This window comes from Schistocerca nitens, chromosome 7 (assembly GCF_023898315.1).
Source record: "Schistocerca nitens isolate TAMUIC-IGC-003100 chromosome 7, iqSchNite1.1, whole genome shotgun sequence".
NCBI classification, from domain to species: Eukaryota; Metazoa; Arthropoda; class Insecta; order Orthoptera; family Acrididae; genus Schistocerca; species Schistocerca nitens.
Window position 1 is genome coordinate 370,769,357 of NC_064620.1, and position 144,179 is coordinate 370,913,535.

The window sequence follows — 144,179 nt, forward strand, 5'->3', positions numbered from 1 at the left end:
GCGGGGGGCGAGGATCTGTGGACGGTGAATGACGCTCCACAGCAGAATGGGAATAGAGTAACAACTCCACTGCCTGGGCAGGGGGGCCAATCGAGTGCTAGATTAAGCGGGGCACCAGTATGCTCACCGATTGCAGACCCATTTGCAGAATTTCTGTGCAGGTTAGAAGAAAGAGATAGGGAAAGAGATCAGAAACTGGCTCAGATGCTCTATGAGCAACAAAGAGAACAGAAAGAAAGGGAAAAAGAAAGAATGTCAGAACAGAGGGAAAATCAAAGAGACGAAAAACTGGCTCAGATGCTACATGAGCAGGAGAAAAAATTAACGCAAAAGCTCATTGAGCAAGAGCAGCGAAGTGAAGCGAAACTAGACCGTATACAAAGCGAACTTGCCGAGATGCGGGACGCTTGCAAAGAAATCCCCGATCTTGTGCAAAGCTTAGCCGGCGAGATGCAAAAATTACAGATATCGCAGGCTAGGCTTGAAGATAATGTCCAGACTTTAACCAACCGCGTGGATAATGTGGAGATAGATGCACGGAAAAGTATTGACGCACATTTGGAAGTGCAAGCTCAAAAAGTAGAAAAAGAATTACTTCTAGCCAAAGTAAAGTATCGCGAGATATCTGCAAAGATTGAAAGCGACGTAAAAACAGCTGTAGAACAAGCGACTGCGGCCGCGAGTGTAAATATTGACGCTTGCGCTGCCGCACTACGTGCCGAATTAATACATATCAAATCCTGTGTGACAGCGGAGTTGCCAAATTGGCAACAGGAGGTCGCACGGAGACTGTCTGCGTTGGAAAGCAATGTAAACAGTGGCGGACAGATCATGAATCCGACTCCGCGTACTGATTACTGTAATAACGCTGACGGTGGGCAGGGTGCGAGTGCGCAACCGCAACCTAATGCGAATTATGAGCACGAACAACATGCGATACCGTGCAGCGCACATCACGAAGTGATGAATGTCCCAGAATGTAGCAATCAGATGTTCAAAAAAGAGGACAATGTAATAAAACACAGGACATTCCAACCCTTCAATAGCGAAAAACCAAATGTCCACCCTGTTGTATTTATTAAGAGCTTCAGGAATGTGTTTCCCAGGACATGGACGGAAAGACAAAGAATACAGTTCGTGGTCTCCTTTATTCAAGGTGACGCGGCACTGTGGGCCACCGATGTGTCCGAAAAATGTCTAACGATACAACAGTTTGAAGGTGCATTCTTGCAAAAATTCTGGTCCGATAGCGTCCAAGAAAGACTACGAAAGGAGTTATACAGTCCTGAAATGTACAATCCTAAGATGGGAGCGTTACGCAAATATTTCGAAAAGTATATAAATAAAACCAGGTACTGGGACGAGCCCATGTCCGATCGTGACATAATCAGATTAATAAAAATGAAGTTGCCCAGTGAAATTAAAAGATATTTCATCAATGTGGCGGAATACGATATAGAACAATTCATGGAAATAGTGGATTCTGTTGACTTATTGATCGAAGATATGAAAACCGAAAACAAGTGGAACCATACAGGCTGTAATCAACAAAAAGCGGGTTACAATAGCAGCCACAGTAACGGTAGTAACTTAGTGCCAAATGGTAACGGAAATAGGCAAGAGCACCGGCAACAGAATCGAGGCACAAACAATGGCAATGGTTATAACGGCAACGGTTATAATCGTCAAAATCGAAAGAGACATCATGATGGACGCATGAGTAATGGATATAATGGTAACGGCATTCCGCAGTGCCGGAACAACCGAAACCAGTGGCGTGGTTGTAATGAACCGACACCACAGTGGCAACAAAACACAGCGCCACAATGGAAGGCCAACCCAGGTCCGTCACAGAACATGTCAGGAAGTTACAACCGACCACCGCAAAACCAGAGCCATACACAATATCAAATTACACCATCGGGGAGGCAGGGTGGCCAACCCAACAGTAGCAACAACAACAACCAGAACCACAATGTGAGGTTAGTGGAAGTGACAGACAACTGTCAACCCACTAATGCTCATCCGTTAAACTAAAGACAGCCACAATACGCTCTCCGTTGTTGGCTGCAGGATGGTGTAGTGAGGGCACATTCACGGATGACAGCCATAAACTTTGTATGCTGAGATACAATGAAGGAACAAAAATAGAAAAGGAACTTGTAGACATACCGCAGAAATGTAACCGAACCGACAAAAGTGTTGTGCAGGCTATATTGCAAGCAGATATGTACGGAGCACCAATACAGATAATAGTCGATACCGGTGCGTCAACCAATGTCATGAGTGCAAATTTTTACAAGTACTTGAGTCAAAATAATAGAATACCCGTATTGCCAGTGAAGAATTGTCGTGTAACAGGTGCAATAGGTGCACAATCTCATATCATAAAGCACCAGGTGCAAGTCGAGTTTACGGTAGGAAATGAAGCAATGAAAAGCTCGTTCCTAGTAGTTAAAGGATTAGGTGTTGCTTGCATCCTGGGGATGGAATTTTTACGCCAGAGGGACGCAAAAATCGACCTCTTGTGCGGGGAAGTAAGCCTTATGAGTGAGGGTAGACGGGTAATTTTGCCGTTGTTGAGGACACGGGAAGTGCACGGTAAATATTGCCGGAGCTTTCAGTCGAGATTCGAAGGAATACAGGTAATGAATTTATATTCTGACTTAAGTACAAGACAAGCATGTTATAAAGAGTTTATTACTGAAGACAGAGAGGAAAAAAGGAAACAGATAGCCGTGAAAGTCAGGGAGTCAAGACATTTGACTGAAGCACAACAAAACGAATTGACTCAGCTACTTACAGATTATGAGAATGTGTTTTCAGAAAAACCCGGTGTATCGAGGGCTACACCTATAACATCGAAGTGGTACCTCGCGATACTTTCTGTCACGCAAACTACACCATCCCGTGGTCAAAGGAGGAGGCAATTACGAAGGAAACAAGAAAAATACTTACAAAGACTTAAAGAAGTTCGCTCAGTAGAGCAACGTTTACATTTGTGTATAGTAGGTTAAGTTTAGAGTGTATTTTTTTCTGTGTGAAAATGTTCAGATTTTAATGTAACATTTAAAGCCAATGAGGTACACAAGATTAGTGGGATTTAATTTTGTAGATGTTAAGGAATAACAGTAATTTTAAAGTAATTACACAAAAAATGAACGTAGGTTTAAGAATATTTTGCAAATTTCATGTTTAAAAATGCTTTAAAAATATATATAAAAAAAATTCAACAGCATTTAATGATGAAAGAATTTTTCATTAGTGTGTCATGAATATTTTTGAACTGTAGTAGTAATGAAACTTATGGAATTCAATATTATAGTGTATATGTTGTTCCATGTATTTATGTTTATACCGATCTTGAAATATAGTCAATCATAATTTACTAAACAACATGAGTGCAGGGTGTACATCACCCAAGGTACCTCATGTGTTGTGGACAAGGTACAAAGCAAATCAGTAAATGCGACTACCGCTAAGCACTGTTAAAACATAGTACCATCTGCTAAGGCAAAGATTTGCACGAATTTGTTGTGTAAACAAAAGTCACAAATCTAACATTAATCTAGGAACTTGCACGCTGGGCCTAGATTATAAAATGTCTACAATAATGCGAGAGGCAAAGTTTTGTAAAGTCGAGCCTGGCTCTGGAGGGCAAGTACGCAATGAGTGGGCAGACATGACATGGAGACTTACCTCAGATGAGACGGAAATACAATTGTATAGTCAAAAAATCTGAAGGCAAGTACGACTCTAAGTGGAAAATGAAAAGAGATAATTAGTGCGAGAGACTGGTAAAATCCAGCACGAGCCAAAATCCAGTTCAGACTGAATGAAATACATTAATGTTTGTGAAGTAATCGAAACAGTTACTTTAAGCAGTGTGAAAAACTGTGAAGGTGAAACTGTGATACGGACAGTGAAGTGCTAGTATTGAACGTTCAACAGCGGTAAGGACGCCAAACGCCAATATTACGCACGAAAAACTGTGAATTTGCTTATAAATGTGAACTGTTAACGTGAAGTGAACCCACAGTCAATATTTTTGGGACAGGCTGTAGTTTCAGTGAGCACAATAATGCGAGATTGGAATGCGATGCGTGGACTGTTGCAAAACAGCGACCGCAGAACGGCAAATGTTTGTGCTAAACTCGTACTGGGACACTCACCAGTGCCTGCGAGTGCGGCGAAAACATAAATAATTTTATCAAGACAAAAACTGACGTGTAATGGAAACAGTGGCGCATCAAAACTTCATTCGTGGGAGAAGATCCATGTCATGTATTCTGCAAGACAGTGCTAGCTTGACACTCGGAAACTGGCGAAAACTTAACAACAACTGCCGCACTAATAAATGCTTCTTTCCCACTAGCGTAACCATCTGCAGCGGGAAACAAATATTACGTTGGTTGTGTGTATGTTTCATGTACTACGTCGGAGATGCGTAGCAGAGCTGACTCCTGCCAACAAGCATGGGGGGCGAATATCATCCCACTCCGCCACGCCCGGGCGAGACAGAAGCGCATCGCCAACCGTGCAGCCGATCAGCTGATTCTGACGTTCCGCGACGGCGAGAGACACGCTGGCGTCGAGCGGGCGTTGACCTCTCCGCAGCCGCCACGAACGCCGAGCACCCCGGCGTAGATCATCAACGACACCGCAATCAATTGTTATAATGAACTCATTTCTTGGCATAGTGCAACAAAAAATATTTATAATGTATGCACATTCTGTACAATAATATCTCTGTCGAGAGATGCAAAGAAATGCAATGCAAAGAAATAATTTATGACAAAATGATCTAAAGAGACGACAAGATACGCTCTTTTGTTAATTTTTTTAGTCGACTTCACTTCCTCTCTTGTCTTGATGATGTACAGACGGACATCTTGCGAGTGCTGGCAAATGTAAGCATATTTGTATGAGTTAAGCATATAATATACTGATTTAATATTATTGTGCACTTTTAATTTGTAAGAGGTGATCCCGATTTCATGTCCGCCTTCCTTGAATTAACCTGCATTCAAGTAATTTACAGTTCAACAATCGCAGCGGCCGATGCAGCCAACGACGCCATTACGTGGCGATATTAACTTATGAAAAATTAGCGGAAGCGGAAAACTTGCCCGCTATTAACATAATATTAATTTTTCTCCACAGCCGCCCGACGTTGTAGAAAATACTTAGCTTTAAGATTCTTATTTTCAGTACCATAGCCGAGAGCCAGAGCCAGGACTCCGACTAAAATACAATGGTTAACAGAGGTAAGAAAAATAATCTCGCGCGTGTGTGAGCCGCAATTGTAATTAATAACTAAAGATTTCTTGCTTTAAAGTGAACTGACTAGCCGAGGAAATTAATATGAAAAGTTTATTACATTGATCAACTTGTATGCTCATGTTTTAAGATTCAGCGAGTCTAACATTCATTAACGTAACAAATAATTGAATAGGATTGGGGAGAAGAGAAGTTTGTGGCACAACTTGACCAGAAGAAGGGATCGGTTGGTAGGACATGTTCTGAGGCATCAAGGGATCACCAATTTAGTATTAGAGGGCAGCGTGGAGGGTAAAAATCGTAGAGGGAGACCAAGAGATGAATACACTAAGCAGATTCAGAAGGATGTAGGTTGCAATAGGTACTGGGAGATGAAGAAGCTTGCGCAGGATAGAGTAGCATGGAGAGCTGAATCAAACCAGTCTCAGGACTGAAGACCACAACAACAACAACAACAACAAATAATTTGAGATTAATATTGTTAAAAAGGAGAACATCAGGAAAGCATTTAATCGTAAAATCAAAATTAAATGAAATATCATTTTTATTAAGGCCCACCACGTAAGTCGGCAACAATCAAAAAATAATAATAACAATAATAATATATTAAATTACGACGGCCGACGGACGCGAGAAACCTCAGAGTGCAAACTATTAGGATTGTCTATCCATGTTCACCGAACACAGCGCTGCTTGTGCAACTTCTCGTAGTTGACAGCTTCCGAAACAGTAATGTTTTAAGCTAAGAAGACTCCGTATTCTTGTTACTAAGCCAAGGAATCGCTACAACGGTTGACACAAAGGCGCACTTTATCTGACGTCATATCTTAGGAACCGTGATCTTAGTTATAATGAATGAACAAACACCGCCTAGATCACTGTTTCTTTCATTAATGATTATCGGATTCGATCTGCCCTGAGATCATCTTCAGATGCGGAGTCACATGGAGCAGTCTGTCATCAGTGGTGAGAGTGACATAAAACTTAAGATATTCTGTTGGGCAGGCCGAAACAGGCAATCATTAACTAAAGAAATATTGATGCAGGAGGTGTTTTTTATTCATTATAAAAATGTACACTTTGGCGCTTTGGCGAAACACATAATTTACGTTTTTAATAAATTAAAAAATTGTCGGCGCTATAACAAAATGTTAGTGTAAATGAAACCTATATGGAAACAAACACATGCTACGCTACGAACAGCTTTTAGAATTAAACAATGAAACGCCTTTGTTAACAAACTGCTGGTGAGAAATGCCTACAATTTTACAGGGATTCGAAAGACTCCCCTTATGAGATCCAAAGCCACTGCAGGTCAAACAAAAGCCTGCAACGCTATTATTTGACCATTTGTACTTTATGCATCCGAAACGAGGGCCAGTAGTGAGGAAAAAAACTTCACATTTTTCGAAAGAAATGTGATGAACGTAGACTTGTAAGTGGTTTAAGAGAGAGGAGACGACGGAGAAGGTATTTGATGTAAAGGGTGATGGGCATCGCGAGAGGTAATCGCATCCAGGCCACAGGTTATGTGGCAAGTGTATCTGAAAAGGCTCATGACAGTGACGAAAAGATAACCACAAAAAACTTTGCCGATTTGAGAACCAATAATGGTGATGCGATGAACAGTGACCTAGCTGGGGTTATGTGAGTCTAAGGGAAGGAGACATTTTCAAGGCAATACATGAAATTGAGGAGTTGTGTCCGCAAGATGATGGTGGTAATAATGACAAGCGTTACACATAAAACCCCTCGTCATACATAAAGTCTTGGCCGAAAATAGGTTCGACTTAAATAAGCTGTGATTGAATGAACTGTCTATTTATAGCAGAATATTGGTTAAAGATAAACAAATCAAAGATCAAACTCCATGTCATACTTCCGAGAGTCCGTCTGATTATATGCAACCTTGATATACACTCCTGGAAATGGAAAAAAGAACACATTGACACCGGTGTGTCAGACCCACCATACTTGCTCCGGACACTGCGAGAGGGCTGTACAAGCAATGATCACACGCACGGCACAGCGGACACACCAGGAACCGCGGTGTTGGCTGTCGAATGGCACTAGCTGCGAAGCATTTGTGCACCGCCGCCGTCAGTGTCAGCCAGTTTGCCGTGGCATACGGAGCTCCATCGCAGTCTTTAACACTGGTAGCATGCCGCGATAGCGTGAACGTGAACCGTATGTGCAGTTGACGGACTTTGAGCGAGGGCGTATAGTGGGCATGCGGGAGGCCGGGTGGACGTACCGCCGAATTGCTCAACACGTGGGGCGTGAGGTCTCCACAGTACATCGATGTTGTCGCCAGTGGTCGGCGGAAGGTGCACGTGCCCGTCGACCTGGGACCGGACCGCAGCGACGCACGGATGCACGCCAAGACCGTAGGATCCTACGCAGTGCCGTAGGGGACCGCACCGCCACTTCCCAGCAAATTAGGGACACTGTTGCTCCTGGGGTATCGGCGAGGACCATTCGCAACCGTCTCCATGAAGCTAGGCTAGGGTCCCGCACACCGTTAGGCCGTCTTCCGCTCACGCCCCAACATCGTGCAGCCCGCCTCCAGTGGTGTCGCGACAGGCGTGAATGGAGGGACGAATGGAGACGTGTCGTCTTCAGCGATGAGAGTCGCTTCTGCCTTGGTGCCAATGATGGTCGTATGCGTGTTTGGCGCCGTGCAGGTGAGCGCCATAATCAGGACTGCATACGACCGAGGCACACAGGGCCAACACCCGGCATCATGGTGTGGGGAGCGATCTCCTACACTGGCCGTACACCACTGGTGATCGTCGAGGGGACACTGAATAGTGCACGGTACATCCAAACCGTCATCGAACCCATCGTTCTACGATTCCTAGACCGGCAAGGGAACTTGCTGTTCCAACAGGACAATGCACGTCCGCATGTATCCCGTGCCACCCAACGTGCTCTAGAAGGTGTAAGTCAACTACCCTGGCCAGCAAGATCTCCGGATCTGTCCCCCATTGAGCATGTTTGGGACTGGATGAAGCGTCGTCTCACGCGGTCTGGACGTCCAGCACGAACGCTGGTCCAACTGAGGCGCCAGGTGGAAATGGCATGGCAAGCCGTTCCACAGGACTACATCCAGCATCTCTACGATCGTCTCCATGGGAGAATAGCAGCCTGCATTGCTGCGAAAGGTGGATATACACTGTACTAGTGCCGACATTGTGCATGCTCTGTTGCCTGTGTCTATGTGCCTGTGGTTCTGTCAGTGTGATCATGTGATGTATCTGACCCCAGGAATGTGTCAATCAAGTTTCCCCTTCCTGGGACAATGAATTCACGGTGTTCTTATTTCAATTTCCAGGAGTGTACTTTTAATTTCCTAAAAGCCGTACATGTTTCCCTCGACTAACAACTTCTCTCTTTAAGATTTATTTTTCTTTCGTCTCATAAGTTTTCGCTACTTTTTACCCATTATCCTCGTTTCTAAGATGGTTTATTGTCGGGGAACTGCCAATTTTTTCGAGTTATATCCTTTACATTGACCTATATCTGCACAATTACCATGAAATTCACACTGAAATGTTTGGCAGAGGCCTGTCGCCAACACGCAGTTAAGAACAGCTCGAACAAAGTAGACTTTCTGTTGTAGACGCAATGAAAATTTACTCTTAAGAAAGGCAACTGCTTTTACAAAAACCTTGTAGGCAATTTTTATTCACCTCGTCACATTTTCAGGATATATCATTCAACTATACGAAGTCGATGACTGATACCACGTCGACATTGTTAATTTTAACTGCCGTACTGTACTTAATTTCTGATCCTACCCTCATATCTGTTCAACTAAGTTCTTATTATTTGCATTTTCTTGAATGTGTCGACTGCTTAGGTACACGGTCTTTTTGAACGTGTTTAAAGAATTCGACGTTTATTCTGTCTCACGAGTGGTGGTGGAAGAACTGGAGTTAACGTTAAGTCTGACCTCGAATCGTGATTAGGTGTACCCTTAGGTTGGATCCGTAGACTTCTTCTCACGTCTTTTGCAGTAGTGACTGCATGTCGTCTGCCGCCTGATGGGTATGTTACCCGCCTAGCTAATCGTCTATGTGGGTTGCGTGTGTGTCATTCACAGGCTGAACCCACCACGCCAGGCAGCTTCTCAGTGAATGAGAAAGTCAGTTACTGCGAGTAGATACATCTATTCTATTGGAAATAAATCTAAAGAGTGAAGTAAAGTAGAATGACTACACATATCTACTTAGGAAAGGAAGAAGCCTCTGGAAGTTCATTATACCAACGAAAGGGATAGCTTATGAATATCTTGTACGACTAGGACTCCAGTATACCTACTCATTCAGGGACTCTTAAAAAAATTTTTAGAAGAAACATAGAAAAAACAAAGATGAACTGTACGTTCCGTCCCGGGTTTGTCAATTACGTGCTTAATAGTCACAGATATACTCATCCAACACCTGTGGCACATGCTACACGAGAGATGCATAATTAGCGGATTACCTCTATTTTCTTTCTTGTATTTTTGTGTGTCATGTGCAACTATTTAGTCTTTAAGTACGGATTTTTCGTCTAACGAGCGATTTCGTATGGTTTCTAAAAATGGAAAGGAATCTGAGTGGTATACCATCTGGTCAGGAAGACTTCGTTCACTGCACCGACGGTATCTACATCGATGTGCAAAACTTAATTTCTCAAGTAACTTTCGCATGATGAGTCACTGACAAGAAACATAGCTCGATGAAACTTGAACCGTACATAGAAATAACTGAGACAGAATAGTACAGAAGGTGACTGAAAGAAGTACGCGAAGGGACGAACACAAATGGCACTTTTATTCAAAGACAATAATTGCCCCAGACTCACCGCGATTCATGATGGTCCGTGGACGTTACAAAAGTCGGTTCTTAATAGGGTGTGTAACCGCCACTGATATGAATATACAGGATGTTCCAGCTATCTTGTCCACCTAAAATATCTCTGGACCAATAACAGCTATTGGAAAACGACTTTCACCGGTATCAATGTAGGGCTGGGGCCCATGAATGCACTATTTGGAAACATTCTAAAACGAAAGCATATGTGTTTTTTAACACAAACTTACATTTTTTTAAATGGACTTCCTATATTTTTTTCTTCAGCAATCCATAGCATGACAAAGCACATACACAATGGCGTTGATTGCATCGCAATGTTCCCATTACATCCCGAGATATTGAGACGCGAAGTTGACGCTTGAAATACCCGACATGCGCTGCTAGCGCACGTCCTTAGCCTCAGGCGTGATCCCCATGCTGCCCGTAATCGCGATGTGATTGACATGTGTAATCACACCTCCATACTTATCATGAGGTCCGAAACGAATAATACGGTCTGCTGCCATCCTGCATTAACGTCGTACATTCCAGCTGGTATTTATCCCACAGTCTAGGGGTGATGCGGTTCTGTAACATATCTGTGTACCGCAACGTTAGTCACAAAGTTTACTTCCCTTATAGTTAATCCGTTACTAAAAAGGTAATGCCGTTCAACGTTAAAACTTTACTTTACTGTAGATCTAGCGCAAGTGACAGTTAATCATTCACTCGTAATACTAAAATTCATGTTGATGGTTTTAGTGAAACGAGCAAGTGGACTAAAAGTTTTACCGTTGTTTAGGTAAATGTTTTGATTTGGGAAGTTCAGGTAGGAAATAGAAGATGAATGTAAACATGTTTAACCAATTAGTTTTATTATCACATAATTATCAATGTTATGTTTATCTAATGCGTTAAATGACAAATTGTTGCAAACAAATGTTTCTTAACATCATTGGGTAAAATGGCCCTTTGCAGAAACTTCCACTGTGATACCAGCACTACATACTAAACATAGCGTTCACATCTCATGCTCAAAGTGATGCCCATTGGCTTGCATACATAGGGTCACTCTGCGGATGAAGGATGCCCTACTTCGTGCTACTGTTTCCTCTTTTATGGCTGTACAAGCATCAATAATGCGTTGCTTCATGTCCTCTGGTGTTGTTGGTTCATGTTGGTAAACAGCATCCTTCACTGCTCCCCAAAGAAAATAATCTAGCGGTGTAAGGTCCGGAGATCGGGCAGACCACCTAACTGGGCCACCTCGTCCAATCCACTTACCAGGGAACTTACGGTTCAGAAGTCGTCGTGCTCGTAAGGCGTTATGTGCAGGGCATCCGTCATGCTGATTCCACATGACCATTTTCCGGTTTAGAGGTACGGTGTCCAAGAGAACAGGAAGATTGTGTCGTATAAATCTGGAGTATTGTCTGCCATTTTGGATGCCATTTTTAAAGAAAGGTCCGATAATGGTATCTCCAATAATCCCACACCAAAGATTAACGTTCCACGGACGTTGATGCTCTACCTGACGGAGCCATTTTGGATTGTCTGCGGACCAATAATGCATATTCCTCATATTGACAATTCCTTTGTTGGAGAATGATGCCTCGTCGGTAAAGAGAACATCTGCAAAAAAATTTGGATTAGTCAGACGTTTTTGCTGAGCCCACCGACAAAATGTTACCCTAATGCGGAAGTCATTTCCATGAAGATCCTGGTGTAAATGAACATGGTAAGGATGAAATTTATGACGTTTAAGAATACGCTGTGCACTTGATTTCGACACACCAATTTCACGTTCAATTTGACGTGAGCTGATTTGAGGATTCACAGCTATGGTAGCGAGCACATCAACTTCAGCACGTTCATCTGTGCGTGTTCTAGGACGATGTCGAGGTCTTGGATTTAAGCTTCCCGTTTCACGTAGACGAGATGTGAGACGACCAAACATCCGGCGCGAAGGCGACGGCTTGTCAGGGAATCGTCTTCTGTACAGTCGTTCTGCCTGAACAGCATTTCGTCCACCTACAACAGGGTACACTACAGGTATGTAGAGTAGGGTACAAAACAGACATATTAACTTAATAATCATAATGTTCGCTAACAGTACTATCAACAAACAAGCAATCTCATAACGTATTTCCCGTCAACGTACATTCTCCATAGATCAGCAGCATTTCTACCATATCTTCATGTGTGTACATTATACTGTACAGTATAAGTTCCACAACAAAACGTTTATTCACAATGTGTACTACCTCCGTGCCGTCACTAGATTACTCTGATGCACGACTACACTGACAAGCGGTGTACTGCACGCCAAAGCAACAACAAATGGGATGCTCGGAGGGTGGTGGAGTACAGGAGTTGGCATGGGTCGCAAATCATAAACAAGGCGAAGTGGTAACTGTGGCAGTAGTGGGAACTACGTTGGACACTTGACTAGGTAGAGCCAGGCCCTGCGCGACAGGCACAATGGGCCATATAACGCATTAGATAAACCTTATTTTGGGTGTGCAGGATAAATAAGACAACCTGACGGGTGTACACCGATCGGTACTGGTTCATATTGTGTACGTAGATACATAAAACGTGCAGTAGGGAAACCATTATGTGCTTATGTGAGTTGATGACAGCAGACCGTATTATTCGTTTCGGACCTCTTGATAAGTATGGAGGTGTGATTACACATGTCAATCACATCGCGATTACGGGCAGCATGGGGTTCACGCCTGAGCCTCAGGACGTGCGCTAGCAGCGCATACCGGGTGTTTCAAGCGTCAACTTCGCGTCTCAATATCTCGGGATGTAATGGGAACATTGCGATGCAATCAACGCCATTGTGTATGTGCTTTGTCATGCTATTGATTGCTGAAGAAAAAATATAGGAAGTCCATTTAAAAAGACATAATTTTGTGTTAAAAAACACATATGCTTTCGTTTTAGAATGTTTCCAAATATGTACATTCATGGGCCCCAGCCCTACATTGATACCGGTGAAAGTCGTTTTCCAATAGCTGTTATTGTTCCAGAGATATTTTGGGTGGACAAGTTAGCTGGGACACCCTGTATACTGTGCAGCGAGTGCACAGTGCTCAGATATTTGAAGGTCATAATGTTGATCATGTTAAGCCCACATATGACGTTAATGATAATGGTTAATGACAACCAGCTCAGCTGGATTATTGAGTAAGAGTGGTTTCGTTTTTTTGTACCTGAAAATGTTGAAAGAAACGAAACCGGTCGTAACACAACAAATCTGTAATAATACAGCCGAGGTGGTTTTCATTAATTGTTAAGATTTTGAGGTCAGTACGCCCGTACATCATTATGCCTCCCCACACCGTAACACTTGGACCACCCAAGCGATCATGTTCAGTATTCCTGGATGTAGATGTTCTCATCCAACTCCTGTCGCATATTCTACAAGACGCTATATAATTAGCGGATTACTTTAATTTTCTTTCTTGTACATTTGTGTGACATACGCCCCGCTCTCCACATATGATGGTACTTCCAGAATTGTCGATATGATCGTTTTGGTGGTCCAGGTAGGGGAGGCATTACACTGACAAGGCAAAACATTATGACCACTACCCACCTCGATGTTGGATGCCTCCTGATGGCGTTGCGGGCACGTGATGCGGTAACAAAAGTCAGTAAGCGGAGCAGACACCTACGGGGATCACCCTAGAGACGATATGGGCTGCAAACGGGGTAATCCATTGAGATATGCGCCTTTGACAAAGACTGATTATTACACTACTCTCCATTAAAATTGCTACACCAAGAAGAAATACAAATGATAAACGTGTATTCATTAGACAATTATATTATACAAGAACTGACATGTGATTACATTTTCAAGCAATTTGGGTGCATAGATCCTGAGAAATCAGTACCCAGTACAACCACCCCTGGCCGTAATAACGGCCTTGATACGCCTGGGCATTGAGACAAACAGAGCTTGGATGGCGTGTGCAGGTACAGCTGCCCATGCAGCTTCAGCGCGATACCACAGTTCATCAGTAGTCACTGGCGTATTGTGACGAGCCAGTTGCTCGGCCACCATTGACCAGACGTTTTAAGTTGGTGAGAGATATGGAGAATGTGATGGCCAGGGCAGCAGTCAAACATTTTCTGTATCCAGAAAGGCCCGTACAGGACCTGCAACATGCGGTCGTGCATTATCCTGCTGAAATGTAGGGTTTAGCAGGGATCGAATGAAGGGTAGAGCCACGGGTCGTAACAAATCTGAAATGTAACGTCCACTGTTCAAAGTGCCGTCAATGCGAACAACAGGTGACCGAGACGTGTAACCAATGGCAACCCATACCATCACGCCGGGTGATACGCCAGTATGGCGATGACGAATACACGCTTCCAATGTGCGTTCACCGCGATGTCGGCAAACACGGATGCGACCATCATGATGCTGTAAACAGAACCTGGATTCATCCGAAAAAATGACGTTTTGCCATTCGTGCACCCAGGTTCGTCGTTCAGTACACCATCGCAAGCGCTCCTGTCTGTTATGCATCGTCAAGCGTAACCGCAGCCATGGTCTCCGAGCTGATAGTCCATGCTGCTGGAAACGTTGTCGAACTGTTCGTGCAGATGGTTGTTGTCTTGGAAGCGTCGACTCAGGGATCGAGACGTGGCTGCACGATCCGTTACAGTCATGCGGATAAGATGCCTGTCATCTCGACTGCTAGCGATAGGAGGCCGTTGGGATCCAGCACGACGTTTCGTATTACCCTCCTGAACCCACCGATTCCATATTCTGCTAACAGTCATTGGATCTCGACCAACGCGAGCAGCAATGTCGCGATACGAGAAACCGCGATCGCGATAGTCTGCAGTCCTACTTTTATCAAAGTCGGAAACATGATAATGCGCATTTCTCCTCCTTACACGAGGTTTCACCAGGCAACACCGGTCAACTGCTGTTTGTGTATGGGAAATCGGTTGGAAACTTTCCTCATGTCAGGAAGTTGTAGGTGTCACCACCGGCGCCAACCTTGTGTGAATGCTTTGAAAAGCTAATCATTTGCATATCACAGCATCTTCTTCCTGTCAGTTAAATTTCGAGTCTGTAACACGTCATCTTCGTGGTGTAGCAATTTTAGTGGCCAGTAGTGTATTACGCAGAGTCTATGAAAGAGTAACTCGAAATGGTGAAGCTGGTCGAATGTTCGCGTGCTGCTGTCGTGAGCATCTACGGGAAGAGGTAAATGGACAATGAAACTACCACTAGACGCTAAATGGTTGGACGTGCACGACTCTCCACATAACATAGGGTTTGGAGGCTTGTCTGCTCTGTGAAGTAAGAGATGGTGAACTGCCGAAAGAGCATAATGCTGGTGCATGCGTAAGAGTTTCGGACCACACTGTTCATCGTAAATCGTTGAACATGGGGTTCTACAGCAGACCAACCCTACTTGTTCGAATGTTGATCCAACGACACCATCAATTACGATTGCAGTGGGCACGGAAACATCGGTATTCGACCGTCAATCAGTGGAAACCCGTACGGGCGAATCACATTTTCGCTACACTAGATCGATGGTCGTCACCATAAACGCCGTCGTCGAGGCGAACAGAGGCTCGAAGCGTGCAGCGCGCCACAGACGCAGGCTGGTGGGAGCAGAGTTGTGCTATGGGGGACATCCTTCTGCGCTTGCATGGGGCCTGTGGTAACAACACAAGACACGCTGACAGCTGCAAACCACGTGCATCCCTTCACGCACGATGTCGTCCCCGACGGCGACATCATCTTCCAGCAGTATAATTGTCCGTCTCTCGGAGCACTATAGTGAATTCAAGTTGATGTTTCGGCGACCAAATTCGCCTGATGTAAATCCTATGGAAGCCGTTTGGGTCAATATCGGGCGCCATCAGCGCGTACGCAACCCGTTATTTACGCGAATTACATGACCTGTACGTAGACATCTGATGCCACATATCTCCGCAAACCTATCTGAGATCCCCTGCTATACCCGCAGGACAGGACAGATGGTTTAATTTGTGGAAAGGGGCCAAAATGAGTGGCTGTCAGTTAATATTAATTTTAGAACTTAATTCCAAGCTAAATTCACCATTCACTCTCACGCCTCGAGGGCAAAGAAACTTTAATTTAAAACCGGCCGAAGGCCAATCGCTTAAGACTCAAAATCAGGAATCTGAATTTAAAAGGCAGAGGGCATTATCCTAAAACATTTCTCTAAATTAGGCTGAAGCCCCAAACAATTAATTTGAAATCGACTAGAAGCCATACATAAACAAACAACAAGGACAAATAAGAAAAGGCAACACATCAAACGGCGCTCAGAAATTTCCAAGGATCGGCCTGGAATTCAAACACTAACGCTCGCTTAGGTGAGACAGGCAGTCGGCCCAATAATTCTCAATCCGACGGAAACCCAACCTGTAAGGTGTCAGGTAAATCCAACACCTACAATGAAAACCCTGACATGATAAGCAAATCCGGCAGTATGTCACATAGCTCCGAATGAATCCTGACATTAAATCAACCAAAGTAATACGATCAACGAGTGAGCAAATGGAATACCACAGACTAACACAAGAACGCCTAAATGCATGTCATACCTTCCCACCGTGAAACGGACGCAGTTCCGAGGGAAGAAACTAGAACAGAAGCCGAGAGCAGAACCGTGTTAAGCTAGAAGGCCCTACGATAAGGGACGGACACCCACGTCGCCAGCCAACCACCAGGACCACCCCCCAGCCCATGTTAAAAGATAGAGCCCTCCAGAAGAACAGTATAGATCTTACGATAACACTAAAAGGGCAACACCAGCTGCAAGTTTTAGCGTGAGACTTTTTCACGTCTCTGTTACGTTGCAAACGTTAAAAACATTGCCCCACCACGAAAAGTATAACGTTTCTCATTGGATAGACAGAATTTTTGTAGGCGGAGCTTAAGGTTAACATTGAGACCCTGATTGGTCAGATGAAAACACAGCCAGATAGTTTTTTTTAAACCAACTTCGGTAAATTGTAGTAAGGAGAAGTTAGGAGAGAGTTGCTACCGAGACGGCGAGGTGCGTAGAGCTGTACCGCCCGTCGCCCCCTGACGAACACCGACAAGGTAATGAACGCACGCGATGCCGCATTTTTGAGCGCATAAGGCTTCACTCAGAACTGCAGAAGTCTCATCTGTTACATCTCCTCTTTACGTAATACTAGTGTCGATCGTCAATTGAAGCTCATGGTATTCACATTTGCTACGTAAGTTAAAATCTGAAACGCGATGATTTTTCTGTTATATAATTATTGAGAAGCCACATCAGCCACTGTAATTTATGACAAGTTAGATAAGTACTTAAAGATAATTGAGGGTCACTGTAGACCATTTTGATAGTTTTCTCTTTTATGAAACTTAACTTAAATCTAGATTATAGATGTGATAAGGCATAGGTCATCCTTCGATCCATTGTAGAACTTGGAAACCCATTCAGGGAATATTCGTTCACATTTTTGTTGAACGAAGTTGGTTTTTATCATCCTGTATTAAAACATTTCCTTTTATCAATAGTGCAATTTATAAACAATATTTTTGTGAGTAGAATAAAATTTCCAATGGTAAACTTAACTGCTTTTCTGACGTTATTTTATCAGCTAACTAAAAATAGGAAAGCCTTGAAACCCTTCCACTAAATTTAGTTAGCATTAAGATTCTTTTACAGGGAGTGCAGTGGAGCTGACTCTGAAATCATTAAGTATTTTGGTTATATCATCGCTAGTCTCACTGAACTCTTCTGAACTCTACATGTCATGTGTGGTCTGGCGTCACCTTACCAGCAACAGGTCCCAGGTTCAAACTAGTCAATTCCCTAAAAAACACGCTCACAGCGTCGTTGCGCGAAAGTGGTAGGGAGACACGACTTAGAACAAACAGACACCACGCAGAATGTTAGAAACCGACATACAGTCAACGGACGAAGCGACAGGATAACTTCCGCTCCACCCGATCAGCACACAACAGGGAGTTCAATGGAACAACGCAGAAGGTATCGGTGCCCACAACGAATTACACACTCAGCTGTCAAACTACACGCCGTGCTGGACAGCCACAACACGACAAGGAAAATACACTGCCTGAATTTACGTCAACGGCCAGGGCTGGGCAGGTAACCGGAACGTTAACGGCCACAAGGCAGAAGATTCCGTTGGTGAACTTCAGTTCAAAAATAATCAAGTTAAACTCCACAGAAGGGCGGCTAGAATTTCGCCAACTTGAAAACACACGTTGATGTTCGCGTTAATGTCCGAACAGCCCACAACGAAATTCAAACGACACAATGTGAACAGCTGGGGCCGGCTGGTAGATTAAGTAAAGACTCAACCTTCGTGCCTGGGATCGGTGAGCCACGGACCTCGTAGCAATGGGAACAGTCCCTCACACTCCGACCGCGCATGGACGCCGCCTGCGGCCCGGCTAGACACACGCCACGGAGACTTCCTCGCTGTTCCACGCCAACCGACCAACTGTCCATGCCCGGAAACAGTGAAGGACGAAATATACGTCGGCCCATGAGACGACCAACTGAACGACCGACCAACGGTCGTCCCGCTCCCTCAGTCGTACAGTGCATGTGTGTCGCCAGCGGTCGGCGAGCACTGGCTGTCCGCGCTTCACCGGCGCTCCGTCCCCGACTTCACTGCTGCTGCGTCCCGACTGCACTGTTGTTCCGTCTTCAACTCACTGCCAGACAGACGACGACCCGGAAATATTATCGGTCGCTCCAGAGACGGTACGACAGTACACTTATCGATACGCGCTGCTGCTGCCGCTCACGAGCAAGTGAGGCAGGAAGTTAGTGACGCCAGTAAATGGAATAAGAAAACGAGGCGGCAGTACCCTAATAGAAGACGAACCATAAATGGGATAAACGCGAGCCGTGCGCGGCTCACTACCAACAAACTGTTGGATCCCTGATATGCAGAATCAGTGGTGTATTTCGTCCCAAAGACGGACAAACAAGCTATTAGGCAGGTGGTCATAACGCTTCGGTTCGCCAGTGCATATTGCATAGGCGTACTGACCTATAGTTCTTATAACATGCTACACTCACCTGGAAGCGTGTAATTCTTTCTTATGTGCGTTTTTTGTGGGGTCCATTCGGCAATGACTTCATTTTTATAGATTTGGAAGATCGATTCGAACTATGCATGTGAAGCAACTCTTGGAACGAACGGGTATTCGGTGAGTGGACTGACCTGCCCGTTCTCCCAATTAAATCCCATCGAGCACTTGTGGGCTGCGTTGTGGAGACGTATTGCAGACATCCACGTGTACCAACGACCATGCAGGAGTTGTCAACCGCTCTGGTGGGAAAATTGAACGAACTACAAGGAGACAACGTTCCCATACTTGTGACCAGCATCGGAGTACGTTGCAAAGCTTCGTAATGCCTATGGGACCATAATGAATCGCTGTGACTTCAATGTAATACTCTCTGAATAGAAGTGGCATTCTGTTGACCTAACTATGTACTTCTTTCAGTTACCTTTTATGCTATACTGTAGCAGTTCGTTCTGTGTATGGTCCTAATTTCATCGAGCTATGTTACTTGGCAGTGACACATTGCCAGGAAGTTTTTTTCGTCCTAAAGTTTTCCGATGCTACCCCAGTGTGCAATGTCCACTGTACCATATGGTGTGTGTATGTGTGTGTGATGACTGTTAGTGACGTGTGCGTAATGGAGTGGTCACGCCAATTACATTATCCCTGCCACTGACAACATGCAACCGGGAATAACATGTGAACTACTTCCCCAAGTTGTGACAATACTCTGCTCTAACTTAATCGGGACCGGTATTTGGAATCTAATTCTATAAAAAGTAGTACAACTAGGTACTGACAATATATTTATTGTAAAAACAACACTCAAAGGTAAATATGTAAATTGAACAAGTATTGATCGAGAACGTTAACTCCTATCCATTGATCTAAATTTGATGTCGGTAAAACATCTATGACTTGGAATCGCGCCTCCTTTTATTCGATAGTAGCGCTAAATGGTAAATACTGATTAGCATCGAATTTAAGAAAGACTCCTCCCTCACTGGCACTGACAGGAAAGAGTTCTGTCATCAAACCGATTGAACTTAACACATTTACTGTTAAAGATTCTCTATTTACCGAGCCGTGGTGTGTATATCACCGAATTCAATGCTTTGAATGGCAGTTCTACAGCGCCGAATTGCGTAGTTTTGCCGTCCGTTGTCCAGAGGAAGTGCGTTGCATAGCTGTAAACTCTCACTTCACAAAGAACGTCAAATGGCGTCCGCAAACTCCTACGGTCGAAACAAATTTAGTACTATGCCAGACACGAATCAAGAGTTCTCCTTGGTCCTAAGCCAGGAGCAGAGACTTGACTCAAGTGTGCAGTCGTAAAGAAGCACTTCCTAATGCCATAGTCTTCAGAAACAAGCGCTGATTCGTTTCTCCACTGACAGAGAAATGTTTGACGCCGTCCTACTGGTGAAATCAGCACTTTATCAAATGTAGTGGTGACTCATAATGCTGTCCAGCGATGTGTGTCCTCTCAATACCCGCCAGAGAGTTTCCAGCCGTGCACTGTCCAGTTCAGAGTGAACCTTGCCTCATTAGCATACACTGTCCATGCAGCCATTACAAACGGAATACCTCCCACTCTAAAGTCATGAAGCTGTCATCCAACTGAGTTCATACTCAGTTCGGAAGAAATGTCTAGAAAAATTGTAACTCCTTCTCCAACTACAAATTCATTTAATCAGATCCATTTAACTGCTTTGTGGTGGGGAATACGCCTTTGGCGTCTGGCGTAATATTTTCTGCGACCGTTAGCTCATATCCACGGCAGGCAGTCCTCGCAAGTACCTCTGCGCTAAAAAGGCTAGTGACGGGTCTTTTAAGCTGCTATTTCTACAATCTTAACCTTTCAGTATCTTCTCCCCCCCGACTCTTTCTCACCAACAGCACGGCCACGGTGAGGAGTCAGTTCTACCGGCTTCTCGACGGAATGGCGGATCTAGGCTGTGAACTCCCCCATCGTCCTATTCTTCTCTGAGCCATAAAAACTGCCCTGCTTCCACCCCTTGGCCGGCGTCACTTTCGAAGACAGCGGAGGCCCTCATTCTTCCTGCTATCAGAGCCAGTGTGAAATTATTAAAAAAAAAAAAAGGTTCAAATGGCTCTGAGCACTATGGGGGTCATCAGACCCATAGAACTTAGAGCTACTTAAACCTAACTAACCTACGGACATCACACACATCCATGCCCGAGGCAGGATTCAAACCTGCGACCATAGCGGTCGCGCGGTTACAGACTGAAGTGCCTAGGACCGCTCGGCCATATCGGCCGGCGCGAAATTATCCTCAAAGCATGCAACTCTACAGAAACGCTGGCACAGTGAAGAGCCAAGCAAATTGGTACACCTGCCTAATATCGTGTAGGGCCCCAGCGAGCACGCAAAAGTGCCGCAACACGACGTGGCGTGGACTCAACTAATGTCTGAAGTAGTGCTGGAGGAAACTGACACCATGAATCCTACAGGGCTATCCATAAATCAGTAAGAGTAAAATGGGGTGGAGATCTCTCGTGAACAGCGCGCTGTACGACATCCCAGATATGCTCAATAACGTTCATATTTGGGGAGTTTAGTGGCCAGCGGAAGGGTTTAAACTCAGAAGCATGTTCTGTAACAATTCAGGACGTGTGGGATGCTGCATTGTCCTTCTGGAATTTCCCAAGTCCGTCGGAATGCACAATGGACATGAAAGGTGATCAGGCAGGATGCTTACGTATGTGTCACCTGTCAGAGTCGTATCTACGTGTATCAAGGGCGCCATATGACTACAGCTGCACACGCCCCTCACCATTACAGAGTCTCCACCAGCTTGAACAGTCCCCTGCTGACATGCAGGGTCCATGGATTTATGAGGTTGTCTCCATACCCGTACACATCCATCCGCTCGATACAATTTGAAACGAAACTCGTCTGACCAGGCAACATGTTTCCAGTCATCAAGAGTCCAATGTCGGCGTTGTCGGGCCCAGGCGAGGCTTAAAACTTTGTGGCGTGCAGTCATCAAGGGTATACGAATCGGCCTTCGGCACCGGAAGCCCATATCGAAGATGTTTCGTTGTATGGTTCGCATGCTGACACTTGTTGATGGTCCAGCATTGAAATCTGTAGCAATCGACGGAAGGGTTGCACTGCTGTCACGTTAAACGATTCTCTTCAGTCGTCTTTGGTCCGGTTCTTGCAGGATCTTTTCCCGGCCACAGCGATGTCGGAGATTTGATGATTTACCGGATGCCTGATATTCACGGAACACTCGTGGAATGGTCGTACGGGAAAATCCTCAGTTCATTACTACCTCAGATATGCTGCGTCCCATCGCTCCTGCGCCGACTATAACACCACGTTGAAACTCACATCTTGATAACCTGGCATTGTAGCAGCAGTAACCGACCTAACAACTGCGCCAGACTCTTGTTGCCGACCGCAGTGCCATATTCTGCCTGTTTACATGCCTCTGTATTTAAATACGTATGTCTATAGCAGTTTCCTTGGCGTTCAGTGTATGAACCTAAACCAATAAATGATTACTGATTCGATAACCCGAACTAAAAAGTTCGATGCAAAACAAAGTAAACATGAAATATGAATCATTAAAATTATTCACGGAGGGTGGCGAAATCCTGTCACCTTACAATTTTCCACACCAGAGTAGTACAACTTGCGACCTGTTCCAGGTTTACACAGTACCTACACCAGCACGACTTGCCTGGCGTATCGGTAATAAATACACAAGACTTCCTCGCGAATCATTCTATTAACGAATACCGTAGGAAAATCCCTACAGTGGCTCATGTGATTCGCCTTCACATACAGACTTTCATTTAGTAATGTGTATTACTGTTAGGACAGAATAGGGACATATGGAAGACTGAAGGAAGCTAGATCATTGATGGCCAAAAGAAAAAGCAAGTGCAAAGTCAAAAACTGAACCAGGAATATGCTGGATGCAGTACTGCGAGCGTCCAGTCTCTCAGATATATAGGGTGGTCCATTGATCGTGACCGGGCCAAATATCTCCCGAAATAAGCGCCAAACGAAAAAACTATAAAGAACTAAACTTGTCTTTCTTGAAGGGCGAAACCAGATGGCGCTATGGTTGGCCGTCTATATGGCGCTGCCATAGGTCAAACGAATATCAACTGCTTTTTTTTTAAATAGGAACCCCCATTTTTTATTACATATTCGTGTAGTACGTAAAGAAATATTAATGTTTTAGTTGGACCACTTTTTTCGCTTTGTGATAGATGGTGCTGTAATAGTCACAAACATATGGCTCACAATTTTAGACAAACAGTTAGTAACACGTATGTTTGTTAAATTAAAATTCAGAACGTAGGTACGTTTGAACATTTTATTTCGGTTGTTCCAATGTGATACATATACCTTTGTGAACTTATCATTTCTGAGAACGTATGCTATAAGAACGTGATTACCTGTAAATGCCACATTAATGCAATAAATGCTCAAAATGATGTCCGTCAACCTCAATGCATTTGGCAATACGTGTGACGACATTCCTCGCAACAGCGAGTAGTTCGCCTTCTGTAATGTTCTCACATACATTGACAATGCGCTGACGCATGTTGTCAGGCGTTGTCGGTGGATCACTATAGCAAATATCCGGGGACGTGAGATCCGGTGAACGTGCGGGCCATGGTATGGTGCTTCGACGACCAATCCACCTGTCATGAAATATGCTATTCAATACCGCTACAACCGCACGCGAACTATGTGCCGGACATCCATCATGTCGGAAGTACATCGCCATTCTGTCTTGCAGTGACACATCTTGTAGTAACATCGGTAGAACATTACGTAGGAAATCAACATACATTGCACCATTTAGATTGCCATCGAGAATATGGGGGCCAATTATTCTTCCTCCCATAATGCCGCACCATACATTAACCCACCAGCCGGCCGAAGTGGCCGTGCGGTTAAAGGCGCTGCGGTCTGGAACCGCAAGACCGCTACGGTCGCAGGTTCGACTCCTGCCTCGGGCATGGATGTTTGTGATGTCCTTAGGTTAGTTAGGTTTAACTAGTTCTAAGTTCTAGGGGACTAATGACCTCAGCAGTTGAGTCCCATAGTGCTCAGAGCCATTTGAACCATTTGAACCATTAACCCGCCAAGGTCGCTGATGTTCCACTTGTCGCAGCCAGCGCGGATTTTCCGTTGCCCAATAGTACATATTATGCCGGTTTACGTTACCGCTGTTGGTGAATGACGCTTCGTCGCTAAATAGAACGCGTGCAAAAAATCTGTCATCGTCCCGTAATTTCTCTCGTGCCCAATGGAAGAACTCTACATGACGTTGAAAGTCGTCGCCATGCAATTCCTGGTGCACAGAAATATGGTACGGGTGCAATCGATGTTGATGTAGCATTCTCAACACCGACATTTTTGAGATTCCCGATTCTCGCGCAATTTGTCTGCTACTGATGTGCGGATTAGCCGCGACAGCAGCTAAAACACCTACTTGGCCATCATCATTTGTTGCAGGTCGTGGTTGACGTTTCACACGTGGCTGAACGCTTCCTGTTTCCTTAAATAACGTAACTATCCGGCGAACGGTCCGGACACTTGGATGATGTCGTCCAGGATACCGAGCAGCATACATGGCACACGCCCGTTGGGCATTTCGATCACAATAGCCTTATATCAACACGATATCGACCTTTTCCGCAATTGGTAAACGGTCCGTTCTAACACGGGTAATGTATCACGAAGCAAATACTGTCCGCACTGTCGGAATGTTACGTGATACCACGGGGTACTAATACGTTTGTGACTATTACAGCGCCATCTATCACAAAGCGAAAAAAGTGGTCCAACTAAAACATTCATATTTCTTTACGTACTATACGAATATGTAATAAAAATGGGGGTTCATATTTAAAAAGACGCAGTTGATATCCGTTTGACCTATGGCAGCGCCATCTAGCGGGCCAACCATAGCGCCATCTGGTTTCCTCTTTCAAGCTAGACGAGTTTCGTTCTTTGTAGTTTTTTCGTTTGATGCTTATTTCGTTAGATATTTGGCGCGGTCACTATCAATGGACCACCCTCCTGCATATCGGGTATTGTACCGGTACGGTACCTCAGGAAATACTGCGTTCCAACGGGCTGAGCTTTGCCCTCGCGGCGGATAACCCCTACCTCCGCCCCCACACATGAATCACGCGTTGCGGCTTCGGCTGGACGCCGGCGCGTTCCACGTGAGCAATTTTCCGTCCCGCTGTGCATCCCAGTTAGCGCGCAAAACTGTCGACAGCGTGTCGCCGGGCTATCTCGCCAGCAGCGGCGGTGCTTAATCTCTCGTGTCACGGCAGCACCGAGTGGATCTGGCAGCGGGGACAGCGCTGAAACACGTCCGCACAGTGCGCCGCTGCTGATCGCGAATTATGGCACCAGAGTGCGCTGCACTCGCGTTGTGGAATTAAGCGAATGTTGCTGCGATGTATGGCTGTGCGAACTGAACAAAGTGCCTTGTCCGCCTTCACGTTTTATAGGGTTCAGTAACCCCGACCCCCGAGGATTTAAAGAATCGACTCCCATGTATAAATAAGTTTCAGACGTCAGATTAACTTACAGATAAGTTAACATGTTAAATATTTGACGTTAATCATGTAAAACCTTTATGGATGAACCTGAAAAACCCTAATTATGTTGGTTTTATTAGTTTTGTATTATTCACCCGCAGCCTAATGTAAAATGTTTAAAAGGACGTCATATTCGCAGTTGACATTACTTCACAACTGAAATTTCAGCCTAAAGGTCATTATGAAGTGGTACTGCAAACTCTAAGAAGTACAAAAAAAAAAAAAAATTTGAGCACAGAGTCTATAAACGGAATTGCACGCACATGCATTGCAGTATACTCCAAGAAAGGCAAAAATGACACATCACTTTATCTTATCACTGTCAGAACTCAGCCTTTTCGCTGTAAATATACAGGGTGTTACAAAAAGGTACTGCCAAACTTTCAGGAAACATTCCTCACACACAAAGAAAGAAAATATGTTATGTGGACATGTGCCCGGAAACGCTTACTTTCCATGTTAGAGCTCATTTTATTACTTCTCTTCAAATCACATTAATCATGGAATGTAAACACTCAGCAACAGAACGTACCAGCGTCACTTCAAACACTTTGTTACAGGAAATGTTCATAATGTCCTCCGTTAGCGAGGATACATGCATCCACCCTCCGTCGCATGGAATCCGTGATGCGCTGATGCAGCCCTGGAGAATGGCGTATTGTATCACAGCCGTCCACAATACGAGCACGAAGAGTCTCTACATTTGGTACCGGGATTGCGTAGACAAGAGCTTTCAAATGCCCCCATAAATGAAAGTCAAGAGGGTTGAGGTCAGGAGAGCGTGGAGGCCATGGAATTGGTCCGCCTCTACCAATCCATCGGTCACCGAATCTGTTGTTGAGAAGCGTACGAAAACTTCGACTGAAATGTGCAGGGGCTCCATCGTGCATGAACCACATGTTGTGTCGTACTTGTGAAGGCACATGTTCTAGCAGCACAGGTACAGAATCCCGTATGAAATCATGATAACGTGCTCCATTGAGCGTAGGTGGACGAAACTAAAATGAGCTCTAACATGGAAATTAAGCGTTTCCGGACACATGTTCACATAACATCTTTTCTTTATTTGTGTGTGAGGAACGTTTCCTGAAAGTTTGGCCGTACCTTTTTGTAACACCCTGTATAGCAGCATTGAACGAGCGAGAAGTTAATCACTAATGAAAAAGTCAGAACCAAAACTGATAAACCAATATAAGGTCGAGTCATACGAGAAATGCCTCTCAACATAATTTTTCTTTAAATTCTACGAACAGCTATACGAACGACACTGAGAACTATTTACATTTTTCTGGTTCAAAATGGCTCTGAGCACTATGGGACTTAACATCGATGGTCATCAGTCCCCTAGAACTACTTAAACCTAAGGACATCACACAACACCCAGCCATCACGAGGCAGAGAAAATCCCTGCCCCGCCGGGAATCGAACCCGGGAACCCGGGCGTGGGAAGCGAGAACGCTACCGCACGACCACGAGATGCGGGCCATTTTTTCTGGAAAGCTTGTTTTTGTGAGGTAAGTGATTCATGTAAGGTACAGGTTATTGTTAGTCAGGGCCATTCTTTTGAAGGGATTTTTCAAAGTCAGATTGCGTTGCGCTAAAAATATTGCCTGTCGGTTTAGTGTTGATCAGAATAGGTAAAGAGCGAAATGTCTAAGTTCAGTTCTGCTCAGCTTTTTGAATTTTAAATAATGTCTAAGAGGTAAATCAGCACAGTAATTCATTAATTTTTCTAAGGGGACGTTTCATATGTCGACCCTTATCTGAGGATACCTCACTGGAATCTTCTGTTTCGTTCTTGTAGTTTGTGTAATCAGTGTAGCTATTGTTTATTGCTAGTGCGTAATTATAGAGAGAATTTCCTTTGTAGTTGAAGTTTTTCATTGTTGTACAGTAAAACAGTTCTGGCATGCCTGTAGATTTGCACCAAGTATTTCGCAGCTGCGCTTGCAATTAACTAGATACACTGCTGGCCACCGTAAATGCAACACCAAGAAAGACAAGAGGTAGCACAACAAGATTTATTTTGTAGATAACATGTTGACCAAGTATCAAATGACTACGTTTACAGACGTCTGTGACATGTGGTTCCTGCGAGAATCAGTAGCCAGAGTAGCCGCCATTGTTGGAGATCACCGCTGCCACACGTCTCGGCGTTGAGTCAAAGAGACGTTGGATGTGTTCCTGGGGTACAGCAGCCAAAGCAGCTTCCACACGTTGCCAAAGATCATCTGGTGTGGCAGCTGGGGATGTAATCTAAAAAAAAATGGCTCTGAGCACTATGGGACTCAACATCTTAGGTCATAAGTCCCCTAGAACTTAGAACTACTTAAACCTAACTAACCTAAGGACATCACACACACCCATGCCCGAGGCGGGATTCGAACCCGCGACCGTAGCAGTCCCGCGGCTCCGGACTGCAGCGCCAGAACCGCTAGGGATGTAATCTGGGTCACTCGTTGAGCAACCATGGACCACATGTTTTCTATAGGCGAAAGATCCGGAGAGCGAGCCGGCCAGGGAAGCAATTCAATCTGGTTATTGACGAAGAACCTTTGGACAATGCGTGCCACGTGTGGTCGCGCATTATCCTGTTGAAATATGGCTGTGGCCGAGCCCTGAAGGTAAGGAAGGACAACTGGCTCCAGCACCTCGGATATGTAGCGCCGGCTATTTAAAGTACCGGCAATGCGTACTAGAGGCGTGCGAGAGTAATATCCAATACCGCCCCATACCATAATACCCGGTGCAAGACCAGTGTGGCGGTGCATAATGCAGCTGTCCAGCATCCTCTTTCCACGGTGTATCCACACTCGAATCCGACAATCGTGGTGCTGCAGGCAGAAGCGTGCCTCGTCAGTAAAGACGTCATTCCATTCTGCCGTCCACATCCGTCTGTCATCACACCATTGGCGACGGAGACGTCTGTGGTTCTGCGTCAATGGTAGACGAAGCAATGGACGTCTTGCGGACAGACCACTCTGCTGTAAACGGCGTCGAATGGTACGCGCAGACACTGGATGATGCGTTACAGACGCAATGTGCTGTGCTATGGTTCGGGATGTCACTGAGCGATCCATCACTGCCATGCGCACAATTTGCCTATCAGCACGTGCAGTGGTGCACCGAGGTGAATGCGATCGACCACGTCGGTCCGTCGTACCCTCCTGCATCCAACGATCACATATCCGCATTACAGTTGTTTGGTTTCGTCCAACACGACTAGCGATTTCTCTGTATGATAATCCATAATCTTGGTAAGCCACTATCCTTCCTCTGTCGAACTCGGATACTTGATCAAAAGATGTTCGCTGTTGTCTACGAGGCATAACTGATCGTCTTGTGAAACAACCACAAGGTAAACACACGTGCCGAACGTACACTCGTCGAAATCGCCAAGCCTTAAATGGCGCTATGAGGTGGCGCCACAGGCGCGCGTGATGTGCGTCTGCGCTGAAATTCTAATCAGTTGCATATCTCATCGCTGCAAACCCATGGTGTAAATTTCACTTGATTCGGATGCTTCCTTCAGGGTGTTGCATTTACGGTGGCCAGCAGTGTATTATTTTCAGTGCTATGTTAATGTGTTTTCTTATTTTTGCTCTTAAAATTGTGCTTTTCAGTGTTATTGTGTGACATATTGTGACAATTATCTCGTGTGAAAAACGCAATACTAGGCTCCAAAGTAAACTGAGGAATGGCAGTGAAGACGACATCAGTGTATCAGCACCACCGTGTAATGAATTAACTAATGTTGAACATAGTAATTTGCTAATTTTGAATAGGGAAATGGAGCGGGTGGCGAATAATGGTGTAGACAGTGAAACAATTAGTAAACAGGGAAGCATTATCGATTGATCGGTCGGCAACAGTTTGCCTCAGGAATCCGAAATGACAGGACACAATCTTGCAAATACTGTAGATTCAGGTTTTGCGTCCTCACCATTTTCTCAAATAAGTCAAGACACATTTTCTGCTCGTCAAAATGTGAATGTTTCCGGTGCAAATGCACTGCCGAAAAGCATAGAAGAACAGATTCCAGACACTAATGTATTATTATTGCAATTAATGCAACAAATGAAGCAAAATCAGAGACAAACACAGCAAAAGTTAGACACAATGGAACAACACTAGAGAAGAGCACAGCAACAAAAGGAGCAAAATCAGAAACAAATTAAAGAAACACTTCAACAAACAAGTGAAGATTTAACTACTGAGTTACATAACATCGAATTGAAATCTCAAAAAGTCTGTAATGATGTAAAAACACAAATTTGTGAGCACTTTCAACCTATTTTTTCCCGGCATGAAAATGCGTTACAGAATCACTAAGCGGCCATCAAAGAACTGCAAACTATTGTTCATGAAAATCACGAGACCTTGCGCACGGGAAAGCGGTCTGCGTGGCGCCACCTGGGGAAGGTGTGTTGCCTTCCAAAACTGGGTTAAAACCGCCAGGAGACCCTCTGATTCCCGGAAATCTTCAGACTATCTGAAGTGCTCTGTGGCTCAGAGGAACCTGAGTGGGGCGGGGACCGTAATGTCCTATCCCGTGGCCTTGACGTGGCCCCGGCGCTCAGTAACCCCCTCAGATGGGGTGAAGCTAACACGGGAAGGGCCGTCCATGCATGACGTTAAACGGCTAGCCCTTAACTGGGTGCAATCCTCACTGAACCGCACTGGCCCACCGTGAATTATCAAAAGCGGTGGGTGAGACATGGTCGGCCATGATCCCCCAGTACGTGTGGAGGCCCTCCGGGGAACGTAACTCGGGTTTGAGTGCCGCACCGTCTCGATGATGTCAAACTCCACAACATAAGACCCGGGCCATACCATCATTTAATCACATCATCACTCTCATAACACCTCCGGGCTGTGGAACGGTGAGGGTTGTCGTTGTGTCAAGGAAGGACGTTAAACTCCCGTCACGGTAGGACGTTAAACGCCCCCAACCCAAGGCGAAAGCGAAGGGTGCGTGGCACAGGGGGAGCTGTGTCTGAGGGACTAACCATCTGTCCCTCCCTCAGTTCGCAGGGCACAAGACCAGCTGGTGCTCTGCATGCCGGCGACTTCGTTTGTCGGCGTGGGACCTCGGCGCGAGTCGGCAAGTGCGCTTCGCCGCGCCCGTGGGTAACCGGGGCGTGTTCTGCCAAACCCAGGGGGTGGTGACATCGCCTGGGCCAGGTTAGCTGGGTCCAGACCGTCGAACGACTGGGTGACCGGCCCGCCACCTGAGTAGGAGCGGGTCCTTGGCCTGCAGGTTGGAGCTCGGGCTAGTAGGCGGCGAAGGACGAGAAGTGCATCCACTTCTCCGGAGTGCGGGGTGCACTTGCCGATGAACACTGTGAGAAATCGTCGGTGACGAGGCCACTGAAGGAGACCAGGACACTGGCAACGGTGTGCTGAACTCGGCGGCTCAGGGATGCCCTTGACCTAGGGGCGAGGTTGGTGGGCGAGCTGCATCTTAGTCCCCCCCCCCCATGCCAGAGGAGCCGGTCCGGGGTAAGAGACGGGCTTCCAACCCTTTTTTCGCTTGTCTAACAATGACGGCTAATGAAGAGACAAGCGATCTAAGTGCGCCCATAAGGGCTTCGATGCAATCTGATCCCTCGCCACAGGACGGCCTGGGTCAGACGATGGAAGAAAGCAACTTAGAGAGACATATGCGGATAACCCAGTTTTTAGATCAAAACGTTAAAAACGGGAAAATTAGTCAGGCCGCAGTACAGGCAATAAAAAATGAATTAGCGGCATGGGCGATAGCCAATGCAAAGCTTGAAGGGAGAATTGAGGAGCTCGAAAGGGAGAATGAACGGCTTAGAAAACAACCAGGCAAGGCATGGGCCGGCGTCGCGGCACAGGCCGCACCAAAGGCCCAAACGACCAAGGAGACTATTGCAAAGGTCTCCAAACGACCAGATACTGCAGTCTTTTTAAGACCACTACCCGGCCAGGACATAAAAAAGGTGCAGGAAGTTTTTGCCACCACTGTAAATCCCGTTAGGGAAAAGATTAGGATTAACAAGGTTAAAGTGACAAAAAATGTAGTTATTGTAGACGTAGCCTCAGAGGATGACAAGAACAAGCTGCTAGGAAACCAAAAGCTATGTAAGTCAGTTACGTGTGAACCCCCCCGAAAGCGCAATCCACTTGTTATCTTATATGATGTCCCCAAATCAATGACAGATGAGGATCTATGTGAGACCCTATACCGGCAAAACCTTGAGGACTCTGACTTAAGTATGGAAAATTTTCTAAAAGACTTCAAACTCAGATTTAGGACGGGACCTAGGGATAGAGATGTTGTTCACCATGTTGCAGAAGTCACAGGGGGTTTATGGGGAAAACTAACAGCTATGGGCAGGGTATACATAGGTTTTCACGCCATAAACGTGAAAGACTACTTAATCGTACCCCGTTGCCACAATTGTGGGGACATTGATCATGTACATAAATATTGTAGTAGGAAGCCGGCATGCTCCAGGTGCGGAGAGGAGAACCATGTAAGAAAGGAATGCAGAAAATCCGCTGTATGCATACCATGCACACGAAGGGGAAAAAAGACCTGCGGTACAACCGGGAGGAACTGCCCTACATATAAGTTGCTTGAACAACGCCTAATATCTAGAACAGATTATGGCTAATGGCAACAACCAAACTAGATCAACCAAAAGAAAGTCTCCGAGTAAGAAGAAAAGGGATGCGAAAAGAGCAGAGAAATTCAAAGAATTCTTAAAATCTATTCAGGAGACAGTAAAAAAGGAAAAAATCATGGTTGATTCAAGCATTCAAACAGACCCAGAAATAAAGACTGAAGAAGTAGTAGAAGTGGCTGATCCAGACAACTTGACAGAGCCCAAGACTCTGGTCCATCCGAGTGTCAATTCAACACTCAACCCAGAAGCAGCCAGCTTCGTCACCAATCAAGAACAAATATCCCCACAACAAACAGTTATGGTTGACCTGTGCATACAGACGGAGCCAGAAGAAGAAACAGAAGATAGTTTAGAACCGGCAGAGAGCAATAGCATTATTCCAGCTCAAAAAGGATCTCTCCAAAGTGTTCTCCAAGACAATACAATCACAAGTACGAAACAGTTGGAAGTAGCTCTGAGAGCCCCAGATCCGGATCCTAGAAGGATCTACCCGAACTTGGAGCTTGCCATGCAGCTTTCACGCTTGGAGCAGCCGGCTGTCCTCACCACGGCGCTCAGGCACGTCGTACGTATAGGTCACAAAAATGGCACAAGGGTCACCTTCTCGACAATGGAGGCTGTGGATAGGATTCAGTTAAAATTAATGAATCTTCCCACGGATTTCGGAGCTCTGCGTGACCTTCTCAGAAGGGTATTTGAGAGAAGAGGAGAAGAGTTCAACATGCAAGAGATCTACGTGCAATCTGTCCTTGCAAATGGCCGAATTGCTTCAGATTATAACAAACCATGGCCTGACTGCAATTTTCACACTTACTTTCCATAACATCCGAAATTATAGTAGGACAGATAAATACCCATAATAGTCGGCTGGTCATGCAGGAGCTTCGAAAGGTAGTGGAGGAGAGGAGACTGGATGTAGTCTGTCTGCAGGAGCCATACTCCCGAGCGGGACAGATCTCCTTCATGTCTACCACCTGGCAGGTAATCTCCACCGGAGAAGAGCCAAAGGCAGTCACAATAGTTACAAATAAGGCCCTAAGAGCCACAAGACTGACACAGTTATCAAACAGCCACTGTAATGTGATTGAACTACAAACCCCAGTTGGATTAATTCACCTCGTTAACATGTATTTCCAATACGGAGGGAATTTCGAAGATTTCTCGGACCACCTTGCGAGAACAATCGCGGCGCTGCGCGGGCGCAGGGTCATTGTCACGGCTGACATCAATGCCAAGTCCCCTATGTGGTACAGCGGCACAAGGGACACCAATGGCGAGAAGGCTGAGGAACTAATTATGGCTTCCCAACTTGTAGTGGCAAACAAAGCTGGTAATCCCCCCACCTACAGAGGAGGCGGAGGGCAGGGGACAAATATTGACGTCACCCTGGCAACTGCCAATGCCATCAGTATCATCGAGGATTGGAAAGTTATCGAATATGCCACTACAAGCGATCATAACCTAATTACCTTCTGCCTCAGAGAAGACGGGTGCTGCTGGGACCTCGGATGGGAAATCCAACTCAACTATAATAGAACCGATTGGGACTGCCTGGCTGGGGAGTGTGGCATTCCGCCGTTGCCGGGAGGTGACCTGGACGTAGATAGGTATGCCGAAGAACTGGTAGGGTCGATAGTCAGCGCGGTCAAGGCCGCTGTGCCAACTAGGAGGAGAGCCGTGGCGGCTTCCCCATCGCCGTGGTCTGCCGATCTTGAGCGAATGCGTCAGTCTGTGAGACGGGCGAGAAGGTACTACCAGCGAAGTGCCGTCTGGCAGGAAAAACAGTTCTGGCTGCAGCAGTATAGGGAGGAAAAAGGAAAATTTCAAAAAGAATTAAAGGAGGTAAGGATAAAAAGTTGGGAAAGGTATGTTTTGAGCCAGCTAGCCACTGACCCTTGGGGAATACCATATAAATTGGTCAGAGAGAAAATCAGGTCCCCTGCGGTCCTCTCGACGATCAGAGACGGAGGCAGAATGACAGATTCGTGGCAGGAAACTGCTGAAGTTCTCCTGCGCACTCTGCTGCCGGATGACGAAGAAAATGAGGAGGATGAACTCCAACAACAAATTCGCAGAGAGGATCTAAATGAATACACAAACAACACCATAGTGTACCCCTTCTCAGAGGAAGAAGTGGCTGCACAAATCAAATCACTGAAAAAGGGCAAAGCACCAGGGCCAGACAGCATAGTCGCGGAGGTGGTGCAGTTTCTCGCCCCTCAGCTAGTGACACCCCTCACAGGACTGTTCAATGAATGTCTGAGAATCGGGAGATTCCCAAAAATTTGGAAAAGGGCTAATGTAATAATCATTCAAAAAGGGAAGGATAAGGACCCTACAGAACCCAAGTCCTATAGACCAATCTGCCTCTTAGATAACCTAGGAAAACTATTGGAGAAGTTACTAGCTGACAGACTGACAGCACACAGGATACTGTGCGGGATGAGCGACAGGCAGTTCGGGTTCAGGGCGGGGCGGTCGGCGTCTGACGCAATTTCCCTGGCAGCTGAGGTCTGCGGCTCAACCCCGCACAAGTATGTGGTAGGCATCATGGTGGACATCAGTGGCGCCTTCGACAACCTGTGGTGGCCCTCGCTCTTCTCCCGCTTGCGTGAGAAGGAGTGCCCAGGGCCCCTCTATGGCTGTCTGAGGAGCTATTGCATGGACAGGGAGGTATGGCTATCATCGCCTAGCAGAAGAACGAGTAAAACCATTACGAAAGGGTGTCCCCAGGGATCAGTTCTGGGGCCACTCTTTTGGGATATAAACATAGAACCCCTCCTAGAGAAACTACAACTAAGTGAGGACGTGCTAGACGTGATAGCTTACGCTGACGACCTCCTCCTGCTGGTAGGCGGCCGTAGCCGAGAGGAACTTGAGCCTAAGGTAGAACAAACAATGATAGTACTTCAGAGATGGTGCCAAGAAGCAAAGATGAAAGTTGCACCGCATAAATCAACATATTTACTAATGAAAGGAAGTCTCGTCAGGAATCCAACTGTGAGAATTGAGGGAACACCAGTTCTTCGGCGTCGAGAGGCCAGATACCTGGGAGTCATAATAGATAAAAAATGGAGTTACAATACCCACATAGAAAACATAACACAACGTGCATTAGAAGTCCTAAACAATCTCATAAGTATAGGCCATAGAAGATTTCACCTACCTCCCAACTTAATCAAACTATATCATAACAGCATCTTAACGTCCCTAGTAGGATATGCGAGTGGGGTTTGGGCACACAGGCTCACGAGGGTGGTGCCCGCAGTGACCGTGAGAAGGGTGCAGCGAAACATGCTGTTGCGCTCTGTTGGGGCATATCGAACAACACCTGGGGGGGCTTTGCTAATTATAATAGGATTATGTCCTTTAGACATAAAAATCAGAGAGCAGGGGGCGTGGTACTGGGTCTCCAAAGGAAAAATAGATAAAACTTGGGAAATCGGGGGGTACAAGTGGGGGATAAGTATGCAATAAAGAGAAGGGGCGAAGAGTTATGGCAACAGCAATGGGAAACTGAGGAAACGGGAAGGAGGGTTTTCCAGCTACTACCAAATGTCAAAGAAAGGCTACAAATGAGCTACTTTGAGCCGAGTAGAGGTCTGCTGCACTTTCTAACAGGTCACGGGCCATATCCGACATATTTATGTCGATTTGGAAAGCGGGCGACACCAGCGTGCGACTGTGGTGCTCCGGATGGAACACCCGAACACGTCGTCTATGACTGTACGTTGTATGACGATGTGGCGCTTGAACTAAGAAATCAACTACCAAACAGAGACACACACACATTACTGCAACGTGCTGAGACCTTCAATGTCCTCAACAATTTGGCAAATGAAATCTCCAAAAAGATCCTGAGGGACTTCATTAGAAACCAATACGACTAAAAAACACGACCCGATAAAGACTTAGGTGCACCTGCAATTGCCGCTGAGCGCGGTACTGGCCGGTTGTCATACAACTGGAATCCGCCGCGTTATCGGATCAGGGAGGCAGGAGCACCATTCCCGGACTTGACTTACGCACTAGATTTTATAGGAAGTAGTTACACTAGAATAATGCAGAATTAGAACACCATTAACATAGGTAGGGACTGCAGCGAAATCAAAATATTGGCCAGCCTATTGCCAGGGGCACGCTCACTGGGATTAGCTCAGTGAGCAGGCCTTACAGTAGGTTTATATATATCATATGGCACATTTGTAACGCTGCAGAGTAGCTAGTCGTAGAATAACCAGAGTAGTCACGTAATTAGATTAACCCTGTCCGTAGCTAGTGCCATCAATCAGTAACAGTAATAAATAAGCTGCATGTTTCAATATATATAATAATTGGACCCACTAATTATATAAGGTGGTGGGTTAGTATGTATCACACAATATTTTCGTTTATGAGTCATTTGTATCAGAAAAATACTCGCTTTAATTGAGTTACAATGTTGTTGTTGTTGTTGTTGTTGTATCAAAGAGCATTTTTTTCTTTTTTTTAAAAAAAAAAAATAAAATAAAAAAAATTTGAGTCAGTTGCATCTACCGATTCGGCTACGCTACTTGCAAAAACTCAGGAAAACTTAAAGGACACAGTAGATACTCTGAAAACTGGTTCGGTCGTCGTGTAAACTAGGCTTTAGCCAAATGAGAAAACTGCCATGATGCTTATTATCCTATTAAAGTCCTTACTTATTATCAATCACCAATACGTGCCTAAAAAATATGGGATAACACATTAAACTGGGTTCAACATTCTAAACAAGGATTTCATGAAAAGATCCAAAAAAATAATTTCGGAAGCCCGCCCGCCCGCCGCCTGCCCGCCCGCCGCCTGCCCGCCCGGAAGGCCGCCCGCCGCCTGCCCGCCCGCCGCCTGCCCACCTGCCCGAACGCCGCCTGCCCGCCTGGAAGACCGCCCGCCGCCAGCCCGCCCGGCGCCTGCCCGCCCGCTCGACCGCCGCCTGCCCGCTCCGAAGGCCGCCCCCCGCCTGCCCGCCCGACGCCAGCCATCCCGCCGCAAGCCCACCCACCCGACCACCCTCTGCCCGCCCGGAAGGCGGCCCCCCGCCTACCCACCATTTGCCTGCCCACCTGGCGCCTGCTCCCCCGCCTACTGCCCACCCGCCCGACCACCACCTGCCCGCCCGGAAGGCCCCCGCCGCCTGCCCGGCCGCCGCCTACCCACCCGCCGCCTGCCCGCCCACCAGACCGAATCCTGCCCGCACGGAAGGCCGCCCGCCGCCTGGCCGACCGCCACCTGCCCGCCCGCCGCTTGCCCGCCAAGAACGCCGCCCCACGCCTGCCCGCCAGCCACCTGCAGGACGGCCACCTGCCCTCCCAGAAGGACGCCCGCCGCATGCCCGCCCGCCCGAGCGCCGCCGGCGCGCGCGGAAGACCGCCCGCCGCCTGCCCGCCCGCCTGCTGCCCACCCGGACGGCCGCACCCCGCCTACCCACCCGCCGCCTGCCCGACCGTCCGACCGCCGCCTGCCCGCCCGGAAGGCCGCCCCCTGCCTGCCCGCCAGCCACCTGCCCGCCCGCCCGACCACCGCCTGAACGCCCGCCCGGAAGGCCAAATGCTGCATGCCGGCCCGCCGCCTGCCTGCCCGCCCGACCGCCGCCTGCCCGCCCAGAAGGCCGCCTGCCGACTGCCCGCACGCCGCCTGCCCGCCCGGAAGGCTGCCCACCGCCTGCCCACCTGCCGCCGGCCCGCCTGCCGCCTGCCCGCACGCCGTCTGCCCGCCCGCCCTACCGCCGCCTGCCCGCCCAGAAAGCCGCCCGCCGCCTGTCAGACCGCCGCCTGCCCGCCCGCACGACCGACGCCTGCCCGCCCGGAAGGCCGCCCGCCGTCAGCCCCCCGCCGCCTGCCCGACCGCCACCTACCCGCCCAGACGGCCGCCCGCCACCACTCCGCCCGCCGCCTGCCCGCCCGCACGAGCGCCGCCTGCCCGCTCGGAAGAACTCCCGCCGCCTGCCCGCCCGACTGCTGCCCACCCGGAAGGCCGCCCACCACCTGCCCGCCTGCCGCCTGCCCGCCCGCCCGACCGCCGCCTTCCCGCCCGGAAAGCCGCCCACCGCCTGCGCTCCGCCTGCCCGCCCGCCGCCTGCCCGCCCGCCCGACCGCCGCCTGCCCGCCCGGAAGGCCGACCCCCGCCTGCCTGCCCATCGCCTGCCCGCACGCCGCCTGCCCACCCGCCTCCTGCCCGCCCGCCCGCCCGCCCGAACGCCGCCTGCCCGCCCGGAAGGCTGTCCACCGCCTGCCCACCCACCGCCGGCCCGCCCGCCGCCTGCCCGCCCGCCGTCTGCGCACCCGCCCGCCCGCCCAACCGCCGCCTGCCCGCCCGGAAAGGCGCCCGCCGCCTGCAAGCCCGCAGCCTGCACGTACGAACGACCGCCGCCTGCCCGCCCGGAAGGCCGCCTGCCAACTGCCCGCCCGCCATCTACCCGACCGCCGCCTGCCCACCAGGAAGTCCGCGTAACACCTGCCCGCCCGCCGCCTGCCCCATCGCCGCCTGCCCGCCCGGAAGGCCGCCCGCCTGCTGCCCGCTCGCCGCCTGCCCGCCCGCCCGCCCGCCGCCTGCCCGCCCGCCCGCCCGCCGCCTGCCCGCCTGGAAGGCCGCCTGCCACCTGCCCGCCCACCGCCTGCCCGATCGCCGCCTTCCCGCCTGGAAGGCCGCCCACACCGGCCCGCCCGGAAGGCCACACGCCGACGGCCCCCCTGCCGCCTGCCCGCCCGCCGCCTGCCCGACACTGCCTGCCCGCCCTCACGACAGCCGCCTGCCCGCCCAGAATGCGGCCCCCCGCCTGCAAGCCCGCCGCCTGCTCGACCGCCACCTCCCCGCCTAGACTATCGCCCGCCTCCTGCCCGCCCGCCACCTGCTCGCCCATTGAGCGCCGCCTGCCCGCCCGTAAGACCACTCGCCGCCTACACGCCTGCCTGCTGCCTACCCGGAAGGCCGCACGCCAACTGCCCGCCCGCCGCCTGCCGCCTGCCGCCTGCCCGGACGCTGCCTGCCCGCCCTGTAGGCTGCCCACCGTCTGCCCACCCGCCGCCGGCCCGCCCGCTGCCGACCCGCCCGCCGCCTGCCCGCCCGCCTGCCCGACCGTCGACTGACCGCCTGGAAGGCCGCCTGCCCGCTGCCCGCCCGCCGCCTGCCCGCAGCCGCCTGCCCGCCCGCCCGCCTGCCCGCAGCCGCCTGCCCGCCCGCCCGCCCGCCCTACCGCCGCCTGCCCGTCCAGAAGGAGGCCCCCCGCCTGCCGGCCCGCCGCCTGGCAGCCCGCCGCCTGCCCAGAATCCGCCTGCCCGCCCGGAAGGCAGCCCGCCGCCTGCCCGGCCGCCGACTACCCACCCGCCGGCTGCCGCCCGCCCGACCGACACCTGCCCGCACGGAAGGCCACCCGCCGCCTGCCCGACCGCCGCCTGCCCACCCGCCGCTTGCCCGCCCAGAAGGCCACTTGCCGACTGCCCGCACGCCGCCTGCCCGCCCGGAAGGCTGCCCACCGCCTGCCCATCTGCACCGGCCCGCCTGCCGCCTGCCCGCACGCCGTCTGCCCGCCCGCCCTACCGCCGCCGCCCGCCCGGAAAGCCGCCCGCCGCTTGTCAGACCGCCGCCTGCCCGCCCGCACGACCGACGCCTGCCGGCCCGGAAGGCCGCCCACCGCCTGCCCACCGCCTGCCCGGACGCCGCCTGCCCACACAGAAGGCCGCCCGCCGTCAGCCCCCCGCCGCCTGCCCGACCGCCGCCTGCCCGCCCAGACGGCCGCCCGCCGCCTCCCCGCCCGCCGCCTGCCCGCCCGCGCGAGCGCCGCCTGGCCGCTCGTAAGACCCGCCCGCCGCCTGCCCGCCCGCCTGATGCCCGCCCGGAAGGCCGCCCACCACCTGCCCGCCCGCCGCCTGCCCGCCAACCCGACCGCCGCCTGCCCGCCCGGACGGCAGCCCACCGCCTGCCCTCCGCCCGCCCGCCTGCCGCCTGCCCGCCCGGAAGGCCGCCCGCCGCCTGGCCGCCCGCCGACCGCAGCCTGCCCGCACGCCCGACCGCCGCCAGCCCGCCACGAAGGCCGACCCTGGCTGCACGCTCGCCGCCTGCCCGCCCACCTCCTGCCCGCCCGCCGACCGCCGCCTGCCCGCCATGATGGCCGACCGCCGCCCGTCCGCCCGCCGTCTGCCTGCCCGCTCTACCGCCGCCTGCCCACCCGGAAGGCCGCCCCACCCTTGCCCGCTGCCGCCTGCCCGACTGCCACCTGCCCGCCTACCGCATGCCCGCCCTCCTGACCGCCGCCTGCCCGCCCAGAAGGCCGACCCCCGCCTGCCTGCCCGTCACCTGCCTGCCCGCCGCCTGCCAACCCGCCTCCTGCCCGCCCGCCCGACAGGCGCCTGCCCGCCCAGAAGGCTGTCCACCGCCTGTCCACCCGCCGCCGGCCCGCCCGCCGCCGGCCCGCCCGCCGCCTACCCGCCCGCCGCCCGCCCGCTCGCCGTCTGCCCGCCCGCCGCCTGCCCGCTCGCCTTATGCCCGCCCGCCCGCCCGCCCGCCCGACCGCCGCCTGCCCGCCCGGAAAGCCGCCCGCCGCCTGCAAGCCCGCAGCCTGGCCGCACGAACGACCTCTGCCTGCCCGCCCGGATGGCCGACCGCCATCCGTCCGCCAGCCGCTTGCCCGCCCGCACGACAGCCGCCTGCCCTCCCGCAAGGCCGCCCCCCACCAGCCGGCCGCCGCCTGCCCGACTGCCACCTGCCCGTCCGCACGACCGCCGACTGCGTGCCCGGATGGCCGAGCCCCGCCTGCTTGGCCGCCGCCTGCCCGCCTGCCCGACCGCCGCCTGCCCGCCCCGTAGGCTGCCCACCGTCTTCCCACCCGCTGCCGGCCCTCCCGCCGCCTACCCGCCCAAAGCCTGCCCGCCCGCCTGCCCGAACGCCGACTGCCCGCCCAGAAGGCCGCACGCCCGCTGCCCGCCCGCCGCCTGCCCGCAGCCGCCAACCCGCCCGCCCGACCGCCACCTGCCCGCCCAGAAGGTCACCAACCGTTTGCCCGCCCGCCGCCTGCCCGCCCGCCCGACCGCCGCCTGCCCGTCCGGAAGGGGGCCCCCCGACTGCCGGCCCGCCGCCTGGCCGCCCTCCGCCTGCCCAGAATCCGCCTGCCTGCCCGGAAGGCCGCCGACAGCTTGCCCGCCCACCGCCCACCCGCCGACCGCCTGAACGCCGAACGCCGCCTTCCCGCCCAGCCGGACGCGCGCCGCCTACCCGCCCGCACGTGCGCCGCCTGCAAGCCTGGAAGGCGGCCGCCCGCCTGCCCACCCGATGCCTGTGCGCCCGCCGCTTGCTCGCCCGCCTCCTGCCCGTCCGCCCGACCACCGCCTGCCCGGCCGTAAGGTTCCCCGCCGCCTGCCCGACCGCCGCCTGCCCACCAGACGCCTGCCCGCTCGCCCGAACGCCGCCTGCCCGCCCGGAAGGCTGCCCGCCACCTGCCAGCAAGCCGCCTGCCCACCCGCCGGACCGCCGCCTGCCGGCCAGGAATGCGGCCCCCTGCCAGCCGGACCGCCGCCTGCCCGCCCACCGGACGGCCGCCTGCCCGCACGCCGCCTGCCAGCATGACCGAACTCCGCCTGCCCGACCGGAAGGCCGCCCCCCGCCTGCTCGATGCCGCCTGCCCGCCTGCCGCTTGCCCGCCTACTGCAGGCCCGCCCGCCCGACCACTGACTGCCTGCCCGGAAGGCTGACCCCCGCCTACCCGCCCGCCGCCAGCCCATCCGCCACCTGCCTGCCCGCCCTCCCGATCGCCGCCTGCCCGCCCGGAAGGCCGTTCGCTGCCTGCCCTCTCGCCGCCTGCCCACCCGCCGACCGCCACCTGCCCGCCGGCCGACCGCCGCCTGCCCGCACGGAAGGCCGCCCGCCGTCAGTACCCCGCCGGTTGCCCGACCGCCGTCTGCCCGCCCAGACGGCCGCCCGCCGCCTCCCCGCCCGCCGCCTGCCCGCCCGCACGAGCGCCGCCTGCCCGCTCGGAAGACCTCCCGCCACCTGCCCGCCCGCCTGCTGCCCGCCCGGAAGGCCGCCCACCATCTGCCCGCCCACCCGACCGCCGCCTGCCCGCCCACCCGACCGCCGCCTGCCCGCCCGGAAGGCCGCCCACCGCCTGTCCTCCGCCTGCCCGCCCGCCGCCTGCCCGCCCGCCGGACCGCCACCTGTACGCCCGGAAAGCCGACTGCCGCCTGCCCGCCTGCCGCCTACCCGTCCGCCAACTGCCCGCACGCCCGATCACCGCCTGCCCGCTCGGAAGGCCGCCCACCGCCTGCCCGCACGCCGCCTGCCCGGCCGCCTGAACGCCGCCTGCCTGCCCGGAAGGCCGCCCGCCGCCTGCCCGACCGCCGACCGCAGCCTGCCCGCACGCCCGACCGCCGCCAGCCCGTCACGAAGGCCGCCACTGGCTGCACGCTCAACGCCTGCCCGCCCACCGCCTGCCTGCCCGCCGACCGCCGCCTGCCCGCCAGGATGGCCGACCGACGCCCGTCCGCCCGCCACCTGCCCGCCAGCTCTACCGCCGCCTGCCCGCCAGGAAAGCCGCCCCCTCCCTGCCCGCTGCTGCCTGCCCGCCTGCCGCCTGCCCGCCTACCGCATGCCCGCCCGCCCGACCACCGCCTGCCCGCCCGGAAGGCCGACCCACGCCTGCCTGCCCGTCACCTGCCCTCAAGCCGCCTGCCCACCCGCATCCTGCCCGCCCGCCCGACCGCGGCCTGCACGCCCGGAAAAACGCCCGCCGCCTGCCAGCCTGCAGCCTGCCCGCACAAACGACCGCCGCCTGCCCGCCCGGAAGACCGCCCACCGCCTGCCCGCCCGCCGCCTGCCTGCCTGCCTGCCCGACAGCCACCCGCCCGCCCGCCCAGAAGGCCGCCCACCGCCTGCCCGCCCGCCGCCTGCCCGACCCCTGACGGCCCGCCCGGAAGGCCGCCTGCCAACTACCGGCCCGCCATCTTCCCGACCGCCGCCTGCCCGCGAGGAAGTCCGCGTGCCACCTGACCGGCCGCCGCCTGCCCGATCGCCACCTGCGCGCCCGGAAGGCCGCCCACTGCCTGCCCGCCCGGAAGGCTGCCCACCGCCTGCCCGACCGCCGACTGCCCGCCCGGAAGGCCGCCCGCCCGCTGCCCGCTCGCCGCCTGCGCGCCCGCCGCCTGCCCGCCCGCCAGCCCGCCCGCCGCCTGCCAGCCCGGAAGGCCGCCTGCCACCTGCCCGCTCGCCGCCTGCCCGTTCGCCGCCTGCCCGCCCGGAAGGCCGACCGCACCGGCCCGCACGTAAGGCCGCACACCGCCTGCCCACCTGCCGCCTGCCCGCCCGCCGCCTGCCCGACACTGCCTACCCGCCTCACGACGGCCGCCTGCTCGCCCAGAATGCGGCCCCCCGCCTGCAAGCCCGCCACCTGCTCGACCGCCACTTCCCCGCCTAGAAGGCCGCCCGCCTCCTGCACGCCCGCCGGCTGCTCGCCCATTGAGCGCCGCCTGCCCGCCCGGAAGACCGCTCGCCGCCTACCCGCCCGCCTGCTGCCCGCCCGGGAGGCCGCACACCACCTGCCCGCCCGCCGCCTTCCGCCTGCCCGAACGCCGCCTGCCCGCGCCGTAGGCTGCCCACCGTCTGCCCACCCGCTGCCGGCCCGCCTGCCGCCTACCTTCCCACCGCCTGCCCGCCGCCTGCCCGCAGCCGCCTGCCCGCCCGCCCGACCGCCACCTGCCCGTCCGGAATGAGTCCCCCCGCCTGCCGGCCTGCCGCCTGGCAGGCCGCCGCCTGCCCAGAATCCGCCTGCCCGCCCGGAAGGCCGCCCGCAGCCTGTCCGTCCGCCGCCTGCCCGCCAACCACCTGTCGACCCGGAGGGCCGCCCGCCGCCTGCCCGCACGCCGCCTGCCCGCACGCCGCCCGCCCTCCCACCCACCGCCGCCTGCCCGCCCAGAAGGCCGCCCGCCGCCTGCCCGCCCACAGCCTGCCCGCCCGCCGCACCGCCGCTTGCCCGCTGGAAGTCCGACTTACGCCTGCCCGCTCGCCGCCTGCCGTCCGCCACCTGCTCGCCCGCCTAACCGCCGCCTGCCGCCCGGAAGACCGCCCGCCGCCTGCCCGCCCGACCCATGCCCGCCCGCCGACCGCTGCCTGCCCGCCCGGATGGCCGACCGCCACCTGTCCGCCCGCCATTTGCCCGCCCGCCCGACCGCCGCCTACCCGTACGGAAGGGGACCCCCGCCTGCCGGCCCGCCGCCTGGCTGCCCGCCGCCTGCCCAGAATCCACCTGCACGCCCGGAAGGCCGCCCGCAGCCTGCCCGTCCGCCGCCTGCCCGCGCGCTGCCTGTCGATCCGGAAGGCCGCCCGCCGCCTGCCCGCACGCCGCCTGCCCGCCAGCAGCCTGCCCGCCCGCCGCCTGCCCGTCCAGAAGGAGGCCCCCCGCCTGCCGGCCCGCCGCCGGGCAAGCCGCCGCCTGCCCAGAATCCGCCTGCCCGCCCGGAAGGCAGCCCGCCGCCTGCCCGGCCGCCGACTACCCACCCGCCGCCTGCCCGCCCGCCCGACCGATACCTGCCCGCACGGAAGGCCGCCCGCCGCCTGACCGGCCGCCGCCTGCCCACGCGCCGCTTGCCCGCCCAGAAGGCCCCCCCCGCCTTCCCGCCAGCCACCGGCAGGAGCGCCACCTGCCCTCCCAGAAAGCCGCCCGCCGCCCGCCCGCCGCACGCCCGCCCGCCCGAGCGCCGCTGGCCCGCCCGGAAAACCGCCCGCCGCCTGCACGCCCGCCTGCTGCCCACCCGGAAGGCCGCCCTCCGCGTACCTGCCCGCCGCCTGCCCGACCGTCCTACTGCCGCCTGCCCGCCCGGAAGGCCACCCCCTGCCTGCCCGCCCGCCGCCTGCCCGCCCGCCCGACGGCCGCCTGCCCGCCCGCCAGGAAGGCCGACTGCCGCCTACCGGCCCCCCGCCTGCCCGCCCGCGCGACCGCGGCCATCCCGCCCAGAAGGCCACTTGCCGACTGCCCGGACGCCGCCTGCCTGCCCGGAAGTCTGCCCACCGCCTGCCCACCTGCACCGGCCCGCCTGCCGCCTGCCCGCACGCCGTCTGCCCGCCCTACCGCCGCCGCCCGCCCGGAAAGCCGCCCGCCGCTAGTCAGACCGCCGCCAGCCCGCCCGCACGAGCGACGCCTGCCGGCCCGGAAGGCCGCCCACCGCCTGCCCGCCGCCTGCCCGGACGCCGCCTGCCCGTACGGAAGGCCGCCCGCCGTCAGCCCCCCGCCGCCTGCCCGACCGCCGCCTGCCCGCCCAGACGGCCGCCCGCCGCCTCCCCGCCCGCCGGCTGCCCGCCCGCAAGAGCGCCGCCTGCCCGCTCGGAAGACCCGCCCGCCACCTGCCCCCCCGCCTGCTGCCCGCCCGGAAGGCCGCCCACCACCTGCCCGCCCGCCGCCTGCCCGCCAACCCGACCGCCGCCTGCACGCCCGGAAGGCCGCCCACCGCCTGCCCTACGCCTGCCCGCCCGCCGCCTGCCCGCCCGCCGGACCGCCGCCTGTACGCCCGGAAAGCCGACTGCCGCCTGCCCACCCGCCGCCTGCCCGTCCGCCAACTGCCCGCCCGCCTGACCGCCGCCTGCCCGCTCGGAAGGCCGCCCACCGCCTGCCCGCACGCCGCCTGCCCGCCCGCCCGAAAGCCGCCTGCCCGCCCGGAAGGCCGCCCACCGCCTGCCCTCCGCCTGCCCGCCCGCCGCCTGCCCGCCCGGAAAGGCGCCCGCCGCCTCTACGCCTAGAAAGCCGATTGCCGCCTGCCCGTCCACCTCCTGCCCGCCCGCCGACCGCCGACTGCCCGCCATGATGGCCGACCGCCGCCCGTCCGCCCGCCGCCTGCCCGCCCGCTCTACCGCCGCCTGCCCGCCCGGAAGGCCGCCCCCTGCTTGCCAGCTGCCGCCTGCCCGCCTGCCGCCTGCCCGCCTACCGCATGCCCGCCCGGAACGCCGACCCCCGCCTGCCTGCCCGTCACCTGCCCGCCCGCCGCCTGCCAACCAGCCTCCTGCCCGCCCGCCCGACCGCCGCCTGCCCGCCCACAAGGCTGTCCACCGCCTGTCCACCCGCCGCCGTCCCGCCCGCCGCCTGCTCGCCCGCCGCCTGCCCGCCCACCGCCTGCCCGCTCGCCGTCAGCCCGCCCGCCGCCTGCCCGCTCGCCGTCTGCCCGCCCGCCCGCCCGCCCGCCCGACCGCCGCCCGCCCGCCCGGAAAGCCGCCCGTCGCCTGCCAGCCCGCAGCCTGCCCGCACGAACGACCTCCGCCTGCCCGCCCGGATGGCCGACCGCCATTCGTCCGCCAGCCGCTTGCCCGCCCGCACGACAGAAGCCTGCCCGCCCGCAAGGCCGCCCACCACCAGCCGGCCGCAACCTGCCCGACTGCCACCTGCCCGTCCGCACGACCGCCGACTGCGCGCCCGGAAGGCCGAGCCCCGCCTGCCGGCCCGCCCGCCGCCTACCCGCCCACCGCCTGCCCGCCCGCCTACCCGAACGCCGCCTGCCTGCCCGGAAGGCCGCCCGCAGCTTGCCCGCCCACCGCCCGCCCGCCGACCACCTGAACGCCGAACGCCGCCCTCCCGCCCAGCCGGACGCCCGCCGCCTGCCCGCCCGCACGTGCGCCAACTGCCCGTCCGGAAGGCGGCCCCCCGCCTGCCCACCCGATGCCTGTCCGCCCGCCGCTTGCTCGCCCGCCTCCTGCCCGTCCGCCCGACCACCGCCTGAACGCCCGAAAGGTTCCCCGCCGGCTGCCCGTCCGCCGCCTGCCCACCAGCCGCCTGCCCGCTCGCCCGAACGCCGCCTGCCTGCCCGGAAGGCTGCCCGCCACCTGCCAGCAAGCCGCCTGCCCACCCGCCCGACCGCCGCCTGCCCGCCAGGAATGCGGCCCCCCGCCTGCTGGACCGCCGCCTGCCCGCCCACCGGACCGCCGCCTGCCCGCCCGCAGCCTGCCGGCATGACCGAACTCCGCCTGCCCGTCCGGAAGGCCGCCCCCCGGCTTCTCGATGCCGCCTGCCCGCCTGCCGCTTGCCCGCCTACCGCAAGCCCGCCCGCCCGACCACTGACTGCCTGCCCGGAAGGCTGACCCCCGCCTGCCCGCCTCCCGCCTGCCCATCCGGCACCTGCCCGCCCGCCCGCCCGCAAGTCCGATCGCCGCCTGCCCGCCCAGAAGGCCGTTCGCTGCCTGCCCGCTCGCCGCCTGCCCGCCCGCCGACCGCCGCCCGCCTGCCCGCCGACCGCCGCCTGCCCGCCCGGATGGCCGACCGCCGCCTGTGGGTCCGCCGCCTGCCCGCTGCTCGACCGCCACCTGCCCGCCCAGAAGGCCGCCCCCCGCCTGCCCGCCCGCCGCGTACCCGCCTACCGCATGCCCGCCAGACCGCCGTCTGCCCTCCTGGAGGGCCGACCGCAGCCTGCCCGTCCGCCGCCTGCCCGCCCGCCGCCTGTCCGCCCGGCAGGCCGCCCGCCGCCTGCCCGCAAGCCGCGTGCCCGCCCGCCGCCTGCCCACCCGCCAGACCGCCTGCTGCCCACCTGCAAGGCTGCTCACCACCTGCCCACCAGCCGCCAGCCCGCCCGCCGCCTTCCCGCACGACATCTGCCCGCCCACCCGAACGCCGCCTGCCTGCCCGGATGGCCGCCTGCCGCCTGCCAGCCCGCTGCCTGCCCGCCTGCACGACCGCCGCCTGCCCTCCCGGAAGGCCGCCCCCCGCCTGCCCGCCCGCCGCGTGCCCGCCTACCGCATGCCCGCCAGACCGCCGTCTGCCCGCCTGGAGGGCCGACCGCAGCCTGCCCGTCCGCCGCCTGCCCGCCCGCCGCCTGTCCGCCCGGCAGGCCGCCCGCCGCCTGCCCGCAAGCCGCGTGCCCGCCCGCCGCCCGCCCGCCCGCCAGACCGCCTGCTGCCCACCTGGAAGGCTGCTCACCACCTGCCCACCAGCCGCCAGCCCGCCCGCCGCCTTCCCGCACGACATCTGCCCGCCCGCCCGAACGCCGCCTGCCTGCCCGGATGGCCGCCTGCCGCCTGCCAGCCCGCTGCCTGCCCGCCTGCACGACCGCCGCCTGCCCTCCCGGAAGGCCGCCCCCCACCTGCCCGCCCGCCGCCTGCCCGCCCGCCCGACCGTCGCCTGTCCGTGCGCACGGAAGGCCGACTGCTGCCTGCCCGCGCGCCTGCTGCCCGCCCGGAAGGCCGCCCACCATATGCCCGCCCGCCGCCTGCCCGCCCACCCGTCCGCCGCCTGCCCGCCCGGAAGGCCGCCCACCGCCTGCCCTCCGCCTGCCCGCCCGCCGCCTGCCCGCCCGCCGGACCACCGCCTGTACGCCCGGTAAGCCGACTGCCACCTGCCCGCCCGCCGCCTACCCGTCCGCCAACTGCCCGCACGCCCGATCGCCGCCTGCCCGCTCGGAAGGCCGCCCACCGCCTGCCCGCACGCCGCCTGCCCGCCCGCTTGAACGCCGCCTGCCCGCCCGGAAGGCCGCCCGCCGCCTGCCCGACCGCCGACCGCAGCCTGCCCGCACGCCCGACCGCCGCCAGCCCGCCACGAAGGCCGCCCCTGGCTGCACGCTCGCCGCCTGCCCGCCCACCGCCTGCCTGCCCGCCGACCGCCGCCTGCCCGCCAGGATGGCCGACCGCCGCCCGTCCGCCCGCCACCTGCCCGCCCGCTCTACCGCCGCCTGCCCGCCCGGAAGAACGCCCACTGCCTGCCCGCTGCCGCCTGCCCACCTGCCGCCTGCCCACCTACCGCATGCCCGCCCGCCCGACCGCCGCCTGCCCGCCCGGAAGGCCGACCCACGCCTGCCTGCCTGTCACCTGCCCGCAAGCCGCCCGCCCGCCCGCATCCTGCCCGCCCGCCCGACCGCCGCCTGCCCGCCCGGAAGGCTGTCCACCGCCTGCCCACCCACCGCCGGCCCGCCCGCCGCCTGACCGCCTGCCGCCTGCCCGCCCGCCGTCTGCCCGCCCACCCGCCCGCCCAACCGCGGCCTGTCCGCCCGGAAAAACGCCCGCCGCCTGCCAGCCCGCAGCCTGCCCGCACAAACGACCGCCGAATGCCCGCCCGGAAGACTGCCCACCGCCTGCCCGACCGCCGCCTGCCTGCCTGACCGACCGCCGCCTGCCCGCCCGGAAGGCCGCCCACCGCCTGTCCGCCCGCCGCCTGCCAGACCCCTGCCTGCCCGCCCGGAAGGCCGCCTGCCAACTACCCGCCCGCCATCTTCCCGACCGCCGCCTGCCCGCCAGGAAGTCCGCGTGCCACCTGCCCGCCCGACGCCTGCCCGATCGCCGCCTGCCCGCCCGGAAGGCCGCCCACTGCCTGCCCGCCCGGAAGGCTGCCCACCGCCTGCCCGACCGCCGACCGCCCGCCCGGAAAGCCGCCCGCCCGACGCCCGCTCGCCGCCTGCCCGCCCGCCCGCCCGCCGCCTGCCCGCCCGGAAGGCCGCCTACCACCTGCCCGACCGCCGCCTGCCCGATCGCCGCCTGCCCGCCCGGAAGGCCGACCGAACCGGCCCGCACGGAAGGCCGCACACCGCCAGCCCGCCTGCCGCCTGCCCGCCCGCCGCCTGCCCGACACTGCCTGCCCGCCTCACGACGGCCGCCTGCCCGCCGCCTGCCCGCCCACCGCATGCCTGCCCGCCGACCGCCGCCTGCCCGCCAGGTTTGCCGACCGCCGCCCGTCCGCCCGCCAGCTGCCCGCCCGCTCTACCGACGCCTGCCCGCCCGGCAGGCCGCCCACTGCCTGCCCGCTGCCGCCTGCCCGCCTGCCGCCTGCCCGCCTACCGCATGCCCGCCCGCCCGACCGCCGCCTGCCCGCCCGGACGGCTGTCCACCGCCTGCCCACCCGCCGCCGGCCCACCCGCCGCCTGACCGCCTGCCGCCTGCCCGACGCCGTCTGCCCGCCCACCCGCCCGCCCGACCGCGGCCTGCCCGCCCGGAAAAACGCCCGCCGCCTGCCAGCCGGCAGCCTGCCCACACAAACGACCACCGCCTGCCCGCCCGGAAGACCGCCCACCGCCTGCCCGCCCGCCGCCTGCCTGCCTGACCGACCGCCGCCCGCCCGCCCGGAAGGCCGCCCACCGCCTGCCCGCCCGCCGCCTGCCCGACCCCTGCCTGCCCGCCCGGAAGGCCGACCGAACCGGCCCGCACGGAAGGCCGCACACCGCCAGCCCGCCTGCCGCCTGCCCGCCCGCCGCCTGCCCGACACTGCCTGCCCGCCTCACGACGGCCGCCTGCCCGCCCAGAATGCGGCCCCCCGCCTGCAAGCCCGCCACCTGCTCGATCGCCACCTCCCCGCCTAGACGGCCGCCCGCCTCCTGCCCGCCCGCCGGTTGCTCGCCCATTGAGCGCCGCCTGCCCGCCAGGAAGACCGCTCGCCGCCTACCCGCCCGCCTGCTGCCCGCCCGGGAGGCCGCACACCACCTGCCCGCCCGCCGCCTTCCGCCTGCCCGAACGCCGCCTGCCCGCGCCGTCTGCCCACCCGCCGCCGGCCCGCCCGCCGCCGACCCGCCCACCGCCTGCCCGCCGCCTGCCCGCAGCCGCCTGCCCGCCCGCCCGACCGCCGCCTGCCCACCCGGAATGAGTCCCCCCGCCTGCCGGCCCGCCGCCAGGCAGGCCGCCGCCTGCCCAGAATCCGCCTGCCCGCCCAGAAGGCCGCCCCCCGCCTGCCCGCTGCCGCCTGCCCGCCTGCCGCCTGCCCGCCTACCGCATGCCCGCCCACCTGACCGCCGCCTGCCCGCCCGGAAGGCCGACCCCCGCCTGCCTGCCCGTCACCTGCCCGCCCGCCGCCTGCCAACCAGCCTCCTGCCCCCCCGCCCGACCGCCGCCTGCCCGCCCACAAGGCTGTCCACCGCCTGTCCACCCGCCGCCGGGCCGCCCGCCGCCTGCCCGCCCGCCGCCTGCCCGCCCGCCATCTGCCCGCCTGCCGCTTGCCCGCCCGCCGCCTGCCCGCCCGCTGCCTGCCCGCTCGCCGTCTGCCCGCCTGCCGCCAGCCCGCTCGCCGTCTGCCCGCCCGTCCGCCCGCCCGCCCGACCGCCGCCTGCCCATCCGGAAAGCCGCCCGCCGCCTGCCTGCCCGCAGCCTGCCCGCACGAACGACCTCCGCCTGCCCGCCCGGATGGCCGACCGCCATCCGTCCGCCAGCCGCTTGCGTGCCCGCACGACAGAAGCCTGCCCGCCCGCAAGGCCGCCCACCACCAGCCGCCGACGCCTGCCCGACTGCCAGCTGCCCGTCCGCACGACCGCCGACTGCGCGCCCGGAAGGCCGAGCCCCACCTGCCTGCCCGCCGCCTGCCCGCCTGCCCGACCGCCGCCTGCCCGCCCTGTAGGCTGCCCACCGTCTTCCCACCCGCTGCCGGCACGCCCGCCGCCTACCCGCCCACCGCCTGCCCGCCCGTCTGCCCGAACGCCGCCTGCCCGCCCGGAAGGCCGCACGCCCGCTGCCCGCCTGCCGCCTGCCCGCAGCCGCCACCCCGCCCGCCCGACCGCCACCTGCCCGCCCAGGTCACCAACCGTCTGCCCGCCCGCCGCCTGCCCGCCCGCCCGACCGCCGCCTGCCCGTCCGGAAGGGGGCCCCCCGCCTGCCGGCCCGCCGCCTGGACGCCCGCCACCTGTCCAGAATCCGCCTGCCTGCCCGGAAGGCCGCCCGCAGCTTGCCCGCCCACCGCCCGCCCGCCGACCGCCTGAACGCCGAACGCCGCCTTCCCGCCCAGCCGGACGCCCGCCGCCTGCCCGCCCGCACGTGCGCCGCCTGCCCGCCCGGATGCGGCCCCCCGCCTGCCCACCCGATGCCTGTCCGCCCGCCGCTTGCTCGCCCGCCTCCTGCCCGTCCGCCCGACCACCACCTGCCCGCCCGAAAGGTTCCACGCCGCCTGCCCGTCCCCCTCCTGCCCACCAGCCGCCTGCCCGCTCGCCCGAACGCCGCCTGCCTGCCCGGAAGGCTGCCAGCCACCTGCCAGCAAGCCGCCTGCCCACCCGCCCGACCGCCGCCTGGCCGCCAGGAATGCGGCCCCCCGCCCGCTGGACCGCCGCCTGCCCGCCCGCCGCCTGCTGGCATAACCGAACTCCGCCTGCCCGACCGGAAGGCCGCCCCCCGCCTTCTCGATGCCGCCTGCCCGCCTGCCGCTTGCCCGCCTACCGCAACCCCACCCGCCCGACCACTGACTGCCTGCCCGGAAGGCTGACCCCCGCCTGCCCGCCCGCCGCCTGCCCATCCGCCACCTGCCCGCCCGCCCGCCCGTCCGATCGCCGCCTGCCCGCCCGGAAGGCCGTTCGCTGCCTGCCACTCGCCGCCTGCCCGCCCGCCGACAGCCGCCTGCCCGCCCGGATGGCCGACCGCCGCCCGTGGGTCCGCCGCCTGCCCGCCGCTCGACCGCCACCTGCCCGCCCAGAAGGCCGCCCCCCGCCTGCCCGACCGCCGCGTGCCCGCCTTCCGCATGCCCGCCCGACCCCTGTCTGCCCGCCCGGAAGGCCGACCACAGCCTGCTCGTCCGCCGCCTGCCCGCCCGCCGCCTGTCCGCCCGGCAGGCCGCCCACCGCCTGCCCGCAAGCCGCGTGCCCGCCCGCCGCCTGTCCGCCCGCCCGACCGCGGCCAGCCCGCCCGCCCGACCGCGGCCAGCCCGCCCAGAAGGCCGCCTGCCGACTGCCCACACGCCGCCTGCCCGCCCGGAAGACTGCCCACCGCCTGCCCACCTGCCGCCGGCCCGCCTGCCGCCTGCCCGCACGCCGTCTGCCCGCCCGCCCTACCGCCGCCTGCCCGCCCGGAAAGCCGCCCGCCGCCTGTCAGACCGCCGCCTGCCTGCCCGCACGACCGACGCCTGCCCGCCCGGAAGGCCGCCCACCGCCTGCCCGCCGCCTGCCCGGACGCCGCCTGCCCGCACAGAAGGCCGCCTGCAGTCAGCCCCCCGCCGGTTGCCCGACCGCCGCCTGCCCGCCCAGGCGGCCGCCCGCCGCCTCCCCGCCCGCCGCCTGCCCGCCCGCACGAGCGCCGCCTGCCCGCTCGGAAGACCTCACACCACCTGCCCGCCGCCTGCCCGCCCGCCGCCTGCCCGCCCGCCGCCTGCCCGCCCGCCCGACCGCCGCCTGCCTGCCCGGAAGGCCGCCCGCCGCCTGCCAGCCCGCTGCCTGCCCACCTGCACGACCGCCGCCTGCCCGCCCGGAAGGCCGCCCCCCACCTGTCCGCCCGCAGCCTGCCCGCCCGCCCGACCGTCGCCTGCCCGTGCGCCCGGAAGGCCGACTGCCGCCTGCCCGCCCGCCCGACCGCGGCCAGCCCGCCCAGAAGGCCGTCTGCCGACTGCCCGCACGCCGCCTGCCCACCCGGAAGACTGCCCACCGACTGCCCACCTGCCGCCGGCCCGCCTGCCGCCTGCCCGCACGCCGTCGGCCCGCCCGCTCTACCGCAGCGTGCCCGCCCGGAAAGCCGCCCGCCGCCTGTCAGACCGCCGCCTGCCCGCCCGCACGACCGACGCCTGCCCGCCCGGAAGGTCGCCCACCACCTGCCCGCCGCCTGCCCGGACGCCGCCTGCCCGAACGGAAGGCCGCCCGCCGTCAGCCCCCCGCCGGTTGCCCGACCGCCGCCTGCCCGCCCAGACGGCCGCCCGCCGCCTCCCCGCCCGCCGCCTGCCCGCCCGCACGAGCGCCGCCTGCCCGCTCGGAAGACCTCCCGCCACCTGCCCGCCCGCCTGCTGCCCGCCCGGAAGGCCGCCCACCATCTGCCCGCCCGCCGCCTGCCCGCCCGCCCCAACACCGCCTGCCCGCACGTAAGGCCGCCCACCGCCTGCCCTCCGCCTGCCCGCCCGCCGCATGCCCGCCCGCCGGACCGCCGCCTGTACGCCCGGAAAGCCGACTGCCGCCTGCCCGCCCGCCGCCTGCCCGTCAACCAACTGCCCGCACGCCCGATCGCCGCCTGCCCGCTCGGAAGGCCGCCCACCGTCTGCTCGCACGCCGCCTGCCCGCCCGCCTGAACGCCGCCTGCCCGCCCGGAAGGCCGCCCGCCGCCTGCCCGACCGCCGACCGCAGCCTGCCCGCACGCCCGACCGCCGCCAGCCCGACACGAAGTTCGCCCCTGGCTGCACGCTCGCCGCCTGCCCGACCACCGCCAGCCTGCCCGCCGACCGCCGCCTGCCCGCTAGGATGGCCGACCGCCGCCCGTCCGCCCGCCACCTGACCGCCCGCTCTACCGCCGCCTGCCCGCCCGGAAGGCCGCCCCCTGCCTGCCCGCTGCCGCCTGCCCGCCTGCCGCCTGCCCGCCTACCGCATGCCCGCCCGCCCGACCGCCGCCTGCCTGCCTGGAAGGCCGACCCACGCCTGCCTGCCCGTCACCTGCCCGCAAGCCGCCTGCCCACCCGCATCCTGCCCGCCCGCCCGACCGCCGCCTGCCCGCCCGGAAGGCTGTCCACCGCCTGCCCACCCGCCGCCGGCCCGCCCGCCGCCTGACCGCCTGCCGCCTGCCCGCCCGCCGTCTGCCCGCCCACCCGCCCGCCCGACCGCGGCCTGCCCGCCCGGAAAGCCGCCCGCCGCCTGCCAGCCCGCAGCCTGCTCGCAGCCTGCCCGCAGCCTGCCCGCACGAACGACCGCCGCCTGCCCGCCCGGAAGACCGCCCACCGCCTGCCCGCCCGCCGCCTGCCTGCCCGCCCGACCGCCGACCGCCCGCCCGGAAGGCCGCCCACCGCCTGCCCGCCCGCCGCCTGCCCGACCCCTGCCTGCCCGCCCGGAAGGCCGTCTGCCAACTGCCCGCCCGCCATCTTCCCGACCGCCGCCTGCCCGCCAGGAAGTCCGCTTGCCACCTGCCCGCCCGCCGCCTGCCCGATCGCCGCCTGCCCGCCCGGAAGGCCGCCCACTGCCTGCCCGCCCGGAAGGCTGCCCACCGCCTGCCTGACCGCCGACTGCCCGCCCGGAAGGCCGCCCGCCCGCTGCCCGCTCGCCGCCTGCCCGCCCGCCGCCTGCCCGCCCGCCCGCCCGCCGCCTGCCCGCACGGAAGGCCGCCTGCCACCTGCCCGCCCGCCGCCTGCCCGATCGCCGCCTGCCCGCCCGGAAGGCCGACCACACCGGCCCGGACGGAAGGCCGCACACCGCCAGCCCGCCTGCCGCCTGCCGCCTGCCCGCCCGCCGCCTGCCCGACACTGCCTGCCCGCCTCACGACGGCCGCCTGCCCGCCCAGAATGCGGCCCCCCGCCTGCAAGCCCGACACCTGCTCGACCGCCACCTCCCCGCCTAGACGGCCGCCCGCCTCCTGCCCACCCGCCGGCTGCTCGCCCGTTGAGCGCCGCCTGCCCGCCCAGAAGACGGCTCGCCGCCTACCCGCCCGCCTGCTGCCCGCCCGGGAGGCCGCACACCACCTGCCCGCCCGCCGCCTTCCGCCTGCCCGAACGCCGCCTGCCCGCCCCGTAGGCTGCCCACCGTCTGCCCACCCGCCGCCGGCCCGCCCGCCGCCGACCCGCCCACCGCCTGCCCACCTGCCTGCCCGACCGCCGACTGCCCGCCCTGAAGGCCGCCCACTCGCTGCCCGCCCGCCGACTGCCCGCAGCCGCCTGCCCGCCCGCCCGACCGCCGCCTGCCCGTCCTGAAGGAGGCCCCCCACCTGCCGGCCCGCCGCCTGGCAGGCCGCCGCCTTCCCAGAATCCGCCTGCCCGCCCGGAAAGCCGCCCGCAGCCTGCCCGTCCGCTGCCTGCCCGCCCGCCGCCTGTCCACCCGGAAGGCCGCCCGCCGCCTGCCCGCACGCCGCCTACCCGCCCGCCGCCTGCCCTCCCGCCTGACCGCCGCCTGCCCGCCCGGAAGGCCGCCCGCCGCCTGCCCGCCCACAGCCCGCCCGCCCGCCGCACCGCCGCTTGCCCGCTGGCAGTCCGACTTACGCCTGCCCTCTCGCCGCCTGCCCGTCTGCCACCTGCCCGCCCGCCTAACCGCCGCCTGCCCACCCGGAAGACCGCCCGCCACCTGCCCGCCCGACCCATGCCCGCCCGCCGACCGCCGCCTGCCCGCCCGGATGGCCGACCGCCGCCTGCCCAGAATCCGCCTGCCCGCCCGGAAGGCCGCCCGCAGCCTGCCCGTCCGCCGCCTGCCCGCCCACCGCCTGTCCACCCGGAAGGCCGTCCGCCGCCTGCCTGCACGCCGCCTGCCCGCCCGCCGCCTGCCCTCCCGCCCGACCGCCGCCTACCCGTCCGGAAGGGGGCCCCCCGGCTGCCAGCCCGCCGCCTGGCCGCCCGCCGCCTGCCCAGAATCCACCTGCACGCCCGGAACGCCGGCCGCAGCCTGCCCGTCCGCCGCCTGCCCGCGCGCTGCCTGTCGAACCGGAATGCCGCCCGTCGCCTGCCCGCACGCCGCCTGCCCGCCAGCCGCCTGCCCGCCCGCCCGACCGCCGCCTGCCCGCCCGGATGGTCGCCCGCCGCCTGCCCGCCCCCGCCTGCCCGCCGCCTGCCCATCCAGAAGGGGGCCCCCGCCTGCCGGCCCGCCGCCTGGCCGCCCGCCGCCTGCCCAGAATCCGCCTGCCCGCCCGGAAGGCCGCCCGCAGCCTGCCCGCCCGCCGCCCGCCCGCCGACCACTTGCCGGCCGACCGCCGCCTTCCCGCCCAGACGGCCGCCCGCCGCCTGCCCGCCCGCACCTGCGCCGCCTGCCCGCCCGGAAGGCGGCCCCCGCCTGCCCATCCGATGCCTGGCCGCCCACCGCTTGCTCACCCGCCTCCTGCCCGTCCGCCCGACCACCGCCTGCCCGCCCGGAAGGTTCCCCGCCGCCTGACCGGCCGCCGCCTGTCCGGCTGCCGCCTACCCACCCGCCGCCTGCCCGCCCGCACGAACGCCGCCTGCCCGCCCGGAAGGCCGCCTGCCGCCTGCCAGCCCGCCGCCTGCCCGTCCGCCCGACCGCCGCCTGCCCGCCCGGAAGGCGGCCCCCGCCTGCCGGACCGCGGCCTGTCCGCCCGCCGACAGTGTGCATAACATACCAAAAGCTGTTATGTCTGTCACAGGTAGCGTAGACGAGCAGTCAAGTGGGAACCAAATCACGTCAAATCAATGCAGAATGGAGGCACAAACAACCAACACATCTGATACACATCAAGACTGCACAAACGAAACACACACAAAAAACAAACGAATCATCGCAGCCTTTAGGAAACTAAAACCGCATAGGAAACCCAAACAGCCTAAGAGAGTCCCGAAAGTGAAAGCGTGTGACGACCAATCGCGGCAATCGCAGGCTGCCTCAAAAACTAGTGATACGAAAGTGCATACCCCTGATGATACCAACACCTTCACAGCCCCCCAACCAACAACCTCAATGCCGACGCCCAAGGAAACCCCCACAACAACCAACGAGGAAGTCAATCCAGCGCCCCCTGCAGAGGTGCACAACAACGCCACTACACCATCACGACACGTCACGGCTGCAGAGACGCCAACACACGCCATCGACACCGATAGTTTTAGTTACGACGAGCTAGATATAAATGTAAAATTAAGTAGGCTAGAAAAAAGAGACATCTTAGAGACGGCACAGTGGATGCTCATCCGCACCCTACACCCGTACGGCCAATCTGTTTGTTTCCGTACATCAGAGCAAACCGATAGACTGATTCTCAAAACAGAGAATATTCCAACAGATCCAGACAGCCTACTAGACCTGCTCATGCAGGTGTGCGCCCGCAGGGAGGAACCATTCGATATGGACAAGCTTTACAAGGATCACGTAAGGGCTCATTGGAGAACATACTTCGATTACAGTTAAACTGGCAGCAAGTGCTACGCCACAGTTAAACACCCAAACTGCTAATAGCACAGCATAATGCTATGCGGAGTATACTTGTAAATTCGGAGCTCCCACGGGTCCTACGTGAACTAAAAAGTGACATTCTGTGCATACAGGAGCCCTACACTAGACAAGGGCATATCCCCAACTTTCCTCCAAGTGCAGTGACAGTTGCGGAGGGGACAGGCTGCATGGCATCTGTCATAATCCTAAACAAAGAAATACATCCAGTCAAAATTACAGAACTCTGTTCCGAGCACCTAGTTACAGTTGAAGTCACACACAAGGGGGATACTTGGATCATCGCGTCGCTGTACGCCCAATTCTGTCATTGCATCAAACCATACGCAGACCTCATCAGAGATGTTGCGCAATACGCTGGCAACAAAAAACTTCTCATCTGTGCAGACATAAATGCCAGATCAACCCTGTGGCATTCAGACAGAACTGACGACAGAGGTAGAATAATAAATGACATCATCCAAGAAAACAGACTACACGTACTCAACAAGGAAGGACATCACCCGACTCACATCGGACACAACGGTCATTCATCAAACATAGACATCACCCTCGTTAATAATGCCGCCATCAACCACGTACGAGACTGGACCGTACTTGAGCAGATCACTGCTAGCGACCACAACATCATCACACTAACCTTAAGTGGTACACCAAACGTCAACACAGAAACACTACCAAAAAGACTATTATTTGACAAAACAGACTGGGACAGGGTCATACAAAAAATACATGAGCACATATCGCAAGACATCACCGGCAGTGTTGATTACAGAGCACACATGCTGACAGATATCATCACACACACACACACAGAACACCTGCATACCCACACAAAGAATGACAAAACACCAAAATATTCCCTGGACTACACAATTAACACGACTCAAACAAGACTCAAAACGTAAACGTAAACTTTACCAACGAGCAATTTCAGATAGAGAAAGACAATTACGACTACACGACTACCGGCTTGCCAAGGATAAATATAAACTTGAACTGAATAAGACCAGGAAAGACCATTGGAACAGCCATGTAGCAGCACAAACACAACTAAACATTTGGGGGGAACCATACAAAATCGTGACAGAGAAAATTAAGAGCCCACTGGTTCTGGGAACGCTGCGACAGGAGGATGGTGAGATGACTAAGGGCTGGAGACGCACAGCGGAGTTCCTGCTGAGCAAACTCCTGCCCGACGACATCGCAGACACAGACACACCACTACATGCAGCACTGAGACACGAAGTAGACACAGTATACACCACACCAACCGTCACCTGTCCATTTGCGCAGGAAGAAGTGGCGACAGCGATCTCAGAACTCAAAAACAAAAAGGCGCCTGGACCGGATGGTATCCACTCTGAGGTACTGAAACAAATTGCACTGCAGATCACCCCGTTTCTCACAACGTTGTTAAACGATGCATTAAGGCTGGGCCGTGTGACTGCAGTGTGGAAGACCTCGAAAGCGGTTATCATCAAAAAGGCTCCAGACAAAGACCCATCAGACCCCAAGTCATACAGACCAATTTGCCTTATCAATACACTCGGTAAAGTACAAGAAAAACTACTCTGCAAAAGACTACAAGCACACCGAACACTACGGGTGACTGACACCACACCAATACAGCTTCAGGGAAGGGAAATCTATAGACGACGCAATTAACAGAGCACTCCAAATAGTACACGACACACCCTCCAAATACACACTTGCAATTATGATAGACATCTCAGGTGCCTTCGACAACCTCTGGTGGCCGGCCTTGTTCAAGAGGCTCAGACACCTGCAGGTACCGGAGTCTCTGTATAATAGTTTCATGGACTACTGCAGAGACAGAACGGTCGTTTGGCAAATGGACAACCAGAAAGTGATTAAACGAATTACAAAAGGCTGTCCACAAGGGTCGATCTGCGGCCCCATCTTCTGGGACATAGTTATAGAACCGCTCCTACAGTTACTAGAGGAGCACATCTTGACAGATGGAGCTGTCGCTTATGCTGATGATCTACTCGTCGTAGTTTCAGCAAATAACCGTGCCCAGCTAGAAGAAAGAGCCAATGGAACACTTAGGACAATAACCCAATGGTGCACAGATAATAAATTAAAGATAGCAGGAAACAAAACAACTTATACATTGCTAAGGGGTATCCTGCGCAGGAACCCAATAGTCAAAATCGGGGACACAAACATAAAAAGACTAGCAGTCACACGCTATCTAGGAGTATACATTGATGAACGATTGAACTTCCACGAACACATGCGAATATGCACAAACAAAGCAGTAAAGATACTACACAAACTGGCTAGGCTAAATTCGGAACAATTCAGTGACACGAACATACCATTGCGCTCTCTTCGAGTCAGTACTATGCTTTGCTGCCAGTACGTGGGCCCACAGGTTAAATCTCTCAACCAACAGAACCATTGTACGTCGAGGCCAAAGAAGTGTTCTACTTCGACTAACAGGGGCATTCAACACAACATCAAATGACGCACTATGTGTCGTCATGGGAATTTTCCCCATAGATATCACCATCAGGTACCGCGCAGCAATGTACTGGCTTAGGATGGGGAGAATAGACCAGGTTCGGGAGATCACTGGTGTACCGATTGAGACAACACGCCAACTCAGAGCATGGCGAGTGGATACCTGGCAGAGCGAGTGGGCCAACAGCGATAAGGGCCGCCGTGTCTACAACTTCTTCCCTGACATCCGGGAAAGACTAAAACTAAAACATATTGATCCCAGCCGCGGTATGGTACATTTCATCACAGGACATGGCCCTTATCCCACGCACCTGTACCGCGTGAGTCTGCAGCAGACTAATAGATGCACATGCGGGGAAGAAGGTTCCCCTGAACATACTGTCTTCTTCTGCGGACAACGCACGAACATAAGACACACAGTACACATAAATCGCCTGAACACACAGAACGAACTACATGCCATAATACGTGACCCGGAAAGGTGGACTGAACTCAACAAACTAACGGACGAAATCTCGAAGATCCAACAAATAGAATACTTGCGCAGCAGACCATACCGAAGGCAAGTCGGTCCAAACAGACGTCACGATGCCCAGGGGGATACAGATATGATTAGCACCACGAGTGATGGAGAAGAAACAGATACAGACCAGGGCACCAACACAGATATTGAAGCGTCCAGTGCGGATGATCCATAGTGCCAACCAAGTCAAATTCAAAGAACAGAATGGAACAACCGACAAGAGGTGCACAAGTCACACACAATCCTAAAAACAGATTGCACCGTATATATAAATAGTTAACAGCATCTCCATGTCCAATAAGAGCTTAAAGCTAGGTACCTCTTCAAGGGACCTACGCCTTCCGTTAAGAGGCAGCGCACAGTCTGAATGGGAGGATCTTAATTGTGGTCCCTCTCTTTTGAGCCCAACCCGACGGATACCTATGGTAGATCGGGGAAAACCACCGCTCAGGCTGTGTTGCTGGTGGGGCCGGAAGGTGCTAACTGCCACACCACGTATCATTGTAAGTCTCATTGGCTCAGTGTGAACTGTTTGTACAACCAACCTACACAGCCTATACCTCAACCTCCACTATACTAAGAACTTCTCATCTGAAGCTTAAAGTTGGGCACCTCTTCAAGGGACCTACGCCCCCCTGGTAAGAGGCGGCGCACGTCCTGGAGGGAAGGATCTTAATTGTGGTTCCTCTCTTTTGAGCCCAACCCGACGGATACCTATGGTAGATCGGGGAAAACCACCGTTCAGGTCGTGTTGTCGGCGGGGCCGGGAGGTGCTTGCGCCTGATGTACTCTACTAGGAGCCTTGCAGGCTCAACACAAACCGTTAGCGTCATTACCTTATTACTTTCACCACGAGTACCCTTTCATTAGCAACTTTGAGCCAAGCACAAAATCAGTTACCTCTCTATTGTATATCGTAAATAGTTTAGCAGGCTGGACATGGAGGTCTTAGTCTTAGTTTCTAGCTTTAACGTACCCTAATCTCTTCTAGTTAAGGTAGTTTTTAGAATGGTAGATGTTAAAAGCATGGTGAGCAACGGCCAGCGTCTTGAGGGTCATTCCAAGACCCGGGCCGCCGCCCACAACCAGGTGACGGGCCATATTATACCTATAACTTCTCTATTCAGTTCTCTTCCTTCCTTCTTTCTAAATATATAATTTCGTTTTGTTTATTAATATCTTACTTGATTTTGTATTAGTTATAAGTTTTCCTAATGCTGCACAAAAAAAAAGTATCAAATGGATCTAAACAGAGCCCGCCTCCACGTGGCGGGACACGGGCAATGGTGTGAGTGGGGACGGGAGCCGGCGTGGCGTTACTTTCAGTCACTGCGGACCCCGGACCCAGTCACAGCGGCTAAGTGGCAATATACGACCCACCATAAGAAATTAGACGGTGGGTCATAAAATATAAGCAGCTAGTGAAAAAAAAAAAAGTGTCCGCCCTCCGGACCGTCGCCTGCCCGCCCGGAAGGCCGCGCGCCATCTGCCCGCATGACTGAACACAGCCTGCCCCCCTGGAAGGCCGCCAGCCCGCCCGCCGCCTGCCCGCATGACCGAACACCGCGTGCCCTCACGGAAGGCCGCCCGCCGCCCGCCGCCTGCCCGCCCGCCGCCCGCCGCCTGCCCGCCCGCCGCCTGCCTGCCCGCCCGACCACAGCCTACCCGCACGCCCGACCGCCGCCTGCCCGCCTGGATAGCGTCCCCCCAGCCGCCCGCCCACCGTCTGCCCGCCCACAGGACCGCCGCCTGCCCGCCCGGAAGGCGGCTCCCCACCTGCCCGCCTGCCGCCTGCCCGCCCGCCGGACCGCCGCCTACCCGCCGGGAAAGCCGACTGCCGCCTGCCCGCCCGCCACCTGCCGGCCCGCCGCCTGCCCATCCGCCACCTGCCCGCCCGCCCGATCGCCGCCTGCCCGCCCGGAAGGCCGCCCGCCGCCTGCCCGCTCGCCGCCTACCCGCCCGCCGACCGCCGCCTGCCCGCCCAGGTGGCCGACCGCCGCCCGTGCGTCCGCCGCCTGTCCGCCAGTCGACCGCCGCCTGCCCGCCCGGAAGGCCGCCCCCCGCCTGCACGCTGCCGCCTGGACGCCTGCGGGCTGCCCGCCTACCGCATGCCCGCCCGCCCGACCGCCGCCTGCCCGCCCGGAAGGCCGCCCGCAGCCTGCCCGTCCGCCGCCTGCCCGCCGCCGCCTGTCCGCCCGGAAGGCCGCCCGCCGCCTGCCCGCACGCCACGTGCCCGCCCGCCCGACCGCCGGTTGCCCGCCCGGAAGGCTGCCCACCGCCTTGCCGGCCGCCGCCTGCCCGCCCGCCGCCTGCCCTCCCGCCGCCTGCCCGCCCGCCGCCTGCCCTCCCGCCGCCTGCCCTCCCGCCGCCTGCCCGCCCGCCGCCTGCCCGCAGGCCGAACGCCGCCTGCTCGCCCAGAAAGCCGACTGCCGCCTGCCCGCCCGCCGCCTGTCCGTCCGCCACTTGCCCACCCGACGACAGCCGCCTGCCTGCCCGGAAGGCCGCCCGCCTGCCCACCCAATGCCTGCCCGCCCGCTTGCCCACCCAATGCCTGCCCGCCCGCTGCTTGCTCGCCCGCCTACTGCCCGCCCGCCCGACCACCGCCTGCCCGCCCAGAAGGCTCCCCGCCGCCTCCCCGGCCGCCGCCTACCCACCCGCCACCTGCCCGCCCGCCCGACCGCCGCCCGCCCGCTCGGAAGGCCGCCCGGCGCCTGCCCGCCCGCCGCCTGCCCAGCCGCCGCCTGCCCGCCCGCCGCCTGCCCATCCGCCGCCTGCCCGCCCGCCCGACCGCCGCCTGCCCGCCCGCCGACCGCCGTCTGCCCGCCCAGACGGCCGCCCGCCGCCTGCTCACCCGCCGCCTGTCCGCATGCCCGTGCGCCGCCTGTCCGACCCGAAGGCCGCCCCCACCCGCCCGCCCGCAGCCTGCCCGCCCGACCGCCGTCTGCCCGCCCGGAAGGTAGCCCCCCGCCTGCCCACCCAATGCCTGCAAGCCCGCTGCTTGCTCGCCCGCCTCCTGCCCGGCCGCCCGACCACCGCCTGCCCGCCCAGAAGGCTCCCCGCCGCCTGCCCGTCCGCCACCTGCCCACACGACGACAGCCGCCTGCCCGCCCGGAAGGCCGCCCGCCGCCTGCCCGCCCGCCGCCTGCCTGCCCATCCCGACCGCAGCCTGCCCGCAAGCCCGACCACCGCCTGCCCGCCTGGATGGCCGCCCCCAGCTGCCCGCCCGCCGCCTGCCCGAACGCCGTCTGCCCGCCCGCCGCCTGCCCGCCCGCTGCCTGCCCGCCCGCCGCCTGCCTGCCCATCCCGACCGCAGCCTGCCCGCAAGCCCGACCACCGCCTGCCCGCCTGGATGGCCGCCCCCAGCTGCCCGCCCGCCGCCTGCCCGCCCGCCGCCTGCCCGCCCGCCTGTCCGACCGCCGACTGCCCGCCCGGAAGGCCACCCGCCCGCTGCCTGCTGCCCGCCTGCCGCCTGCCTGCAGCCGCCTGCCCGCCCGGCCGGGTCCCACCTGCCCGTCCGGAAGGGGGCCCCCCGCCTGCCGGCCCGCCGCCTGGCCGCCCGCCGCCTGCCCAGAATCCGCCTGCCCGCCGGAAGGCCGCCCGCAGCCTGCTGTCCGACGCCTGCCCGCGCGCCCGACAGCCGCCTGCCCGCCCGCATGGCCGCCCCCACCTGCCCGCCCCAGCTGCCCGCCTGCCCGCCCGCCACCTGCCCGCCCGCCTAAAAAGCCCGCCGCCTGCTCGACCACCACCTCCCCGCCTAGACGTCCGCCCGCCTCCTGCCCGCCCGCCGCCTGCTCGCCCATTGAGCGCCGCCTGCCCGCCCGGAAGACCGCTCGCCGCCTACCCGCCCGCCTGCTGCACGCCCGGGAGGCCGCACACCACCTGCCCGCCCGCCGCCTGCCGCCTGCCGCCTGCCCGAACGCCGCCTGCCCGCCCTCCGCCTGCCCGCCCGCCGCCTACCCGGGCGCCCGACCGCCGCCTGCCCGACCGGAAGGCCGCCCTCCCGCCTTCCCGCCTACAGCCTGCCCGCCCGTCGGACCGCCGCTTGCCCGCTGGAAGTCCGACTACCGCCTGCCCGTCCGCCACCTGCCCGCCCGCCTGACCGCCACCTGGAAGTCCGCCCGCCGCCTGCCCGCCCGCCGCATGCAAGCCCGCCGACATCCGCCTGCCCGCCCGGACGGCCGACCGCCATCCGTCCGCCAGCCGATTGCCCGCCCGCACGACAGCCGCCTGTCCGCCCGCAAGGCCGCCGACTGCGCGCCCGGAAGGCCGAGCACCACCTGCCTGCCCGCCGCCTGCCCGCCTGCCCGACCGCCGCCTGCCCGCCCCGTAGGCTGCACACTGTCTTCCCACCCGCTGCCGCCCCGCCCGCCGCCTACCCGCCCACCGCCTGCCCACCTGCCTGCCCGCCTGCCCGACCGCCGACTGCCCGCCCGGAAGGCCGCACGCCCACTGCCCGCCCGCCACCTGCCCGCAGCCGCCACCCCGCCCCCCTGACCGCCACCTGCCCGTCCGGAAGGGGGCCCCCGCCTGCCCGCCCACCTGCCCGACCGACGACTGCCCGCCCGGAAGGCCGCCCGCCGCCTGCCCGTCCGCCACCTGCCCGCGCACCGCCTGTCCACCCGGAAGGCAACCCGCGCCTGCCCGCCAGCTGCCTACCCGCCCGCCCGACCGCCACTGCCCGCCCAGAAGGTCGCCCACCGTCTACCCGCCCGCTGCATGCCCTCCCGCCCGACCGCCGCCTGCCCGTCCGGAAGGGAGCCCCCCGCCTGCCGGCCCGCCGCCTGGCCGCCCGCCGCCTGCCCAGAATCCGCCTGCCCGCCCGGAAGGCCGCCCGCAGCCTACCCGCACACCGCCCGCCCGCCGAACGCCTGCCTGCCGAACGCCGCCTTCCCGCCCAGACGGCCGCGCACCGCCTGCCCGCCCGCACGTGCGCCGCCTGCCCTGCCCGGAAGGCGGCCCCCCGCCTGCCCACCCGATGCCTGTCCGCACGCCGCTTGCTCGCCCGCCTCCTGCCCGTCCGCCCGACCACCGCTTGCCCGCCCGGAAGGTTCCCCGCCGCCTGCCCGTCCGCTGCCTGCCCACCCGCCGCCTGCCCGCATGACCGAACTCCGCCTGCCCGCCCGGAAGGCCGCCCCCAGCCTGCCCGATGCCGCCTGCCCGATTGCCGCTTGCCCGCCTACCGCAAGCCCACCCGCCCGACCGCCGACTGCCTGCCTGGAAAGCCGACTGCCGCCTGCCCGCCCGCCGGCTGCCCGCCCGCCGTCTGCCCGCGCGCCCGACCGCCGCCTGCCCGCCCCGTAGGCTGCACACTGTCTTCCCACCCGCTGCCGCCCCGCCCGCCGCCTACCCGCCCACCGCCTGCCCACCTGCCTGCCCGCCTGCCCGACCGCCGACTGCCCGCCCGGAAGGCCGCACGCCCACTGCCCGCCCGCCACCTGCCCGCAGCCGCCACCCCGCCCCCCTGACCGCCACCTGCCCGTCCGGAAGGGGGCCCCCGCCTGCCCGCCCACCTGCCCGACCGACGACTGCCCGCCCGGAAGGCCGCCCGCCGCCTGCCCGTCCGCCACCTGCCCGCGCACCGCCTGTCCACCCGGAAGGCAACCCGCGCCTGCCCGCCAGCTGCCTACCCGCCCGCCCGACCGCCACTGCCCGCCCAGAAGGTCGCCCACCGTCTACCCGCCCGCTGCATGCCCTCCCGCCCGACCGCCGCCTGCCCGTCCGGAAGGGAGCCCCCCGCCTGCCGGCCCGCCGCCTGGCCGCCCGCCGCCTGCCCAGAATCCGCCTGCCCGCCCGGAAGGCCGCCCGCAGCCTACCCGCACACCGCCCGCCCGCCGAACGCCTGCCTGCCGAACGCCGCCTTCCCGCCCAGACGGCCGCGCACCGCCTGCCCGCCCGCACGTGCGCCGCCTGCCCTGCCCGGAAGGCGGCCCCCCGCCTGCCCACCCGATGCCTGTCCGCACGCCGCTTGCTCGCCCGCCTCCTGCCCGTCCGCCCGACCACCGCTTGCCCGCCCGGAAGGTTCCCCGCCGCCTGCCCGTCCGCTGCCTGCCCACCCGCCGCCTGCCCGCATGACCGAACTCCGCCTGCCCGCCCGGAAGGCCGCCCCCAGCCTGCCCGATGCCGCCTGCCCGATTGCCGCTTGCCCGCCTACCGCAAGCCCACCCGCCCGACCGCCGACTGCCTGCCTGGAAAGCCGACTGCCGCCTGCCCGCCCGCCGGCTGCCCGCCCGCCGTCTGCCCGCGCGCCCGACCGCCGCCTGCCCGCCCCGTAGGCTGCACACTGTCTTCCCACCCGCTGCCGCCCCGCCGGCCGCCTACCCGCCCACCGCCTGCCCACCTGCCTGCCCGCCTGCCCGACCGCCGACTGCCCGCCCGGAAGGCCGCACGCCCACTGCCCGCCCGCCACCTGCCCGCAGCCGCCACCCCGCCCCCCTGACCGCCACCTGCCCGTCCGGAAGGGGGCCCCCGCCTGCCCGCCCACCTGCCCGACCGACGACTGCCCGCCCGGAAGGCCGCCCGCCGCCTGCCCGTCCGCCACCTGCCCGCGCACCGCCTGTCCACCCGGAAGGCAACCCGCGCCTGCCCGCCAGCTGCCTACCCGCCCGCCCGACCGCCACTGCCCGCCCAGAAGGTCGCCCACCGTCTACCCGCCCGCTGCATGCCCTCCCGCCCGACCGCCGCCTGCCCGTCCGGAAGGGAGCCCCCCGCCTGCCGGCCCGCCGCCTGGCCGCCCGCCGCCTGCCCAGAATCCGCCTGCCCGCCCGGAAGGCCGCCCGCAGCCTACCCGCACACCGCCCGCCCGCCGAACGCCTGCCTGCCGAACGCCGCCTTCCCGCCCAGACGGCCGCGCACCGCCTGCCCGCCCGCACGTGCGCCGCCTGCCCTGCCCGGAAGGCGGCCCCCCGCCTGCCCACCCGATGCCTGTCCGCACGCCGCTTGCTCGCCCGCCTCCTGCCCGTCCGCCCGACCACCGCTTGCCCGCCCGGAAGGTTCCCCGCCGCCTGCCCGTCCGCTGCCTGCCCACCCGCCGCCTGCCCGCATGACCGAACTCCGCCTGCCCGCCCGGAAGGCCGCCCCCAGCCTGCCCGATGCCGCCTGCCCGATTGCCGCTTGCCCGCCTACCGCAAGCCCACCCGCCCGACCGCCGACTGCCTGCCTGGAAAGCCGACTGCCGCCTGCCCGCCCGCCGGCTGCCCGCCCGCCGTCTGCCCGCGCGCCTGACCGCCGCCTGCCCGCCTGGAAGGCGTCTCCCCGCCTGCCCGCCCGCCGCCGGCCCGCCCACCGGACCGCCGCATGCCCGCCGGGAAAGCCGACTGCCGCCTGCCCGCCCGCCGCCTGCCCATCCGCCAGGCCAGGCGGCAGCGGGCAGGCGGGGGGCGGCCTTCCGGGCGAGCAGGCGGCGGTCGAGCGGCGGGCAGGCGGCGGACGCACGGGCGGTGGTCGGCCATCCGGGCGGGCAGGTGGCGATCGGTGGGCGGGCAGGCAGCGGGCGGGCAGGCGGTGAGCGGCCTTCCGGGCGGGCAGTTGGCGGACGGTCTGGAGGCGGTCGGGCGGGCGCGCAGACGGTGGGCGGGGAGGCGGCGGGTGGGCTGGCGGCGGGCGGGCAGGCGCCCTGCGGCCTTCCGGGCGGGCAGGTGGCGGACGGGCAGGAGGCGGGCATGCATGCGGCAATCGGCTTTCCGCGCGGGCAGGCGGCGGTCCGGCGGGCGGGCAGACGGCGGGGGGCAGGCGGGGGGCTGGCTGGCGGCGTGCGACCTTCTGGACGGGCAGTTGGCGGCCGTGCAGGCGGCGGGCGGGACGGCGGTGTGCGGCCTTCCGGGCGGGCAGGTGGCGGTCGGGCGGGCAGGCGGCGGTCTGGCAGGCGGCGGGCGGCTTTCCGGGCGGGCAGGCGGCGGTCGGGCGTGCGGGCAGACGGTGGGCGGGCTGGCGGCGTGCGGCCTTCAGGGCGGTCAGTTGGCGGGCGTGCAGGCGGCGGGCAGGACGGTGGTGGGCGGCATTCCGAGCAGGCAGGCGGCGGTCGGGCAGGCAGGCGGCGGGCTGGCAGGCGGCGGGCGGCTTTCCGGGCGGGCAGGCGGCGGTCGGGCGTGCGGGCAGGCTGCGGTCGGTCATGCGGGAATGCGGCGAGCGGGCAGGCGGCAGGCGGGCAGCCGGGGGCGGCGTTCGGGCGGCGGGCACGCGGCGTGCGGGCAGGCCGCAGGCTGCCATCCGGGCGGACAGGCGGCAGGCGGGCAGGCGGCGGACGGGCTGGCTGCGGGCGGCCTTCCGGGCGGGCAGGCGGCGGTCGGGCGGTCGGGCATGCGGTAGGCGGGCAGGCTGCATCCGGCCAGGTGGCAGCGGGCAGGCGAGGCCACCTCCCGCCTGCCCGCTGCCGCCTGGCCGCCTGCGGCCTGCCCGCCTACAGCATGCCCGCCCGACCACTGCCTGCCCGCCCGGAAAGCCGCCCGCCGCCTTCCAGCCCGCTGCCTGCCCGCCTGCACGACCCCCGCCTGCCCGACGGGAACGCCGCCCACCGCCTGCCCGCCCACCACATGCCCGACCGCCCTACCGCCGCCTGCCCGCCCGGAAGGCCGCCCCCCGCCTGCCCGCACGCCGCCAGCCACACCCCCGCCTGCCCGCCCGTAAGGCCGCCTGCCACCTGCCCGCCCGCCGCCTGCCCGCAAGGAAGGCCGCCTGCCACCAGACCGCCCGCCGCCAACCCGCAATCCGCCTGCCCGCCCGGAAGGCCGCCCGCAGCATGCCCGTCCGCCGCCTGCCCGCCCGCTGCATGTCCTCCCAGAAGGCCGCCCGCCGCCTGCCCGCACGCCGACTGCCCGCCCGCCGCCTGCCCGCAGGCTGAACGCCGCCTGCCCGCCGGCTGCCCGCCCGCCACCTGCCCGCAATCCGCCTACCCGCCCGGAAGGCCGCCCGCCGCCTTCCAGCCCGCTGCCTGCCCGCCTGCACGACCCCCGCCTGCCCGACGGGAACGCCGCCCACCGCCTGCCCGTCCGCCACATGCCCGCCCGCCCGACCGCCGCCTGCCCGCCCGGAAGGCCGCCCGCCGCCTGCCCGCCCGGAAGGCCGCCCGCCGCCTGCCCGCCCGCCGCCTGCCCGCTCGCCGACCTCCGCCTGCCCGCCCAGACGCCCTCCCGCAGCCTGCCCGCCCGCCGCATGCCAACCCGCCCGACCGCCGTCTGCCCGCCCAGAAGAAGGCCCCCCACCTGTCCACCCAATGCCAGCCTTCCCGCTGCTTGCTCGCCCGCCTCCTGCCCGCCCGCCCGACCACCGCCTCCCCGCCCTGATGGCTCCCCGCCGCCTGCCCGGCCGCCGCCTACCCACCCGCCGCCTGCACGCCCGCCCGACCGCCGCCTGCCGGCTCGGAAGTCCCCCCGCCGCCTGGCCGCCCGCCGCCTGCCCGCCCACCCGTCCGCCGCCTCCCCGCCCGGAAGATAGCCCCCCGCCTGCCTGCCCGCCGCAGGCCGCCCGCCGCCTGCCCGCACGCCGCCTGCCCGCCCGCCGCCTGCCCGCCCGCCGCCTGCCTGCCCAGCACGACCGCAGCCTGCCCGCAAGCCCGAAAGCCGCCTGCCCGCCCGCCGACTGCGGCCTGCCCGCCCGGATGGCCGACCTCCGCCCGTCCGCACGCCGCCTACCCGCACGCTCGACCGCCACCTGCCCGCCAGGAAGGCCGCCCCCCACCTGCCCGCTGCCGCCTGCCCGCCTGCCGCCTGCCCGCCTACCGCATGCCTGCCCGCACGACCGCCGCCTGCCCGCCCGGAAGGCCAACCCCCGCCTGCCTGCCCGCCGCTTGCCCGCCCGCCGCCTGCCCGCCCGCCTGTACGCCGCCTGCCCGCCCGGATGGCCGACCGCCGCCCATCCCTCCGCCGCCTGCCCGCACGCTCACCCGCCGCCTGCCCGCCCGGAATGCCGCCCCTCGCCTGCCCGCTGCCGCCTGGCCGCATGCAGCCTGCCCACCTACCGCATGCCCACAAGCCCGACCACCGCCTGCCCGCCCGGAAGGCCGCCCGCAGCTAGCCCGTCCGGAGCCTGCCCGCCTGCCACCTGTCCGACCGGATGGCCGCCTGCAGCCTGCCCGCACGCCGCGTGCCCGCCCGCCCGCCGCCTGCCCGCCGCCCGAACGCCGCCTGCCCGCCCGGAAGGCCGCCCCCGGCTGGCCGCCTGCCGCCTGCCCGCTCGCCGCATTCCCGCATGACCGACCGCAGCCTGCCCGCACGCCCGACCGCCGCCTGCCCGCCCGGAAAGCCGCCCGCCGCCTGCCAACCCGCCGCCTGCCCGCCCGACCGCCGCCTGCCCACCCGGAAGGCCGCCCACCACCGTCCCGCCCGCCGCCTGCACGCCCGCCAACTGCCCGCCCGGAAGGCCGCACGCCGCCAGCCTGCCCGACGTCTGCCCGCATGCCCGACAGCAGCCTGCCCGCACGCCCGACCGCCACCTGCCCGCCCGGAAGGCCGCCACTGGCTGCCCGCCCACCGCCGTCCCGCCCGCCGCCTGGACGGCTGCCAACTGCCCGCCCGGATGGCCGACCGCCGCCCGTCCGCCCGCCGCCTGCCCGCCTGCCCGACCGCCGCCTGCCCGCCCGGAAGGCTGCCCTCCGCCTGCCCACCCGCCGCCGGCCCACCCGCCGCCTGCCCGCCCACCGACTGCCCGCCCGCCCGACCGCCTCTTGACCGTCCGCCAACTGCCCGCCCGGAAGGCCGCCCACCGCCTGCGCGCCCGCCACCTGCCCGCTGACCCGACCTCCGCCCGCCCGCCTGGAAGGCCGCTCGCCGCCTGCCCGCCAGGAAGGCCGCCTGCCACCTGCCCGCCCGACATCTGCACGACCACCGCCTGCCCGCCAGGAAGGCCACCTGCCATCTGCCCGCCCACCGCCTGCCTGATCGCCGCCTGCCCTCCCAGAAGGCCGCACGCCGCCTGCCCGCCCGGAAGGCCGCTCGCCGCCTGCCCGTCCGCCCGACAGCCTCCTGCCCACCCGGAAGACCGCCCGCCGACTGCCCGCCCGCCGCCTGCCCGCCCGCCCGACCGCCTCCTGCCCGCCCGGAAGGCCGCCCCCTCCTGCCCGCCCGCAGCCTGCCCGCCCGCCGGATCGGCGCCTGCCCGCTGGAAGTCCGACTGCCGCCTGCCCGCCTGCCGTCTGCCCGTCCGCCGCCTGCACGCCAACCCCACCGCCGCCTGCCCGCCCGGACGGCCGCCTACCGCCTGCCCACCCTGACAGCCGCCCCCCGCCTTCCAGCCAAACGCTTGCCCGCCCGCCGCCTGCCCACCTGCCCGCACGACGCCTGCACGCCCGCCGGCTGCCCACGCGCCCGACCGCCGCCTGCCCGCCTGACCGGCCGTCATCTGCCCGCCCGTCCGTCCGCCCAGACGACCATCTGACACCTGCCCACCCTCCCACCCGCACGGACGGCCGCCCCACGCCTGCCCGCACGCGTGGCCGCCGGATGACCGCCCACCGCCTGCCCGCCTGGACGGCCGCCCACCACCTGCCCGCCCGCCCGACGGCCCGCCCGCCCGGATGGCCGCCCACCGCCTGCCCACCAGGACGTTCGCCCACCGCCTGCCCGCCCGCCGCCGGCCTGCCTGACCGGCCGTCTCCTGCCCACCCGTCCGGTCGCCCGGACAGCCTACTGACACCTGCCCGCCCTCGCGCCCGCACGGACGGCCGCCCCACGCCTGCCCGCACGCCGCCTGCCCGCCCGCCGCCTGCCCGTCCGGCCGCCGCATGTCCTATCGTCTGGCCGCCTGGACGGCGGACCGCCAGCTGCCCTCCCGCCTGCCCACACGGACGGACGCCCGCCGCCTGCCCGCCCCCCACCTGCCCGCCCGCCGACTGCCCCCCTGCCGCCTGCCCGCCCTCCCGACCGCCACCTGCCCGCCCGGAAGTCCGCCCCCCGCCTGCCCGCCCGACGCCTGCCCGGCCGCCCAACCGTCGCCTGCCCACCCGGAATGCCGCTCGCCGCCTGCCTGCCCGCTGCCTGCCCACCCGCCGCCTGCCCGCACGCCCGCTCGCCGCCGCCTGCACTCCCGACCGCCGCCTGCCCGCCCGGAAGGCCGCCCCCGGCTGCCCGCCCGCCTCCTGCCCACCCACCGCCTGCCCGCCCGCCCGACCGCCGCCTGCCAGCCCGAAAGGCCGACCGCCGCCCGCCCGCCCATCGCCTGCCCGCCCGCTCGTCCGCCGCCTGCCTGCCCAGAAGGCCGCCCCCCGCCTGCCCGCCCGTTGCCTGCCCGCCCGCCTCCAGCCCGCCTACCGCATGCCCGTCCGCCCGACCGCCGTTGCCCGCCCAGAAGGCCGCCCTCCACCTTCCCGCCCGCCGCCTGCCCGCCCGGAAGCCCGCCCTCTGCTTGCCGGCCTACCACCTGCCCGCCCGCCGCCTGCCCGCCCACCGCACCGCCCGCCCACCTGGACGGCCGCCCACAGCCTACCCACCCGGACGTTCGCCCACCGCCTGTCGGCCCGCCCACCCGACCGCCCAACCGCCCGACCGCCCGCCCGCCCGACCGCCCGCCCGCCTTGGCGGTCGCCCACCGTCTACCCGCCCACCGCCTGTCCGCCCGCCGTCTGCCCGCCTGACCGGCCGTCACCTGCCCGCCCGTCCGGCCGCCCGGACGGGCGACTGACACCTGCCAGCCCTCCCGCCCGCACGGACGGCCTGCCCACGCCTGCCCGCACGCCCGCCCTCCTGACGGCTACCCGCTGCCTGCCCGCCCGCCGCCTGCCCGTCCGGCCGCCGCCTGCTCTCCTGTCTGGACGCCTGGACGGCGGACCGCCACCTGGCTTCCCGCCTGCTCACCCGGACGGCCGCCCGCCGCCTGCCCGCCTGTCCGCCTGTCTGGCCGTCACTTGCCCGCCCGTCCGGCCTCCCGGATGGGCGACTAACACCTGCCCGCCCTCCCGCCCGCACGGACGGCCGACCCACGCCTGCCCACACGCCCGCCCGACCGCCCGCCCTCCCGGACGGCCGCCCACCGCCTGCCCGCCCGCCGCCTGCCCGTCCGGTCTCCGCCTGCCCTCCCGTCTGGCCACGTGTACGGCGGACCGCCACCTGCCCTCCCGCCTGCCCACCTGGACGGCCGCCCACCGCCTGCCCGCCCGCCACCTGCCCGCCTGACCGGCCGTCACCTGCCCGCCCTTCCGGCCGCCCGGACGGCCGACTGACACCTGCCCGCTCTCCTGCCCGCACCTACGGCCGCCCCACGCCTGCCTGCACGCCTGCCTGCCGGATGGCCGACCGCCGCCTGCCCGCCCGCCCGCCCGCCCGGAAGGCCGCCCGCCAGCTGCCTGCCTGGCTGCATCTGCAGGCGCCTCCCTTTGGTGGCAGTAGAGTGGGGCTTCGGCCCCAGTCAGCATTTCGTCCATCTTCGTAAGTTCCTAGTTTTCTTCTTTCCTTTTGTCCAGTCCTGTCATGTTGTTTTCTTTGTTTTCCTGTAGTTATCATGACTACCCCCACCACCGTTATATCCTAGCCAGTAATGCCAACCGAGCCCGCTGCCAAGAGGTTGGCAGCATCAAAGTCCGGACGCCGTCCGCATAAGCAGCGCCAGCGATACAGGAAATCGCCGCAAGTCTGCGCGCGCCACTGCTGGCTTCTGGCTTCTTAAGCGCTGGAGTCGCGAGCGCTAGGACAGTTCTGTATTCGCCGCTCAGTTGTATACTCGCCACCGAATTGTGTACTTGCTAGTCAGTTGTGTGTTCATCGCAGCAGAGCTGTTGTTTGTCGTCAGCCGACGCTGACCTAGCCGCTCTGACTCGAACTAGACAGATTTCTGTAGACACGGAGTTCACTACTGTGTTCCTGTATCTTCGTTAGTAAAGATAAGTACCGACTTTTATTTAATCAGAGTGTTTGGGTTTTCATCTTTCTGTTCACTGTTCCAGCGGACCGGTCGGCCCGCTATTAAAAGTGTGGCGGTGACTTCGTAAGCCGTTTCTACAGCGAATTGTTTGTCGCTACGAACGCCGTCACAAAACTGGCGACGAGGACTTCCGAACTCGTGTGCAGGGCTGGTTCAACTTGTTTCTTGAGATAGAATTTTGGGGGCTGGTTTAATTTGTGTTCACTATGTCTGCCGAGTTACAACAGTTGATCTTGTTACAGAGTCAGCAAATACAAAGTCTGGTGGAAGCAATCGCCAAACAAGCGGCTAATCCACCACCACACAAGGAACAAGCACAGGCAGCACCGCCTTTTCGTGCTTTTGAGGCATCACGAGAAGAATGGCAAGAATATTTCGCGCAGTTGCAGGCGCACATGTCAGTCTACAAAATCACAGGTAATTAGCGGCAGCTTTATTTAATTTCCACTGCAGGCGTGGAAGTCTATAGACTACTTTGTAAGTTGTTCCCGGAATCCAAGCCAGAAGCTTTAGACTATGACGTTGTTGTTACCAAGCTTGCTGAGTATTTCGAGTCGCGAGTTCATGTGGCAGCGGCCAGATTCAAGTTCTTCAGATTAAAGAAACTGCCACATCAATCTAATAAACAGTGGTTAACAGATTTACGGGGCCTCACCCGTCAGTGCCGATTTAATTGTGTGTGTGGAGCTTCCTACAGTGATGTCATGTTACGAGACGCTATTACTCAAAACATTGCAGATTCTCGTATTCGTGCTGCTATCTTAAAGTTGCCTGACCCGTCATTAGAGACTGTGATGAACATTATTGAAGCCCAAGATACTTTTGACTATGCTGAGTGTGAGTTAGATCAGCCATGTATTTCTCAAATTGCCTGTGCTAAGCAAGTTATGTCACGCCCGCGGCCCCACCGGCAGAGTCAGACTGTAAACACTAGCCGGCCGCGTCATGTTAAACACATTCGTCAGCCGCGTGTGCAAAATGATAGACTTAAGTCTTGCCCTAAGTGTGTTCTTGCTCATCCTCGTGAACGTTGCCCGTTAAGAAACGCGGTTTGTCACTTTTGTCAAAGGAAAGGACACATCCAGACTGTTTGTTTGCGTAAACGCAAGAACAATTCTAGTGCTGCCCAGCCCATGGATATTCATATTCTTCAAAGCCAGCCCGCCCAGAAGGTCGCGTTTAAACACTCTTCCACGGTTCGTGTGGGTAATAAACTTGTTCGCAATCAGCCACCCACCCAGCCCTCTGCTATGCGACCCAAGCGTAATTCAAACGCTGTAAAAAGTAATGTACAGACTGCAAGTGAAGCGGGAGTTGTTGTTCCACCCGCCCAACCCACGACTTGTCGTAAGCAGCGAACACGCGCTAAACGCGCTGATTTTGTGTCTTCCGCCTCCGCTGCACCGATCCAGAGACAGTGTAATAAACTATTTGTGAAGCTACGCATCCAGGATAAGACCTTCAATTTTCAATTAGATACTGGTGCGTCTGTGACTCTCATAAATAGTGCTACGTATGCGGCTATCGGCCGCCCTAAACTTTCAGCGGCAAAACATTCTTTGGCTACTTATAGTGGAGAACAAATTCCTGTGTTAGGTGTATGTAGCGTGCCAGCCACATTCCGTGGCAATACAAAAACAGTTTCATTCACAGTGCTCCGCGCTACAGACAGTGTAAACATTTTCGGATTAGACTGTTTTGACTTGTTTGGCCTGTCTATCCAAGACAATGTGTTGCAAATTAATTCTGTTGTTGTTCCTCAAGACAGCATAACCGATTTGTGTAAACAATACAGTGACATATTTAAAGACGAACTAGGTTGGGCTGCGAACTTTGCCGCTCATATTACGTTAAAAGATAATGCTCAGCCTCGATTTTTTCGTGCTCGTCCAGTGCCTCACGCCCTCCGGGCACCTGTAGCAGATGAACTTCGTCGCTGGCAAAACAACGGTGTTATTCAACCCGTTTCAGCGAGCCAGTGGGCTTCTTCCTTAGTTATTATAAAGAAACCGTCTGGCAAGTTACGTTTGTGTGCTGATTTTAAGTCGACAGTTAATCCTCAGACTGTCATTGATTCTTTTCCTTTGCCTAGACCGGACGAGCTGATGGATAAGTTAGGGGAAGCTCGTTTCTTTTCCAAAATTGATCTCCGTGAAGCATATTTGCAATTGCCCCTCGACGAGCAATCACAACAATATTTTGTCATAAACACGTCGTTGGGGTTGTTCCGTTTTCTGCGTTTGCCTTTTGGTTGTGCGTCAGCTCCAGCTGTTTTTCAGCGTTTTTTGTCACAACTTCTGGCTAATGTGCCATCGTGTTGCAACTATTTAGACGATATTGTTGTGTCCGGTCGGACGCCTGCTGAACATTTCCGTAATTTGGAGTGTTTGTTTACAGTGTTGTCTCAGGCAGGCCTACGTTGCAACATCGATAAATGTTCATTTTTCCTTACGGAGGTGGAGTATCTGGGACATGTTATTAATGCTCAAGGCATTCATCCCTCCCAGTCACATTTAGCAGCTATTCGTGATTTGCCCGCCCCTCGCAATCTGCATGAATTGCAAGCAGTTCTTGGCAAATTGACATATTATATTAGGTTTATACCTAATGCATCACAGATTGCTGCACCGTTGCATCGTCTCCGCCGTAAGAATGTTCCGTTTGTGTGGTCAGCTGATTGCCAATCAGCCTCTCAGCAGCTTAAAGAGGCTTTATTGAATGATCGTTGTCTGGTCCATTACGACCCTAACAAGCCTCTGGTGTTAGCTTGTGATGCCTCTTCTTTCGGCCTCAGTGCTGTGTTGTCTCACCGAGTCGGTAACACCGAACGTCCTATTGCGTTCGCATCTAAATTGCTAAACAAAGCTCAGTGTAATTTTTGTGACGGCGTTCGTAGCAACAAACAACGCCACACTTTTAGTAGCGGGCCGACCGGTCCGCTGGAACAGTGAACAGAAAGATGAAAACACAAACACTCGGATTGAATGAAAGTCGGTGCTTATCTTTATTACGAAGATACAGAAACACAGTGGTGAACATTGTCTCTACAGAAATCTGTCTAGTTCAAGTCGGGGCAGCTAGGTCAGTGTCGGCTGACGACAAACAACAAATCTGCTGCGATGAACACACAACTGACTAGCAGGTACACAATTCGGTGGCGAGTATACAACTGAGCGGCGAATCCAGAACTGTCCTAGCGCTCGCGACTCCAGCGCTTAAGAAGCCAGAAGCCAGCGGTGGCGCGCGCAGACTTGCGGCGATTTCCTGTATCGCTGGCGCTGCTTATGCGGACGGCGTCCGGACTTTGATGCTGCCAGCCTTTTTGGCAGCGGGCTCGGTTGGCATTACTGGCTAGGATATAACAGTAATTATAGCCAATTGGACAAGGAAGCGTTGGCTATTGTGTTCGGTGTCACAAAATTCCATCACTACCTCTATGGTAGACCATTCTATTTAGTAACAGATCACAAGCCCCTGACATCACTGTTTCATCCGTCTAAACCAGTTCCTCAGCGGACAGCTCAGAGACTACAACGTTGGGCTCTTTTGTTATCACAATACCGGTATGAGATACTGTATCGCCCTACAGCTCAGCATGCAAACGCTGACGCGCTTTCTAGATTGCCGATTGCTGCGGATGATGTCTTCGATTCCTCTGACGACTCTTGCCATCAGATTGACGCCGATGAGCATAAATCCCTCCGGGATTTTCCGATTGATTATCGTCAGGCGGCACGTGAGACAGCTACGGATCCTCATCTGAGTTTACTATTACGTTTTGTTCAACGTGGTTGGCCGTCCAAGGCAAAGGACATATCGGATCCTGTGGTTCGTCGCTATTATCCGCAACGTCATCTGTTGTCCGTTTCGCACGGAGTTTTGCTGTTACGCACCGAGAATGACCAGCTTCGTGTAGTGGTTCCCCAAGTGCTCCAATCCAAGGTCCTCGACTTGTTGCATCAAGATCATTGGGGAGTGGTCCGCACCAAGCAGCTTGCCCGCCGTCATTGTACATGGATCGGCATTGATAAGCAGATTACGCAGATGTCTACAGATTGTTCGACGTGTGCCGATCACCAAGCTGCTCCGCCTCAACGCTATTTTGAGTGGGCACGCCCTGCCGGTCCCTGGCAGCGAGTACATATTGATTTCGCTGGTCCATATTGGAATTCTCGTTGGCTCATCGTGATAGATGCATTTAGTAATTTTCCATTTGTTGTGCCCATGCAGTCTACAACGTCTGCACAAACTATACAGGCGTTGACTTCAATTTTTTGTATTGAGGGTCTTCCAGAAGTTTTAGTGTCTGACAATGGTCCACAATTTACCTCTGCTGAATTTGAAAGTTTTTTTTCTGCCAATGGCATTCGCCATGTTCTTACTCCGCCGTTCCACCCTCAATCGAATGGTGCAGCGGAACGTTTTGTACGCACATTCAAGGATCATATGGAGCGCCTTCGTGCTACGCACTCTCGTCAGCAGGCCCTCGTCACGTTCCTGTCGTCGTACCGGACCACGCCACGCGACGGCCCTTCGCCGGCGGAGCTTCTCCACGGCCGTCGTCATCGCACCCTACTACGGTTGTTGCACCCCCCGGATCGACCCGCCGCTTCTGAGCATCGCACGCGTTTTCAGCGCAACGACGCCGTTTTTTTCAGAGTTTATCACGGTCGCCGTCGTTGGGAACGTGGTACCGTGATAAGCGTCCAGGGTCGCGGTTTTTATACTGTTCAAGGTGCTACTGGGGTGCACAGGAGGCATCAGAACCAGTTGCGCCGCGCTGGCCGCCCGGATTCTGCCGCTCGTTCTTTGTCAACAGATTTGGTCCGCGGCGGGTTCCAGCCGCGCCTTCCGACTTCGCTGCCGCCCCCAGGGCAGCATCAGCAGCCGTCGCCGCTACCACGCCGCCAGCCCGTCCCGTTGATGCCTCCCGCGCAGCTTCATGCGGGAGCTCCCCGGGTGGTCGCTCCGGCGCCTGCGGTCCCTCTTCAGTCGCCACCGCCTTCGGAGCTGATGGACGTCGACCCCTCAGCCGGGCCGCCTTCCCAAGCGGTGGCTGTGCAGCCTGTACTGCAGCCGCTTTCCTTGGGCACCCCCAAGGAGTCTGACACCGCAGCGCCTTGTCCGGCGCCCACTCAGCAGCCGTCGACGCAGCGTCAGGAGACGCTGCCTCTCTTCGTGGGTCCCGACGCCCCGTCGCGTCCAGTACCAGAAGCTGCGCCCGTGGTCACAGGCGTGCACCCTGACCTCGGTTTTCAGTCGGTGTTTCCCGAGGCCCCGCGCAGCCAATGCTGGGGTGCGGACCGGGGACTGCCACCGACGACAGTCTCAGCCCCGGTCTCTTCTGCTACGTCTGCGGCCAGACCCCTCCCCCGCCGTCGACGCTCGCCACGTCATTATTCAACGACGGTGCGGCGATTTGGGGGGGAGGAGTGTTATATCCTAGCCAGTAATGCCAACCGGTTGGCCAAAAGGTTGGCAGCATCAAAGTCCGGACGCCGTCCGCATAAGCAGCGCCAGCGATACAGGAAATCGCCGCAAGTCTGCGCGCGCCACCGCTGGCTTCTGGCTTCTTAAGCGCTGGAGTCGCGAGCGCTAGGACAGTTCTGTATTCGCCGCTCAGTTGTATAATCGCCACCGAATTGTGTACTTGCTAGTCAGTTGTGTGTTCATCGCAGCAGAGCTGTTGTTTGTCGTCAGCCGACGCTGACCTAGCCGCTCTGACTCGAACTAGACAGATTTCTGTAGACACGGAGTTCACTACTGTGTTCCTGTATCTTCGTTAATAAAGATAAGTACCGACTTTTATTTAATCAGAGTGTTTGGGTTTTCATCTTTCTGTTCACTGTTCCAGCGGACCGGTCGGCCCGCTATTAAAAGTGTGGTGGTGACTTCGTAAGCCATTTCTACAGTGAATTGTTTGTCGCTACGAACGCCGTCACAAAAACCACCACATACACCACCACTGCGGTCATCTATACATCACTGTCCGCCACCGCCAGCATGATTACCTTAAACCTTTTGTAAATAAACTTAGTTAGTATAGTTATATAATCTCACAAACTCATGGAAAGTGTGGTGTCACCGCTAGACACCACACTTACTAGGTGGTAACTTAAATCGGCCGCGGTCCTGTAGTACATGTCGGACCCGCGTGTCGCCACTGTGTGATCGCAAACCTAGCGCCACCACATGGCAGGTCTCGAGAGACTGAGGAGACCTCGGCCCAGTTGTACGGACAACATAGCTAGCGATTGGACGTGCTAAGCCCTGCTCTCATTTGCCGAGAGATAGACAGTAGAATAGCCCTCTGCTAAGTTAAAGGGCGACCACCTAGCAAGGCGCCATTTGTATCAGTGCCTATAGCTTACTAATATTCAAGAGAGATGTATTCCAAGGACTAATTAAAAGTTAAGTAACAAGCATCTACGTACTTTTCTTCTTATTCATTTATCAGTTCTTATGTTCCAGACTTCACGCCCGTCTGCGTTAGCCTTGCGTGCCCTATCGGCTACCGCATTGTGTCTAGGCTGTATGGTCTAGACACAACAGAAAGTCTATTTATTTCTCTTATATGTAAAATTAGAAAAGGATTTATGCAGGAATATTCTTGTTTAAGTATCATTCAAAAACACCTTTTTGGGGTAATAATATTAATACCGAGTATAGAATTAAGAAGAAACACTCCTTCATTCTTACAAAAAAAAAAAAAAAAAAAAGAACAGGGACACACAAAGAAAAAGATAATGCCTAAATAAATAAAACAAAGTAACACAACAGAGCTTCTGCGAACATTTACGCAAGCTTAACTAAAGAAAAGATATAACCACACTAAAATGTGATACACTGTACACTTACGAGTTTAGAAAAATTAATATTGTAAAAACAAATTTTTGGAAATGAAAAAGAAAAACAAAGACAAGTACTGGCAATGACAAAGAATAACAACCTTTGTAAAGTCTATATTTGTCTAACAACAAAACATAAATTGTACAATTAAAACATAGAAACAATAGCTATAAAGAAATCACTAGAAAAAATTGTTAAGAATGGCTGAGAAAAGTTTATTGGAAGATCTAAAAGAACAATTTTTGCTTGACTTTGTCTATGTTTTCCTCGACATTGACAAACCCCAGACAAAAATTTTGTCAGAAGGAGGGAGGTATGTAAGACGTCGTGGTCTCCTGACCTTCATTACTTACATATTCCGCCCTCACAATCATATTCCTCACATCAAGATGCTTCATTAGAACCCAAACTCGATAAGATAAAGTCAATGTTGTATGAATTCATGTAAACGATATGCAAATAACTAATAAATCGCAAGTGCGCACCATGGTTGAAATACTCAAGGCTGGCATGCACACATACATTCCAGACATGACGGTCACAGGAGCTTTTAGTTCGAGAGAGGCAACCGCACGCCAGGAGGCCAGTCCCAACCCATCTACGTCGGCCGGTGGACGCCCGTGGAACAGACAGCGTTCGCCCGAGGGAAAGGAGAAACGACTCCGAGTTCGGCTTAAAAGCAAATTCCGCTACATTGTGTGGGAGCAGCCAGCCTACGCTTTCTTTACACATAGCACGCAGTTTCAGAGTGTTTCACAGGGAGACACCAAGCGCCAAACGCCAATACTACAGGTTTCTGGATTGGTCGTCTTAAACGAAACGTCATTCTCCCGTTTTAGAAGAGCAATGCTGATTGACAGACGATATTTCTGACACCTTGAGCTAAAGGAGTAATGGAAGAGACCGAACGATATACCCATTCACGTCTGGCGTGGAGAGATGCCGTTCCGTTGTCGCCCTTGGAGCGAGGAACAAGTTTCTCCTCGGTACTTCACTGGGAGAGCACCTCTGTCGAGAGCGAATCGAAGTGCGACTCTCTATATTGAGTCCTTTCGATTAAGCGTTGTTCACTATGTAGGCCGACACACTTATTGTGCGGTGTGAACGGACAGAGTTATGGTTAAACGCCTGTGAGCGAATTTTTGAGTGGCATCGTGGTGGACTGGTTATCTGACCGGTGTACCACGCTAATAACTAGGCTAGGGGCGAATAGGAATCGTTGACTTCATCAAGGCGTAGGGAGAGTTTGATTGGCGAAGGTCAATCTAGATGGAACGAGAGTAATCTTATTTGTCAGCAGCGAGCGGCGCAGACAGCAGTCATCGCAGCTTACGGTATTATGCGCTACAGCTATTGCGAGCCCCATAGTTCCTCCATAACAGTACACTTCACTGCATTTCACACGCGACAGCCTCGACCGTACCTAGCAACTGTTGCGACAGTGCCACGACATTTACAGTGCCGCCACGACAGTACGCGCAAACGGCGATAGAGGCGCTCCGCAACTCGGCTGAGCGCGGGAGCGCCACCTAGCTACGAACGGCGCCGGCCGCACGTCACAGCACGGCAGTCGAATAAGAGATACTGAGTTGTTATCATGTAACCAGCTATTGTTTCTAAGTGAGTGTATTTGAATATCCACGCAATTATTGGTGATTAAAGATTATAACAGCAACATTTTATCAGATAATTATTCAAGTTGAGTAGGCGCGCCTCTCAGCCATTCTGCCAAGTCACCAACAATCTTAAACTTCTGACTTCTGTAGTAGTGTGGGGGTGGAAACTGCATCTTGCAGGAGCCACAGGGTAAACGGTACATCTAAGATTAATCCGTTGTGCAAAATAATAGAATCTCAGATCAACCCCACGCTCACAACAGTTATTAAATTTACTACAGTTCAGCGGTGTTGCGTGCCGTTTGTGGCGAAATAACGACTTAATAAACTTTTGTAATCGTTCGCTCTTTGTGTTTTTTAGAGTTTTTAGTGTGTTGAAGTCGTTAAGTAAATTTCGTGCTTTAGTTTTCAACTGACGTTTATTATTCTTTCTAGTGAAATATTTCAGTAAAATTTTCATTCAGTGTTTGAACTTCGCTTAGTGTTACAGTGGTTTTAGCTAATAATTTTGTGAAGTTTTGCTGGTATTGGTATTGGCTGTGTTGTAGTAGTATTAATACAAGTAGCTGCTTTCTTAGTAGGCAGAGAATTTCGAGACCATTATTGTTAGTTCTTAAATAGTTCTACTGGTGTAACTGAACTTTGACAACGTAGTCGTATAGTTTTTTTCTGTAACTGTAAAATTTTACCATGAGTGAAAAATGTGGACTCTGTCATAGGTTTGTGAGTAGTGGATTACGGTGTGGGATTTGTTCAAAGTATTTTCATTGGGAGGAATGCAGTGGGGTAGCCAGTGGGTGGTCATTTTAGGGAGATCCTCTCCTTGGAATGTAGAATCTGTAGTAGAGACAAGTTAATAGAGGAGCATGACCGTCAGATCTGTGCCCTTCAGGTGCAGTTACAATGCGCAAACGAGGAACTAGCTAGGTTGAGGAGGGTGAAGGGTGGTGGGGAATGGGAACTAGCAGTTGGCAAGAAGGTAGCTAGGAAGAGGAGGTACTCAGACAGTTTTACTTTGCATACATGAAATACAGTAGATACGACCAACTGTCTGAGTTGAATGGAGAGGAGCCTCGTGTAGCTGTAGATGTAGGGAACTTGCAGCAGTCCTCAGCAATTAGGAGGCCTAGGTTAATTGCAAAGTCTAACAGAAAGAAGGTTCTGCTGCTAGGTAGTTCCCACGGTAGAGGTGTGGGGTAGCAGTTGCAGGAAGTGTTGGGGAGTGAGTACCAGGTCACCAGCATTGTGAAGCCTAGTGCAGGGTTGGCTCAGGTGACTGAAAGCATAGGGGAGTTGTGTAAGAATTTTACAAAGGAGGATCAGGTAGTGTTAGTGGGTGGAGCAGGGAACAGTCTCGATAGGGACGGGGAATATGATGTCAGTGATGACTTGGTTAAGATAGCTACTCAAACTGGTGGCACTAATGTGCATTTCGTGCAACTGTTTCTGCGTCATGATCGGCCTCACCTTAATGCGGCTGTTAGGCGCGTTAATGTGGGGCTGGGGAGGGCACTGATGGCGGAGGGCATGGATCACATCTCAGTGTTGCCAGTTGGGTCTATCAGTAGATTGGGTTTCACTAGGCATGGCCTGCACCTCAATAGGTATTGGAAGGGGAGGCTGGCTAAGCTTATAGGTGACAGTGTAGTGGGTGGTGGTGGTGGTGGTTGTGCTGTCACTCATGGAAAAATTCCTGTAGTAGTTGGTGTTAGAGCTGCACCTTTTTTTAGATTGAAGTCAGCTGATAGGTATACCTGCTTAAAGGAAGTCCCTCTAACTAAGGGCTCACCTTCAGAGGATGTAATGTTTCCAAGTAGAGAGGGAATTAGCATATTTCATCAAAATATAAGAGGTATTAGAGATAAAGTTAGTGAACTGCTAATAGAGGTTAAATGTGACATTATTTATATATCAGAGCACCACTTAAATAATTTGATAATTCAGAGGCTTCCTTTACCAGGCTACAGATTAGCTGGCTGTTTCTCAAGGTGTTCCTTGTGGGGTGGGGGAGTGGCTCTGTACGTAAAAAACAGTATTTCATTTTAGTCCATAGACGTATCACAACACTGCACTGAACAGATATTTGAAAGTTGTGCAGCATTAGTTGAATTTAGTGAAACTAAACTTGTTGTTTATAGGTCCCCTAACTCCGACTTCAGAGCATTTTTGCTTAAGCTAGAGAGGGTTCTTGATTCACGTTGTAGGAAGTACCAGAAAGTAGTTATATGTGGTGACTTCAATGTTAATTTTTTACATGATGTGCAAGAAAAAGGATGTTGGTAGATCTCCTAAATTCATATGATCTGATGCAAACTGTTTTTTCCAACTAGGGTGCAGGGGAACAGTAGCACAGTCATAGACAATGTTTTTATTCATTCTTCATTACTAGATGGGCATTCTGTTAGTAAAACGGTGAATGGCCTTACAGACAATGATACACAAATTTTAACACTAAAAGGATTTTGTACTCAAACCAATGTCATATTTAATTACAAACTATTTAGGAAAGTTAATCCAACAGCAATAGAGAGTTTTTTTAAACTTGTCAAGGAACAAGAGTGGCAAGATGTTTATAGTGCTGATAATATAGATGATAAATACAATGCTTTCCATAATACATTTCTCACGCTCTTTGAGAGTTGCTTTCCATTACAACATTCTAAACAGAGTACTAGCAGTAATGGACAGCCCGGGTGGCTGACTAGTGGGATAAGGATATCATGTAGAACAAAGCAGGAATTATATCAAAATGTTAGAAGTAGTCACAATCAAGCTACAGTAGCCCATTACAAACAGTATTGTAAGGTGCTTAAAAATGTTATTAGCAAGGCAAAGAGTATGTGGTATGCAAATAGAATAGCTAATTCACAGGATAAAATTAAAGCCATATGGTCAGTTGTGAAGGAAGTGTCTGGTCAGCAGCACAAGGTCGATGATATAAAGTCAGTTCGCAGTAATAATATTTCTGTTATTGATAAATCAGATATATGTACAGTATTTCACAATCATTTTCTGAGCATTGCTGGTGAATTAAATAAAAATTTAGTTTCTACAGGAAATCATATAAATTTATTAGCAAATGCCTTTCCGAGATTGACGTCTGAAATACTCCTCTGTGATACAGACAAGAGGGGGATTGAGTCAATAATTAAATCACTGAAGACTAAAGACTCTCATGGTTATGATGGAGTGTCTAGCAGAATATTAAAGTACTGTGCTGCACATGTTAGACCTGTATTTAGCCATATTTGTAATTTTTCCTTTAGGAATGGTAAGTTTCCTGAGCGATTAAAGTACTCAGTAGTAAAGCCGCTTTATAAAAAGGGAGAAAGGGATAATGTAGATAATTTTAGACCTATTTCTATGCCATCTCTGTTTGCAAAATTTATCGAAAAGGCTGTGTATATAAGGTTAATTGATCATTTTTATCACACGATTTGTTCTCAAATGTACAGTTCGGCTTTAGAAGTCGTTTAACAACTGAGAATGCTATATTCTCTTTTCTCTGTGAGGTACTGGATGGGCTAAACAAAAAGTTTCGAACGCTTGGCGTATTTTTTGATTTTACTAAGGCATTTGACTGTGTTGATAACAAAATATTGCTCCAGAAGTTGAACCATTACGGAACAAGGGGAGTAGCTCACAATTGGTTCACCTCTTACTTTAGCAACAGGCAGCAAAAGGTCATTATTCACAATGTTGATAACGGCTGTGATGTGGGATCTGAGTGGGGTACTGTCAAGTGGGGGATGCCCCAGGGATCAGTGTTGGGGCCACTCCTACTCCTTATTTATATAAATGATATGCCCTCTAGTATTATGGGTAACTCTAAAATATTTCTGTTTGCTGATGACACTAGCTTGGTAGTAAAGGATGTTGTGTGCAACATTGACTCGGTTTCAAATAGTGCAGTACATGATCTCAATTCATGGCTTGTAGAAAATAAACTAACGTTAAATCACAGTGAGACTCAGTTTTTACAGTTTCTAACACACAATTCAACAAAACATGACGTTTTAATCAAATAGAACGGGCATATGATTAGTGAAACTGAACAGTTCAAATTTCTAGGTGTTCAGATAGATACTAAGCTGTCGTGGAAAGCCCACGTTCAGGATCTAGTTCAAAGACTTAATACTGCAATTTTTGCTATTCGAACGGTACCTGAAATGAGTGATCATTCGACACGAAAAGTAGTCTACTTCGCTTATTTTCATTCGGTTACGTCGTATGGTATTATACGTATTTTGGGGTAACTCTTCCCATTCTAGAAGGATATTTTTGGCTCAGAAACGGGCGGTTCGGGCAATAAGTGGTGTGACTTCACGAACCTCTTATCGACCTCTGTTCACACGAGTCTGGGTATTTTGACATCGACCTTTCAATATGTATATTCCTTATTGTCGTTTGTTGTTACCAATATTAGTTTATTCCCAAGAATAAGCAGCTTTCACTCGGTTAATACTCGGCAAAAATCAAACCTCCATTTGGATCGGACTTCCTTAACTCTTGTGCAAAAAGGTGTGCAGTAAGCTGCCACTCGAATTCAAAAATCTTAGCAATAATCCACGCGCTTTCAAATCGAAAGTGAAGTGTTTCCTCATGGGTCTCTCCTTCTATTCTGTCGAGGAGTTCCTTGAAAAATTAAGCTGATTCTTATTGTATTGCTGGTAGCGTTTACTTCAACTTATGGACTGACTTTTCAGGTTCATGAATATTTATTTTTATCTGTTTATTACTTTTATGTTGTAAGTTCATGTACTGACACGTTCCATGACCTTGGAGATTTGCTCCTCAATTTGGTCCTACGGAACTTGACGTGTAAATGAAATAAAATGAAAAATAAAACTTTTTAAAACATTTTTCTATTTGTAGGGACTTTTGCCGTTAAATTGCATAGGAATGGTTTTCATTCTATCTTTGCCGGTTCTCTTTTGTGTGTGTGGGTGTGGGTGTGTGTGTGCCTGCTGTTTGTAGAGGCGCGTGAAGTCATTCATAGAAAAGCCGTTAGCTACCGCGATTTGCTTTAAAATACTAAGTTCTTTGCGTATTTCGTTTTCGTCCAAAAGTAGACGGAGGAGCCGATGAACCATGGAAGTGAAGAAAGCTTTTTTGTACCGGGGAGGATGACATGAACTGGCATTGGTGATACTGCCTGTACAAGTCGGTTTCCTAAAAATCGAAAACTTATGTTTGTTATTAACTTTTTAAAAGTGAGATCAAGGTAGTTAATGGCGTCATCTTCTTCTATTTCAGTGGTAACAGTTATTTTGGGGTGCATGCTACCTATTGCTTGAGCGAATGTGTTGACCTCACTGGTGTCACCTTCTATCAGTAATAAAATGTCATTGACATACCGTTTGTAATAAATCATTTCATCTTTTAGTTGTGGATGCTTGGCAAAAAATTTACATTCTAAATCATTGATAAAAATGTCTGCTATTACCCACCCGAAGCCCGTCCTTTTAATAAATTTTGTCATTAAAGGTAAAAAAATAGTAAGCTAAGGCAAAATCTAGGAGTTCAATTAGTTCTGTACACTCTACAGTACTAATCTTGTTGTGGGAGAGGTGATTGCGTCTAATAATGTCGATGGTTTCTTTAACTGGGACATTACTGTAAAGATTTTTTACATCCAAGGATGCTAATGTCGCATTATTTGGTATATGTATATCCTTAATTACATTCGCTAGCTCAGCGCTGTTCTTGACCCCAAAATAATTATTGAACGTGTAAACTGATTTAAGTTTATTATTAAGGAACTTATTTAATTTATAGCATGGTGATGACATAGTGTTAATAATCGGACGAACCGGATTTCCATCTTTGTGGATCTTAACTTGTGATCTGAGCTGGGAAAGTTTGACATTCCTCATTTTGAGCGATTTGTTTTCATAATCGTTAAGAAGAAACTGGGAGCTGTCAATCTTTCGCTGCAAATTAGTCTGAAACTTATCAGTTGGGTCTTTGTGAATTTCTATAATATCGTTATCTGCAAAAAATTCTTCTGTTTGCTTAATGTAGTAATATTCATATATAAGAACTGCCGTGTTCCCCTTGTCAGCACGGATGGCCATTGCTTTCTCCTTCTCTAACTTGGTATTGAGACCCTTTAAAAATACGGCTCTCGTGATTAACCACATTATTAGAACTATTCTGAACAGACAACGCCTTATTAACCTTAAAAGCTGTGTCCGCAATTTCTAATTTCGTCATCCCAGCCACTTCACGAGCCATTTTAGTTTCGACTATTACACGCTTAATATTTGCCTGACTTACATGTGGAATGATGTTATGTTGTAGGCCTTTATCCAGCAACATATTTTCATCACTACTCAGTACAATACTTGTTAAATTAGCTACCCTGTGATTGAAACGATGTTGCCCAATGCCAACCTTACTTTTTACAATATGTACATTCTGAGGTTTGATCAATTTAGCCTATTTTTTGTTACGCCTCTCTGTAATTTTCTCGAGATTAATCCTAACTCTGTTAGTAATCTCTTTCCACAAAAATTGAAACTGACTACGAGAAAGTTCGTTACTTAGTTGTAAATGTAGCTCGAAAGCTTCTCTACTTAGCACGTCTTTATGTTTATATGATTCACGTATCTGGGCCCTAACCGAGTTGATCTCACTTTTCCATTCAATTGATAAGGCGAGGGTGACCGCTGTTTAATTTTCACTTTGGCATAGTTCGGCGTGGCACCAGCTGCGAGACACTGCTTATTGAATTTAATCTTCATTACCTCGGTACTGATTTGCTGCTTCAGTTTACAGAGCCTTTTGACTCTGTCGTAAGCCAGACATGGCACTAGTTTCACAAGCTGCGACAACGTCGCGAATAAACAGTGACCCGTATATGTAATAAGTTTCCTTCAATTTGCGTCTACGATCACAAACTTTTTGTTAACAGATTACCGGTTTCGGTCTTTAATGACTATCATCAGATCTGCAGCAAAAATGGGAATAACATAAATACACTCGCAAACTGTATACAGCCTAAGAACAGTACATAGACCATAATGAAAATTAGTACTGACAAAATTTACATTTGTGCGCTTTAAATATGAAGAGGCATACCTGTTTCATAAAAACAAAGCCCTAATGTACTACATCCATAGTGGCATCGTCAAATGTTAAATGCGGGATCAGCACCAGCATCGTCAAATAAATATAAATAACATCATATGCACAAGTCATATTGTCACTAGTACCACTGTTTAAAACAAGTTGCCGTATAGTAGCCACAAGATGTTTGTGTTGTAAGTTCACCAGATGTCGCTAATGTTGGCATACACTAGTTTTCAATAATTAATTGAAACAGCGAAAATAAAGGGGGATACAATAGATGAAGTCTGTAATAAGCTTATAACGTATAAAAGGCATTACAGTAATAAAAAGCAATAAAAAGAAGAACACGACAAAAGTAATATAAATGACGTCACGCGCCCCTCCAGTAGGCTAAAGAAACGTTTAACAAACAGCAGGCACACACATAAAAAGTCTGATGTCAGATGTGGCTTTCAGGTTAATAACACCCTAAAACTACGAATACAACATAAACTGAAAGGGAACTATGATAAATTTGATGGATCTGGAGTATACATGATGGACTGCAGTAACAGTGACAAATATTATATCGGTCAAACAGGCCGCTCTTTTAAATTAAGGTTTAAAGAACACTCAGAGCCACGAAACTAAACGGCTTTGGGACAGCATTTATCTGAAACTGGTCATTCCATAGGGAGCATTGAAAGTTGTATGTGAATTCTTCACAGAATGGAAAAAGGCTGTGTTCTAAATTTGTTAGAGAGGCTTGAAATTTATAAAGCAAAGAATAGAGAACCAACTAAACTGCTTAACTGGCATAATGACTTTGAGCGCAAGTCCTACTTTTTTTTATTTTCAATAAAGATCACTCTGTTAAAAGGAACATGTAGATCATTTCATCGTATAGTATGTGCATTACATATTGAGTGGTGAGAGAGCCGTGAGGTTCATTATCAGCTGTCAAATGTGCACACCGACTGCACCCGGCACATCCCAACTGCGTGGGGGGTCGAGGAAGACTGCCTGAAGATAGTTGGCAAAGGTTTTCCGATAGTGTGACCATCTACGAACATCATTGTGGGCTTGCTGCAAGAAATACCGAAAATCAAGTCGCGACTTGGCAGCATCCCCAAAGAGGTACGCGATCGACCAACCTTTGACCCAGATGAAAGACTGTGATTTAGTCGCCGGAAAGTAGTCACTCTCCGGATGTAAGAAGGAAGCAGGTGTAATATGTTGCGGGGTCACACGGAGGTAGCAAGCCACCATCTGTCTTCCTAGGAGCCAGACGTCCTCCACCGCGATACAAGTTAAGCGGTGATAGTCGTCATCCACTTGGCGACATTTCGGGCACAGTGGAGTGTCCACTAGTCCAATGGCATGGAGCCGTTGGTTGGTGTTGGACTTGCCACAGGCGACAGAGAACCACAGTGCCCGAACGAAGGTAGGAAGGAATTTTTGGTGCACATGTCTCCAAATCTTCGGGCAATGCAACCTGGGGTGTTTGAGTTCAATGACATTACGACTTATCCGCCGTAGCAGCCAAACATAAAAATCCTTCGCGCATGGCGGTCTCGTGCGCGGAAGCTCGTCTCTGATATAACTAAGTTCCACGATAAATGTTGATACATGCGCAAAATGTGGCGTAATGTTCTAACATTCTGCGTGGTGTCTGTTTTTTCTATATCGTGTCTTCCTATCACTTTCGCGCAACGACGCTCTGAGCGTGTTTTTTTTTAGGGAATTGACTAGTTTGAACCTGGGACCTGTTGCTGGTAAGGAGACGCCAGACCACACATGACATGTAGAGTTCAGTGAGACTAGCGATGATATAACCAAATACTTAATGATTTCAGCGTCAGCTCCACTGCACTCCCTGTAAAAGAATCTTAATACTAACTAAATTTAGTGGAAGGGGTTCAAGGCTTTCCTATTTTTAGTTAGCTGGTAAAATAACGTCGAAAAAGCAGTTAAGTTTACCATTGGAAATTTTATTCTACTCACAAAACATTGTTTATAAATTGCACTATTGATAAAAGGGAATGTTTTAATACAGGATGATAAAAACCAACTGCGTTCAACAAAAATGTGAACGAATATTCCCTGAGTGGGTTTCCAAGTTCTACAATGAATCGAAGGATGACCTATGCCATATCACATCTATAATCTAGGTTTAAATTAAGTTTGAAAGAGAGAAAACTATCAAAATGGTCTACAGTGACCCTCAATTATCTTTAATTACTTATTTAACTTGTCGTAAATTACAGTGGCTGATGTGGCTTCTCAATAACTATATAACAGAAAAATCATCGCGTTTCAGATTTTTACTTCAAGTGGCAAATGTGAATACCATGAGCTTTAATTGACGATCGACACTAGTATTACGCAAAAAGGGGGTATACCAGATGAGACTTCTGCAGTTCTGAGTGAAGCTTTATGCGCTGTTATGTGGCATCGCGTGCGTTCATTACCTTGTCGGTGTTCGTCAGGGGACGACGGACAGCACAGCTCCGCTCACCTCGCCGTCTCGGAAGCAACACTCTCCTAACTTCTCCTTACTACCATTTACCGAAGTTGGTTTAAAAAAAAAAAAAACTATATGGTTGTGTTTTCATCTGACCAATCAGGGTCTCAATGTTAACCTTAAGCTCCGCCTACAAAAATTCTGTCTATCCAATGAGAAACGTGATGGGGCAATATTTTTAAAGTTTGCAACGTAACAGAGACGCGAAAAAGTCTCACGCTAAAACTTGCAGCTGGTGTGGTCCTTTTAGCGTTATCGTAAGATCTATACTGTTCTTATGGAGGGCTCTATCTTTGAACATGGGCTGGGGGGTGGTCCTGACGTAACAGAGATGCGATAAAGTCTCACGCTTAAACTTGCGGGTGGTGTGGCCCTTTTTGTGTTATAGTAAGATCTAGACTGTTCTTCTGGAGGGCTCTAGCTTTTAACATGGGCTGGGGGGTGGTCCTGACGTAACAGAGACGCGAAAAAGTCTCACGCTAAAACTTGCAGCTGGGGTGGTCCTAGCGGTTAGCTGGCGACGTGGGTGTCCGTCCCTTATCGTAGGGCCTTCCAGCTTAACACGGTTTTGCTCTCGGCTTCTGTACTCGTTTCTCCCCTCGTAACTGCGTCTGTCTCACGGTGGGAAGGTGTGACATGCATTTAGGCATTCTTGTGTTAGTCTGTGGTATTCCATTTGCTCACTCGTTACTCGTATTACTTTGGTTAATTTAATGTCACGATTTATTCGGAGCTATGTGACATACTACTGGATTTGCTTATCATGTCAGGGTTTTCATGGAAGGTGTTGGATTTGCCTGACCCCTTACAATGTTGCCCACCGCCACAGGAGGTGTGAGGGACACTGGAACCAGGAGATCCAGTAGGCGGGATGTAAGGGAATCACGCCCGCTACGCCACTGCTTGTACATCGTGGCTAGAAGGAGCGCCGTCGCTCGGCAGTGAACATTCGTAAGCCCGAGTCCCCCCTTGTCCGTAGGGAGCGTGAGCGTTTCGTATCGCACCTTGAGGGGCGATCCAATCGTCACAAAATAGCCTAGTGCAATTGAAGTCGACGTCCGAGCGTGAGTGGTAGGGGCAGGATCTGCGAAATATGCACCATTCGAGAAACCACATAAGTGTTCAGATACTCGACTCGCTGCAAAGGATCAAGGCGCCGTAGGAGATGTTGTCGGACCATGGTACGTGTTGTCTGTAAAATACGTCGGTAGTTAACTGCCGCAGTATGTTTTACAGATGAGGTTAAGTCTATGCCGAGATAGCGGAATCGTTGCACATAAGGAAACGGACTGCGTAAGGCCCCTTCCAACCGGCATTGCCGCCGATTTGTTCATGTTCAATGCACTACCCGCCGTCACACTGTGGTTCAAGGACCGTATTCACCTCTTTCTCAGAGCGAACGAGCAGCAGGAGATCGTCCGCAGAGGCACGACATTTGAAGGTGTAGCCCCGTAGTTCCATCCCAGAAAGAGAATTGTTTAGCCTCCCAATTAATGGTTCCAACGCTGTCGCGAACAGCAGCATCGAAAGAGGGCAGCCCTGGCGAATGGATCGTCGAATTTGAATGGGTCCTGCTATACGCCCATTAACCTGTACCAAGGATTGTGCGCCCCCATATAGTCTTCTAATGAGACCAGTAAAACGGTCTGGAAATCCCATTTGTTGCAGTACAGCGTACAGATAGTTGTGGCGCATCTTATCAAAAGCACTGTCAAAATCAACCGCCACCATCGCCGCTATAAGCCGGCACTCCTCCGCCAGCGCTATCACATCACGGCATTCGCCAGTAGCTGTTTGCACATTCACCGATCCACCCGGTGTCGTCTGTTCTGGAGAGAGAACGCTACGAATTAACATACGACATGGGGACGCTAGCAACCGTGCAAAGATCTTATAGTCGGCATTAAGCAGGGTGATGGGGCGATAATGTGTGACTGTAATTCCAGGCTTCGGGATATGTACTGGCACCAAGAGAGGCCTTCCATAAAAGCCGGTGGAATAGGCGCATCGGAATTTAACATCTCGTTGTACATTTCCGTCCATCGCGGTGCCATTTCGTTGCGAAATTCTCGATAAAATTCAGCAGGAAGTCCATCAATGCCTGGGGACCGATTCAACGCACCTTGTACGATCGCATCATGTACTTCCTCACAGCTAATGGCTTCCAGTAAGATTCCCGCGGCTTCCACCGTCAGTGTACGGTCGAGGTCATCGACAGGGGTTGTTTCTTCCCGATAGACGTGTTGGTAATGGTCGACGAATGCAGAGACAATGTCCGTTTGACGCGTCACTCTTCGGTCTTCGCGGGTAATTAATTCCCGTACCAAAACGCGTCGTCGGTGCTTTCGTTCATTCACGGCCTGATGCATGGAAGGAATCTCGTGCCTTATCGTATCGTGACATCTGGCGCCCACCATGGTTCCCTGAGGATGTTTCCGAGCTAAAGCCACTAGTTTAGCTTTTATCCTTTTGCGTTCGATCCAGATGTCCTGTCCCGGCGGACCATCATCCAGGTAGCGCAGTGCTGCAAAATAAAAGTCGGTCGTACGGCGGCGTCATTCTGCCATCTCCCTGCTCTATGAGATGAACGTACGGCGAAGCGCCGGTTTAGCACAAGTCAGCCACCAATCAAGCTTCGTCGCATACCTTCCAACCCTTCGCTCGCACATCGTCCATGTCTCAAGGATCCGTTGACGGCATTCAGGATCATGTAAATGTTGAATGTTTAGTTTCCACGGGGCCTTACTGTTCCACACCTCTCTACGGGGAAGAAGCACCGTACAGATGTAAGCGCTATGATCGGAAAATGCCAATGGTCAGCGTTCCACGTCCTGGACATCATTTGCATGAGCCCGTGAGATATAAATGCGATCTAATCTGCTCGCCGAATGACTTGTCACATAGGTGTATCCCGGTGCATCTCCATGTCGTAATTCCCACGTGTCACTAAGTACAAGGTCATTGACAACGATTCGCAACTCCTGGCTGATGTTTGCTTGCGGCCATTGGTCTTTCTGGCTGAGAACACAGTTGAAATCTCCACCAATTATTACACATTCATAACGTCCATGGAATAGTGGGGCAATATCTTCTGCATAAAATCGCGCCCTTTCCCGCCGCCGATTATTTCCCGACGGTGCATATAGATTGATGATGCGTGTCCCAAACGTCGTGAAAGCCATTCCCCTGGCCGACGGAAGATAACACACGTTTTCCACTGGGAAGCCTCCTCGCACGTAAACTGCCACCCCACTCCCATTGTGATCTCCATGTGACGAATAGGATTGGTAGCCTGCGATATTGGGAGTGCAGCTATGTGGACTTCCTGCAGCAAAGCAATATCCACATCAGATGCCCAAATCGTTTCCTTCAGTAGGTGTATTTTGGCCGGTGAACGCACGTCATTTATATTTAATGTCGCAATACGGTTCGCATGGCGTTGAATCCCGCTCTGTCGAGGCGCAACAACATCTCCCTGCATCGGCGCTGGGGGCTGAGTTAGAAGACGTTCTCTCGCCCCTCTACCTTCACCTTCAGCAATTATTAGGCCGTCTTCGTGAGTGCCGGCTGCCTCTGTATGACGTCCGGCGCCTCCTCAATATGGTCATACCACATCTTTTCAGGCTATGATATATTCGTGTCCATAGCCACAGCATCTGCATCTGGAGAGCCAACTGGCTGTGATTCCTCTTCAGCATCACCACGTCCCGGTACCGTCAATGTGACACACCGCTGTGGGTTGATCGAACAGTTCCCATTGCCTCATCCTGTTTCGTAGAGGCTGTTGTGTCGTCTTGGTCCACATGCACATCGTCGTCGGGACAAGGGGAGTCATCTCTAGGAGATGTCGTGTGACGCCGCCGTTTCCTCCATTTTGGGGAACGTTGTTTGCGTGATCTTCCTTCCGTGTCCTCATATTGTAGGGAATCACGGCTGCCCGACAGAAAAGCATCCGTAGGAACTGGAAGTGTTTCGAGTCCCATCGTTGTACTTGGCGGGAGTTCGGTCGAATGTGATGTTGCCGACACAGAGTGCGTTCCAGACGGAACAGCATCCGTAGTGGCTGGAACTGCTTCGTGTACTATCGGTGTGCTTGGTGGGAGTTCGGTCTCATCTGATGTTGTCGCCGTAAATTGTATGCTCGATGGAGCAGCATCCTCTGTCATCCCGACGTCTGCGACAAGGTTTCGGAGAGTACCATGTTGATATTCCACTGGGGCTGTGTCCTTTCGGTCATCAGCGGACGCAGTGAGGGCTTTGGCATAGGTGATCGGTAGTACTGTCATCGCCGACGACGGCTCCCGCACATCTGAAGGCAGTTGCGTAATCCGCCGTTGCATACAGTTCGACCTGAGGTGTCCCTCCTGGCCACAGACAGAACATGTACGTGGTTGACCATCGTAAATCACCACCGCCCGACAACCACCAATTGTCAGGTAGGACGGTACATGCTTCTGAAGATCAATAGTGATCTGTCGCACTCCGTTAAGAACGGAGTACGTGGCGAATTGTGTCCAGCGTTCTGCCGTGTGACCATGTACCGTGCCGTATGGCTTAAAAGCCTCGATAACTTCTTCAGCCGGGAGCTCAAATGGCAGCTCAAAAATACGTATTGTCCCTATACCCAGACCAGCATGTTCTACAGTTACTGAGCCGACATTCCCGTCACTATGGCAAAATCGGAGACCTGCTTTTGTCGCCTGTAGAATTCTCTCACACGCCGCTTCATTTACCATCTTAACATACACCGTGGGACTAATGATGGACAGGTGAATTCCGACAGATTCGTTTGGTGATATCTTGACTTCCTCTCGAATGAATCGTTCCACCGCTAAAGCCTTTGGTCGTTCGTAGTCTTTGCAGAAATTGAATCGTAATGTAGTTTTCCTGTACTTGTTCGCCCTGATAGTTGTTACTAGCCCGCGCGCAGACTAAGTCCTCAAGTAAACAAACACTCACACACGCCGCACAGGCGGAACTATCGGACCTCCGCTTCGCACGGCCGCTAGCGCCGAACTGCAACACTAATAACTGCTTTTTTTTCTTTATTGTAATTTTAAGCACCTCATACAAGGCGGGCTGGCAGCAGCATATGACGCTGCTCTTCAGCCTTAAGGGGTACAATAATATGACATATAGGTGACACAGACAATACAATAAAAACGGCGGGCATAAAATGTAGATACAAAAACAATAAACATGAAGCCGTTCACGCTGGACGAAAAAAACACTAACACTTGTTGACACGGCGCACAGAATACGGACGACTGCGACGGCACATGTGAACAGTGGAGGCGTGACGACGAAAGAACACTAAACGCAGACGAAGGCACACACACGAGACACTGATGGCGATGATCTCCGGCGCGCGAATGTTCACTGAGCGTGTGCGAGTCCGGGGACCTGCCAAGAGAGGAGGAGGAGGAAGGGGAGTGGGAGAGGGAGAGGGGAGAGCAGAGATGCCAGGGGCATGGGAGATAGGGGGAGGGAGGAAGGGGGAGGGGAAGCCCAGGGAAAGAGGGGTGGACGGAGGGGACGGGGGAAAAGGAAAGAGAAGGGAGGGAGGGTGCCTAAAGGAAAGGACACAGGAAGTGGGGGGGGATCAAAGTTGATAGGAGGGGTAGATGGAGGGGAGGAGGACATCATCAGGGAGGGGTAGCTGGCCGAAGCCACCTTGGGAGAGGGTAAGGAGGGTGGAGAGATGGAGACCGGGTGGGATGTGGGAATACAGGCGCGGCAGCGGGTGGGGGTGGGAGAGGATGTGTGAGACAAGCGGATGAGGAGGATCAAGTTTGCGGGAGGTGTACAGGATCCGTATCCTTTCAAGGAAGAGGAGGAGGTGGGGGAAGGGGATGAGATCATACAGGATCCGCGTGGGGGAGGGGAGACGAATGCAATAGGCGAGGCGGAGAGCATGGCGTTCAAGGATTTGGAGGAATTTATAAAAGGTAGGGGGGGGCGAAGATCCAGGCCGGATGGGCGTAACAAAGGATAGGGCGGATGAGGGATTTATAGGTGTGGAGGATGGTGGAGGGTTCCAGACCCCACGTACGGCCGGAAAGGAGCTTGAGGAGACGGAGTCGGGAGTGTGTCTTGGCTTGGATTGTCTGGAGATGGGGAGTCCAGGAGAGGCGACGGTCGGGGGTGACGCCAAGGTACTTAAGGGTGGGAGTGAGGGCGATAGGACGGCCATAGATGGTGAGATAGAAATCAAGGAAGCGGAAGGAAGGGGTGGTTTTGCCTACAATAAAAACTTTTTTTTTTCTTTATTGTAATTTTTATCACCTTACACAAGGCGGGCTGTCAGCAGCTGAGTACGCCGCTCTTCAGCCTTGAGATTTACAATAAGTAAGAAATAGAGGGGACACAGAGAATACAATCAAAAATGGCGGGCAAAACAATGTAGACACCAAAAAACAAAAAACACGGAGCCGTTCACGCCTGATGAGAAAACATCACTGACACTAGTGGACACGGCGCACAAAACAGGGACGATGGCGATGGTACACGTGAACAGTGGCGGCGTTCCGGCGAACAAACACTAAACACAAACGAAGACACACACACGAGACACTAATGGCGATGACCTCCGGCGCGCGAATGTTCACTATGCGTGTGCGAGTCCGGGGACCTGCCAAGAGAGGAGGAGGAGGAGGAAGGGGAGTGGGAGAGCGAGAGGGGAGGGGAGAGTAGAGATGCCACGGGCAGGGGAGAAAGGGGGGAGGGAGGAAGGGGGAGGGAGGGAAGCCCGGGGGAAGAGCGGTGGGGGGAGGGGACGTGGGAAAAGGAAAGAGAAGGGAAGGAAAGAGAAGGGAAGGGAAGAGAAGGGAGGGAGGGTGCCTAAGGGAGAGGACACCGGAAGTGGGGGGTGAGGCAGGGTCAAAGTTGATAGGAGGGGTAGATGCAAGGGAGGAGGACATCATCAGGGAGGGGGAGCTGGCGGAAGCCACCTTGGGAGAGGGTAAGGAGGGTGGACAGATGGAGACCGGGCGGGACGTGGGAATACAGGCGTGGCAGCGGGCGGGGGTGGGAGAGGATCGGGGAGACGAGCGGGTGAGGAGGGTCGAGTTTACGGGAGGTGTACAGGATACAATAAAAACTGCACGCCTCTGTTATATATAGTGTGTTGATAAGTTCACCTAGTATTGAGTGCATCACATATTTACTTCGTTTTCATACATTTTACGCATGACTCTAGCATGTTCTTGTTCCTTCTCTATTCATTTCATAGACTACATTAATCATATAATGTGGATCATCCACTGTTACGGAATTTTATCATTCTTTTATTGCAACCGAGTACCGCAGTCTACGAGGGGCCCTCTGCCGGTCACGTTCCTCCAACCACTTCCCGCCTGTGCGGAATTCTGGCGTTAGCCCTAACAGAGGGCGCTGATTATGTGCAGCACTATGTTTTCTTTCATTTGTGGCTCCTTTAGCGATTTGTTTTATGGTTGTTTAGTATTACCCGGTACATTATCAACGGTGTTTAATATTTATGTCATTATCTAGAATATTGGCAGTAGAGTACATTTTAACCACTGGTTTTCAAATCTTCCTCTTTTTAACAATATTACTTTAGTCGTGTTCTTCTTTTTATTGCTTTTTATAACTGTAATGCCTTTTATACGTTATAAGCTTATTATAGACTTTAACTATTGTATCCCCCTTTATTTTCGCTGTTTCAATTAATTATTGAAAACTAGTGTATGCCAACATTAGCTACATCTGGTGAACTTACAACACAAACATCTTGTGGCTACTATATGGCAACTTGTTTTAAACAGTGGTACTACTGACAACATGACTCGTGCTTGTGATGTTATTTATATGTATTTGACGATGCTGGTGCTGATCCCGCATTTAACATTTGACGATGCCACTACGGCTGCAGTACATTAGGGCTTTGTTTTTATGAAACAGGTATGCCTCTTCATATTTAAAGCGCACAAATGTTAATTTTGTCAGTACTACTTTTCATTATGGTCTATGTACTGTTCTTAAGCTGTATACAGTTTGCGAGTGTATTTATGTTTTTCCCATTTTTGCTGCAGATCTGATGATAGTCATTAAAGACCGAAACCGGTAATCTGTTAACAAAAAGTTTGTGACCGTAGACGTAAACTAAAGGAAACTTATTGCATATATGGGTCACGATGTCGCAGCTTGTGAGAATGCACTTGGTATAAATTTTGGTTAAATTCACAGAGCTTTTTGTTAGGTGTCACGATCGACTTTACTACGATAATCGATTATGAAATGATATCCTCAACCACAGCACATTTTTTTAAATGACACCATGGTTCCACAACTGACTGAATTTCTAACTTTTATTTTTGTTGCTGTATTTTTGAGTGGGAGAAAATTTTCAAATGCCTGCAATTACATCCTGAACAATGTTACAGTTGAAATACTTGCAAGGTCAGCTAACAGTGGTATGAATACATAGACTTACTTGAACTGAAGTAAGTCCCATACAAACAAAGGATTGTGCAAGTCACACAGTGTCAAAATTAAAACAGCTAAGAAGCACAAAATGATAATTGTTATTAGCAATGCTTAAGAACAAGATCAACTGCGTGTTTCCCGTATATCTTACCATATATAGTCATATTAGGAAAACATGACTAATGACATATAACGGAATAATAAGCAACCAGCTGTATAAGAGAAATTTAATTTCTTTTCCGGTTTTTGGCACTTAGTGTCCTTCTTCAAACGGTTATACCTGTCCCATTATTTCGAGTGTCCACAATAAGATGCGTACAGCAAAACTGAAACCGGTATAGTAATTAAATTTGTTTTATGCAACGGTTTACTTATTATTCCGATAAATACAACTACAGTTGCTAAGCATAGATAAAGTACTAAACTAATCATATAACTAATTTTAACCAATACGTTTTTCAACAAACAGTCATAATAGCTATATAAGACAACGCTTGTGGATAAACTTATCATAAATTACATTTAATATACGATGCAACATTTAGAAATTACTGTAGTGCAGGAAGAACACACAGTTTACATTCTTTCAGAAGAAATACAAACTACGGGAAGAGAGATTTCTACTTTGAGCGCTAGCAGCAATGGACATGAGTGGAAGAGTGGAAAAGAGAGAGAAAGGAAAACGTGATGAAGGATCGTTAACGAATATAATGGAAAAGGAAGTGGTGTGACTTTCTGAGAAGAGAAAAGAAAAGAGGAAGAAGCGTAACTAGCAGTTCACGAGTCAAAGTGTTTACGCGAGCGTCTCAGTGGCAACCACCTTTATAGTTTCCGCAGCGGTATGAAAATAAGATATAATACCGCAGCATCTTTGAGAAGATAAATGTGGCTAAGTCGAAATACGAAATTAAGTCACAAGGGAAGTTACTACTTTTACTACAGTTTATATTTAGTAATAAAATTATCATATGCTTGTATATAAACAAGAATTACAAAAAACAACAGAGGGGAATAAATTCTGAGCAGTACGTAGAAAGCGGATGACATTTTGTAGTAGTGTCATGTCGTATACCTAAAAGTATAAAAATGAACACACTTAATAAAACGTGTAAGGCATCCTCTATAGCATCAGGTTCATTATTAACAACGGATGTTGTTAAACTACTACTTAAATTCTATTATTAAGTCTATGTATTCACATTAGTGCTTGCTACCTTGTAAGTATTGAAAGGGTCCTGTAGCCACCTTTCATTAGTCCGTGAGCCCAATTTCACAAACGGTGGCGTAGTCTGCTGCAGAAAGTCTGCGATAGTCGTACAGAATAGCCAACTCTCGTAGTGGTCAAGTCGGCAAAGAGGTTTCCGCTACTTGTGAGAAATCCACCTGCGTTAGGTTGGTGGCGGAAATGGCATCTTGGGGTTTTCCGGTCCACGCGGAGCGTGGAAGAGGCTGGAGAAGCGGGAGGCAGTCTGCCGCCGGTACGGGAAGCGTACACAGCTGTGCTCCAGTCGAAGAAGGGTGAGTTGGACTGACCGCGTGGCGCGTTGTCACATAGAGAGGGGAGCTTTTAGCTTTTGGTCTCGAATTTCGTCTTATAAAGATTTATTTGCTGGGTTGCAGCAGGGAATGCAAGGCTTTTGTAGACTTTCAGTTTGATTCCCAATGTAGTCTTGACTTTGATCCGTGAGAGGAACGCAGCAGAAAGGAGTTGCATATGTTGAAGTGCCCTCGGTTCAGTGTGAATGTTTATGTGCCTACAACTGTGTGTGTATGCTTCTAATCTTTTCCGGATCTTGGTAATTTTTGTGTATTTGTGAATTTTCTTTGTCTCATGTGACTAAAATTTGGCCACGGTCCATAGAAATTGTCTCCGCGGACCGAGTGGGCACGCGAGTCTGTTATGAAACGTATAGTATTTCACAAGCAATTGTACATAGTTAGCATGCAACAGCAGTCTATAGATGCACTACATCAATGTTTGAAGGAATAAATAATTTTGCCTTCAATCTTATCTAGTGTACCGATGTTACGTCGCCGTTACCTTCGCCATTTACCTTGTAGTTTTCCTTGTTGGCCCATCTATAGCGTTTCCATGTGCACAGGTGTAGTGATTAGTGTCCCTTTTTTTATCTGAAACAAATGCTCTGGAATAGATCGTGTTTTCACGAATCTTGCTGCAGGCTGCACTTACGCATGGTGTTCACGCCCTCTTTACTTTACTCATATTTGATTCACGAGAAGAATGCCTAGATCATATTAATAATTACATCCCATTCTTTATCAATGACTTTACAATGAATGTTCTTTTGTGAGTTTTTCTTATTAATAAATTAAGTAATTTTCCGACTCAGTGCTACCTCTTCTTTGTCGTGTGGCTAGAGTTGGTGGCGACCCTATCTTTTACATTGATTTCAGTGTCAAATAGCATTTTCTTATTCAAAGTGCGCGTGGCTCTTTTAGCTATCAGGATACATTCAAAGGGCGCTTCATGCTTCTTACACATAGCGTCCTTTTATTCACGCTACTTACAGTATTTTAACTATAATGTGGTAAAGGTATATTGAAACTGCAGTAAGATAAAATAATCGATATTTCGCCGTTAGCGTCGCGGCTGTTTCCTTGCTGCGTGATCTATGGGGGCTACCGAGCATACCAGTAGATTGTTGCGATCTTCTGGTACGTACTATATGATCAAAAGTATGCGAAATTGCCCACTACATGTGAGAAGAGGCGGACACGCCAGTGTAAAAGGAGGTGGGGAGTATTAGGATGTCAATGGAGAAGCAAAAACAGCAGAATGGGCTGGTCAGTGGCTTCTAACGTCGACTAGTCACTGGGTATCCTCTGAGTAACAAATGCATAAGGAGCACTTCAAGCCTGTTATAACCGTTTCCATTCAAGGATTTGCTAAATACTGTCTCCGAAGTCACATTAACGCAATCCATTATAAAGTTACTGTCCAAAATCTCAACTAATCGATCACTCTGGCCAGTCAAATTAACACCATTAGTTATGGAGGTCTGTATTTAATCACAATGTTTCCGTGGCTGTTAGCAAAACATCAGCTCACAGTATCTGCTGAAACGCTGTCCTTTCTTAGCATGGATCGTCATATCCATACCACACTGTCCCATGCCCAAAATGGTAGAAAACACAGACACAGCTGCAACCCAACATTGGTGAGTCATTTTGTCCACTACTCAAATGTGTGCTCTGCCCACTAGAGCATGAGATAGCTCTGCTGCATTTGGCCGTCCTCTGCTATTAAGGGGCTCCGGAAAGGCTCAAAATCATGAAAAGTTCAATTTTTACTTTTTTGCGTTTTCTGAATCTGCAGACTATTACCTTTTAATAGATATATAATTTATTCAATTCCGAAGACTACAACTATTTTTAAATTTTTTTTGAAATGTGTTCTACATGGGCGTGACCCACTGTGGCGCTGTTAAACTGCTGTCAAATGGTGTTATTATGCAATATTATGCAATAACGGAGGTGATAAAACCTATTTTCAGAGACTTAGCAGCACCTGAACTGTTGAAAAAGTGTATTCACGGAAAAACTCAAAACCCCAATGAAAGTGTAAATAGTGTTATATGGTCGAGAATAGAAACACTTCACTTTGGTGTGTATGATGCTGTTGCGACTTTCAGTGATGGCAACGTTGTAAGGTGCAAGGTATTTAGAAATATGGGAATGAAGATAGGTTCTAACATGGTACGTGCGATGCTTGCTTTAGACAAGGAACGCCTTCGGGCTGCAGACAGGGCTGTAAAGAGTCTAGAAATACAAGCAAGAGTAAACAGGAGGAGGAACAAGAGCAAGCTGGAGGAGGAGTTTGCAGAGGATGAAGATAATCCATTCTATGTACCTGGAATGCACTAAAAAGTTAATCCAATCTTTGTCGCTCGATTCCCAAAACTTTTATTTTCCCATACTAATTACATGTTTTCTAAGAATCTTCCAAACATATTTGTTTCAAACTTTCAGTAAATGTTACACAGTACCTTCAGCATAATTTAACACAGCCTTTTTCCAAAAAACTGTATATTTTTGAATATATAAATAAAAAATTGCAAACAAATGTTGTGAATTTTCATTACAATTGAAAAAAAAATCATCTTTAATAACTGAACTAAAATTTTGTAAAATCCCTGTGTTAAGTTGTAGCCCATATTCCAATAAATAATCTGTAAAAAGTTCAACTTCCTACCTCAAATACTTTGTGAGGAAAGATGTAATTTATATGCGTTATTTTAACATTGCAAGTATAGGGCGTTCCGGAGCCCCTTAAGAGCCCAGTATTTGGCTCGCAGCAAACTTCATTATAGTCGACCATCCTCTACAGTCAACGAACTCATAACTCCACTCACGCTGCGCTCTCTATTATTCCTTCTCAGAACCGCCAGACATCACATCTTCTGCCGCAGAGAGCATAACATCGCTGCTCACCGATTTATTGACCTGGAGAATTGCCAACCTCTGCACAAAAAGAAAGCATTGCCTCACATACACACACACACACACACACACACACACACACACATACACACCTTTCCCCCTCAATCGGTTGAGCATCTGGCTTTATTTGGGAAATGTGTGCTCTCACTTCTCTACCAGTCTGAAGATTGATTAACATAACTGTTACAGAAGTTAGAGAAATTTGATAATTTCAGGTTCCTGATTCCTTAGTAATCTTTCCAGTGGCCTTACTAATACCCTGAAAACTTAGATCCAACGTGGTAGGCATTTGGCCACCGCCCAACATTATATTACATTGCTTACCCTTCATCATCCTCTTTAATACTCAGCTTAGCCAGTCTCCAACACATTTTGAGCAGCTGTCCACTGAGGCAAAATGTCATGGTTGAACATAAGTTTCACAGTGGAGTAACCATTCTATAACCCAAGAGCAAGTTAGCGGGTATAGATTGATGGCTTTCTTGATGTTCAGTGTTAAATGCCATGGTTAACTGTGCAAGAGATCGATCCCATCATCAATAGTATGATAAGCTACATGGGCAGACCTTAGGTTCCTGTTAACGTACTCAGTTTATGAGGATTTAGGATAGTAAGGTGGTGGTACTATATGGTGAATTCCCAAGCTGAGGCAAAGTTGCTTACAGCTACACGCTGTAAAATGTGTCGCTTTTCCAGTTATTATTTCCTTAGGTAGCCAAAAATACCAAAAATATATTCAGCCATACAAAACGCATAAATCCAGCAACGCAAACCAAAATATAGTGATTGCCCACAATAGACCTAAGCAATGGATCTACAATATCCACAAACATTTTCTTAAACGCTCTATCCGCTGGCTTGGAAGCCAGATAATCTATTCTAGGCCAACCTACTGGCAGCAAAGACCCTACAATTAGATAGTCTTTAATGGATTCCACGAAAATACCGAGAAAGTAAAGGAACCAATTCCTTGGGAACAATTACGTTGCATTTGTTATACGTAATTTTTTCTTAATTTTTCTCAAGTGCTCATCCTGATATTGGAATTCCCTGATATCCGAAAACACCAGAGGAATCTGTGCTGAAATTGAACTCACCAAAGAAACCTGACCACAATCTTCCATGGCCTGATCATACAAAAATGGTTCTGACCACTACAGGACTTAACATCTGAGGTTATCAGTCCCCTAGACTTCGAACTACTTAAACCTAACTAACATAAGGACATCACACACATCCATGCCCAAGGCAGGATTCGAACCTGCGACCGTAGCAGCAGCGCGGTTCCGGACTGAAGCACTTAGAACCGCTCGGTCACAACGGCCGGCGCCTGATCTTACACTCGGTTATCTTCAGGCTGAATGAACATGCAAGTCAGACTATCAGCCACAAAGTTATCTCAGCCCTTTACGTTGTGCATCTCAAATTTATTTAAAATTGTGGATGCTCACGTGGCAGTACGCTCAGCTTTCCGTGGCCTAGGTAGTACCCAGCAGAATGCTTTTTTGTCGGTCTCTGAGATTAGCTTCTGATCTTCCAGATGCTAGCGAAATTTCTCTATTTCATACAAGACTGCTAATTCTTCCATTTCATAAACAATTTTTTTTAACTCATTCACTCCCCTTGAGACATAAGCAACTGCCTTTTTACTCCCTTCTGCTTTTGAAGTAAAACTACTCTTACCACTAATGCATTGAAGTCCAATAGGGCTAACACAAAAGTTGGTTTCGAGGCTTTTTTCAGTGTCAAGAATAGACTTCTTGTGTGGGACCCCAAAGAAATTTACAACCTTTGCTACATAATTCATTAAGTGGTGTTGCCTTCTCATCAAATCTACTAGAAAACTTCCTAAAGAAATTGGTTCTGCCCACGAATCTAACAACTTCTTTAACGTTCTATGTGGTAGGGAACTGACTAATTGCTTCCACTTTTCCCATGTCAATCCCCTCAATACCCTCCTCCTAAATCATATGCCCTTATAACTTCGTGGATGAACGAGCAGAGACTACCTTCTGCAGATTGACTGTCAGACGTGCCTATGAACTGTCAAAAAACGTCCCAGCGATGATGTAAATGTTCCTGAATACACCTACTATAAAATATACGACCAAGTCGGCTGTATAATGACGCACTGAAATTTAATCCCAGAAAACACAGCGTCCATTAATAGAGACAGAATGGCTGCATCTATGGCCAAACTGAAGGGGATGCAACAAAATTAAAAAATGTTCCTCTCGTTACTAGTGCCATAACAGGCTTTGAGCCTTCCTCCAGGAGTATCTGATTACTCGCTTGATTGAGGTCAAGGTTGGTAAAGACATGCACTTTTTTAAGCCATCCGAAGCGGGAGTGCAAATCAGGCATGAAACCGATTTGAACACTACCTTTTTGTTCAGTTTCCAGAAGTCCACCACAGACTGAATTAATCCTTGTTCTAACACATTCTCCACAAGTTCCTTTAATATCTTCCGCCTATGTTGTGATACTGCATATCGCAGCTTATTATCTAGGACATAGTCAGTCAACTCAGTACGATATTTTACGAAGCTGGTAAATCAAAATTCTTGCGTTATCACGTCTGGGAATTCAGCACAAGCTGTTTTGAGGTTTATTTTAAGAAATTCGTCTAAATGTGCTAATTGATTGTTTAATGAGTCTGTGTCCTCTATATTTATTGCCTCTGTCGTAAGTTTATGCTGGCAAAACTGAAACATAACATTAAATTTTTGCCCACCTCAGGAGGGAATCAGACCAACCTTGGCGATAAAATCGTCACCTAAGATACTATTAGCGTCTAGCTAAATTCTCCACCACCCTAGCGGCGACCTTCCAAGCAGAACTCCAACCGTCACCTTAACCTGCAAGCACTCTTTTACATTCACACTTGACTCATCCGCAGTGAAATACTGTCCATTATATAATTTTAACTTTTCCCATTACCAGCTCCCCAGAGATTAACAAACAATTTGGAACTGGCCAAAGAGATAGTACTTCCCAAGTCAACCAATGGGCACTCCTGATCATTGTTTGATGTACCACAAACAAACAGCAAATCACGCTAATTTATTTACCGTCCATGTTCTGTAACTCACAATTCTTGCGTTCGACCCTTCTTCCGTGCACATCACTTTACATGTGACACCCCCACAGTTTCAACAGGTTTTCTTTTTTTTATTTACTTCTCTGCTAAAATCTCGACTCCTCATTCTCCCATCTAATCCTCTATTATTAAGCCTTTCTTTCCTTGTGACTTACCTATCCCTACAGAGATTTACGAATTCAATAAACTGAATTTTTCAGACTAAACTAAGCTAAAGTTTTGGAGACACTACAAAATACTGATCTTTGTTTACTTTCAGGTGTTAGCCCACCTAATACATGACATACCATTTGCTCTTTGCTATACAAAAGATCCAGAGCCACCTTTTAATTCATTCTAGATAGCTTATCACTGATTCCTGAGATTCTTGTTGGTGGCCATACTGATTATACACTAGCTCCTGCGAAGCTCTAGGAGGCTTTATTCGCCAAATTCTAGCGCGTAATTGGTTCAAGGCGTTATTTTCCCTTACAGCTTGCAATGCAAGTTCAAGTAACTCATCCTTTACCTTTACTGCATATTTAAATCTCCCACTTCCATGGCCCGCGCTATATTCTCAAACTACACAGTAAAACAAAAAATTCCGCTACTGATCAACCGACTTCAAAGGTAAATTCGTATATTCACTCAAAAATTCCTGCAATGGATTTTGAATTTTCAGAACAGACTTTCAGGGATCGTTTGCCTGGCGTCACTACTTCGATCTTTCCTGTTAGTTTCATTTCCAAATTCATTAAACTTCCTGTTATGAGTCTGAAACCATTCATTAATAATGTTGCTATAAGTTTCTAAACATTGTTCCTGAGCTTTAGCCTCATCCATTAGGTCACCCATTCTATCTACATGCCGGCCGGGGTGGCCGAGCGGTTCTAGGCGCTACAGTCTGGAACCGCGCGACCGCTACGGTCGCAGGTTCGAATCTCGCCTAGGGCATGGATGTGTGTGATGTCCTTAGGTTATTTAGGTTAAAGTAGTTCTAAGTTCTAGGGGACTTATGACCTCAGATGTAAAGTCCCATAGTGCTCAGAGCCATTTGAACCATTTTCTATCTACATAAACAGGGCCTGTTTAAGGCACAAGCGACAGAAGCCGGTGCCACAACTGTAACTTTTCTATACATTGCATACCACAATTAGTAGCGAAAACTGAAATCAATGAAAGTGTACGACGGGAAGGGGAGGGTAGTCAAATGGTAAGTCGCTTGTGTGGAAAAATATTATCGATCCGGCCCTATATGGGTACATAATCAATAAAACGGGCCTGAAACGACCACGCTTGATTCTGAGTACAACATTTTGTACCTACACATTCCACAATCTCCAAAAGTGGCATAAATTGTGATAGCAGCGAGACTTACCTCAATGGGCTAGGTAGACCATTGTACAACAGTTACATGACTATTCTGGCGTACTTGCTCAGCTAGGACACACACACTTCCTTTCGGTTTTACCTTTCTTCTTTGCAAACCAAATCCCCTCTTCTTAGCAAAGCTGAATATTTTACATGTCAAAGCATCCCGAGAAATATCAGGGTAATACAGCAACCGAAATTTAATTCATTATAATGCACCACAACTCAGCCCATCAACCATGCTCTGCTATCGTTTCGTGGCGGTACTGGTCAGTATGATTAAAGGATGCGATCGATGGACTGGTTTTGAGTTAACAGAACGATAATTATACATTTACATCTATCATAAGCAACTTAAAATATCAGTTTTCAGACGCAAGTTTTGAGTAGATCTCGAATGACCGTAAGTAGCACACACCAGGTTTTATACACTACTGGCCATTAAAATTGCTACACCAAGAAGAAATGCAGATGATAAACGGGTATTCATTGGACAAATATATTATACTAGAACTGGCATGTGATTACATTTTCACGCAAGTGTGGGTGCATAGATCCTGAGATATCAGTACCCAGAACAACCACCTCTGGCCGTAATAACGACGTTGATACGCCTGGGCATTGAGTCAAACAGAGCTTGGATGGCGTGTACAGGAACAGCTAGCTGCCAATGCAGCGTCAACACGATTCCACAGTTCATCAAGAGTAGTGACTGGCGTATTGTGACGAGCCAGTTGCTCGGTCACCATTGACCAGACGTTTTCAATTGGTGAGAGATCTGGAGAATGTGCTGGCCAGGGCAGCAGCCGAACATTTTCTGTATTCAGGAAGGCCCGTACAGGTCCCACAACATACGGTCGTGCATTATCCTGCTGAAATGTAGGGTTTCGCAGGGATTGAATGAAGGGTACAACCACGGGTCGTAACACATCTGAAATGTAACGTCCACTGTTCAAAGTGCCGTCAATGCGAACAAGAGATTACCGAGACGTGTAACCAATGGCACCCCATACCATAACGCCGGGTGATACGCCAGTATGGCGATGACGAATACACGCTTCCAATGTGCTTTCACCGCGATGTCTCCAAACACGGATGCGACCATCATGATGCTGTAAACAGAACCTGGATTCATCCGAAAAAATGACGTTTTGCCATTCGTGCACCCAGGTTCTTCGTTGAGTACACCATCGCAGGCGCTACTGTCTGTGATGCAGCGTCAAGGGTAACTGCAGCCATGGTCTCCAAGCTGATAGTCCATACTGCTGTAAACGTCGTCGAACTGTTCGTGCAGATGGTTGCTGTAATGCAAACGTCCCGATCTGTTGACTCAGGGATCGAGACGTGGCTGCACGATCCGTTACAGCCATGCGGATAAGATGGCTTTCATCTCGACTGCTAGTGATACGAGGCCGTTGGGATCCAGCACGGCGTTCCGTATTACCCTCCTGAACGCACCGATTCCATATTCTACTAATTCATTGGATCTCGACCAACGCCAGCAGCAGTGTCGCGATACGATAAACCGCAATCGCGGTTGACTACAATCCGACCTTTATCAAAGTCGGAAACGTGATGGTACGCATTTCTCCTCCTTACATGAGGCATCACAACGACGTTTCATCAGGCAACGCCGGTTAACCTTTTTTTGTGTATGAGAAATCAGCTGGAAACCTTCCTCATGTCAGCACGTTGTAGGTGTCGTCACCGGCGCCAACCTTCTGTGAATGCTCTGAAAAGCTAATCATTTGCATACCACAGCATCTTCTTCCTGTCGGTTAAATTTCGCGTCTGCAGCAATTTATCTTCATGGTGTAGCAATTTTAATGGCCAGTAGTGTAGATCACACGGCTCTTGTCCACAAAGGCCTTAACTGCACCAGGAATATTTAAAAAACCAGTTAACAACAATTAAAATACCGTATTTAAAATCAGCGGAGTAGCAGAGAACAGTTAAATGATATGAATAAGCACAGTGCAAAATTAAAAGCCAAATTTCAAAATTCCATTAGAATCTTGAAGTTTACATGTTTAAGATACACAACTGTAAAAATTCGGATCAGAAACTTCCGTTTTAGAAAGAGCAAACGATGTTAGGCGTTTGAAGTGGCTCCTACGAACATCCACCTTGGTACGAGACAATTTGCCCACCTCCGCACATACATTATGTGATCAAAAGTATCCGGAGACCCCCAAAAGCATGCATTTTTCATATTAGGTACATTGTGCTGTCACCTACTGCCAGGTACTCCATACCAGCGACCTCAGTAGTCATTAGACACCGTGAGAGAGCAGGATGGGACGCTCCGCTGAACTCACAGACTTCGAACGTGGTCGGGTGATTGGGTGTCACTTGTGTCATACGTCTGTACTAGAGATTTTCACACTTCTAAACTTCCCTACGTCCACTGTTTCCGATATGATATTGAAGTAGAAACGTGAAGGGACACGTACAGCACAAAAGCGTACAGCCGACCTCGTCTGTTGACTGACAGAGACTACCAACGTTGAGGCGGGTCATAATGTGTAATAGGCAGACATCTATCCAGACCGTCAAGCAGGAATTCAGGATCCATTGAAAGTACTATGACAGTTAGGCGGGAGGTGAGAAAACTTGGATATTGTTGAAAGGGTGATCATAAGCCACACATAACGGCGGCAAGTGCCAAATGACGCCTCGCTTGGCGTAAGGACCGTAAATATTGGACGAATGAACAGTGGAAAAACGTTGTGTGGAGTGACGAATCATGGTACGCAATGTGGCGATCCGATGGCAGGGTGTGGGTATGGCGAATTCCCGGTGAACGTCATCTGATAGCGTGTGTAGTGCCAACAATAAAATTCGGAGGCAGTGGTATTACGGTGTGGTCGTGTTTTTCATGGAGAGGGATTGCACCCATTTTTGTTTTGCGTGGCACTATCACAGCACACGCCTACATTGATGTTTCAAGCACCTTCTTGCTGTTGTAGAGCAATTCGGGGATGGCTATTGCATCTTTCAACACGATCGAGCACCTGTCCATAAGGCACGGCCTGTGGCGGAGTGGTTACACGAGAATAACATCCCTGTAATGGACTGGCTTGCACGGAGTCCTGACCTGAATACTATAGAACACCTTTGGGATGTTTTGAAACGCCGACTTCGTGCCGGGCCTCAGCGACCGACATTCGATACCTCTCCTCAGTGCAGCACTACATGAAGAATAGGCTGCCATTGAGCAAGAAACCTTCCAGAACCTAATTGAACGTATGCCTGCGAGAGTGGAAGCTGTAAAAAAGGCTAAGGGTGGGCCAACACCATATTTAATTCCAGCATTACCGATGGAGGGCGTTACGAACTTGTAAGTAATTTTCAGCCGTGTGTCCGGATACTTTTGATCACATAGTGTACGAGAAGAGAATACATGAAAGTTAATGCGATGATTTATCTGAAACAGTTCAGCATTAGGCACAGAACACAGCAATCCTTTATCATCAGCCGGCCGTAGTGGCCGAGCGGTTCTAGGCGCTACAGTCTGGAGCCGAGCGACCGCTACGGTTGCAGGTTCGAATCCTGCCTCGGGCATGGATGTGTGTGATGTCCTTAGGTTAGTTAGGTTTGATGAGTTCTAAGTTCTAGGCGACTGATGACCTCAGTCGCATAGTGCTCAGAGCCATCTGAACCTCAGAAGTTAAGTCCCATAGTGCTCAGAGCCATTTGAACCTTTATCATCCTTAATAACACGAATATAGCTAATCGTACACTACCGACAGTCTCTTTAACACAGTTATTTGTAACAGTCTGCATTTAAGAATTTGCTCAAGACAGTCTGCGACCAGTCACATTAACGGGGGATGTAGGAGAAAATGGACGTATTTAGATAACCTAACACAGTTTTTTGTCATGGAATGAAGGCTTTCACGGCAGGTGTTGTCATCACTTAACACTTCCTCGGAGGATTCCTTCCGCAGTCGAAGGCGAAACGTCAGGGGAGAGTTTCAGGCGTATGTATGGACCAGAGCCCGGAAGTGTTAAGTGATGAAAAAAAAAAAGTGTGTGAAATCTTATGGGACTTAACTGCTAAGGTCATCAGTCCCTAAGCTTACACACTACTTAACCTAAATTATCCTAAGGACAAACACACACACCCATGCCCGAGGGAGGACTCGAACATCCGCCGGGATCAGCCGCACAGTCCATGACTGCAGCGCCTTAGACCACTCGGTAAGTGATGACAATTTTTGGTGTTTGAAAGATAATAGAACCAAATTTTGCACGTGAGGTAATTATGTTATGGGCTACACTCTGGAATTTTTTTCAAATTTTTTTCTCCAAAAATTTGATCATGGCATTGTTGGAAATTTTCGCAACACATGCTATCACACAAGGAACATTTTCACAAAAGTTACTTTACTTACAACTTTCATATTGTGGTAGGTAATTCTTAGAAATCAGATAAGAAAACGTATGGAACAGGTTTTTATATCAGTTTTAGAGCTCTTACAATTTATTTTAAAAAATTATGCGTATGAAACAAAGCAATATCAATACTACAGGAAAGTAAATAATTTTGACAGAAATACACTTAGAAAAAATTGTTATACTGTGAGCAAAGTTTGCAAAAAATTTCACTTCTCTATCTTCAATGGTTCAGGGGAAAATGTTCCTTATACACTGAAAAATGGATGTTCCGGAAAATGCACATGAAAGATTTTATAAGGATGAACTAGTACCTTAATGTTGACCACAAAACATTTGAGCTTCTTGCGTTTTGTGTACCTGTTTCCTTTTTATCTGACGTTTCTGGCGTGCCCTTTTGGATCTATTCTTCACAGACAGTTCAGAACGTGCAACACGCGCAGTATCTATCTTCTTCAATAGCTTCTCGGTGAAGCAGCCAGCAATAAATCCTGGTCCAGCAAGGGTCCTTATTCTTCCAATGTTACCATCATTAAACACCAGACATGCATCATATGTGGCAATTTTAACAACAGTAGATGAGCTAAATGTTGGTTTTGGGCATCTCTTCCAAATGAGACTCTCGAAGCTCTTATTCGGGTTTTGTGTTCCACCATGGGTACATTTCTTTAACAAATCTGGATGAGCTAGAAACTGGAATGTTGGCTTTGTGGTGTTTAAGACTGCTTCAGGGAGATTGCGTTTAGGTAAATAGGTTTTGTTTTCTGCTTTTGCCTGTTTATATTAGCTCCAGGATGTATCACAAAATTCATGTACTGGTTTCTCATCAGTTGACAACTTGTGAAAATGTATTGCCCACACAGCCTTCTGCATTGCCTTCAAATCTCCAGTGTTTTGCCTTATTGCTTTGCCAAAATATATTTGCAAATTGTGGATCTCTTTGTCAGGCGTTGTGGCCTACTCAGTGGCTTTCCATCTTTGAGTTTTACACCTTTTTGTTCTCGTTTCAGTTACAGAAGTCTCCTGCCCTTCCTCTTCTGAATGTGGCCCACACACACTAGCTTTTCAACATCTACATCTGCAGGGAGTCAGCCCCCGGTAGCTGAGTGGTCACCGCGACAGACTGTTCATCATAAGGACCCGGGTTCGATTCCCGGCTGGGTCGGAGATTTTCTCCGCTCAGGGACTGGGTCTTGTGTTGTCCTAATCATCATAATTTAATCCCCATCGACGCACAAGTCACTGATGTGGCGTCAAATCGAAAGACTTGCACCAGGCGAACGGTCTACCCGACGGGAGGCCCTCATCACACGACATTATTTTTATCTACATGGATACTCTGCAAATCACATTTAACTGCCTGGGAGAGGGTTCATCGAACCACCTTCACAATTCTGTATTATTCCAATCTCGTATGGCGCGCGGAAAGAATGAACACCTATATCTTTCCGTACGAGCTCTGATTTCCCTTATTTTATCGTGGTGATCGTTCCGCCCTATGTAGATCGGTGTCAACAAAATATTTTCGCATTCGGAGGAGAAATTTGGTGATTGGAATTTCGTGAGAAGCATCCATTCCCATATGGCTTTCTTTCTACAACAGACTTGACATCACTAAAATATTTCACATATCTAATTGCGTGCCTCATTTCGCTGCGATGTAATATTAATTTGATTCCTGCTGGCTCCATGCCACCACTAGAACCATCATAATTCTTGCTGCAAATTATTTTGTGTTTTATTTGCCATTGTTTCTCTTCTTCCTTATTGTCAAACTTCTTCCTCTGTGCACAAATAGAGCAATATTTGGACTTCACCTGCAAATCCAAAACTTTTCCTGTGTCAACGCTTATAACTGATGAAACACCATATAGGGAGGTGTGACCCCTTTTCATCTATGTGCTATTACATGAAATACGTAAATCTGTAGAAGGTAAAGTGTCCTTTACTTCTGTCTGAATGTCTTTGTTAAATGGAACTATATCTTTCACTGCTGCTGACAAACTGCTACTGCATTCTGTTTCCAAGGCGTTCAGAACATGATTGTTTAGTGTTGAGTACGAGGCAGACGGAAATGGCATATTCATTATTGCACAAAACAAATTGCTACCTTCAATTCCAACACCAATACATCTCATCCCATAGCAGAATCTTATGTTGGCTTCGTACACCCAATTCTTAGGAGTTGATGTTCTGAATTGAATGTCAGTCTGACAGCTGTCACAAAATAAGTGCATGTTACACACAATACCATCTCTGTCTTTGCTGTCTACAATCTTAAAAGAGTTATTGCTACAGTTATCACATGCACTCGAGTTTCTGATAATAGAACACATAATATCTAAATCAATTACCCTAAAAACATAATTCACTTCGTCTTTAGTGGACTCAAACTCTACCCCAGTTCAAAGTTTATTCCGTGAACTGCTCGTCATCTTAGATTCACAATTATCTTCCGCTGAATTATGGTGACTCACTTGTAGAAACTGTTTATTCACACGTAAATGGCGATCTTTAGCCACTTTCTTAAACACTTTACCACTTTATCTTGGCATTTTAAATGGCAAATCATCCAAAAAACTTGAACACCAACAAGCAGAACTGAAATGTGTGTGTTTCTGCACCACAGACAATAACAGCTGCCAGAGATAGCTAGCGGAAGGCAAAGATAACACGACGTAAAAAGTCCACATCATTCTATACTCTTCCGATGTTTTTATGACAGCAGGAAGTTATACAACATCCTGAAGCAAAAGAGTGTCGTCTAGAAAAGTGGGCGTGGCGCTGCGTGGTGATTGAAACAAGACAGCTTTTTTATCATTAGTAGTTCGAATTAATCTATGAAAATTGGAGGCAGTATTTCTAACATGCTAAGGATTATCTGGTGGAAAATTATTTTCATCATTTTTAACCAATTTTGCCTACGTCCCCCCTAGCGCAATCCGTTATGAAGGCTATATGCGAAACTTCACTCGGGCCAATCATATTGGCGTGATGAGCTATGGAATTCTGCTTATAATCACAATGTTTCCACGGTACACGGCCGTAAAGATACATTATTACGCGAACTAGAACTTCAGCCACCTACGGGCATTGAAGTAAATCAATGGTGTAGGTTGAAAACTTGTGCTAGACTGGGATTCGAACCCAGATGCTCCGCTTCTCTAGAAAGGCTGCCTTAACCGTCTTGGCCATAGGGACACGCTTCACGGCGACCATAATTCTCAACCCGTCATGCCCCCTTCCATTAGCCCCACTGGTTGTAGCATACACTAATATTGTATCCATGGCTGTTAGCAAAACATCAACACACAGTACCTGCCTATGCACTATCTTTATTAGCGCCGACAGTCATATTCATACCACACTGTCCCATATCGAAAATGGTGGACTGCTGGAAACTCGCTGCAGCCACATCCAGTCCCGCCCTTAGCGTCAGCTGTAAGGGACAAAAGGGACAATGCGTGGCTGGCCGTCCAGCTGACATCACGTGAGGCCATCTGGCCTGGCCATCTGTCTGCTACACAAGGCGACCCACTTCTGCAGGTCGTCTTCATGGGGCAGGCGACAAGATAGTGTGACACAGCCTGGAGATTCCTATAGTAACAGTAGCTTTCAACAAAGTTGGTGAAAAGACTAGCATCTTTAGTGAGAAACGTAATCATTAGATAACCTTGCAGATCTCTCAGTACTAATCAGTACAGTGTGTCCTAAACAAAACAGCGCTTGTCTCAAGTATATGTCAGCCCCTGTAACAAAAATGAGCAATTTTTGCTATTTAATTCAGTGAATGCAGTTTGGGGTGTTATTTTTCTTTCATTGAGTTAAAGTAAATCGTCTTACAGCCTGATCCGCCTTCACTGAAGCCATCTACTTCCCTGTCGTCTCTTTTTCTTTTCTTTATTGGCAGCAGCTTAATACCGCCGCTTTGCAGCCTACAGATAAAGTTAAAAAACATAATGAGGAGACATAACAATAAAAATAGGTGATAAAACGATGACTGTTTAAATCTAGTACATGGCGAAAGTTCTGAAGAAAACATGAAAAACGAAGACGTCAGTGATGCTGATTAGGAACACTTAGGAAAATGACAGGCACTATTAAAAAACGCGGCGACAGTCTGGTTTCTGTTCGCAGCACTTTAAAAAGGGGACGCGCAACACTGAAAACTCACGGAAGACCCTCCACTATAGAGTACGAAGGCATATGGGGATGGGGGGGGGGGGAGTCGCGGACACATGACGGGGGGGGGGAGGGGAAGAGGGGGAGCCGATGGACGTAGAGGGCACAGAAAAGGAGGGCCCTGTCGTCTTACATCTCCCTGTTTTATTGGTTTATAATTAATCATTTGTTAACTGTCTTCCCCCATTATGCTGATATACCGTTTCCATTTTATGCATCCTTACTGTATTTTTTCTCATTTATACAATTTATAAGTTCTTCTCTTCAAATACTGTTTTGTACTTGATCTCTGACAAGGAACCCCTCGAGTGCGAGACCGCAAAAGGCCAATAACATTAACGACATTCGACGCCCCACATGTCATTTACTACTCAGCATCAACATTGACTGCTAATGACAACACCTACATCTACAAGACTACTCTGCGATTCACATTTAAGTGCTTGGCAGATGGTTCATCGAACCACAATCATACTATCTCTCTACCATTCCACTCCCGAACAGCGCGCGGGAAAAACGAACACCTAAACCTTTCTGTTCGAGCTCTGATTTCTCTTATTTTATTTTGATGATCATTCCTACCTATGTAGGTTGGGCTCAACAAAATATTTTCACATTCGGAAGGGAAAGTTGGTGACTGAAATTTCGTAAATAGATCTCGCCGCGACGAAAAACGTCTTCGCTTTAATGACTTCCATCCCAACTCGCGCATCATATCTGCCACACTCTCTCCCCTATTACGTGATAATACAAAACGAGCTGCCCTTTTCTGCACCCTTTCGATGTCCTCCGTCAATCCCACCTGGTAAGGATCCCACACCGCGCAGCAATATTCTAACAGAGGACGAACGAGTGTAGTGTAAGCTGTCTCTTTAGTGGACTTGTTGCATCTTCTAAGTGTCCTGCCAATGAAACGCAACCTTTGGCTCGCCTCCCCCACGATATTATCTATGTGGTCTTTCCAACTGAAGTTGTTCGTGATTTTAACACCCAGCTACTTAGCTGAATTGACAGCCTTGAGAATTGTACTATTTATCGAGTAATCGAATTCCAACGGATTTCTTTTGGAACTCATGTGGATCACCGCACACTTTTCGTTATTTAGCGTCAACTGCCACCTGCCACACCAAATGGTTCAAATGGCTCTGAGCACCATGGGACTCAACTGCTGAGGTCATTAGTCCCCTAGAACTCAGAACTAGTTAAACCTAACTAACCTAAGGACATCACAAACATCCATGCCCGAGGCAGGATTCGAACCTGCGACCGTAGCGGTCTTGCGGTTCCAGACTGCAGCGCCTTTAACCGCACGGCCACTTGGGCCGGCCCTGCTACACCATACAGCAATCTTTTCTAAATCGCTTTGCAACTGACACTGGTCTTCGGATGACCTTACTAGACGGTAAATTACAGCATCATCTGCGAACAACCTAAGATAACTGCTCAGATTGTCACTCAGGTCATTTATATAGATCAGGAACAGTAGAGGTCCCAGGACGCTTCCCTGGGGAACACCTGATATCACTTCAGTTTTACTCGATGATTTGCCGTCTATTACTACGAACTGCGACCTTCCTGACAGGAAATCACGAATCCAGTCGCACAACTGAGACGATACCCCATAGGCCCGCAGCTTGATTAGAAGTCGCTTGTGAGGAACGGTGTCAAAAGCTTTCCGGAAATCCAGAAATACGGAATCAACTTGAGATCCCCTGTCGATAGCGGCCATTACTTCGTGCGAATAAAGAGCTAGCTGCGTTACACAAGAACGATGTTTTCTGAAACCGTACTGATTACGTATCAATAGATCGTTCCCTTCGATGTGATTCATAATGTTTGAATACAGTATATGCTCCAAAACCCTACTGCAAACCGACGTCAATGATACAGGTCTGTAGTTCGATGGATTACTCCTACTACCCTACTTAAACACTGGTGCGACCTGCGCAATTTTCCAATCTGTAGGTACAGATCTATCGGTGAGCGAGCGGTTGTATATGAGTGGTAAGTAGGGAGCTATTGTATCAGCGTAATCTGAAAGGAACCTAATCGGTATACAATCTGGACCTGAAGACTTGCCCGTATCAAGCGATTTGAGTTGCTTCGCAACCCCTAAGGTATATACTTCTAAGAAACTCATGCTAGCAGCTGTTCGTGTTTCAAATTCTGGAATATTCCATTCGTCTTCCAGGGGACGGGACTGAAGGCACCCAAGGGTGAGCACAGCATGAGGTTATAAAAGGTAATTGAACTGTTTTGTCGGCGACTAACTCACAACAGTGCTACAGTGCTAGTGTGTTGATACAAAGCAGAGCAATGGCAACGATAAACAAAGCAATCATTGTAGTGTATCTACAACAACGTTTGACGAGCTTGACATTTCGGCGGAAGGGAGAGCAAGGAATTTCGCAGAGTGAGAAAGCAGTGGCAGATGAAATATTAGCGCTTCTACAATATGAGTTAGTGAAATGTGTAGTGTCGTATACGCTCGACTGTGTGGACAATGTACATGAAGAGTACAATGATGACGATACGTGCTTAACTAGGGAAAGTGGTATCGAAACAGGAGTAGAGACATATAGTTCATCATCCTTGTCGGGCAGGAAGCCACAAATCCCGTCTCCAGTGGACCGTAGCAAAAGAGAATCGTTGCCTAAGGAGGGAATACTAAACATAATTACGCACATCGCAGATTATCTGCAGCATAGTAAAAAAATAATAATGAACAGATTTCGAAAGAGTCTGTAGCAATATGACCGTGTAGTGCATAAGAAAAACAAGGCAGGACAAGATGCACTTATTACAAAAACTGGCGTTTGCGCCTTCCAAGGATATCATTTACAGGATGTACGTCATAGTGACCTACAACATAATTCTTATAAAATTGCGCGCGACATAGATTACAGTGATTTCAAGGGAAGCAGTGGATGGTTGCTCACCTTCAACTTCGATCCGTGCTACAGAAATGGAAAACGTAAGATAACGAAATTTCAAACAAAGCGTCAACTTGACGATGCACAGCAAATTGTGTAAGCGGCTCGAAAATTTGTAAATGAGAGAAACAAACTTATTCTCTTGTTTAGTAAGGAATTTATTTTCAGCTTCGATCAATCAGGGTTTGAAAAGGAAATGCATATGATAGGAACCCTGGAAATTAGATGTATCAAGAGAGTTTTATCAAGATCAACTAACATCAGTGCTTTAATGTATTCGTATACAATTACGCCCACTGTTAATCTGGATGGTAAATGGGCTGGAAGGTTTTTTAATTGCTATGCGAGAATTTGGAGGTGCTCGCCCCCTAAGATTCTTTCTCGTGTGTGTGATCTTGCCAGGGTAGTAGGAAGTATAACAGCAAGCAAGAGTGGGGAAAGTAGGTGTAAGAGAACTACAACTATGGTATGAGCACTGCTTTTGGCCAATAGGTTGTCAAAATAACTTGCTTTTGCTTGATTCCTGGCTTGCGTATAAAAATTATACTGCTTTAGAGCAGACTATTCTTCCTGAAAAATGAGTGACATTGGAGTTCATGCCACCAGGAACCATTGGAAAAATTGAGCCACTGGATGTTTGGTTTCTCCTTGCCTGTGAAACATATTATCGTACTATCTGCAGCTACGCCTTAAAGCATAGCCAGTTTCACGGTAAGCTCCACGACAGACTGTTTCGCATTCGACTGCATCCCATCACATTCCATCAGTTCTCGTCACCCCATTATGTCAATATTACTCTATATGCATTCTTTAAGAGTGGATGCCTAGCTGAAAGTCCTGCACGGTTTGTAACTCCCAAGGAGTTCGCCTTCAATCTTGATGGTGCAAATCTTTTTGATCACTGTGGCGTGCCATCTTTCATTCGGCGTTCAAGGTGCAAGTTAGCCTGCCAGGGTAGTCGAGAGTGCTGACACGCTGCTTCCTGGACTCGGGTAGGCGCGCCAGCACCAGATCGGATCCGCCTGGCGGGTGAACGACGTGGGTCGGTAGGCCGGCCAGCCTGGATGTGGTTTTTAGGTGGTTTTCCCCATCCCGCTAGGTGAATACTGGGCTAGTCCTCATGTTCCGCCTCAGTTACGCGTCTCGCAGACAGTTGAAACACATTAGAGCTATTCCATGGCTTACACTAGTCGCAGACACCTGGGATACACTAATTCCATCCCGGGTGGGCTTGAGGTGGTGGCATCCGGCCACCCTCTGCAACTAACATTGCCAAATCAATAGCAACAAGGCCAGCCCCACATTGCTGCAGGAATAGGCCTCAAGTCAAAGAAGAAGAAGAAGAAAAAGTTCAATGTGCAAGTTAATGGTTTGGTTTGAACACTACTTGGACGTCCATCCCACACAGCAAGGTGATCTCTGCACCTCCTAGACACAGATATTCTATCGCCCTCCTGATGCACATGGAGAGATGGAGAGTCATTAGCAGCTAACGTTTTTCCTGTCATAATTGTTAACTCAAGCCGGCCGCGGTGGTCTAGCGGTTCTAGGCGCGCAGTCCGCAACCGCGCGACTGCTACGGTCGCAGGTTCGAATCCTGCCTCGGGCATGGATGTGTGTGATGTCCTTAGGTTAGTTAGGTTTAAGTAGTTCTACGTTCTGGGGGACTGATGACCACAGATGAAAAGTCCCATAGTGCTCAGAGCCTGTTAACTCAACACTTTTAAATGAGCCTTACTAAAGACTGAACTTGAGACCTAGCACTCAAACGGTTCCTTGTGAGTGTACATCATCCTTTAATTTTCGTAAAAAAAATTCCTTCAGCCTCGTGTGTTCTTCTTTTGCCTTTGCTAGCTAACGAGCAAGAATCGCTATCATAGGTAGAGTACAGGTTGCTTCGTAAAATTGCAGCTTGGTATTCTTCCTTGCTTCTTCACCCAGTCTTTTTTGTATTGTGTCATGTATCATTTGAAACTTATTTTATCTCTTAATGATTTCATTTTAGTACTCGTAAATAATATCGTAGCATAACAGCTGAAAATTCGACACCTGTTCTGTTCATTGTTCATCTAATACTATTTGGGGGCATACTGACAATTTCCTTTCGAACGTCATTTCTTAAGCTTTTTCACTGGATTTCTTAGGTGATAGTTCTCATATATTTGATTCAGGTGATGTGTTGCAAACTGCATTTTTTTTTAAATTCTGGATAATTTTTTGGTTCAAAATGGCTCTGAGCACTATGGGACTCAACTTCTGAGGTCATCAGTCCCCTAGAACTTAGAACTACTTAAACCTAACTAACCTAAGGACATCACACACATCCATGCCCGAGGCAGGATTCGAACCTGCGACCGTAGCGGTCTCGCGGTTCCAGACTGTAGCGGCTAGAAACGCACGGCCAATCCGGCCGGCAATTTTTTGTTCATTGGCAAAGAGCAGAATAGTTATTTATTTCTGCGTCTCCTGGTATTAATCTGACACCTTGTTTAATTTCCTGTTTTCACTGTCTAACGCTGTCGTCTAAGTATATACTGAATAGAATAGGAGAATTTGTACAATCTCGTCGCATTCTTCTCTTGAACTTTTTTTTCCTGCCCACTTTTTCCCTCTATTACAATTTGTGTGTGTACTTGTGTTAAGTGTCTTGGATAACCTCGTTTTTCTATGGTGTTCAATCGTTTGCTTCTGTTCATCTCCTGAAACCCTATTCAAATTGTTAATGCGATACGTGTTTCCATGTTCTGTTCTCACTATTCTTAAATTAATTGGCATAAAACACTAACATTGTCACAGATTTCATTCCTTTCTAAGTTTAAGAGGATGGAATTCTGTAGACTGTGAGAAGATCTTACGGCACACGATATGATTTGCTATCTCTATGAGTATCGGAAAGGGAAAGAGGAGGAGAGCGCAAAAAAAAGTTGATTTCCCTAGAGGCATGTACTACATCAATGTATGCCGTAGTGAATAAAGTATTGAAAGCGTCTCTCCAATCTGCGAAACCATTCGTTCTTGGATACGCGTAAGGGAGTTGGAATGCCCGAAGGCACTACGTAACACGTGAGAAGTAACGGCAACGATAGAAGGAGCAACGAAGCCGTTTCCGAACGGGCAATAAATTTTGAACAATTGAAAAACGTGGTGGAAGATCACCAGTTGTCACTCAGTGTTGTAGATTGTTGAGATTTTAAATATCGTGAAAGAAAGTGTGAGGGTTCTACATTTTCACAAATCATATTATTTAGTATTACTGGCATTCTTAAGCTTATTATTTGGTTGCATATAAGTATCTTCACCCATGCAGAAACAGCCGGTTGAGCTCCACTAAGCAGTTAAAATAAAGCTGATGATGTTTTATGAATTATCGTGGTGTCCAAGCGCCCGTCATAAAATCTGAATCAGCCGATTCGATCGACAGCGCTCAAGGGACTTGGACGCATTGAGGTTTATTATAACCGTGATTTAATTGCATATTCTTGAGATCATGTTCAGCTGAATCATTCGCGATGCATTTAAAACATATCTGAGTTTCAGTGTGGAGAAATTCATTATGTGTTGTCGCATACAAGAGATTTATGAATCGAAGTATAGTCACAATTTTTTCGAGAAAGAATAATTGCTGTAGTAAACAATAGTTTCTTTTTTAGCCGTACAGTAATGTGCTACTGAAGGAACACGTAAATTATCATTTGACTTAGTGAATCCACTAGTGGTTATTGGCCAATTGGAGAAATGGGTTTGAAGAAGAGGAGTTACGTTCCATGTCGCTAATACTGAAGCAGGGCAGTTTCAAAGTATTTGCAGTACACGAGGACTCACTATGAGCGAGCCCTATGGCTCCTCTTTTAAAATTAAGTGAAGGAAGATTGAAGTTAAACTTCTTATCGACATCGACATTGTTAGAGACGCAAGGCAAACTTAGTGGCATAAGGGTTTGGCAGGAAATCAGCTGTAGCCCTGTTGATATGATTGTTCTCGCATTTTCTGAAATGAAATGATTTGAGGAAAAAGCGGAAAACTAACATCGGGACGGAGAGAATCCCACTCCTTTCGCATATACTTTCAATGTCTTTGCCGCTGCATTATCCACCTAGCCTTTAAAGCAGCCACAACAACGTTAAATTACCACTAAAGCACATGTTGGCGGGAGACGAATCACTTGTATAAAACAGATTATTTCTGTAAAAGGAAATGAGCTGGTAGCATACCTGTAAATTATTTTTATTGGCTATTTTCTGGTAAACTATTCCAAATACCTTCCCCAAAACATTGATTCTTAAAATAATACTAGACAGAAAAAAATTAAATGTATTACATTGATCGACTCTTTTAGACTATTTTATACATTATGAATGAAACACACACAACCCTGATGTAATATTTTGCAATATTTATTATTTCTTACACCAACCGGTTTTCGTCTTTTACGCCATCATCAGGTACAAAAATAAATATATGGTGCAGTGAAATTTTGTTGGCTCAAAGTTCTGAAATAGTGAATATACAGAGTATCACCATTTCCAGAGATGAAAATGTTAATGTTAGAATTAAGAATAAAAAAGCGGTATTATTTCAGAGTAAATGCGATGTAAGATTATTTAACTAAGATAAAATATGTGACACATTAACTAATAAACTATAGACGAGTTACAACAGTTGTTCGTAGAAAAACATAACTAAACAATAAACTTGGTGACATATTCCAAAGATGTGTCTGAACAAAATAATATGGTCTTTAATAGATCCTAAATCACAAATAGATAAGATATGATAGTGATATTAAGCGGGTGAAACAACTGTGATTATACAAAGTAAAACTTTTTTAACACAGCGAGAGAAATTATAGTAACTAAAATAAAGAAAATGGCGCCTATGAGTAAGAGGGGTAATTTACAACATGGCCTGGCTGGATTATGAATAGTGTCTGCAATTAGAAGTGGCGAGTGAGAGAACTGTGTCTGGTCATTCAGTACTAAGCTTTGGCTACTGGGCATGTATTTATTAATTTCCATTATTTCAAGATAGCTCATCTTCCTTCCTTTATGGATGAGATGTAATACTTCGTGTTTCATCTTGTAAATGTAGACTTCTTTAAGTAAGCAGGTGGCCTGCAAAAGTTGAGATTCTTCTCTAAATTTCCAACGTCTGTGGTGTTCCTTCAGGCGGGTGCATATTGCCCTGCTAAACTGACCTATATAGAATTTGCCACAGTTACAAGTAATTTTATGTATTCCACTCTTTTCTAAAGGTGAAGAACTGCCTTTACCACTAGCAAAAATTGTCCAACAGTGTTGTGCACATAAAATGATGTTGTAACGTTCGTGGTCTTTTTAATTTTAGCAATTTATTCAGCAATATACCTGTTCGTGGGTGCCTAAGCATTCTCACAGAGTTACTAGATGAATCAGGAGCTAACCCAGTAGTTGCAGATGACATAAGATTAGCTACAGAAACCTGTCTAATAGAAAATTATTTGTGTTCCACTGGTAGGATACACAAACAGTTGGATGGTGTAGCTATGGGATCCCCCCTCAGCCCAGTCGTCGCTGAAATTTCCATGGACAATGTTTTAAAACCAGTTTTTGGAAAATAATTCACTCTTCCAAGACTGGATACTGGTTTAGATATTTGATGATGTGTAGTCCTTATGGATGGGACTACCACACAGCTTCAAAAATTCCTCAAGCAACTTAATTCTGAACACAACAGTTTAAAATTCACAGTGGAATTTTGGGGTAATAATATAAATTATTTGGATCTATGCATAGACATCAGCGACTGTATTCATACTTTCAACATTTGTAGGAAACCTACCACCACAGATATAATAATACCAGCCGTTTCTCAACGCCCTGTGATCCATGAACATGTTGCCTTTCAATTCTATGCTACATCGCCTAATAACCATCCCCATGAGGGAAGACAACTTCTAAATGGAATTAAATGCAATCAGACAAATAGCATCCAACAATGACTATCCTCCTACCTTAGTGGATTCTCTTTTTTACCCTGTCCTAGACCCAGCTCCTGAGGAATACAATAAATGGTGCACAGTTCCATACTTAGAAAAAGTCTCTCTGAACGTAGCCAGGGACTTTAGAACATCATTCAATGTGTACAACACTGTTGGACAATTTTTTTGCTAGTGATAAAGACATTACTCCACCTTTGGAAAAGAGTGGAATACATAAAATTACTTGCAACTATGGCAAATTCTATATAGGTCAGTTTAGCAGGGCAATATGTACCATCCTGAAGGATCACCACAGAAGTTGGAAATTTAGAGAAGAATCTCAACTTTTGCAGGCCACCTGCTTACTTAAAGAAGGCCACATTTACAAGGTGAAGCATGAAATATTACGTCTAATCCATAAAGGAAGGAAGATGAGCTATCTTGATTTAATGGAAATTAATAAACACATGTCCAGCAACCCAAGCTTAGTACTGAATTCCCAGACACAGTTCCCTTACTCGCCACATCTAATTTCAGATACTACTCAAAATCCTATCCAGACCATGTTGTAAACTACCTCTCTTAGTCATAGGCGCCATTTTTAAAAATTTTTGTTACTATGATCTCTCTCGTTGTGTTAAGAAAGTTGTACTTTGTATAACCGCAGCTGTTTCACCCGCTTAATATCACTAACATATCTTATCTGTTTGTAATTTAGGATCTATTAAAGACAAGATTATTTTGTTCAGACACGTCTTTGGAATATGTCACCAAGTTTATTGTTCATTTATGTTCTTCTGTGTACAACTGTTGTAATTCGTTTATAGTTTATTAGTTAATGTGTCACATATTTTATCCTAGTTAAATAATCTAGCATCGCCTTTACACTGAAATAATGCCGCTTTTTTTAATTTCTAACTCTAACATTTATCGTCTCTGGAAATGGAGACGCTCTGTTGGTGCACTGGTTTAAATCTTTGATCCAACAAAATTTCACTGCACCACATACTTACGTTTTTACCTGATGATGAAGTAACACCCGATTACCGGTTCGTGTAGCAAACAACAAATATTGTAGAATAGTACACCAATGTTGTGAGTGTTTAATTGTTAACTGTACTGATTTTTAACTCTGAATAACCAAGTAATTTTATAACATTAAAATTACTCTGCAGGAGCAAATAGGGAGAAATCACTTTGATTTTCAATTATAAGATGCATATGTGGTGTCACCGCCAGACACCACACTTGCTAGGTGGTAGCCTTTAAATCGGCCGCGGTCCGTTAGTATACGTCGGACCCGCGTGTCGCCACTATCAGTGATGCAGACCGAGCGCCGTCACACGGCATGTCTAGTCTAGAGAGACTCCCTAGCACTCGCCCCATTTGTACAGCCGGCTTTGCTAGCGATGGTTCACTGTCTACATACGCTCTCATTTGCAGAGACGACAGTTTAGCATAGCCTTCAGCTACGTCATTTGCTACGGCCTAGCAAGGCGGCATATTCAGTTACTATAATCACTTCAAGAATGTATTCTGAACAGATAAGATTGTGAATCATGTACCGTCAAGAGCGACGTTCATCATTAATGGATTGAAGTTAAGTATCAAACTAATTACGTCCGCTTTCTGAGTTCTCATTCCTTGTCATGTTCCAGACCTCACGTCAGTATAGTTCTTCACTCCTCACGCCAGCCTGAGTGAGCTAAAGCGAGTGCATTTCGGCCTCCACTCGTAACACGGTGTTGGCTATTCTGCTAACACAAAAGCGTATGTGTCAAATTTCAGCACAGTGGTCCGCATTCTTCAATAGTGGATTTAAGACACCAGGTGAAAAATCGAATTAAATGTGTACAATCATTTTAAACATGTTTCTATTTATAAAGTACAAATATTTGGTGTCTTACGGAATTATGTCAACTTCTTGTAGGAAACGTAGTTTTGCATCGTTAATTTCGACTTCATTTCTGATTGGTTACAGTATTTCTGTGCTTTTTAGCAGAGAAATTCTCATTGTGGTATGCGAGATACGATAAGGACTCTTCACTGGGTAGGAGGCGCTAACGAAAGTGTTATTTTCTGCTGATGATGCTTCTACGTTGTGACTCAGGTTTCTTTCTTTCTTTTTTTTTTTCTTTTTTTTGCGCTGTTGCATCGCTGGAGAATCGCGCATTGTTCCCCAGCATTTCACAATACGTGCACGAGGACTCTGTAGATCGTGCACCGGCATTCCGTACACAGCAGCTCTCAAATGTCCCCGCAAATGTCTATTGGGTTTAGGTCCGGAAAGAGAGCGTCGAGACCGAGGAATTAGTCCATCTTTACCTATCCGTCAGGGAATCTGCTATTTAGATGCCTAAGAACATTAACACTTAAATGAGGAGTAGCACCATTGTGCATGAAGTAAACGTTTTGTTGCACTCGTGAAGGCATATGTTCTAGCAGAGCAGGTAGGGTATTCTGTAAGAAAGGATGGTAAGAGTCTCCGTTGAGCCTGGGTGAAAGAACATGACGCCCCGACAAACAGTCACCAACAAAGCCGGTCCAAACGTCGACAGACGTGATTGTATAATTTCGTGATGACTCTCAACTGCTCTTAACAAGGAATAGGAATGGTCCCAAAATTGAAACTTGTGGGACTTCCTGCCTGATTTTTTTTTTGTCATCGTTAATTTTTTTTTCTGTTTTCAAGATTGTGTGAATTATTCAGCACAAACTTATGTGTTCTCTTTGTTAAGTACGATTCAAAGCAATGGTATGTCCCATTAGTAATGTGATTCTGAAGAGAAGTAAAAAAAAAAAAAAGAGCTCTAACATGGAAATAAAGCGTTTACGCACCCATGTCCATGCAAGACATTTTAATCTACTATGTGTTTCCTGAAAGTTTGGCCATACGCTTGTGTATAAATCTGAATTTAATTAATTGCTGCCGTTTTGTTGTTTGAACTCGCGCGACCGCTCCTGTACGCGCATCGGCACATCGCGAGACTGGCTCCTGTTGTTGTGTCACCGCACTTCACCCCGTATACTTACTTATTATAGCAATACGAATTAAAGGTTAAATCATAGGTTCTTAGTGAGATAGACGACCAGGAGTTCTCATTCCAAACACACGTGGTGGTAGGTCTGCGCTGGTCACAATCCTTGAGATTTACATAGCTTGGATGTGTTGTTTATCAGTAATATTCAGGTCAATGTTACGATTTAGTCTTCGTCGTGTTAAACTGTGAACTGGAGTGCAGCGTAGTAGCTTTTTACGTTCAAACGGGGGATATGCTACAAGTCGTTTGTGGCTTGTGTAGAAATTTGGAAATTTGTGGTAAGATACTATGGGACCAAACTGCTGAGATCATCTGGCCCTAGTCTTGCACACTACTTAATGTAACTTAAACTTACGCTAAGGAGAACACACACACCCATGCCCGAGGGAGGGCTCGAACCTCAGACGGGAGGAGACGCGGGAACCGCGATAAGGCGTCCCAGACCGCGCGGCTACCCCACGAGGCACTTGCGTAAATGTTAACTCCATGGTGACAGTATTCACGACTCCAGAGAGTGTCGCATCATAATCGATAAGCCGCGCTCGAAACAATCGTAGCGTAGCGGCTGTATGGGTTGGCAGTAAAAATTGTGAACAGTCTCCAGTTACCGTCGAGTCTACAAGTTGCAGTATTCGTCCGTCGTCTCCGAGACTTAGCCTCCGTAGACATCATGGACCAGCTCTGGACTCGACTAGGCATCACTCAGAGGAATGGTGACAGGACTTAATATTTTAGAGGACTTGTAAAAATTTCAAACGTCTAATTGTGCTGGCCATTTCACAAAATGAAGCATCATTTGAGTATTTCTCCATATTTAATACATATCATTTTATTACTACGAGATTGTTGGGAGTCTTTTTGATTGAAGATTACCTACGCCGTCCTCCTGCATTCCCAACAAACAACATTGCATAATTGTTTCTTCTGACAGGTCCCACATTTATATTATTCCCAAAACATTTTTTTCGAAATTCCCAATTATGTAATGTGTAACTTGACAACATTTCCGACCATTCATTTTAAATCCTTCCAAAAATAATCTGAAGAAACGAATTTGCGTAATCGTCTTTAGATTTCATGCGAACTGAATCTACAGGGTGTTACAAAATGGTACGGCCAAACTTTCAGGAAACATTCCTCACACACAAAGAAAGAAAATATGTTATGTGGACATGTGTCCGGAAACGCTTACTTTCCATGTTAGAGCTCATTTTATTACTTCCCTTCTAATCACATTAATCATGGAATGGAAACACACAGCAACAGAACGTACCAGCGTGACTTCAAACACTTTGTTACAGGAAATGTTCAAAATGTCCTCCGTTAGCGAGGATACATGCATCCACCCTCCGTCGCATGGAATCCCTGATGCGCTGATGCAGCCCTGGAGAATGGCGTATTGTATCACAGCCGTCCAAAATACGAGCACGAAGAGTCTCTAAATTTGGTGCCGGGGTTGCGTAGACAAGAGCTTTCAAATGCCCCCATAAATGAAAGTCAAGAGGGTTGAGGTTAGGAGAGCGTGGAGCCCATGGAATTGGTCCGCCTCTACCAATCCATCGGTCACCGAATCTGTTGTTGAGAAGCGTACGAACACTTCGACTGAAATGTGCAGGAGCTCCATCGTGCGTGAACCACATGTTGTGTCGTACTTGTAAAGGCACATGTTCTAGCAGCACAGGTAGAGTATCCCGTATGAAATCATGATAACGTGCTTCACTGAGCGTAGGTGGACGGAACTAAAATGAGCTCTAACATGGAAATTAAGCGTTTCCGGACACATGTCCGCATAACATCTTTTCTTTATTTATGTGTGAGGAATGTTTCCTGAAAGTTTGGCCGTACCTTTTTGTAACACCCTGTATTTCTATCAGTCTGAGGGAACTCTGTTCATGACGGAGCTTTTTACCATCATTTTTTAATCGATTCTTTTGCAAGTTTCCGTATGCGGGTTAATACATCTAATATTGGATTCTACAGAGCATACCAAGTCCTCGTAACGCACAATCTACGTAGAAATGTTGTGTCACCTTACATAATATGCCAGCGAAACTGAAAGTGCCGTTGAGAGTAGCTACCCTATGTCTATGAGAAATGATCTCAAGACGGGCAACATTGACCGAAACCGGTCAGTTTGAAATACAAATAGCGATTAACAGACAGAAAACACATCTATTTTCTACCAACAAGGATTATGTGTAAAGCAGTGTGGTAAGTATGTCCAGTTATGATATACTTCCTGTATCGTCTCTTTTACAGTTTCGCTCTCAAATTTTTTTCTGTGACTTGTAGCTTGTCATATTACCAACCATCACCTCTGATAAGCCATTACTATTTAACTTAACAGTCCGTGGAGACGAATTCCATGTTCAAGAGTACGATGCCTTTGTTGCACTTACGTATGGACGTCGCCTCACTTATAATTGAGTGCGACGGCTCGTGTTGACAGATGTAGATTCACGTTTGCCGGAAAACGGGACAAAGTGAGGCGGCGAGGTGGTTAGCACGCTGGACTCGCATTCGGGAGGACAACGGTTCAAACCCGCGTCCGGCCATCCTGATTTACGTTTCCCGTCATTTCCCTAAATCGTTCCAGGAAAGGCTGGGATGGTTCCTTTGAAAGGGTACGGCCGATTTCCTTCCCCGTCCTTCCATAATTCGAGCTCGAACTCCGTCTCTAATGATCTGGTTGTCGACGGGACGTTAAACTCTGATCTCCTCTTCCGGAAAACGGGTTGGCTCCCTCGCCGTAGCGACCACTCCCCATACTTTAGCGTTCGCATTGTATTTATTTACGTTCTTGGGGAAACTTTGCTCAACTAGCATTAATTAAAATGTTTAAATGTGTGTGAAATCTTACGCGACTTAACTGCTAAGGTCATCAGTCCCTAAGCTTACAAACTACTTAACCTAAATTATCCTAAGGACAAACACACACACCCATGCCCGAAGGAGGACTCGAACCTCCGCCGGGACCAGCCGAACTAGCATTAATCACTTGCTTGAAGCGGAAAGCAGTCTGACATTGTCAGAAGGAACGACAAATAAATCTAGATGAGACAGTAGATTCATGTATCTTTGCAGCAAATCTGCAGTGGCCGAACACCAGCAAGACTGCGGCAACAAAATACAATTTTACGAAACCAGCGTACTTGCCAAGCAGCCAGGTTTGGTAAAACGCAGATCTGAGAAGCCATCGAAATTGTAAAACACCCTAACAGTTGAAAGGTGGCTACACTGAGCCACAGCGCCAGAGATCGCGCTAGAGAGTATTGTTCCGCCGCCTCCATTGGCAGTGATTATTGAGATGTCGTGGTGGGCAGTGGTTGTTGAGAACTCGTAGTAGTCAGTGCTTGTTAAGAACTCGTAGCAGAGAGTGTTTGTTGAGATGTGCTAGTAGGGAGTGCTTGCTGAGATGTGATACTGAAAAGTTCTTGTTGAGATGTGGTAATAGCGAGTCGGTGTGGAGATATATTGTAATGATTAGAGTGATTTTGGTCAATATATGAAGGTAACGAAACTTGATTTATTTTTCATTATTTAATGTCGTAAATAATGCTTCATTACAGGTTCAGTCAACAAAGCATCTGGCTTGTGTTCTGGGATTAGAGTGTAATTCTGGTTCTCTTGAGTAATTATGGTATTTTTATTTTCTTTAATTAATTCAGTATAAATGATATTTAAAATTTCTTGTGTTATTGAAGAAGAACCGTGCCAGATGCGTACGTTGAGTCATACTTCCACACACAGAACAGTTATACTTGTGCTTTGGTTTCGTACGTTTTATAGTTGCTGGGGACTTAATTAATTGTCTGTCCGATTACGAAGTCTCGTAAACGGTAGGCCCTGACTAGTATTATTACGCAATCTGACTGCATAGAACAACAACAAAGAATGAAATGGAAATTTTCATTAACACCACTGCCCACCACGACATCTCAATAATCACTGCCAATGGAGGCGGCGGAACAATACTCTCTAGCGCGATCTCTGGCGCTGTGGCTCAGTGTAGCCACCTTTCACAGTATGTACAGAGAGGATGGATCAGGCTTGCCCCATCCTGGCTGCCAGTCCTCAGAGTGCAACAAGCCGCACCAAGAGCACGTGACGCGAGCAGTATCGGCCTAAGTCCAGCAGGAGGAAAACAGGAGCCCATGGGTGGTGGTAAGTTCCTATGGGACCAAACTGCTGAGGTTATCATCCCCTAGGCTTACACACTACTTAATCTAACTTAAAGTAACTTACGCTAAGGGCAACACACACACCCATTCCCGAAGGAGAACACGAACCTCCGACGGGGGGAGCCAAGCAAAATCGTGGCAAGGTGCAACAGACCACGCGGCTACCCAGCGCAGGAGCCCATGCCTTCTTCGCCGATCACGCCATGGAACACAATACAAGAAGCAACAGACGATAGCTGATCCCCACTACCTCCACCGTAGTAAGCTATTATATCGTTCGCACTCCTTCCGTCTTAAGGGACCAATCATGACAAGGATTACCGACAGAGGCGGTGCAGTGTTTTGCACACTGGACTCGCATTCTGGAGGACGACGGATCAAACCCGCGTCCGGCCAGCCTGATATAGATTTTCGGTGATTTCCCTAAATCGCTTCAGGCAAATGCCAAGATGGTTCCTTTGAAAGGGCACGGCCTACTTCCTTCCCCATCGTCCCCTAATCCGATGGGACCGATGACCTAGCTGTTTGGTCCCCTCTCCCAAATCAACCAACCAACCATAACAACGATTTTTAAAAATTGTGACACAATGCCATTATTTGCTTTACTTATTTATTTACAGCAAATTTAAAGACGTGTTACTTGACGTTTTAAAGCAGGTCGCACTTATTACAGTTTTAGTTTTTCATCTTTTTTGCAGTTTTTAGTTTTGTTTTTATCTGCAACACTTGGCACAGAATAAATACTTTTTAAAAAATAACAAATAATTTGAGATTGAAATATGAATAAAATTTTGTCGTTTTAACTAGCATGTAAAAATATAATAGGACAGAGGAGAGATTCGTAAGTAGCATCACCAGCTGCAAATGGCAGTCAATATCTCGGAACAGTTTATTCGAGCTGTTGACCGCCAGTCACAACAATGTAGTTAGTGGTTGAGCAATGGTATTGCTAATCCAATCATTAACATTATGTATACATCCATGTACAACAATGGGTGCTCTCTTGAATAGATTAAGAGGACATTACACTACATTCACTCTGGTATTCGCCATCCTTAACTATTATTTGACTGATATATTTGTTAACATCTAGTATAGATTTAAGTGTGAGGAGGTCTTTTCTGAAAGTATTTGTATCGAGTGCAGCCTTGTATGGAAGTGAAACGTGAACGATATATAGTTTAGACAAGAAGAGAATAGAAGCTTTTGAAAAGTGGTGCTACAGAAGAATGCTGAAGATTAGATGGGTCGACCACGTAACTAATTAGGAGATACTGGATACAATTTGGGAGGTTGTGGCACAACCTGACTCGAAGAAGGGATCGGTTGGTAGGACATATTTTGAGACTTCAAGGGTTCACCAATTTAGCATTGGAGGTATGCGTGTGAGGTAAAAATCGTAGAGGGAGACCAAGAGATGAATACAGTAAGGAGATTCAGAAGGATGTGGGTTGCACTAGTTATTCGGAGAAAAAGTGACTTGCATAGGATAGGGTAGCATGGAGAGCTGGATCAAACCAGTCTTCGGACTGAAAACCTCCACAACAACAACAACATGTACAGATTGTCAGTGCATTTTGGCATGTTATGTGCGATTGATTATTCTGTCTTATTTACTATTTTGTTTCATCTTTCTCCAGCCTCCTCATCCTCTTCAGTGTCACTGTTGTCGCTGTCACTGTGGGAGATGCTGTCCTCCCTCTGGAGATTGTTGTTACGTTGCATATAGGTATGTCTGTTATGTCATGTCTGCAGGTACCCTTTGTGTTGTTAATGCATTTAACTGTGTCCATTGCTCTTGGTCTCTTATTGATATATATGTAGGGTCTCCCAAAAAATACCGACAAGCTTTAGGGTCAGGTTCCTTGCACCAAAAAAAGAAAAAATGTCTAGTAAACATGGGCTCTAAAATACATACGTTAAGAGCGCCGTTCATCTTTAATACTATGAAAAGATCTCATCTATTGCAAAGACTTTGTTTCCCATAATTTGGGAGTAGGTAGTATGGACCAAACCAAGAAAAAAATGTCAAGCAAACGTGGGGTCTAAAATGCATACTTTAAAAGCTATGAGCATTTGTTCATCTTCACTGGTGTGAAACACATCTCTTCTACTAAACAAGTGCTCATAGCTGTTAAGGTACGCAATTTAGTGCCCATGTTTGCATTTTCTTCTTGATTTGGCGCAAGTAACTTGTCCCTGAACCTTGTCGGTGTATTATGAGACACCCTGTATATGTATTTGTGTTTCTGTGTAGTCTATGTGTAGTGTACGCCTATTTTTCGCGTATTGCCTGCAGAAGAAGGCAGTGTGTTCTGGGGAACCTTCTGCCCCACATGTCTATGTAGGTGTCTGTCTCAGACTCACACGTGTTCAGTTCCTGGGATAAGGTCAGTGTCCAGCTAAGAAATGTAGCATACCGTGGCTGGGATCGCTATGCTTCTTCTCAACTGCTTCCTTACGTCATGGAGGATGCTGCACAGTCTACGTTCCCTATCATTTACATTCCATTCACCTTACCATGTATCCAAACGCCAACGTTTAATGTGACATGGCTGAATCGCTACAATAGTTATTGTGTGTACCTTGTCTAGTCCCTCCACCTTTAAACAGTACCTTGCAGCTCTGTATTTGATCGTGATATCTATGGGGCATATTCGGAGCACCACATACAGTGCATTCCGCGAGGGGACGCCGAAGGCTCCTGATAGCCTAAGTAGGACACTTCTCTGCCCTCGCCTGACTGATGCTTAATTGGTGACCAAGTTCAGTCTTCCTGCTCATATGCTAACTGCGAAACTGAGTACTGATTCCAAGAGCAGAGTAGACCGTGGTACGTCCGTATGACTGGTGGAAGTATTCTGTACTGTTTTGAATTTAGCCTCGCCGGTTAATGTGATATTTTTTTGCCTTATGTTTTCGTGGAAATTCAGTTTCTGACATATCTGTACCCCAAGATAGCATGTTACGTATGTTTGTGTATCCTATTTTAACTGAAAGATTCCCTTGGAATGATCCTTTCAGTAATGTGTATGTTGTTTTGTTTTCGACTATCCTGATTCCTGAGTTTGTTATTGTGATACCATTGTGCAACTGTTTGTAGTATTCCACTGGCTTTCTCTTCCAGCTGGGCTCCGCTGTTTTCAGTGACTGCAACGAATAGGTCATAATGCCTAGGCTACAGTTCCGCCTGGCCTGTCATCCCCCATCTAGAATTTGTAGGAGGGGATTGATTGCTGTCCTAGAAGATGGAACCGCACACTGACACTTGAGGACAGTCTTCAATAATTCTTACAATTATTTTCCGGCTGTCAAAAATGGTTCAAATGGCTCTAAGCACTATGGGGCTTAACATCTGAGGTCATCAGTCCCCTAGACTTAGAACTAATTAGACCTAACTAACTTAAGGACATCATGCCCGAGGCAGGATTCGAACCTGCGGACCGTAGCAACAGCGCCGTTCCGGACTGAAGCGCCTAGAACCGCTTTCCGGCTGTCCATCTGCCACTCGACTTCGGTCTTTACAGTGTTCTAGGAAACTGTTGTACAGCTATTACAGTATTTCCAGATGTCTTAACATGTAATGTCACGCTAAGTGACTAGTAATGACAAAATATAAGTGGCTGCTCAGCTGCAACACAGCAGTAGAGCCAGGAGGAGGCCACTGTAACTGTGGCCGAAACGTTGGTTTCTTGACTACAATTTTTTTGTCTTTTTTTTATAACATCATGAAACGGTATCACACTCACAAGGGGAGGCCGCCAATTGTGAAATTCAGATTCGATTCATACCGCGCATAATAAAAGCTCATGGCCAGAGGTGTAATGTGGCAGAGCACCAAGATGCACATCTCAGCCGTTGTCGAGAAAATCGACAGTTAAAAGAAACCGTTGCGGTGAAATACTCTCTACGATTAATAATTTTCTACAGCGTCGTGGCGCAGCGGTAAGCGCTCGGGTTCGTAATCCGAAGGTCGCCGGATCGAATCACGCGCCATGCAAGGTTTTTTTTATTATTTGATTTTTGTAATTAATATATATATATATATATATATATATATATATATATATATATATATATATAATTCCCGGCAATCAGTTGCAACAATTATGCATATAATAAGTTGTTGAAAGTCGTCTGTCGTGGAAAAACTGGCGACTTCGAACATCATTATGTTTTCCGCAAACAAAGTTGTATTTCACAAATGTTATTAATTATCTTCGTAATGTTATCCACGTATAGTTAACGGAAGATGTAGAAACGATATTCCGAAACGAATACGTATAGCGTAAGTCGAACGTTCGAATTAGAATAGAGACCCCACGAACACAAATTTGCTGTGGCAGGTATGAAATATAAACTCCGTTACTCGCTCGTTACACTTGTAGGACAGATGTTGAATGGGCCGAAACGAGCCGCCGCATAACAGCGTAGTTGCGTGCTAACTTCGAAAGAAGGTAGATGCTGTCCCTAGCGCAACTTATAACATCGTCGAAAATCAGTGCGGACGGGAGAGCTTTTTGGTACACCCTGTTAAAAAAAGGGAAAAATGGAGGCGGTACAATTGGAGAGCGATCCGCCTTCACCAACATGCATATATATATATATATATATATATATATATATATATATATATATATTTGAATTACAAGAAACTAATAATAAAAAGAAATTGCATGGCGCGAGATTCGATCCGGCGACCTTCGGATTACGAACCCGAGCGCTTACCGCTGCGCCACGACGCTGTAGGAAATTATTAATCGTAGAGAGTATTTCACCGCAACGGCTTCTTTTAACTGTCGATTTTCTCGACAACGGTTGAGAAGTGCATCTTGGTGCTTTGCCACATTACACCTCTGGCCATGAGCTTTTATTATGCGCAGTATGAATCGAATCTGAATTTCACAATTGGCGGCCTCCCCTTGTCAGAAAACTTTTATGTCAATTGTTGTTGGTCACCAAGATCACCAAGATGGCGATAGTCTTTAGAGAGGCTCCTTGGTTTGAAGATGGATGCCAGGAGTGCAGGGACACCTTCCCCGCGAGCAGTTGGCGGTTAGGACGAACCAGACAATGGCAACTCAACAGATCTGGAGAGTCCCCTCAGAGCTCGCTTGTGAGACGGACATAGCTTTAAGTCGGAACTGCCGTTTAGGGTGGCACTAGAAAATAATGCCTACACGGGCACTCTACTACTACTTTATTGCTGGGAACGGGTTTTTAAATAGGACGTAGCACGATCAGTCAGCCTCAGTTTTGTCAGTGTCCCAGAGCACTCAACACATAGTGACCGTTTAGTCATTTTCCATCACAGAAGCGCTCGAGGTAGGCCCCATATTGTCAAAATTCTGGCTATAAGCCTCACACACTAAAAGAGCGCCGGCCGAAGTGGCCGTGCGGTTAAAGGCGCTGCAGTCTGGAACCGGAAGGCCGCTACGGTCGCAGGTTCGAATCCTGCCTCGGGCATGGATGTTTGTGATGTCCTTAGGTTAGTTAGGTTTAACTAGTTCTAAGTTCTAGGGGACTAATGACCTCAGCAGTTGAGTCCCATAGTGCTCAGAGCCATTTTTTTTTTCTAAAAGAGCATTGATAACATTTGTAAATACGAGGGTTGGAACTTTAATAGCGGCAATTATTTATTTACAGCTCGTACAAAATAGCTACGTATTTCAAAGTTTTACTGACATTCAAAGTAGTCACCAGCATTGTGTGTGCTCAAGCACGTACAGTGCAAGCTGTTACTGATTTGTTTGACTGGTGGGGCTGCTAAGTGCTATACCACCTACTGCACTCCCCTGACTTGAGCCCTAGTGAGTTCAAATCGATTTCTAAACTGAAGGAAACAATTCACAGCATTCGTTTGAGAACTGCTACAAATTCGTCGGGCAATAGACCGCGCCGCTTGAACTGTCAACACGACTGGTACTGATAAGAGTATCCTACGACTTCAACAGCACTGACAACGGGTTATATACAATGCTGGTGACTGCTTTGAAGGTCCGTAAAACTTTGAAACACGTATCTATTTTGTACGAGCTGTAAATAAATAGTTGCCACTACTGAAGTTCCAGCCCTCGTAGATTCCTAAAACGTAAGTGATCTTCGTGATTCATGCCATCCGCAGAAGACAACCACCGGCAGCCGTCTGCATAGCGCAGTTAAAAGCTATGGCATACAGGCTAGGTAACACAGCACCATGATCCACTGGTGTTCCTCATTGTTTGTATTTTTCTGTCATCTTAACCCTAGAGTGACTAGCGTGATATCGTGTTGTAACTTTTATTTTTGATTGTTGCTTGATCACATGTGAAACAAGATATCGAATGCTTCTCATTTCGTTGCCAAGTATTAGTTTTCCTGATGATTTGTGAATCTCAATTAAAAAATATAAATTTGGCCTTTTTCAATTGTTATGACTGTTCTTGTTCATCCGCATTACCATGACATGATCTGGTTAATCGACATCCACTTCGTTTATGGCCCTGAGCCATACGGCATCATTTCCTTTGTGGTCCATTTGTTACAGTAAGTGTTGGTGGTGGTGGGGTCAGGCAAAGAAAGAGAGCCTTGGAAAACCCTTATCAGAAGGTTGGAAAGTTAGGCTGAACTGGGAATAAACAATCAAATATTGGCTAATCCGACTACATTGGATATAGTTCAGGATAAGACTTAGGGATAAAATGAGTGGAATACGCACTATAGACAATTGTCGATTTGGGACGTTGTGATTTGTAGACACAAAGAGGCTAGAGAAGATCGAGGACATCAAACTTGACGCAAGGAGATTAAGATCAACAACGGGCTAATAACAAATGCGAAGACGCATTCGAGAACCCCTGAAACTTAACTGGAGTTAGCGGTAAATTATAATCTCTTCATCTGGTGATTTTTATCTTCAAAATAACTGGGTTTAGCGGTAGATTATAATCTCTTAATCTGGTGAATTTTATCTTTAAAATGTAGTTTGACAGGGACGCATTACAGCAGCAAAGTTCACAGAAGGGGCCCAACTGCTCCCATTAATGTCAGCTTACCATCTAGAACGGTGACTAATGTTGTCGTCGTATAATGAGTTTTCCATTTCGTTCGGCTCGGGAAGGGAATAACAACGTGGGTTTGTTTATACGATACCGGCAGGGTCGTCAGAATATCGACCGGGCCGCGCAGACGGCGCGAGGAACAAAAACAAACACACAACTTCAGAAGAGGCCGCCGAACTGTGGTATTTATTGCCGCCGAACTGTGGGGGAGTCTTCTGAGAAGCAGCTGGTGCTGGGCGGTCTGCCGCGCACCACACACGTGCGGGGATATTTGTGGAGACAATATTGTCGAAAACGCGGGACCCGGTCCCCAGTCCCCTTCTTATACAGTCGCAGGAAGCCAGCTGCGACGCGTGCGTTCCAAAATAACCACGCGGGCGCACACCTTCCCGCCCCTGCGTACCTTCGTAAACTCTGCCTCCGGAGCTTCCACTGATCTCCAGTAACCTGGCTCGTCGGCCGAAGATTTCCGAGGGACAAAGATATTTCCACGTCCCTTGTTGCCGCTTCAACCTCCGGGATTGTACAGAGCTCAATCTCAGAGTGATTCAGCTACACAGTGTAACACGCCCGGGGGTACAATTGGGTGGGGTACCTTAAAGTGGTTGTCGTTCCTGCTTTTCTTGACCGTGCGCCCTGTCCACACCACGTACCTGGTAATCCCGTTGCGGTCGTACTATTCTGCTCCACAGCTGGCTTGCCTGAAATTATCTATCGAATTATGCAAGCGGGTTTAGGGGAGCCACTCAACGTTAAAACACAACACTGTTGGACGTCTGGTATGAACAACTATATTCTGAGACGATAAAAGAAAGTCGCAGGTTGCACTGTTTACATTCTAATTAAGAAGTGTTATCCCAATTACTGGATGATTAACAGTCCACAATATCATTCGGACGAGCGTACGCGTAACCGACACGACGCGGGTGATTGTTGATGATGCGGATCCCGAATGATCGCACGCAAGTTCTCACGCTCGTCACGCATATCTGGCACCAGTCCTCCTTGACACTATTAATCATATTTATTTTAACACTGTTCACAAAGTTAAATTTACAGTTCACAGTTCTCAGTTGTACGAGCGTGCGCGTAACCGTCGTGGCGCGCTTGATTGCTGATAATGCGGAACGTGATGATCGAACGCACGTTCACACGCTCGCTACAAGACACTGGCCCTTAAATGTTCTCTTTTGTGGTAAATAGTATTACCGATTCACATTCATTCTTGGAGACCGAACACGGCGCGGACGATTGATGAACGGTGCGACGCGCAACGAGAGGATACACAAATATGTCATTGGTGGCACTGCTCATTTTAATTACATCATTACGCACTTTCCTCTGAATCACTTCCACATTCCATCACTTTACTGTAATAGCACTTGCAGCAACACTTTAACTTCCATAATAACAATGCTTCTTACATGTAGAGCTACCCACAACACAACGTAAGAGTTGCGTTTCTTATGCTCGACTCTGCAGACGCGGCTGCCCGCGAAGATACTCCACAACTAAGCCAGTGATATGACAATACGCTTTCAACTGTTCACTTCAGAGTCAGAGTATCTGACTAGTCAACATCAAACATTCAGCGCTGATGACGGAGTCGTGGTGAACAAAAGAATCGTCCGATATGCCTTAGACAAGTATGCTGCGAGCAAGATCTTAAGGGATGGGAAAGACAACGTTTGACACAGCCGACAGCGCGACCCCCAGTCGATTCAGTTCTTATCTGAGGACAACGTGGGCCTGCTACTTCACTCATCGGACCCCTTTGGAAAGCAGCGCGTCCGCAGTTTTTGCTCTGGTATATAGGGCTAAACGACTAGGGACTATTCAAAACCATTCGATGAAATCTAAACATGGTATGAAACAGCAAAGGGGTGTTTATGATTTTTCAGCTCTGCTCTTTCGCTCCCTCCCGTGGCGTGATCGCAGAGGGGGACGGGCGTGTTGCGCCATTGACATACTTTCGAGTAAAACGGCAGAGTGTT

At 52.6% G+C, this 144,179-nt stretch overlaps 2 protein-coding genes across 2 annotated transcripts; one reads left to right on the top strand and one right to left on the bottom strand.

Moving 5' to 3' along the window:
* Positions 1-7,134: 7,134 nt before the first annotated feature.
* On the bottom strand, positions 7,135-69,317 carry LOC126195646 (basic proline-rich protein-like). The gene is made up of 2 exons (XM_049934270.1): positions 68,537-69,317; positions 7,135-7,202 (listed from the first exon to the last, which is right to left on the bottom strand). The coding sequence occupies exons 1-2, from the start codon at positions 69,315-69,317 to the stop codon at positions 7,135-7,137; spliced, it is 849 nt and encodes a 282-aa protein (XP_049790227.1).
* A 6-nt stretch (positions 69,318-69,323) lies between these two features.
* LOC126195647 (glycine-rich protein 1-like) lies at positions 69,324-80,161 on the top strand. The gene is made up of 2 exons (XM_049934271.1): positions 69,324-69,508; positions 79,873-80,161. The coding sequence occupies exons 1-2, from the start codon at positions 69,324-69,326 to the stop codon at positions 80,159-80,161; spliced, it is 474 nt and encodes a 157-aa protein (XP_049790228.1).
* The last annotated feature ends 64,018 nt before the right edge of the window (positions 80,162-144,179 follow it).

Coding starts and splice junctions, on each gene's coding strand:
- LOC126195646 (XM_049934270.1), bottom strand. CDS start 69,317: ATGACCGACCGCAGCCTGCCCGCACGCCCGACCGCCGCCTGCCCGCCC. Junction 7,203..68,536: donor GGCGGATGGGCAGGCGGCGG/GCGGGCAGGCGG, acceptor TTCCATTTCCAG/GAGTGTATATCAAGGTTGCA.
- LOC126195647 (XM_049934271.1), top strand. CDS start 69,324: ATGCGGCGAGCGGGCAGGCGGCAGGCGGGCAGCCGGGGGCGGCGTTCG. Junction 69,509..79,872: donor GTCGGGCGGTCGGGCATGCG/GTAGGCGGGCAG, acceptor CTTTGTCAACAG/ATTTGGTCCGCGGCGGGTTC.